At 41.6% G+C, this 144,179-nt stretch overlaps 1 protein-coding gene across 2 annotated transcripts; it reads left to right on the forward strand.

Annotated features, from left to right (window-relative positions):
• The first annotated feature begins 32,095 nt into the window (after positions 1 to 32,095).
• On the forward strand, positions 32,096 to 118,460 carry PRKCQ (protein kinase C theta). 2 transcript variants are annotated; one of them, XM_072147431.1, is made up of 18 exons: positions 32,127 to 32,186; positions 64,274 to 64,402; positions 74,884 to 75,083; positions 75,867 to 75,927; positions 77,386 to 77,548; positions 79,179 to 79,210; positions 79,305 to 79,390; positions 88,312 to 88,441; positions 90,815 to 90,924; positions 92,773 to 92,878; positions 93,737 to 93,897; positions 95,904 to 96,077; positions 109,246 to 109,337; positions 109,873 to 109,935; positions 112,233 to 112,371; positions 113,927 to 114,115; positions 116,093 to 116,221; positions 117,724 to 118,460. In XM_072147431.1, exons 2-18 carry the CDS (start codon positions 64,282 to 64,284, stop codon positions 117,880 to 117,882), a joined length of 2,115 nt encoding a protein of 704 aa, XP_072003532.1. In that variant the 5' UTR covers positions 32,127 to 32,186; positions 64,274 to 64,281; the 3' UTR covers positions 117,883 to 118,460. The 2 variants fall into 2 exon arrangements, with proteins under 2 accessions (XP_072003533.1, XP_072003532.1); XM_072147432.1 differs by lacking the exon at positions 64,274 to 64,402 and having other exon boundaries at positions 32,096 to 32,186.
• Positions 118,461 to 144,179: the final 25,719 nt, after the last annotated feature.

The raw sequence follows: 144,179 nt of genomic DNA on the forward strand, positions 1-144,179 counted from the left end.
TGCCACGTTCAAAGGCACTCAAATCACATTTCTTCCCCATACTGATGCTCGGTTTGAACTGCAGGAGATTGTCTTGACCATGTCTACGTGCCTAAATGCACTGAGTTGCCCCATGTGATTGGCTGATTAGAAATTAAGTGTTAACGAGCAGTTGGACAGGTGTACCTAATAAAGTGGCTGGTGAGTGTATAACGCTGGATGACCTGAAAGATGAGGTATAGCAGCAAAGTCATAAAAGTGCATACAGCTGATTATATATCAGGGTATATACCTACAGTACAACAACATCAACCACAGAGACACGCTGCCCAGCACCCGCTCTAACACGTGTTATGGTTATTTTTTACAATTCATACATCATACAAATATATATCAAAACAGTTTATGACTAGAGATGAGCGAGCACTAAAATGCTCGGGTACTCGTTATTCGAGACGAACTTTTCCCGATGCTCGAGTGCTCGTTTCGGGTAACGAGCCCCATTGAAGTCAATGGGAGACTCGAGCATTTTTCAAGGGGACCAAGGCTCTGCACAGGGAAGCTTGGCCAAACACCTGGGAACCTCAGAAAAGGATGGAAACACCACGGAAATGGACAGGAAACAGCAGGGGCAGCATGCATGGATGCCTCTGAGGCTGCTTAATCGCACCATTATGCCAAAATTATGGGCAACAGCATGGCCATGACAGAGTGACCGAATGAGGCTAGATAGCATCTAAAACATGCAATAATTGACCCTGACACTATAGGGGACGGCATGCAGAGGCAGCGGCAGCAGCGGCAGGCTAGAGAGTGTCATGGCAACATACCCTAAATGGACTCAGGCTTCAAACCAATGGGTGGCAGAGAGGAACCAAAGGAGGTGAGCAAGAAGCGCTCAAATAATATCGGTACATGATAAAAGTTTGCCAGTATATTTTGTGGATTACACAGCAGGGTGGCGACAAAGTTAACATGGAAGCCATGAAAACAATCCAAAATTCTGACACAGCTCGTTTGATAAGGGGACCATGTATGGAGGCAGTGAACTAGTAGTAGATTAAAGGTGCTGCAGTTAAAACTATGTTAGTTGGATCTTGGCATGGAGCTGGCGCTCCGCTGCCAGGCGAGCTTTCGCCAATCCAAGCCCCTGTCTCTCGGCTACTCCCCAAACAGCACTTCTAAGAACCTTTTGTATAAGATCAAGTGTAGTAGCGTTCTTATAAGTTTGGGATATGGCGGGTGAGGGGAATGTAAACATCTGCGCAAGAAGCGCTGAAATAATATCCGTAAATGAAAAAAGTTTTCCAGTATATTTTGTGGCTTACACAGCACGGTGGCGACAAAGTTAACAAGTTTGATGTGGAATGCCCTGTAATAGCTCTTGGGCGGTGTGCCTTTTATCACCTAGGCTCAGCAGTTTGAGCACCGCCTGCTGTCGCTTAGCGACGGCACTGCTGCTGTGCCTAGAGCTACCGACTGATGGCGCCATGCCCACGGATGGTAATTCGGAGGAGGAGGAGGTGGAGGAGGGGTGGGAGGAGGAGGAGGCATAGTAGGCCTGAAACACCTGGACCGAGGTAGGCCCCGCAATCCTCTGCGTCGGCAGTATATGACCAGCCCCAGGGTCAGACTCGGTCCCAGCCTGCACCAAGTTAAGTGTAGTAGCGTTCTTATAAGTTTGGAATATGGCGGGTGAGGGGAATGTAAACAGATGCGCAAGAAGCGCTGAAATAATATCCGTAAATGGTAAAAGTTTGCCAGTATATTTTGAGGATTACACAGCAGGGTGGCGACAAAGTTAACAAGTTTGTTGTGGAAGCCATGAAAACAACCCAAAATTCTGCCTGACACAGCACGTTTGATAAGGCGGCCATGTATGGAGGCAGTGAACTAGTAGTAGATTAAAGGTGCTGCAGTTAAAACTATGTTAGTTGGTTCTTGGCATGGAGCTGGCGCTCCGCTGCCAGGCGAGCTTTCGCCAATCCAAGCCCCTGTCTCTAGGCTACTCCCCAAACAGCACTTCTAAGAACCTTTTGTATAAGATCAAGTGTAGTAGCGTTCTTATAAGTTTAGGATATGGCGGGTGAGGGGAATGTAAACAGATGCGCAAGAAGCGCTGAAATAATATCCGTAAATGGTAAAAGTTTGCCAGTGTATTTTGTGGATAACACAGCAGGGTGGCGACAAAGTTAACAACTTTGATGTGGAATCCATGAAAACAACCCAAATTTCGGCCTGACACACCTCGTTTGATAAAGGGACGATGTATGGAGGCAGCTATATGGACGACTTTTGGAGGTAGCAATGGAGACAACGTGTGGAGGCTGCTATGGAGACAATTCAATTTGGATAGTGCCTGTATGTGGCAGTCCAAAAAAGTTTTCAAACCAGAGGAGCAGGTAGGTGGCCCTCCAGAAAAATGGAATAGATTGAGTGCCTGTATGTGGCAGTCCAAAAAACTTTTTAAACCAGAGGAGCAGGTAGGTGGCCCTCCAGAAAAATGGAATAGATTGAGTGCCTGTATGTGGCAGTCCAAAAAACTTTTTAAACCAGAGGAGCAGGTAGGTGGCCCTCCAGAAAAATGGAATAGATTGAGTGCCTGTATGTGGCAGTCCAAAAAAGTTTTCAAACCAGAGGAGCAGGTAGGTGGCCCTCCAGAAAAATGGAATAGATTGAGTGCCTGTATGTGGCAGTCCAAAAAAGTTTTCAAACCAGAGGAGCAGGTAGGTGGCCCTCCAGAAAAATGGAATAGATTGAGTGCCTGTATGTGGCAGTCCAAAAAACTTTTTAAACCAGAGGAGCAGGTAGGTGGCCCTCCAGAAAAATGGAATAGATTGAGTGCCTGTATGTGGCAGTCCAAAAAACTTTTTAAACCAGAGGAGCAGGTAGGTGGCCCTCCAGAAAAATGGAATAGATTGAGTGCCTGTATGTGGCAGTCCAAAAAAGTTTACAAACCAGAGGAGCAGGTAGGTGGCCCTCCAGAAAAATGGAATAGATTGAGTGCCTGTATGTGGCAGTCCAAAAAAGTTTTCAAACCAGAGGAGCAGGTAGGTGGCCCTCCAGAAAAATGGAATAGATTGAGTGCCTGTATGTGGCAGTCCAAAAAAGTTTTCAAACCAGAGGAGCAGGTAGGTGGCCCTCCAGAAAAATTGAATAGATTGAGTGCCTGTATGTGGCACTCCCAAAAATTGTTTAAAACAGAGGACCGGGTCGGTGGACCTCCATAAAAATTAAATGCATAAAGTACTATAGCTAGAGCCAGTGGGCCCTGTCAAAAAATAGCCAGTTTCCTCTGCTTTACTGTACAAAGAGGAGGAGAAGGAGGAAAATGAGGAGGAGGAGGAGTGGATAAATTATTCAGGTTGAGCTTCCTTCACCTGGTGGAGATTGGAAATTAGGAGAAATCCAGGCTTTATTCATCTTGATAAGCGTCAGCCTGTCAGCGCTGTCAGTCGACAGGCGTGTACGCTTATTGGTGATGATGCCACCAGCTGCACTGAAAACCCGCTCGGACAAGACGCTAGCGGCAGGGCAGGCAAGAACCTCCAAGGCGTACAGCGCCAGTTCGTGCCACATGTCCAGCTTTGAAACCCAGTAGTTGTAGGGAGCTGTGTGATCATTTAGGACGATGGTATGGTCAGCTACGTACTCCCTCACCATCTTTCTGTAAAGATCAGCCCTACTCTGCCGAGACTGGGGACAGGTGACAGTGTCTTGCTGGGGTGACATAAAGCTGGCAAAAGCCTTGTAAAGCGTACCCTTGCCAGTGCTGGACAAGCTGCCTGCTCGCCTACTCTCCCTCGCTACTTGTCCCGCAGAACTACGCACTCTGCCGCTAGCGCTGTCAGAAGGGAAATACTGTTTCAGCTTGTGCACCAGGGCCTGCTGGTATTCATGCATTCTCACACTCCTTTCCTCTCCAGGGATGAGAGTGGAAAGATTTTGCTTGTACCGTGGGTCCAGGAGAGTGAATACCCAGTAATCGGTGCTGGAATAAATTCTTTGAACGCGAGGGTCACGGGATAGGCAGCCTAGCATGAAAACTGCCATATGCGCCAGAGTACCAACGCGTAAGAATTCACTCCCCTCACTGGCCTGACTGTCCATTTCCTCCTCCTCCAACTCCTCCAACTCCTCTTCTTCTGCCCATACACGCTCAACAGTGAAGGACTCAACAATGGTCCCCTCTTGTGTCTCGCCAACATTCTCCTCCTCTTCCTCCTCATCCTCCTCCACCTCCACCTCCTCCGATATGCGCTGAGAAACAGACCTAAGGGTGCTTTGGCTATCAACAAGGGAATCTTCTTCCCCCATCTCTTGTGAGGAGCGCAAAGCTTCCGACTTCATGCTGACCAGAGAGTTTTTCAACAGGCCAAGCAGCGGGATGGTGAGGCTGATGATGGCGGCATCGCCACTGACCATCTGTGTTGACTCCTCAAAGTTACTCAGCACCTGACAGATATCAGACATCCACGTCCACTCCTCATTGTAGACTTGAGGAAGCTGACTGACCTGACTACCAGTTCTGGTGGAAGTTGACATCTGGCAGTCTACAATCGCTCGGCGCTGCTGGTAAACTCTGGATAACATGGTCAGTGTTGAATTCCACCTCGTGGGCACGTCGCACAACAGTCGGTGAGCGGGCAGTTGGAGGCGGCGCTGCGCTGCCCTGAGAGTGGCAGCATCTGTGCTGGACTTCCTGAAATGCGCACAGATGCGGCGCACCTTCGTGAGCAAATCAGACAGATTGGAGTATGTCTTGAGGAAACGCTGAACTATCAGATTTAACACATGGGCCAGGCATGGCACATGTGTCAGTCTGCCGAGTTGCAGAGCCGCCACCAGGTTACGGCCGTTGTCACACACAACCATGCCTGGCTTCAGGTTCAGCGGTGCCAGCCACAGATCAGTCTGCGCCGTGATGCCCTGTAATAGTTCTTGGGCGGTGTGCCTTTTATCGCCTAGGCTCAGCAGTTTGAGCACCGCCTGCTGTCGCTTAGCGACGGCACTGCTGCTGTGCCTAGAGCTACCGACTGATGGCGCCATGCCCACGGATGGTCGTTCGGAGGAGGAGGTGGAGGAGGGGTGGGAAGAGGAGGAGGCATAGTAGGCCTGAAAGACCTGGACCGAGGTAGGCCCCGCAATCCTCGGCGTCGGCAGTATATGACCAGCCGCAGGGTCAGACTCGGTCCCAGCCTCCACCAAGTTAACCCAATGTGCCGTCAGCGATATATAGTGGCCCTGCCCGGCAGCACTCGTCCACGTGTCCGTGGTCAGGTGGACCTTGTCAGAAACGGCGTTGGTCAGGGCACGGATGATGTTGTCTGACACGTGCTGGTGCAGGGCTGGGACGGCACATCGGGAAAAGTAGTGGCGGCTGGGGACCGAATACCGAGGGGCGGCCGCCGCCATGAGGCTGCGAAAGGCCTCAGTCTCTACTAGCCTATAGGGCAGCATCTCCAGGCTTAGCAATCTGGAGATGTGCACATTAAGGGCTTGGGCGTGCGGGTGGGTTGCACTATATTTGCGTTTCCGCTCCAGCGTCTGGGGTATGGAGAGCTGAACGCTGGTGGATGCTGTGGAGGATCGTGGAGGCGACGATGGGGTTTTTGTGGCAGGGTCCTGGGCAGGGGGCTGACTATCAGCTGACACAGGGGAAGGAGCAGTGGTGTGCACGGCCGGAGGTGAACGCGCTTGTTACCACTGAGTGGGGTGTTTAGCATTCATATGCCTGCGCATACTGGTGGTAGTTAAGCTATTAGTGGTGGAACCCCTGCTGATCCTGGTTTGGCAAATGTGGCAAACCACAGTCCGTCGGTCATCCGGTGTTTCCTTAAAGAACCTCCAGACTTCTGAAAATCTAGCCCTCGCCGCAGGAGCCCTCGCCACGGGAGCTTCACTAGTTGACACATTTGGCGCTGATGCACCAGCTCTGGCCCTGCCTCTCCGTCTGGCCCCACCACTGCCTCTTTCAACCGGTTCTGGTCGAGGACTCTCCTCCGTCTCAGAAGCACTGTGTTCACCCGGCCTCTCAACCCAGCTTGGGTCTGTCACCTCATCATCCTCCGATCCCTCAGTCTGCTCCCCCCTCGGACTTCCTGCCCTGACAACAACTTCCCCACTGTCTGACAACCGTGTCTCCTCATCGTCGGACACCTTTTTACACACTTCTTCCAGTACGTCAACAAGGTCATCATCACCCACAGACTGCGACTGGTGGAAAACCTGGGCATCGGAAAATTGCTCATCAGCAACCGGACAAGTGGTTTGTGACTGTGGGAAGGGTCCAGAAAACAGTTCCTCAGAGTATGCCGGTTCAAATGGCAAACTTTGCTGGGAGGGGGCAGACTGGGGGGGAGGAGGCTGAGGTGCAGGAGCTGGAGGAGTGCCGATTTCGGTGACATGGGTGGACTGCGTGGAAGACTGACTGGTGGACAAATTGCTCGAAGCATTGTCGGCAATCCACGACATCACCTGTTCGCACTGTTCTGGCCTCAACAGTGCTCTACCACGAGTCCCAGTAACTTCAGACATGAACCTAGGGAGTGTAGCTCTGCGGCGTTCCCCTGCTCCCTCATAAGCAGGTGGTGTCTCACCCCGCCCAGGACCACGGCCTCTGACCCCTGCAGTAGTTGGACGCCCACGTCCCCGCCCTCGTCCTCTACCCCTAGCCCTCGGGTTAAACATTTTGAAAATGAGAGTTATAACTTTAATTTTTTTTTTAACTTTTTTTTGTGTTTTTTTTTTTTTGTGTGTTTTTTAGTTTTTAAAACCAAACGATGCTATCCTATTGCTATGGCTATTTTCTAGCCAAGTATGAAAGCACACTACTATGCCAGATGAGATGACGCTGAGTTATGAAAAAAATAAACGTAAAATAAAAAAGGAAATGGCAGACTGTGCCTAATTGAAATACAACCCCGGGCCCTAATAAATTTTCCCACTTCGGTCTTTGCGATGGATATGTGCGTCACTAAGCGCAAAACACAGTGGTCGCAAGTCTCACTCCAAATTGCTCACAATTTGCTAGTAGATGCACTGCAGCAACTACAGCCACCAGCAGATCAACCAGAAATCAAATATATATAACGCTACTGTAGGCGTAAGTAAGCCGTTTGGATTCTCCTATGGCTATTTTCTAGCCAAGTATTAAAGCACACTACTATGCCAGATGAGATGACGCTGAGTTATGAAAAAAATAAACGTAAAATAAAAAAGGAAATGGCAGACTGTGCCTAATTGAAATACAACCCCGGGCCCTAATAAATTTTCCCACTTCGGTCTTTGCGATGGATATGTGCGTCACTAAGCGCAAAACACAGTGGTCGCAAGTCTCACTCCAAATTGCTCACAATTTGCTAGTAGATGCACTGCAGCAACTACAGCCACCAGCAGATCAACCAGAAATCAAATATATATAACGCTACTGTAGGCGTAAGTAAGCCGTTTGGATTCTCCTATGGCTATTTTCTAGCCAAGTATTAAAGCACACTACTATGCCAGATGAGATGACGCTGAGTTATTAAAAAAATAAACGTAAAATAAAAAGAAACTGGCAGACTGTGCCTAATTGAAATCAAACCCCTAATAAATTTTCCCACTTTGGTGTTTGAGGTGGATATGTGTGTCACTAAGAGCTAAACACAGCGGTAGCAAGTCCCCCTGCTAATTCCTCACAATATGGTACTAGCTGCACTACTAGTGCCAGCAAGCCCAGCCACAAGCAAATAAAAAAAAAAAGTAAAACGTTATTGTAGCCCTAAGAAGGGCTGTTGGGTTGTTGTAGAATCACTCCTGCCTAACAGTAAGCTAATAGAACAACCTAACGCTTTCCCTGACCAGCAGCAGCTCTCTCCCTAGCGGCATCCAGACAGAGAATGATCCGAGCAGCGCGGGCAGCGGCTAGTCTATCCCAGGGTCACCTGATCTGGCCAGCCAACCACTGCTATCAACGTGTAAGGGTACCACGTCATGCTGGGTGGAGTGCAGAGTCTCCTGGCTTGTGATTGGCTCTGTTTCTGGCCGCCAAAAAGCAAAACGGCGGGAGCTGCCATTTTCTCGAGCGGGCGAAATACTCGTCCGAGCAACGAGCAGTTACGAGTACGCTAATGCTCGATCGAGCATCAAGCTCGGACGAGTATGTTCGCTCATCTCTATTTATGACATAGAAAAATCTTGATTACAATCCACATAGTTATTATAAACCGTTGTTAATACCCACGGATATGCAAACATACCCTATAGAACGAAAAAAAACATCCCAACGGGGCGCTATAAAGAGTACAAACCCATTTAACAAAATCATTCCCTAGGCCAAACCTTAAGAGTACTTTCCAGAGGAAAGGCCTTAACGACATCTAACGACAGGATGGAGCAGTCCTCCCCTTCTCTGAGTTGTATGTCAGAGAACAGCCTATGCAAGTTATAGTCTGTTCCTCTTGCCAGAATGAACCCGTTTTGATTCGGGTGTACCAGATCTGTTATCACCCCTTTCAACCTGAAGGCCATCATTTTGGCCAATATTTTTATATCACAGTTAAGAAGATAAATAGGTTTGTAGGCCCCCATATCCAGGTGGTGGCTTCCCTCATTGAGTCCGTAATCCGACCCTCATTAGATATAGCAGAGAAAACTTGAGTCAGGATGGGAATCAACGCAGTGCCCAAAGATTTATAAAATGCGAATGGTAAGCCGTCTAGCACTCGTGCGGAATCCATTGGGGCCTCCTCTATGGCTTGCCGGATTTCCTCCCTCGACACCAGACCCCCCAACACCCGCCCCCTATGCTCTGAGAGTTGGGGGAAGGGAATGGTGTCGAGGAAGTCATCCAGATCACCACTCGAGGTGGTCAGTTCTGATTGGTATATGGAAGAATAAAATTGCCTAAAGGCCTCCACAATATCCCCTTGCTCCCAAAATCACCCTTCCCTGTTGGTCTTGAATACAGAAAATTCCCTCCTTTATACTACCCCTGGTGACCATGGCTGCCAATAGTTTTTTTTGCCGGAAAAAAAGATTTTGTGTTGGACCTTCTTTTGGGCAAAAGCGTTGTAATCCATCTGGGCTTTGAACAGTGCATCCCTATTCTGTAGCGATGGATCTGCCGCCACCTGATCTTGTTTCTCTTCAATCTCCTTCATCAATAAATCCTCCTCCCTCCTAAATTGTTTTTTGGCCCATGAAATATCATTATAATACATCCCTCGTACAAATGCCTTCAGCGCATCCCAAACCAATAATGGATCACTACCACCTCCATTTTGATACCAAAATTCAGTTATTAATGTCGACATTTTAATCGCGTTGTCCAGGACTACTAACCAATGGGGGTTAAGGCGGAAGGGTTTGCCCCGTCTGCCCTCGATCCTATCCGCCAGATTAACTAACACATTAACCGTATTTCATCTTCTTAATATAGATCAAAAATTTATCATTTGCCAGGCATAAGTCAATCCTGGACAAAGTGGAATGTGTACGACTTACACAAGAAAATGCTTTTTTATCCTGATATTTAATTCGCCAAACATCTTTAAGATTCCATTCCTCACAGAAATCTTTCAACCCTATTCTCCTTCCCTCAGATTGAGATCCCTTCATATTCAGCCTATCTTTTGAGTTATCCATACAGGCATTAAAGTCTACTAAAACCAAAATCGGATAATTCGGTTTATCAGATATAAACTGAATCAAGAGATTCAAAACTTCATATGTGAATGGAGGGGGAATATAAACAAAAGAAAGAATACAGCGCATGTTATATAAGTCACAAAAAATAAAAATAAACCTGCCCTGTTTGTCTATTTTGGTCGATAAGATCTTAATATCGACCTTATTATGTATCAGCACGGAGACGCCCCTGGAAAAAACAGATCCGTACACATGCAACCTGGTCATTGCCCATTTTTTATTGAGCCATACTGATGTTTGCTCTGATAAATGAGTTTCGATGAGACAAATTATTCCTGGTAGTTGACGAGTAATAACATCTTCCACCATACACCTTTTCTTACCATTGTTTAGCCCCCTGACATTCCATGTTAAAAATTGTACCGCCATGTTAGTTTATAGCAGGGGGGAAAAAGACGGAAAAAGGAAAAAAAAGAGAAAAAAACAAAAAACAAAGAAAAGACCTAACTCCCGGCTGGGTACCCTCCCCTAATCCCCTTACGGGTTAATATGGGTTAGTATAGCAGCATAGCGTACCTTTCCAACTTAATCAATAAATAATATTGTGCTGCCAAAGTCCCCGCACCAACCTGTTATAGCAGCCACACTTGACAAGCAGACCAAAGTTTAGCAGGCATGTTCTCATCACTTGGTCTCATATCAGAATAGATTGGCGATGATAACAATCAAACAATCAACGGCCGACTGCCACTTGACCATGCTGTCTCCTCTGGACGATACCCCCAGCAGGGTGGAGAGACGTCTACCACCCATCCTTTAGCTCCACCAGGTGCTGCTCCCTGGATACATCCCGCCGCATCCAACAGCCGCCTGTAAAACCCCGTGCTAGCAGTGGGGTCTGGTCATGTGGATTCTGCTGCTGCCGACGGGACCCAGCGCTCACGGGCTCCCGGCGTAGCGTGCAGCCAGGATCGCCCCACAGGGAGGGGGAGGAGCGGGAAGCGGCGTCTCACGTCATCCCGTTCGTGCGCCCTGGTGTTCAGCCCCCGACGCGCGTTTCAACCCGCTGGTCTTTCTCAAGGGGTGCCTGTATTCTTAATGATTACCCTGTCCCATCCAACTTCTGTAAGGTCTCTAAAGCCAAATTTTCTGGGCATTCCCTTAATTTCAAAATGTTGGCACTACATTAGTTTGATCCGTTTTTGTATATTTATATTTGAATATACTACTATGGTGTTAAAATCTCACTGCTCTACAAGTCCTAGCTCAAGGAAATCAACCGTCAGGGAAAAAAAACACTGAAAATACCCACAAATGGAGTGTGGGAAAGTGATATTTGGTGCTCCGGGCTGATAATTATGCAATTATGCATATTCGTTATCTCCCTCTCGAACATGGGAGTGGGAGGCATCTATCTCTATCTGAGAACGATATGAACATGTGGGGTTTTTTTTTGGTGGTGTGAGGTTGCACATGTTTTTTTTAAATGGAATGGTTTGGAAGTAAGTATAGGTTAGTTGTACTTTGATTTGCACTTAAAAAGTCTCTAAGGCCTTTTGTAGGTCATGCTTGATGTCTTACTTTTTGACCCTAGTCACAAGCCTCTCACTTAGCTAAACCAGTTCCCTACGCTGTACTGAAGACACCCAACCAGGTTCCTTCTGGAATAGATATACTGGTTTGGTTTTAATCCTGGATCATGTCATAAGGCCTCTTCTAGGTCAAGCTTGATGTTAAGGGAGCTTACAAGGTAGCTAATAGAGGCATGGTTTTCCTTATACCATTCTGGAAAACTTATTTGCATATTTAACAAATTGTCTGCACAGATGAATTGACATCAGTTTGTTGTACAGAAGTGTAACATCTTTCTGATGAAGATTCTTTCAGATTTTCTTGATGTGGTGGCATCATCAAGAAAATCCACTTTGAAGTGAAATATAAATTGATAAAGTTATGGATGCTGAGAATCTAGTACTGCAGTCAAACTTTCCTTGTCTCAGAACATCCTTTAATTTACCTCCCTGCATCCATGGATATTCTTATCAGCTCTTCAGAAGTCTTGCACATGTTGCCAATCGCAGCAGAGGAGGGCAATGTGAAGTGCAGAGACCTCCCCTCCATTAATTTATATAACCAATTTACATGTACATCTCACAAAAGAGACTTAAACTGGAAAGATTCAAGCTGCTTGACAACATACAGTCAAAATAAAAAGCACATAATTTAAGTCAATAATTTATTTATTACATATATACAAGTAGAAATAAGGAAACAGATAAAATTAAATGCAACTATCAGTACACAGGCAAGATCTCCTGAATTTATAGTCCAGAACTGGCGCCAATCTCTGTGTCATGTCTGATAATTGAGCTACATACTGGGGGGAATTTATCACCATTTTGTTTGGTTTCTGTCTTAGTTGAGAATTTTTTGTCTCAAGTGAGATGAAAAAGTCTCAACAAAAAGTAGAAGGAACCAATTGGTGATAAAACCCCCCATTGAGTGTATGTCCATGTGCACTTCTTCTATTAGCATTGCTTTGTTGTTCTACAGTATAATTCAACAAAAAATTGAAGTCACACTTTCAGAGAAAAGGTCTGTACCGAGATGTAACTTTGGTTTGAGTCTGTTCACCATTATAAAAGACGGCTGTTTCACTTCTTGTAAAACCGTTTTTCTGCGCACAGAGTAGCATCTGGTTAAATAGAGCTGTCAGCTAGTCTTGCTCTGCCAGAGTTCAGATTTGCATGCCTTAGTGAAACAAATGCCTACAAACCATAATAGTAACTGACATCTGATAATGCTCCTGGGAAGCATCCTTTTTATTTTCCTGTGGTTAAATGGATGTTTTCTCTTCGGCTCTTAGATAATACATCATATTAAGAGTCTTTAGCTTGTGCACTTATGATTTTCATTGCTTGTATGAAATGTACAGCCAGTGGTTAAAATACCAGGAGCCTGTTACCTCTCTTATATAAAATTACCCTCTTACAACCACCATGCCTATACTATATCATGTCATTGTGCAGTAATATAGCACTTGTATAATTATAATATTAGAGTAAATTGTATACAATTATAAGCAACTTATGAGCATTACAAGTCTGTGCCCCACTAGTAAGATGAAATACAGGAAAATCTAATAATTAGATGTAGACTTAACAGATATGATTCACTAGTGCATGTGAGATAATTTATTGCAGTAAGGGTATTTATATAGCTATGCATTCAGGTTTAGCTGGTTCTTCATTTAGGCCACTTTACATGGTCAATATTTGGGAGCATTCTTCATCAGTATTTGAAAGCAGAGAGAGGGAAGTGAATTATCCTTGTAGACATCACTTCTGGCTTGCGCGCGCCTACATAAGAAAATGCCGCAGGCGTTGCGCGCGCACGGCCGCGCGCAGCGCCGAAGCAGCTTCTGCTATAAAGTTTAAAAAGTGTTAAAACCGCGATACCGTGACTCCCCAGAAGAAGCGCGACGGCGAAACACGTGTCGGGGTCTCACGTGTGTGGTCCCATTTTGTGGTATGGTATCTGTCTCTTGGTCCATGTACTCCTCATTTGGTTAAAACAGCACTCCGCTGCATACCTATTGAGGTAGCCCTCAGGGTACCCTTGAGGAAGTCTCCTAGCAGGAGACGGAACACGTGGGGAGCCCTCCACCCCCTCCACCTTCATTCCGTTACCTCACTCAGTGATCTTTTCTCCACCGATCGGAACACCATGGTTCCATGTGCAGCGTAATGTATCTAGGCCTCATGTAGGACCCATATACCTTTGTATATCATGCACTTTAATTATGTTTATCCCCTTGTCCACCTATGGGACTAGCCAGCACATAGTCAGGTGTTTACAAGTTATCCTCGGGAATACTATATTCAGTGTGTGAGGGGGTGTTGTTGGTGTATACTTACCCGTGTAACCAACATGGCATTTTTTGTATGTACTTTGTACTTTTTAATTGATTTTAATTGTGAGTTTGTCTTGTATATTTACTTGTGGTAACCCAATAAAGATTGCTTTAATTTTTTCTGTACCTTGCCCCATGACACACTGGTTTTTGCTTGTGGTTTGTACATTTATGTTCATGGTGTGTCGGCAATAGTTTAACTTGATTGGGCTGTGCTAGGTCATCCTTGCTTGTCAGAAGATCTTACTTTTATAATCAATACAAGATTAAGGAACTAGAGTAGAACATATGTCCTAACATCTGGACATATGTTGGTTTGGATGCTGGTGGGGTGCCCAAGTCGTGTGAACAGCCATGGGACACTTAATCCGCCGCTGTATATACACATATTATATATTATATATATATATATATATATATGCTCCACTATATATGCTATATGCATTACAAAGAGAACCTTATATACACCATACACCAAATAAAAGAAACACATACACCACATAAATGTTATACACACACATACATACACTATGTATAAGAAACACTCAAATATAGGTGCACATAAATATATATACACTCACCGGCCACTTTATTAGGTACACCTGTCCAACTGCTCGTTAACACTTAATTTCTAATCAGCCAATCACATGGCGGCAACTCAGTGCATTTAGGCATGTAGACATGGTCAAGACAATCTCCTGCAGTTCTCACCGAGCATCAGTATGGGGAAGAAAGGTGATTTGAGTGCCTTTGAACGTGGCATGGTTGTTGGTGCCAGAAGGGCTGGTCTGAGTATTTCAGAAACTGCTGATCTACTGGGATTTTCAGGCACAACCATCTCTAGGGTTTACAGAGAATGGTCTGAAAAAGAAAAAACATCCAGTGAGCGGCAGTTCTGTGGGCGGAAATGCCTTGTTGATGCCAGAGGTCAGAGGAGAATGGGCAGACTGGTTCGAGCTAATAAAAAGGCAACAGTGACTCAAATCGCCACCTGTTACAACCAAGGTAGGCAGAAGAGCATCTCTGAACGTACAGTACGTCGAACTTTGAGGCAGATGGGCTACAGCAGCAGAAGACCACACCGGGTGCCACTCCTTTCAGCTAAGAACAGGAAACTGAGGCTACAATTTGCACAAGCTCATCGAAATTGGACAGTAGAAGATTGGAAAAACGTTGCCTGGTCTGATTAGTCTCGATTTCTGCTGCGACATTCAGATGGTAGGGTCAGAATTTGGCTTCAACAACATTAAAGCATGGATCCATCCTGTCTTGTATCAACGGTTCAGGCTGGTGGTGGTGTCATGGTGTGGGGAATATATTCTTGGCACTCTTTGGGCCCCTTGGTACATCGTTGCAACGCCACAGCCTGAGTATTGTTGCTGACCATGTCCATCCCTTTATGACCACAATGTACCCAACATCTGATGGCTACTTTCAGCAGGATAATGCGCCATGTCATAAAGCTGGAATCATCTCAGACTGGTTTCTTGAACATGACAATGAGTTCACTGTACTCAAATGGCCTCCACAGTCACCAGATCTCAATCCAATAGAGCATCTTTGGGATGTGGTGGAACGGGAGATTCGCATCATGGATGTGCAGCCGACAAATCTGCGGCAACTGTGTGATTCCATCATGTCAATATGGACCAAAATCTCTGAGGAATGCTTCCAGCACCTTGTTGAATCTATGCCACGAAGAATTGAGGCAGTTCTGAAGGCAAAAGGGGGTCCAACCCGTTACTAGCATGGTGTAGCTAATAAAGTGGCCGGTGAGTGTACTCACACACTATATAGAATACCAATATAGCAGTACAATACAGAACATATCACAAAAATGACTACACCACACACATAAATATACTGTGTACCACCTAGGTCTATACTGCACATTACTACCAGTATACAATGCCAAATAATGTATTGCACTCCAGGGCTGCCATATGGCAGATATATACATCACTTACTGAATAAATCAGTCATAGCTTCTACTTTCTAAATTAAAAATATTGATATATATGACCACGTGGCCTTGTTGGGGCAGGAGTGGACCGGCCTGGGGGCGTTCCTGCCGTGCGCCTGCGCAGAAGCTGCAGCATGCAAACTTTCAATAATGAAAGTTTGCAAGCTGCAGATTATTTCTGCACCAGGTAGGACCTGGAGTAGAAATGACCACTGTGCAGCCCAGAAACCGGATACATCAAGAGGCTAGAGCCTCTTGAAAAATCAGGATGCGCAGATAGGGCTGTGGTTCTTACACTAGTGAACGTGGATAAATAACACAATTTGTGTTTTTTCTTTTGGCAATTTTTTTTTTTTAAAAACACAAATAAATTGTAATGTTCCAACAAATTAATATCATTTCAAAACTAATATCTGCCATTTTGTCATCTCCCCAGGAATGGTCCCCTCTAGTGACATGAAGATTGCTGCAAACTGCTCAAAAACAGTCCCGCAACTCTGGTTTGACCATGTTGGGTTTCTTCTAGGAGGATGTGTGCAGTCGATAGTATCTCATGCAAATTTGCATCTGATGGCCCATAAACTGTACAAAATAACGTAAGCCAGAAATACTAGCTTGGCACTGTCAGGATAGAGGATAGAAACCACCGGGCGAGTATGAGACTTAAAGATGGTAGTTAAAGATGTACCTTAGATCTTTCATCAGCCGCAAAAACATAATGGGCCTGAGGACCCTGTGATCCAGGCAAAAGTATCTACTCACCCATTCTGGAAACCCTGAAGACAGCTACATCTGCAGAACTCTCATAGGCGCCAATATCAACAATTACAAACCTCAAACCAAGTCACAATCAACCAAAGTTAATGGGACCATAGAAAAATATTGTTTGTAATTAAAATAGGGGGTCCCTGGAGAGGTGGCTTCTTGACACAAATGTGTTTACCATCCAGAGCCCCAGGACAGTTTGGATAATAGACAGATTGATCAAAGCCCTCTGCAATATCAAGCCAATGCTCTTCAGTGGGTTTGGGCTTTACTGTTTCTCTCAGTTACAGCCAGATGACCTCACAGGTGTGCGGATTATCTGTGCAAAAATAAATTGAAAAAAGGAAGTAAAACAAAAAAGATTACAAAATTTAAAAAATTTAAAATTTATAAAACAAAAAAACACCACAGAGCTGCTCCTTTGGAGAAACAGACCATTGCATGTTGGTATCTTGAAATGTCAAAACCAGGACGAAGGTCCAACAATAAATGGTCAAAAGATGGTATGGACATGCGACAGTAGCTAAAGAACTTATCCGGTTGCTACCTCAGATCCATATGTAAATTGTGGATATGTTCTTTCCTGGGACGCTCTGCTACAACTCAAAAGCGTTGCCTCCTCTGCGATTCCTCATCTGGCAGTGATGCATTCTTTCTGAAACAAACGCCAGACTTCAAAAAACAAGATTGTGCAAAAATATGTATGAATTTTATAACTTCTCGTAAAAAGGGGGGAACAGACATTTAAAAACAAGTGCATTATACTGGGGGAACACACCAGAAACATCGGGGTGACACTAGCGTGACAGGACACATATAATATAAATACAAGAGTAATGAAAGATCTGTTGATAAGGTTGGTATTGTAATTCATAGGATAACCAATAACTGGTAACATTATAAGGCCTATCGTGCAGTAGTGATAAGGAGTTTTATGAATGGTATAGTTCAGTGATGGCTAACCTATGGCACTGGTGCCAGAGGTGGCACTCAGAGCCCTTTCTGTGGGCACTCAGGCCATCACCAGAGAGGACTCCAGGTATCTTCCTGCAGTCCAAGACAGCCCAGGACTTGCTGTGCACAGAGCTATTTTAAAGTGACAGCTGTACCTGGGACTATTTTCTGCTTTATTGGTGTCCTCAGGGTGCTGGTATCAATGAAAACTGTGACAGAGAAGGGAGTATAAATCACAAATTAAATTTCTGTGTTGGCACCTTGCGATAAATAAGCGGGTCATTGTTGTAGTTTGTGCACTCGGCCTCTAAAAGGTTTGCCATCACTAGTATAGTTCTATCATTCATAAAACATCCAAACATTGTACAGTAGTATGAGACATAAAAAGCCAGACACCAAAGCAAAGTGCTAAGGAATCTAACCAAGATCAATATGCCTAAATACCAAGAACATGGGTAAATGTGGTATTCTGACTTGCATATATAGGGTTGTCAATTTTTTTAAATGACAGCTAAATCAAAAGCACCTTTTTTCTGATATCCGCAAAAAAGGATGACACAAGGAATACACATAGGCATACTCTGCAGCCACACAGCGGAGGCATGGTGAAAAACTGTCAATACAGGGGCCTAAAATATGGCTTCTCGACGTATTTTGGCGTCATAGAAAAAAAAGCTGTTGTGTGCATGAGGCCTATTTCCAATTATTGTTTAGATTTGCAACACTTTCAGCAACTGTATTCCCATTCAATTCCAGTGATTGCTCAGTGATTGAATTTCAACACAGAAAAAGGCTATATTTGGACGTCTTGAAAAATCAGCCACTCCTTTGATGCTTTCTCCGTGAGACATTTGCCAGCAGGGAAGAATTAGCACATCCACATACACGTTAGATGGTTCCCCGATATGTCATAAAATGATGATAGATGCGGGGCCCTATTTATGACATATCATGTGGATATGTCATAAAGAGTTATGGGAAATCCCAGTTAAGGGTTTTTTCTATACATGTATATTAATAACCTATTTAACAATGTGTGCATAGTCCACACCTAGTCTTTGATTTCCTAAATACCACACAGAAAGTCGATCAACACAAGATCAGTCCTGTTAGTCTTATTAAAAATGTCTTACTTAGTAAGTAGACAAAGCAAAGGCATTGTCTAATGAAATCTGCGCAAGGCTTTGAAACATATGCCAGAAAAATGTCTCTTCTGACCCCATGTGGTAGTTTTTTGATATTACAACACAGTCAAATAAGGACATCATATAACCGTATAAGAGCATCCGACACATGAAAAATTGCAGGAATGTATGTATAATAAGGTATAATCAGTAGTGGATTATAATTTTATAAATTTTATAATGAGAAAGACCTTCACCCTTGAAATCCTGATACATCTATTTGTACTCTTAATACCAATGTACACAAAGACCATTTCCAGACTTTTAACCTTAGTGACCAAGTTCATTTGCGCCTTGATGACCAAGGCCTATTTTTCAAAACCAGCGTGTGTCACTTTATATGGTTATAACTTTAGAACGCTTTAACCTACCCAAGTGATTTTCAGTTTGTTTTTTCATGATAATTTGTACTTCAAGTTAGTAGGATTTTTTTTACATATATATTTATCATTTATTTATGAAAAAGGTGAATTTGGTAAACATTTGGAAAAAAATTAGCTATTTTCAAAATTCAAAATGTTTTGTTTTTTAACCCCTTCCCGAAATGCCATAATAGTACGGCATGCGTGGGCTGCAGTCCTAAAAATAGAAGCATTGAAAACATCATCAAAAGTTGCAAAAAATGACACCATCCACAGCTTCATACACTGAAGTTTAAAAAAGTTATTAGCGCCAGAAGATGGAAAAATCAAAAGAGGAGGTTTTAATTTTGTATGAAAACATTATATAACCTATACAAATTTGTTATCCCCGTGATCGTACCGATTGAAATAATAAAGTAGACCTGCCTAAAAAAAAACGGTGAAAATGCTTTTCTTCACCAATTTCCCTGCTTTTGGAATTATTTTCCCGCTTCCCAGTACATGGCATGGAATATTAACCCCTTCCCGACATTCGATGTACTATTACTGCATCGTGGGAGGTGCGTTCCCGCAATATGCAGTAATAGTACGTCAAGCTTCTGGCTGCGGGTGTCGGCTATATATTAGAGATTTCTCCGATAACGGGTGTTAACCCCTAACAGCGACCGCGGCGTGTCAGGGGCATTTAGCTGGAATCGGACCCCCACGGCGCTTACCGGGTGTCCGTGGCTCCGATCGCAGCCCCGGGACTGCCAGTGCTCGGGGCTGCACGATCTGCTTCCGGCTGTGACACACTGAGCATGCCCAGCATGCTCAGTGTGTCACATAATACAGTGTAATAAATCTGTATTACACTGTATTAGGTGAAGAATAGCTTGAACAAGCGATCAGTGGATCGCTTGTTCAAGCTAACCTGTAAAAGTAAAGAAAAAAGTTAAAAACACTAAATAAACACAGTTTTTAATAAAAAGAATTAATTAAATAAAGTTAAAGTCCCCTAAACACAAACATTCCCTAGACACATCTAATAAAGTAAAAAATACCTGAAAACCACCAAAACACCCCACATATTTGGTATTGCCGCATCCGTAACAATCTTTACAATAAATCAGAAACATTATTGGACCCGTGCGGTGAACGCCGTAAAAACAAAACCCAAAAAACTTGCCAAAAATGTAAATTTTCATAAAATCCCTTCACAAAAATGTTCCAAAAAGTGATAAAAAAAAGTTATGTGCACCAAAAAAAATAAGTCTTAAACCAGCGCTGTCAACCAAAAAATATTAAAGTTATATCTCTGAAAAGATGGCGATGCAAAAACAAATGAGATTTTCTTTATATTTGTTTTTTTCCTGTAAAATTGTAAAATATATAAATAACTATATTAATGAGGTAACACCGTAATCGTAGTGATCTATAGAATAAAATTATTATAATATTTAGAGTACGGTGTACGACCCCCAAAATATACAAAAAACCCCCAAAATTTACAATTTTCTTTTCCTCCATACATTAAAGAGTTAATAAAATCTCATCAAAAAGCTACAGACCCACTAAAATGAAGTATTTTTAAAGTGCATCTCATCTCCAAATTGCCCCAAAAAATAAAGATTGTATAGCCATTATAAAGTGACAATGCATAATCTGCTCTTAATGGCGCAGCTCCCCCCTCAATGCCCTGGCGTGTGCCCATACAGCGGGTTATTGTTATACTCAAGAGAGATTGGGTATCAAATTTTGTGGAGCGTTTTGGTATTTTAACCACTGAGTATTTGTACATTTTATGAAAAACACATTCATTTAGCCAAAAAAAAATTAATTTCAAAATTGCATCCGATTTTGTTTTATCTCCTGTAAACCAATTAAAGGGTTAACAAACTTCATAAAAGTTGTTTTACAGACGTTGAGGGGTGTAGTTTCTATAATGGGGTAATTTATGGGGTTTTACTTTTATTTAGGCCTCTCAAAGTGACTTCAAACCTGAGCAGGTCCCTCAATAGCAGTAGTTTGCTTTTTTTATGAAAATGTGAAAAATTGCACCTGACGTTCAAAGCCCCATAACATCTTACAAAAATAAGAGTATGTATAAAAAACCACGGGGGCATAAAGTAGACATTCGGTGAATGTTAGTTATTAAGTTTTTTGGTGTTATGACTCATGTGTGGAAAAAGTAGAACATTTTGAATTTCGAAAATTGAGAATTTTTCCAAATTTTCACCAAATATCTGATTTTGTCATAAATAAATGCAAAACATACCACCAAAATTTTTCAACTAACATGAAGTACAATGTGCCACGAGAAAACAATTTCAAAATCACTTGGATATGTTAAAGCGTTCCAAAGTTATAACCACTTATAGTGACACAGGGCAGATTTCAAAAAATGGGCCGTGTCAGGAAGGTGAAAAGTGGCTTCGGCGTTAAGGGGTTAAATGCCGTCACTAGGTAGTGCAGTATTTAGTTTACCAAAACATGTGATGTGGAACCTTTGGATTGTGTTTCAAAACCAACCAAAATGCCACGTGTGAATATGGCCTCAGGCACCACAAACTCCTTATCCTAGAGAATTTTTAAACTTTTTATCATGTGGTGTAGGGGGCATTTTAACTCCTTGTCCCTGGTGGGCTTTTTCCATTTTACTTTCTGTTTATTGCTTCCCACTTTAAAAAATCCCTAACTCCTTTATTTTTCCGTGTACAGACGTGTACCAAAAATTAAAACCTTTTGTAGGAAAAAAAAAATTATTTGGCAATATTCTGACTCCAATAACCTTTTAGTACGATGTTGGCTAAGGCGACATTTTTTCCAGGACGAGTTGACGTTTTTGTTTGCGAAATGGCAAAAAGTGGCGATTCCGGCATTTTTTCTGTTACGGGGTTCATCAACATGAATAACTGTTTTTATATTTATACAGGCAGTCCCCGGGTTACATACAAGATAGGGTCTGTAGGTTTGTTCTTAAGTTGAGTTTGTATGTAAGTGGGAACCGTATGCTTTATTATTGTAACCCCAGTCAAAATTTTTTTAGTCTCTGTGACAATTGGATCTTAAAAATGTTCGGTTGTCATAAGAACCAGGATAAACAATAAATCTTAATTACAGGCACCTGTGATAACTGTTATAGCTGATCATTGTGGCCTAGGACTAAAGCACAATATATTACCAATATCCAGAGGTCCGTTTGTAACTAGGGGTCGTATGTAAGTCAGGTGTTCTTAAGTAGGTGACCGCCTGTATTAGGTTATACCTAATAGGTTGTGGTTTTTTTAAACCTTTTTCCTACTTGTTTTATATGTCTAAAGGGCCTTTTGTGACATTTTGTTTCTACATTACTAGCATATGAGCTAGTGGTTACTGCAATAATTATGCATTAGAAGTGTCAGCCTATGCACTTGCATAGGTTGACAGGCAGACGGCTCGGTCCAGCCAGAGGCTTCATTAGGTCCCCAAGTGGCATCCCGCAATCGCATCATGGGGTGCCGGGAGGAAAGGGTATGTTGTTCCTTTGGTCAATGCTGTGATCTAATGGTTAAACAGGCCAGATTGGAATTAATTTAATCTGTTAGACCGGGGTCCCGGCTCTTCCCTGCATGGGGCCAGTGCAGAACGTGGGCTTGGCTGACGGGAAAATGTGTCAGAAATAAAATATCCCACACAATCCCCTTCAGTTGGGCTCTTATGTCTTGGCTTCTTTGGAAGTATGAAACAGTGTGAGGCCTTCCTGTGAGATTTCTCTGCTGCTCTCCGCTCCTAATCAATAGAATATGCATCTTAAATGATCAAATACCACTCATTCACATCCGTATGTCATCCGTTTTTTTTTCACAACCGCAAAAAAGGGTGGGTTTTTGTAATTTACTTTTTGACATGCCAAGTTAGTTGTCTAGCAACATTTGAGAAAAAAACGGACCAGATACGGATGTTATTTTTTTGCGGATCCATTGACTTTGGAGGTCCACAGACTGCATGTGAGAAACAAAAAGTGCATGTTGCAATTTTTTTCTCACTGTCTGCACATCCGTGAAAAATAACGGACCATAAGGCCTCCTTCACACTTGCGTTGCAGATCACGTCAGAATCTGATCAGGGTGCGATGAGGGTTTGGTCGGTAAAAAACTGACATTTTTCATCAGAGTTCAGAGTTTGTTCAGTGTCTCAGTTTTTCATGCTTGTTTTTTTGGTGTTTCCAATGCATTTTTAATGCGTTTTTCAGGTGCAGATAATGTGCGTAAAAAGGACTCAGGACTGACTCTATCTTTTCTATGGCAATTGATGCGTGAAAAACACATTGCACTTGCATGTGTCTCAGAGTGCAATGCATTTTTGATGCATCTCCATAGACTTGTATGGTGCGTTTTTCAATAGTTTTTCTTTATATTCTACTTAAATCTTATCTACCCAGCAGGTGGCAGCATTTCTTATTGAAGTATAAAATAAAACTGTAACAAAGGAGTTACTGATGATAGAATATTAAGACATTAGTTTTCACTATTACCAGCCTGACTTATAACTGGATCAAGCAGAGAAGGTATGAGTACCATAAGATGCAGATTAGTGACTATAAGTAGTCTATCTTTTAAGTATTTCTCTATCCTATTGCCTGTTGATGGTATAATGGGGAAATTCCGCACTCACTTATTTTTGTTAACATTTTCATATATGACTAAAAGCTATAATTCACCTGATATTTCTTAAATTTTACCTCCTTACCTAATACATACATAACTCTTAGATACTTGAAATAAATCAAATCTACTGCTATCATAAATGCATATATGCGCAAATACAGCAGCAAGCCGTCAATGAATGCTCTTATTGTATGTCACTACTGATATGAAATGATTCTTTCTACATATTTACACATTAACCCCTTAACGCTCTGCGCCGTAGTTCTACGGCGCAGAGGTATAAGGGATGTATGAAGAGGGCTCACGGGCTGAGTCCTCTTCATACAAAGGTGGGGGTTTTTGCCGGCGGCGTTTAAAAGACGGCGGCACGCGGGCGCCGCCATCTTTATTACGATCGCCGTGCCCCCGAACGTCATCGGGGGGGGCGGCGATCGGTTACCATGGTCTTCTTTTGACACGAGGCTACATGGCTTATGCAGGTTCGTTACAATGAGCCAGTGGCTCATTGTAATGTATGACCTGCAAAAATGCCATATATTGCAATACTGTAGGGGTTAATGTACCCTAGATGGTCTAAAAAATAATGGAAAAAAAAAAGAAAAAAAAAAGTTTAAAAAATAAAAAAATTAATAAAATATTAAAAATTCTAATCACCCCCCTTTCCCTAGAACTGATATAAAACATAATAAACAGTAAAAATCACAAACATATTAGGTATCGCCGCGTCCCAAAATGGTTATAAAAATGGTTATAAAAACGGTTACAGGCGGCGGTGACCTCCGAGGCGGGAAATGGCGCCCAAATGTCCGAAATGCGACTTTTACACCTTTCTACATAACATAAAAAATGAAATAAAAAATGATCAAAATGTCGCACAGACAACGTCGCCTCATTTTGCAAAAAATTACCCCTCACACATCTCCGTGCACCAAAGTATGAAAAAGTTATTAGCGTCGGAAGAAGGCATAAGGAAGGGGCCTCTCAATACATGCAGAGGCCAGCAGAGACTAGCGACACGCAACTGAATGTGAGCATCGAGAGAGGTGTGCATAAGCTCTTTTATTTTTGAAGCCCCCCCCCCCCCCCCAAGCTATGTATAAAAAGTTTTAACTCCTGAACAACCCCTGTAACCTTTTCCCTGGCAATTTTACAATTTTAACATATACAAATGGCTATAAAGACCAGATTAGGTGTACGGAATCAAATGTTTACTCTCCCAAAATTAAAGAATACTCTCTATATGATGATTAGAGAGCAAGTGCTCTCTGATTGTCCTCAATAGGAGAGAGTTAATAACATGAAGATTTCCCAAATTTAGCTACAGATAACGTTACTAAATACTTTAGATGTGAGCTGTGTGAAGCTCCTCTTTACACCCACTGTAATCCTGCAGTTTTCATACTGACCACTATTTCTAATGAGTAATCTTGTACCCTGTCATCTCACTTTTATCACACTGACACATAAAACACCTCTCTCCCCCACCCACTATAGGGAGCTTTGCTGCTTATGCTTCATGTGGCCCAAGTAGAGCATATAAACAATTGTTGTTATAACAGCTTACACAAAAGGGGCAAATATATATCAAACATGTACTTGTTCAGCAAGGATTTTCCCAGTAAGCACTTTTAAGGTGTTTAACATCATAAATATTTGTGCAGATGAAATATTACAGTTATCAATGAGAAGATGTCATACCACCTACTACTTCCTTCCTATCTTGTGTTTTCATTGTTCTTACTCATGTAGTGTTTACCGTTCATCCATAAACTAGTGTAACCTAATTTAAAGAATTAGTTAAGATGTCTACATGGTCATTAGCTGGTGCCCTGGTCATTAACCCCCATGATTTTGCCATTGTTTGTTTTTGTATTTATAAATTAGCAAAAAGTCTACATTTTTATTATTGTTAAGGTGGGGTGCAGAAAAACTACAGATAGACTCCCTTTAGCATTGATTTGTGAATAAGATCCAACATGTAGTCGTTACACAGCCATTTTGGAATAAAATTTAGCATGACAGTGTCCAAGAATCCCCTCTAAATAGAGAGATCTGAACGCTTGATTAAACATTCCAAAGAGACGTAGGAAGTAGATTTCAGCAGGAAATAAAGAATTTTTCATTCATAGCATAAATATTTAATCTCAGTTCTATTTTCAGTTTTCAAATTTCTCTTATAGCTGGAACTTAATTGTATTACATTGCAAGACACATGTTACATCATAGACAAATTGTAACTTTAACATTAATGGGGTTGAATGGGCTTCAAATTTTTTTAAAGACTGGTGGCTGTAGAAACAAGAAAGAAGCTACTTACACAGGCTGTAGCTAGGTCCTGGAGCATCTATTGGCTTTGCAACTGCACCTCTGTATACATACAGAGACTAGTGATGATGAAAGGCACAGCACTGGACTGGAGAGCTGGGGAGAGGCCTTTATAAAATTTGAAGCCCTGAAAAAACTTTCAATCTAAAAAAATATTGGATTAATACCTAACTTTGAAGTTAATGCTCTGTGCTGCTGCAAGATTGGGAGGGAGGTGCAGAGGAAGCAGGTAGGCGCAGGAGAAGTGCTCCAAGGATCCATGTAGTCAGAAACAGGACGGCTCTGGTCATGTACTACAATGCATTTGTACTTAATTTAAATAAAGATTAAAGTTTGAGGAGTCCACTATCAAAATCAAGGGTAATAAATCAGGGGAACTTACCCATAGATCCAGGTACCGTGACTATGGAAATCTACTTATTTTTGTTATCTATCCCCTCCTTCCTTCTAAAATTAACTCTTAAAATAATGTTAATGAACCAGAAGGGCTCTCAGGGAATACCATAGTTCCTCTGTGCTCTGGCTCAACTGACTCTTACATTCTCTCCCTCAGCACTTCCACCCTCCCTCTGCCTGATGTAATATTACATAGTGGGAGGGGATTTGTAATAGCCTTTGAGCACACTGTTAATTGGTGCTGGCCATTCCCAGAATTCCTTATAATCCAGCCTCTTCCTGCACACCGCTGCCGGATCTATGTGCCTTGTGTTCCTGATGCCCTGTGCTTGTGCTCTGAATTCCCGTTGTGACTTCCGTTCCATTCCTGACTACGATCCTCTGCTGCCTGCCTTGACCTATTACTATGTCCCTGTCTCTGATCCCATGCTGCCCACCCTGACCTCCTGCTGTCCCCACTATGATTCTGCTCAACATCCTTGTACCTTGCCACCGCAGACTCACCTGTGGAACGACCTGGTGGTACCACACCGCAGCAAGTCCAACCCACTTTGCGGCGGGCATTGGTGAAAACCAGCAGCCACTTAGATTCTGGTCCCAGGCGTCGGCTTACGTCATTGTCCACAGTGATACAGTGGGTCCACTAGCCCTGGAGCCTGATACAGCAATTCAGTGTCTTATGTATAAAAAGCACGGTTTAGGAAGAATGTTTTATTATCACTAGAATTATCAAGTTACACTTATCTCTCCCAAAACATCTCAGATAGTATTTTACTATGACTAAAAATAGAATTAGTGGAATAGAATCTTTCAATTGTAATATGATTCACCTATATATCGATGTTAAGCCACCTCATATATTAAAGTGGAAGCAAGATCCTCAAACCACTATCCCTTGGAGGATTGGTATACATTTTGGTATTAGTTTTGGGGGGAGAAGTTTCCAAAGGAGCAAATCATTGGGAGACTTAAAACAAAATTGCACTTGGGTGGTTCCTACCCACTACTCAACTTGCTTATATTCAACTAAAAACTGATGAAGTCTCTGAGAATCAGATTCTTATTTTGATGTTTGGTGGGAATACTGAAGAATTAACCAGTTCTGGAAAGCAAGACAACATACATTTCAAAAATTGCCAGTACTACAATAACCCTAGACTTGGGCTCGGCTCTCTGCTTTTTGGCTCAGAAAGCTTCCACCCAGACTTCCAGTTATTATATTTGTATAAACATACTTAGGTTTTTAATGAAACCATGATGTAGATGACCTTAATAATCTCATGTGCAAAAGATAAAGCTTGACTTAAGTGTTTATACTATTCAATAATCCCGTCTTTTGCGATCTGTAGCTTGATGCTAAAGTAATGAAATTATATTTATCATAAAGCAATTTTTAACTGCTAATCTCTAGATCATTAGGGATGCTTCATAATCATGATTAAATACAAAACAAAAATGATAGTGCTATTTAGATGACTAATTGGAGAAATGTAGGGATGCCATTCTTATTTATATAACCTGACAAAGGTCCCGTGAAGAGCCAAAACATGTCGTTTTTACCTAGCAAATTTAAACATTTACAATAAAACCGACTATTAAGAAGATGTGCCAGATATTTGGAGTCTTTCTTGCATTCCTATGAACATATAGTTGGAAAAAAGGCTCTGTTAAAGTGTGCATTGAATATATCCATCTACTTTGTCTGTTATCAATATCAGTAGATTTCCCTGTAAAAGGAAAAATAAATACAAGAATGCAAACAAATGCAAAATGTAAACACTAATAAGCAGTACAACATTTCCTGTGTAAGTTAATCTAAAGGCTACTTGGATCCGGTACAGCAGACACAAGTGAGTTTATGCTGGATAGGAGTTTGGTTAGGTGGTATTATTAGGAAGTCAGTACTCTAAGGTCCCTTCCACACTCGCGTTGCAGATCACGTCAGAGTTTGATCAGGGTGCGATCAGGGTTTGGTCAGTGAAAAACTGACATTTTGCATCAGAGTTTTCAGTCAGAGTTTGTTCAGTGTCTCAGTTTTTCATGAGCATTTTCAATGCAATTTCAATGTATTTTTGTGTATCTCTAGACTGAAAGGATGCCTGGGGTCGTCAATGAGTACAAAAAAGGATGCACGATATTGCGCAGTTCATTAGTACAAATGTCAGGTGGATACCCAGGAGACAGAAAACATATAATAGCAAAGTGCAAGTTACATCACAGTAATCACAAAAGAGAAACCTGTGTACAGACATGACCCCAACGTATGTTTCGGCGATGCCTACTTCACCACCCCCAAATAATATTGTATTTATTCGATTAATAAAGTATATTTGGCATGAATTTGTATTAGTTTGTTTTTTGCAAAAATTATGCATTTAGTCAGGCACATTTAGTGCACTATACACCCGTTTTGTGTGCTTGTTATTCCAATTCCTTTTAGTGCAGACTGCTTGCACAGGTATTTGCACCATATTTTAGGGCTATTTTGGTGCTCAGTCGGACTGTGTGCCAGATTTAACATGCAAAGTCCTACAGAAATGTGTGGAATGCCCTATGTTACAGGTGCACTCTGTCGGAGCAGTGCAGGGGCGCACCAGATTCATAAAGAACAGGCACCAGAAATCCTGAATCTGGCGCACCCTGCACACTACGCAGGCAAACTGCTTTTGGTGTAGTTTGCACTGTTAGTAAATGTGCCCCATTTTGTACAGTTTTTGGCACCAGTATATAAAAGAACATATTAATACTGGAACGGGTGCAGAGGAAAGCAACCAGGATTATTAGGGGAATGGAAGGACTACATTAAAAGGACAGATTACAAAATTTGGGGTTATTCAGTTTAGAAAAAATACAGCTATGGGGAGGAGACTTCATTACAATGTACAAATACCTGAACGGACAGTACAAGGATCTCTCCAAAGATCTTTTTATACCTTGGCCTGTGACCAGGACAAGGGGGCATCCTCTGCGCCTAGAGGAGAGGTGGTTCTACCATCGCCATAGACGGGGATTCTTTACTGTAAGAGCAGTGAGACTGTGGAACTCTCTGCCGCAGGAGGTTGTTATGGCGGACTCTATGTACATGTTCAAGAGAGGCCTGGATGACTTTTTGGAGAGAAAAAATATCACCGGTTATGGGGAAAAACATTAGTTTCATTCTTAAAGGTTGGAATTGATGGACTTGCCTCTTTTTCCAACCTTATATACTATGATACCATATCCCCTGCCTCCTTCTTAAACAGCCACCGCCAAACCATGTCAATTTGCAGGAAAAACACATATTGGTAGTGTATTTGGCTCCATTGCTGCCACATCTCAGCTCACTAGTGACCTATTTTTTGGCCATAATCTAAATCTTTTTATGGTTTCCAGTAATTACCATTAATCATGATCAATTATTAATGTGTCCAGTTATGTAAACATTCTGATGGGGTTTTTTTGAAATTTTTTACTACTTAAATATATGTTTACTGATAGCTCACTTCAAATGTGTGATTTTCCTGAAAATAAACTGGATTTGTTACAATTTACAACTGAATAACCACCAAGCAGCTCACATACATAGCCATATTATTTACCTGATTCTGAGTGCCAGCATAGAACAGTCAGCATGGCCTTCCAGGAAGCTTAAGTCATTAACTAGAATATTTAGACTTAGCTGTAAAATGTGGATGGAAAAACAGAATTGTCATAGTTTCCATTTTTGACTTCTTACATATAATATTTCCTACCTTCATTGTCATATTACAACAAAGCATAAAAAATGAACTTATTTTTCTTTAAATTAACATGAAATAAATACCTGAATAACAAGGGCTGATCTAAAAAAAATGACAGTGTGTCCAACATCAATTTACTTTGTAGATAAAACACGAGCATGCACTTTTAGTGGTATATTAACCTTTTTACTAATATTCTACTCACAGGACATATGTAAACTGAGCCTGTTACAATTTACAACTTAATAACCACCTAGCAGCTCACATAAATATCTGTATTATTTACCTGATTATGAGACATAAGGTCGTTAAGGTTATCTGAAGTAAAGCAGTAGTAATAAGACCTTATTTGTAGGCAAATGGGCCTACAAAATTAGCTCAAAGAAGTGCTGTATTCTGTTTCACCTTTAGGGTTCATTGTTAGATCAGTTTGCTGTCACAAAATAATGTTAATGATACTGTTGTGGACTAGTAGCATCTTTGTATAGTATTCTTGTAGGTTTTTTTTTATGAAACAACTAAAATAGTTTAATAAACTGCTGCCAAAATCATAGAAATAAGCAATATACTTGCTTTAATATTATGACATTTTTTTTTTCGCTCCATTGGTCATGGAATGCCTTTCAGGGTTTAATTTTTTTTCTGCCAAAATTTGGACTTTGCAATTTTAGTCAGTTTAATTGCTGTTTTTGCTCCTATCACTGTATAGGTTGGTCAGTGTAAGATTGAACAGTCTGGATGGGCACTAGCTTAGCAGATACTTCATGATTCCTCTGTGCTATGAGATGCTGTGTGCTGACAATGTGCTTAGATTATCACATAGAAACATAGAAAAATAGAGATGAGACAGATCAGATTTATGAGATGGATGTATGACACAATGACATACACAGCTTTGCTACCTCACCTATAAAATATGCAGTCAGCACTACTATGCCCCCCTCCCCTTGGATCAAGACCTTATGTTGTCTGCATGATGCTGCCAGACAGGAAGTGCAACTGTTGTAGTTTGTAGTGCTGGACTAATCTGTACATTGCACTGTTCTGTGCCTCCTGCCCCTCCTCCTGCATTACAAAAGAAGCTATTCATGCGAGAGGGATCTGCCCGACCATAGTCAGGAGTTTATGGTCGTTGCCAGGGACAACAAAAATATAAACATCAGGACTGATAGATGCAGGTTGGTATCTGTGAAATGCTGTATTTTTGTTAATAACAGTGAATTAGAGAATGTGCTATTATGTTATTCTGAATATATTTAAGAACCTTGTCTTTGTGGGAATATCCCTTTAATGTCACCATTGTTTATATGGAATTTTGATTCAATATGTATCTGTCATCAACTTAAGCCTTAAAGGGGTTTCCCAAGTTATTAAATGTATTTTATATGTCCTAAAATACTGGCTAAGTACATAATAAACGGCATCTACCACAGCACTCCATTTTCTCCATGTCTTCCAGTCTTTGTTGTGACAGGTGGCCACTTTGGCCAGTCAAGTCTGTATTTTGACATAAAAGCAGTCCCCGGGTTACGTACAAGATAGGTTCTGTATGTTTGTTCTTAAGTTGAATTTGTATGTAAGTCGGAACTGTATATTTTATAATTGTAACCCCGGCCAAATTTTTTTGGTCTCTATTGGATTTTAAAAATGTTCTATTGTAACCAGGATTAACAATAAAGCTTAACTGCAGACACCTTTGATAACTGTTATAGCTCTTTATTGCTGCCTAAAGCTAAAGTACAGTAAATTACCGACATTCAGAGTTCTGTTTGTAACTAGGGGTCATCTGTAAGTCAGATGTTCTTAAGTATGGGGCCCCCTGTACTGCAGGCTGAGTGGGTATTTTTTTCGTGGCCTGTATACAGCAAATGATTCCTCAGTCAGTGATTGGCAGCAGCAGTATAATTGTAAAACATAAAGATTGGGGATGTGAGGAAGGTACAGTGCTGCATTGATGGGGAAAAGTAGGTAAGTTCAATTTCTTATGTCCCTATCCTGCACTTAGGGGGAGTACAATAAGCATTGGATAGCACAAACCAAGTATAATAGTATAAAAGTATAAAACCAAGTATAAAAGTATAATAGCCCAAATAATTAAACTAACATATTTGATATGTGAAATATACACATAGTTACAAACATGAACCTCAGTTTATATTTTGAGATAAATATTTTCTGAAAAATAGATATAAGCTTTGCAAGATCTTACTCTCTGTGAATGTGTCACTGAACTAGTTAAGCAAAGAGGAGTGTCTAAAGTGGATGTGGGATGGAGAAGCTGAGAAGTGTAGAGCAGTTTTCGTGCAGCGATGCCATGTCATACAGGACACAAACTACATCTTGTGCCGCCTGCTGCAGCTGTGTCGAGGTACTGTACATTTTTATTTCCAGATCTTTATTTATTAGGTTTCATTCCCTTTCTCTGTACTTGTGCTCAGACAGAGTAGTTGCTCAACAACGTTCTAGTCATGTAAATGTTATGCTTTTTCCAACACTTGTTTATAAGTTGTATATATAGTTGTATAGGTTTGTTATAGAATAACAAGTAACAGAATATGAAAGGGAGAAACTTTTATTTAAATAAGTAACCTGTTTTTCATTATTCAATTAGTATTGCCATGTAATAGAAGAGAATAATAGAAATCTTTGAGACGAGTACAGTAGTATCGCTTCTCAAAAAAGGGTGAATGATTCAGTTATGAAAATTTAACAATGTAAATAGGACGCACTACTCTGCACATATCTTCTATATATCTATATACTGTTCATAAGATAGTGTCATTTCACATATAGAACTCTGATGTTAAAATGTAGCAGAGCAGAATTGTCACTGAGCTCTTTTATATCTGTACCACTAAGAAATTGTACACAAAATGCTCTGTTCAGCATTACTACTAATGTATGTGGGTTCGTCAAAATGATTTGGGAACTGTTCTTTTCTAGGTGCTATATACCATAAGAAGTGTGAATCTGTGGAATAATCTTCCCTTAGGAAGATTCCCCCCCCCCCCCATATCTCTTACTTGCAGCCCTGTCCCTTGAGTTCCTTGTTTGAACTTGATAGATATACTGGGGCAGATTTATCAAGCTGTCTGAAAGTCAGAATATTTCTAGTTGCCCATGGCAACCAATCACAGCTCAGTTTTAATTTTACCAGTGCTCATGAATAGGGGAGCTGTGATTGGTTGCCATGGGCAACTAGAAATATTCTGACTTTCAGACAGATTGATAAATCTGCCCCACTGTATCTTTACTTACTATGAAATTGTCTTACAATATAGTATAGCATTTTTGGTGCATTTATACATTTAAAAGCAAATGTAGGTTAAATCAGAAAAGCAAAGTTTCAAAACAGCAATCGTCCAATATTATGTTATATTTGGAAGCCTCTACTTCAGAAACTTGCTCAATTTATTTTCCAGTTTTCAGGACTGTGAACGTTCCATTCCCTCATCATTTCATTCTAAACCTGTCCACAAAATGCATTTAGTCATATAACAGTGACATGGAAAGACATGGGAAATACTTGCTCTTATAGTATTAAGACTAATGCTATATGTGTAATATTGTTATATTCAACTGTAGATTAACCAAAAGTGTCAATACATAAAATAACCTATTTTAATGTATAGCCTTGGCAATCCACTCTGATCTTTGTAATTACCTGTGGCTTCTTGCTTACCTTTGATTATTTCATGTGAAGGAACTGATTTTATGGTAGAAATTATCTCTCCAGAAATGCTATTTATTTACATGCAATATTCTACAGAAACACTAGTGTAAACTTTTACCAGTCCATGTATGCACTAGATTCATACAATATGAATATTGTGCAACCATAGTCCTCAAACTAGTAGTAAATGTAAACAGCTGGGCCTCAATTTATTTTTATAAAAGGGTCTCCATCTATCATGTATTGTTTTGAACATCAATGTCTTTTTATGTGGTAGATGGGTCTTTGGGATATGATCAACACTCTCTCTGTACTTTCTGTACTCTGAGAACATCCGGCACACATTGCAACTAAGATAACTCAACCATTTTCACCTGGTAGATGTTTTTTTGTTTGGTTGAAAAATTTTCAGTTGAGAAGTTTATATAAAATTATTATTATGACTCTTTAGTCCAAGAAATGATACAAAAAAATCAAGATGGTAGATCTTAAAGAGAACCCGTCAGGCAAATTAACCCCTGAAACTAAATATATTTTCATAAACTGCCATTAGAAAGCATTGCCTCTATCCCTTCATTGTCCCTCTACATGCCTGTAAACTTAAGCAATCAGGTAGTAAAGCTGTATGCAAATGACGTTTGAAATGTCCAATGAGTCATTATCATTTTCAGCTGTCCAGGTTATTCATGAAGGGGAGGAGCAGCCACACCCCCCAGTGCTTGACTGTCAGCCTGTATAATTATGTGAGGTATAATGGTGTAATGTTTCCTCTATGTGCTTCCTGGTGCTGGCGCCCCCTACAGCCTGTGTGTATGAGATACTCCTATACACATGACTGACTTCCTGTATTATGATGTGAGGTATAATGGTGTAATGGCTCCTCCATGTGCTTCCTGGTTCTGGCACCCCCTGCAGCCTGTGTGTTTATGAGATACTCCTATACACATGACTGACAGCCTGTATAATGATGTGAGGTATAATGGTGTAATGTCTCCTCCATGTGCTTCTTCAGTGACGGAACACCTAAGGAGAAAAGCAGAAACAGGACAAACTTGCATGGACTCCTTTGCAAGCAGTACAATCGGAGTGGTGACAGTGGTGCGTTGACAGGTGTCTTTAAGCTAGCCATCTACACAAAACTACAAGTCAATTTTGGCAGGATCAGCTGATTATATGCATGGTTGCTTTCCAAAGTATAACACTTCTTACCCTCCTAGCGTTCTACGTCCAATATATCGGACGCAGAGCTGATGCCAATTTAGATCATAGTCGGAGCTGAGCCAGCATCATAAAACAGGGGGTGTCAGCTGTACCTAACAGCTGACACACCAGTGTAACACCCATAGTCGGAGGTTACCCATGGTAAATAAAAAAAAGTTAAAAAAAATGTAATTCAATAAAAAAATAAATTAATAAAAATGCCCAAAATCCTGTCTCCATATGTGCATAAAAAATTTTAAGATGGGTTTCTCTTTTAATATTTTGTAAATGTGTTAATTTTTAGGGCCAAATGAACGTATTACCTGCAAAATTAGACCATTCTAAAAGTTATTACTATGCAATGCTCAAAAGTTTAAAAAATCTTCCTAAAAGAACTTTTTAATAGTTTGAAAGGGGTACTTTTGAAAATGATGGGCATTCATAAGGGGATTCTATTAATTCCAATGTAGAAATTTTGGGGGGAAAATGCTAAACTCTGTTCTATTTGTAAGCTGTCTTACGTTATTTAAGAATAAAAGGACTTTTAAAAAATGATGAAAACATAAAGTTGGTATATCAACCAAAATTTACTACTAACATGAAGTACAATATGTCACGAAAAGAACAATCTTAAAATCATTTGGTAAGGTACATTGTGCCTGTTTTTGATGACAGGTTCCCTTAAAAGGAGTCCCCTAAACTCATCATTATAAGTGCTGTTTATCTGTCTTTCTATTAATAATCGCTGGTCGGTAGCTACATCATAAAGAGAGGAAATAAATAGGGCTGATAATCAGAGCAGAGTGGAGTACGGTTGATCACATAAATTCTTGTTACTGTGGCTACACCTTCAGCCTTCTTCTCCAGCCAAGATAGATGCCATACAATACCATACAATACTACAGTACTGTGTTCAGTATAGTCTATCTAGTGCCAGGATGTAGTGCACACAAATTGTCCTGACATTAGGAGTCTCTAGCCTCAGTAAACCAGTGCAAAGCCCAGAAAGAAGCCATTGGATATGTCTGTTTTAGGACAAGTTATGGAAAATCTGGGTTTCTCAATTTATACTGGGTTCTGTGAAGTGGGGTATGATCCTGTTTCTAACTACTTATTTCTGGTCATACCTTTCAGAACTTGGATCTGGCCAGGGGTCTGAACTAGTGGGGTAGTCTGCCTTCAGAATTCACTGAATGTATTTCTATCTATGGATGAAACTGGGCCCCACTTTTAGAAAGGCCAAGGCCACAGTTTTTATAAACCATCTCGTCCTTAAAGACATTGATAGCATATTGCATGGACATGTAATCATTGGTACTTTAAAAATAAATTATTAATTATAGGTACACAAATAATAATTATGTGCCTCGGGACATATAGCAGCAAATATAACTTCATGCTTTCCTGTAAATGCTGCCACATTGTTTTCATTATTGGAGGGCCACATTGGTTTAATGTTCTAGATGTCTTCCAGGAGATGAATTCTAAACAAAGCTTACTTTTTACATATGGAAATATTTGACTACTAATTCTCATACATCTCAATCATTGCCTAGTGTGATGACAAATGATAATAATCATTGACTAGGTATTTTATGTTGAACTTAACATGAGTATTGTTGAGTGGATCTTAACAACAAAGTTTGGGTCCATACTGAACATAGCAGGTGAAGCACCCACAACATCAGAGCCAAATGAAAGGTAATCAAGCAGCTTGCAGCTCCTTAGCAACCACAGCGCCATGCCCCAGTTTGAGCATTGGCTAGATGAGACATGTGACCCTGCTGTATAGGAGGCAGGATCGCATGTCCAGACAACAATTACAAAGAGGAGACAGCTATCGAGATATGGTACCTCAGCTTGATTGACTTATCCAAAATTAATTATTTCCTTTCCAGTGCCGCTAGGTAAGGAGAGAAGACTGTTGTGATTTTGAGCATCATTCAGCAATATCTTAAAAGTTGACAGTTGTCACGGGTGCTCCCGCGCTCCGCTGCCTGCCGGTTCCCGGCCCCCTGCCCTCACTTTCCTCCCCTGGCTCCTGTCTGTGCTCCAGCTCCCGTCGTTTAGGCCGCACGGTCCTTCCCTGCAGTCAGCACGGACTTCTTAAGACTTAAAGGGCCAGCGTCCTCCTTATTGGCTCCTGCTAATCCAGCTTGCCTTCAAAATCTGGCACCTCCCTTCAATCCCTGCTGGATCTTCTCCTAGGATCTCCTATGGTTTCCATGCCAGGCTTCCCTAAGCCGTTCCTGTAGAAGAGAAAGCCCATTAGCGTTTCCAGATGCTTTCCTGTGTTCCTGTGTGTCTCCAGCGTTCCCATACGCTCCTGGTGTGTCCTGTCTTCCAGTGTTTCAAAGACGCCTCCATGTCTCCTGTCTCCAGCGTTCCCATACACTCCTGCTGTTCCTGTCTCCAGAATTCCCATATGCTTCTGGTGTGTCCTGTCTTCCAGCATTCCCAGATGCCTCCGTGTCTCCTGACTCCAGTGTTACCAGGGTACCTCCATGTGCTCCTGCCATCCTGTGTCAAGTCTTCAGTCTGCCTCTGTGCTCCCTGCTGTGCCTCCCAGGGTTCAAGTCCAGTGGTGTCTGCAGTCCGTGCCAGCGTTACCAGTGTTCCTCTGTGTTACTGCTGTCATCCCAGGCTTGGACTGTTTCCTGCACATCCCTGTACCTTGGCTGCCACCACGGGCCGCATACCATCTCCCGCGGTGGTTCAGAGGGTCCACTGGTCCACAGGCTCCTCCCTCCGGACTCTTTCCATAGAGACTTTTAGTTCTGTTGTCTGTGTGACCCGTTACAGCAGTGTTAGTATTATTTGCATTTCCAGTATTACACAGCAATATCTTAAAGGTGCAATTTAATAGTAATAGTACTATTTGCAGTAGTATTTTCACCTCTGTGTTACAGAGTACCAGTATTAGTATTATTTACATCACAGGGTGTTCTGTTACACTACCAATCTTTGTTTTATTTGAATCAGTGTTACCTTAAAGTAACAGTCTTATTATGTGTATGTGTATCATGTTCCCTACAGTATTATAATTTGTAGTATTTGCATCAGTGTTACCATACAGTACCATTCGTAGTACTATTTGCATTAACAGCATCATATAGTATTCTGTTACACTACCAGTCTTAGTAGAATTTGTTTTAGTGTTACCTTACAGTACTAGCAATAGAAGTATTTGCATCAGTGTTACCTTACAGTACCATTCTTATTATTGTTTGTATCAGTGTTACCTTGCAGTACCGGTCTTTGTACTAATTGCATCATGCATACACAGCGTGCAGGCGCACCATTCAGACTGCATCTTGATTTACACTATAACTGTGCTTGACAAAAGCCCAGGGGGCCGAAATGTTGCTGTACACTACGGTACTCAAAATAAATTCTAATTCCATTCGATACTATATTGTACACAGCCTTAATTGTCTACTATTTGCATCAGTGTTACCTCACAGTACCAGTAATAGTACTATTTGCAACAGTGTTACCCTACAGTACCATTCTTACTTCTGTTTGCATTTACACCATGAATGTTCTTTTACACTATTAGTCTTTCTACTGTTTGCATCATAAAGTGTGCTAGAATCTGAGTTAGTTGTTAGAGTCCAATTAAGTCAAATTCTGCATTCGAGGACTTCAAAATTGAAACCATCAAATTCTGCATTCATTGGATTAAAAATTTAAATCCATCAAATACTGCAGCAGCTGCATTTTAACCATAGTGGGAGGAAAGGTGTGTGGTTTTCCCATTGCTTCTTTTACTGTTATGAGAATACATGAGTCTGAACATCCAGTGCCTTTAACCTCAATGACAATAACAGAATTTTTTAAATTAATTTTATTTGTTTCTTTGAGTGATTGGTTGCTATTTTGCCACAAGTCATTAATATAAGCTCTGAGCTTTGATTGGTTACAATAGGTAATGTTATAACTACTGCATGACTACAGCTTATGTGTGAGGTAACATGGATAGGGATAGAGACAGGCAGGGAGAGTGAGTGACAGAGAGACAGGCAGGGAGAGTGAGTGACAGAGAGACAGGCAGGGAGAGTGAGTGACAGAGAGACAGGCAGGGAGAGTGAGTGACAGACGGGCAGGGAGAGTGAGTGACAGACGGGCAGGGAGAGTGAGTGACAGACGGGCAGGGAGAGTGAGTGACAGACGGGCAGGGAGAGTGAGTGAAAGACAAGCAGGGAGAGTCAGTGACAATGAGTGACAGAGAGACAGGCAGGGAGAGTGAGAGACAGGGAGAGGGAGAGAGAGACGGGCAGCAAATGTGAGAAAGACAAATTAATTGATCCTCCGCCTCTACATTCACCCACTCCAAGAATAAGAGAAAGCATGGTACCTTCCCGATCTAAAAATTCAGTACTCACGGGGACCATCCTTAGTTCATACTCAATGTCCTCAATTTTCTATGCATAGGGCATAGGAATCCTCTTATGAGGTGCGATGTTTCAGCACGGCGTCCCTCCTAGGGATTTCGGAGGTAGCCCATAGCCTCTGTGCTGCTTCTAATTCCTCCTGCCAGGGGACTTGTTCCTCCACTTTTCGTTCCGTTCTCCTCGTTCCTTCTCCTGATTGCTATTCGAGGTAGGGAGAAAAGGCAAAAACGATGGTGCAGTACTTCTCAGTTTCTTAAAAACTATTTTATTAGAAATACTCACAAGAGTAGAAGATAAAAAGGCCTTAATATAAAAGAACACACTCGGTACAACTGCCCGACTCCGAGTTTCGCCTGGTATGGCTTCTTCCGGGGCTTAATGCACCATCGTTTTTTTCCTTTTCTCCCTACCTCGATAAGCAATCAGGGGAAGGAACGAGGAGAACGGAACGCCAGGGGAAGGAACGAGGAGAACGGTATAAAACACCAAAAAAGGTAAAAATCAATGACAGAATAGATTTTTTTTCTCTGCAATTTCCGTAAAAAGCTAGTAAAGATTAAAAACTGAGCATTCTGCCCCAAATATAGTATTACTGAATTCTTTGATGGGTCTAGATTTCAAAAATGGGTCCACTGTTTGGAGGCTTTTACTGTCCTACTGAGAAACACAAATGCAAATAGCACCTGAAATATGTGCCAGCAAATCCACCCTACAAAAGCCTCCCATTGAAGCTGCACTGTGTGCCCCTACAGCAGTTTGTGATCATGTTGAGATAGAACTCATTTCTACCGAAACTAGGTAACTAGGTTTCTTTTTTTTATCTATAACCCCTTCTAAAAATAAAAATTTAGAGACCAAAGCAAAGTTTTTTTGAAAAAAGATTTTTCACTTATATGAGATAAATTAAATTCTTTCTATAAAAAATCTGTAGTAGTAAAAAGCTCAATATAACCCATGACAAATTCTTGAGTTGTGTAGTTTCCAAAATACGATCATTTTTGGGGGGGTTAAATGTTCTGGTACCTCAGGAACTTTTCCAATGCATAATGGCACCTGAAAACAATCAAAATATGCCCTTCAAAAGCTCAATGGCCCTCCTTCCATTCTGTGCAATGCTGTGGCCCCCTAAGGTAGTTTACATTCACATGTGGAGTATTTACTTACTCTAAGCCTCTGAATACCCTAATAAAATAAAATAACATATAACAAACAATGTCAATATAAAGCAGACAAGTTAGTTAGCAACCAATTTGGGTGGTTAGACTAACTGTATGACGGGTATGATATTTAGAAATAGGAAAATCTCATTTTTGAAAGCTTTACAAAATTTCCATTTTTTTCTTTTGCAAAACAATTCAACAGAATATAGCATTAATGTGAAGAGCAACATGTCATGAAAACAAACATCTAAAAAAATGTCTAAAAATAAACTTGGTAAGTTAAAGCGTTATAAAGTAAAACCTGCATATGGCAGAAAAATAGGGCTGTGTCCTAAAGGTGAAAAACAGCTGTGTCCTTAAGGGGTTAATAACAACTATGCTATGGAAAATGTATTAAATGTCATTATTTTTATCTAGGATAAAACCTGTAACAATAGTTTATAGTGACTGATTTATGATAATATCCTTCGACCTTCCAGTTAATCTTGCTTGTTGTTGCGTTTTGTATTGTTCACTACAAGGTTTAATGTATTGTTAACATGAGAACAGAGGTTTCACAGTATTATTGTTCAGTTTAAGCCTTCTCAGTAGATTCATTCTGTTAATCATTAAACATATTTGTACAGTGGAAGTTTATAACAATAAGAAGTTTTGAAGACGTTCAATCTGATAAATGACAATGTATAAATATCCAGTATTATTAAGGAAAGACTTTTGTTATTACAACCTTACCCACACTATGCAAATAAAAACTGAGATTCCTTTGATGCACAGCAAGGAATACAGTATGAAAAAGATAACTATAGTTGTAACGATAAAAGAAGCTGCACACATTGCAACTCTTCTAATCTAAAGTCTGCAAAAGTTTTCTGGCTTTGTCCTCCAAAAGAAGTCTGTAGGGCTGTGAAAATACACGGATGCAACACAGATGTCATAGATGCACAAAAATGGATGACATATAGATGACCCGCTGCCTGTCTTTGCCGACCTACAGTTTAGAAACTGTAAAAATACCTTTACTCTCTATGCTATCTATGAGTAAAACCAATGAAGGTCTGAAAAGCTTCAGATGGCGTCTTTCTGTTTCATGACTGTATACCTGTAGTGCTTTTATACAGGACCAATCATGAATATATCCACGTTTTATAGAAACAAGTGAGTGCCAGTCTCAACTGTTTTGAAAAAACGTTTGAGTTCCGGTACCCATTTACTGACTAGTCATGCTATTTGGAGTAGCTTAACCCAGAAAACATTGCCCAAAGAACATCCTCTTTTCTGGCACCAATCACGGGTGTTGACCCCTTAAAGGAAACATATCACCATATTTTCACATATGCAGCTAGTGACAGGTTCCTATAGAGCCATATTAACTATCTGACACCCTTGTACTGCTCAGCCAGCCACTCACATCTACTCCTCCCCATGCCTCTTCTCAGCATGTCATGTGACCAGAGGGACATCATCACAGGACCTTTAGCCTCCTAACATTAGCAAACTGTACACCATTCATATATCAGAACACATGAAATCACAGCAGCCTCCATGGGTTTTTACTCCTCCTAGTCCTCCATGGAGGATTTTTTTCCAGCTTTGCAATAAACAGAATGGAATATAAAATACCTCTACTAGTACAATTTGTTATGCAGAATACAAGCTCTCAAGCAGCTGTCAAGAAGAAAAAAGAAAAAAGTTGGAGGTGGAGACTGAAAAATGGAAATGCAAATTGGTAAAAGTCCATTGACGGCAAGAGAATGTTAAAAATAACTAGCAAAAGGCAGTACTGGTATCATCTTACTTGAGAAAATTCTGCTAACTTTAGATATTTAAAAGGTTGAAGACCAGAAACATGGCCAAGACATGGCATGGCTTCAAAAAAAACCATCTAAGGTTCACTATGATTGTTGATACTTATCAAATGCACATGAACAATGTTAGGGATAGGCACCAGCTAATAAATCAGCCAAGGGTGCTTAAAAAATTAGGAATGAATCCACAATAAATCCAGAAACTATCAGGACCACAATTCTAAGAAACTATAAAGAATACAGTGGATATACCTTATATACTTGAGTATAAGCTGACCCGAGTATAAACTGAGGCACTGGGAAAACTGGGAAAACTTATTGACTCAAGTATAAACCTAAGGTGGGAAATGCAGCCGCTACTCTCTAATTAAATGTCCAGTAGCCTCCCCTCATGAATGAAATGTCCACAGCAGCCCCTCCAATTAATAAAATGTCCAGCAGAGTGTCCCCATTAATATAATGACCAACCGAGTGCCCCATTAATATAATGTCCAGCAAAGTGCCCCCATTCATATAATGTCCAGAGGAGTGCCCCCATAAATATAATGTCCAGAGGAGTGCCCCCATAAATATAATGTCCAGAGGAGTGCCCCCATAAATATAATGCCCAGCAGAGTGCCCCCTAAAGTTAGTACTCACACTCCGGCACTGACCCTCGGCATTCCCTTCTACACAAATTGGCATCAGCAGGCGGGGACACTGCTGCATCAGTTTCTCTGGCAGCAGATCGCATATATGTACATCTGTCAGCCCAGCCAGGAACCTGGAGAGGTGCTGTGGGGAGAAGAGGAGGCCGGGGGCCAGCGCCAGAGGGTGAATACTAACTTTATTATTTTATATACTCGAGTATAAGCCATGTGGGGCTTTTTCAGCAAAAAATAGCACTGAAAAACTCAACTTATACAGGAGTATATAAGGTAGTTACAATACGGCTAAAACACCACAGACTTAAAGGGTTAAGATACAAATACCACTGTATATTAATGCTCAATACTGTAGAAAAAAATCTCATAAAATGTGTAGATAAACAAAACATCAATATTACTAAGAAGAACAAGATTCCCATCTCTAGAACACTCTACCTGGCTTCCTCAGTAGTGCAGGAGATCACATGATCACTACAGCCAATCAGTGGTATTAACAGTAATAATAATGGTGATGATCAACATTAAAGGGGCTGTCCACTTTCAGCAAACACTTGATATGGTTTTTGTAAGGAAAAGTTATCCAATTTTCAAATATACTTTCTGCATCAATTGCTTTTTCTAGATCTCTATTTGCTGTCCTGCAATAGAAAGCTTAATTGTCTACTTCCAGAGGATATAAATCTGTCCATGGTCATGGATGGACAAGCAGGTGCATGAGCAGTTATATCACACTGCTCTGATAACTCTCTATGATAATAACAAACCGTGTGCCTCCTCGTCCATGACATGACCATGGCAGATTTCTATCCACTAGAAGTAGACATAGTAGCTTCCTATAGAAGGACAGCATGCGGAGATCTAGAAAACCATGAGGAATTGATACAGAAAGTATTTTGGAAAATTGAAAACCATAAACCATAACAAGTATTTGCTGAAAGTGGACAACAACTTTAAGGATCTCCTGGGACTGCCATGGGTGATCGTCAATACTTCTAGTCTATCCAGAAGTATGCACAGGGTGACCAAGACTATATTGTGTGACTTGGGATTTAAAGCAGAATAAGTTTATTTTTTTCACTACCCTGCCCAAGCACCCAGTTTTTTCACACTGCAACAATGCATGCAACTTATATTTTAAGTGTTAAACCACAAAACTCACATGAATTAGATTTTTATGAAGCTTAAAATAGGTTTTGTACAGAAATATATTGGCCACAATTTTATATATTAAAAAAGTATATTTTTATAGTTTCAAAAATTAAAAAGGGCATTGTGTAAAAAGAAGAAGTAAACCAGCTATTCTTCTTTTCTTTGCCTTGACTAATTTTATGGAAAACAAAGTAGTAAGGTAGTTGCTTGAAAACATTTCTAAATTTATTTAATACATGTTAAAAACAAACAGGTTGGTATTGCCATCCATACTGTCTGACGCGATTTGGGTGCTTAAACAAATTGTGTGCCCTTAGTCATAGCATACCTTGTAAAGTAGTTGTATTAAATTGTAATCATTTAACTATATATATGTAGACACAGATACTAATTCCTTTTTTCCCGATTATATTTATAAGGTCAGTTAATGTTTTAATTACAAAGCCCACACAATACAGCCATTTACTGTCGTAATGATAATACTACCCTGTTTCCCCGAAAAAAAAAATCTGTATCTTATACACTAGGTCTTATTTTCAGGGGATGTCTTATTTGTCCATGAACAAGAATTTACATTTATCGTTGAACAAAAAATCTACTTTTCTAACATCCTTATGACTCTCCAAACTCTGAATTTCATGCTGTGTTTCTTGTGACTCCATTTCTATTAGAATCATTGGCCCCAATCTCTCATATTTAGTAAAAGCACTTTCCATAAATGACCCCTTCTTATTCTGGTGGGTGCCGGTATCACATTTGCAGCACAACAGCCAGTGATTTACTTCAATGATTTCTTCCCCATGTCACAACCTTCTGCAGCATCTAAAAGATTTCCTAATACTAATGTATGGCGTGTGGGGAGCTGCTGCAATGACTACCGCTAGGTCTTATTTTTAGGGGAGGCCTTATATTTCTAAGCCTGAACAAAATTGTACTAGGTCTTATTTTTGGGGGATGTCTTATTTTAGGGGAAACATAGTAATAATATAAACTCTGTATTCCTTGAACTATGGATGGGAATGTTTTTTGCATCGCTTTCAGGTTGCTACTCTGTTGGGGGGATCTAATCCATAATACATCATAGACTCTGCCCCTATTCTTTGCTCATTTCTATGTGAAAACAATAATAATATTCACAGGGCTATTCCTGATGCTCAATCTACATTGGCCTCTATTTTTCACAGATTGTAATAAACTTGAGTCTACATGTCCTGTTTAAACAAATTTCCCAGTAGGACATGATCTAATTTTTCTAGGATCAATAGCATGGATTGTTAAAAAAAACTGTTTTGTTTATAGATTTATAGACTTTGTTCCTAACTGGACATTCTTCTCTATTATCACAGGGCATTTCTAAGGGCATAAAAGACCCGGGGCATGAGCCCCAAATCACATTTTTCAAATTCTCTGTGGAATCCACTGTTACACAATACCCCCACATGCTTTTGTTGCAAAAATACCAATTCTTATGCAGCTATATAAAGCATCTAGGATTAAAGTACCCTAGAGTAGTGATGGCAAACCTTTTAGAGACCAAGTGCCCAAACAACAACCAAAATCCACTTATTTACCATGAAGTGCCAACATGCCATTTTAAGCAATAACCTATTGTTACCTGTTCTTCCACATCTTTTAATTGTATCGGCCGCCTGAGGCGGCAAAGGAGGGAAAATTCAGACTATGGTTCCAGCTTCCCTCCAGGGACTCTCTGTACAGGACGAATGGTGGGTCCAACAGGATAAGCTCCAAACATCTTCTGTGAAAACCTTTTCATTTTTCCTGCAGTTCCAAACAGTCAATGAAGTGCGCTTTAAAATAGCGCTGAGAGCAGCATCTCTTAAGTTGCCTGGGACTGCAGGAAGATTTGGTGGATTTGGTCCAGTTTTGTGAACTCTGTCCTGGGGCGATGGCCTAAGTGCCCACAAAAGGGCTCTGAGTGCCACCTCTGGCACCCGTGCCATAGGTTCGCCACCACTGCCCTAGAGGGTCTAAAAACTAGTAAAGAAATTTAAAAAACCAAAATAATAAAAAATTAAGAATTCAAATCAACCCCCCTTTCCCTAGAACTGATAGAAAACTAAATAAACGGTACAAAAAAAAACTAGTTAGGTATGGCCACGTCCCAAAATGCCCCATCTGTCAAAATATAAAAACGGTTATTGTTACAGACAGGACCTTACAGGCAGCGAGTCAGCCTATGCATCAGCATAGGCTGACCGTTCTAATGCCCTGCAATACATCACTACTGCAGGGTAATATAATGAACAATCAATTGTAATCGTAAAAATGTAAAAATAAAAGAAAAATCTTTTTTTTTAAAGAAAAGAAATTAATTTTAAAAAAAAGCCTCCCACGCACTTTTACCCTCACATATAAAAATTTAAAAGTGGAAAACCCATGCAAACCTCACTTATAAGGTATCGCCATGTCTGTAATGAAATGTACAATAAAATCATCGTTAAACCTGCACAATGAACAGAGTAAATAAAAAAAATAAAAAAACACCTCATCCCACATAAAATGCAATGTGATTTAAAAAAAAAGTAACTATACAGAAATGGTACTGTTGTAACGTACAATTTCGCAAAATACAAGAAATTAAGTTTTTTCTACGACCCCCCCTTTCCCCACAGAAAAATTAATACATATTCAGCAATAGGGCATAGCCCAATCTGGAATTGGCTTTACTCTCTGTTCACAGTGAAGCCGCTTCCTGATTGTATCATGCAGCCGCACTGAGGAGCAGCCAACTGCACGATAGGGATGACATGCACGTAAGCACTAGAGCTCCTAGAGAGTTGGGTAATGTCATAATGATCTGTACAGACCATGTCTCATGATCTGCACGGCGCTAAGGAATATTATGGTGCTATATAAATAAAGGTATTCTATTTATTATTATAATCATCAACCTCTATTCAGAGTTAGAGTAGCTCCCAAAAGAACCCCTCACCGCCCAAGCGTTGAAAAATCTTAAGGACTCTATTTATAAAATAATAAAGTTATATCTATAAACATTTAGTTAAAATTATATTTAAACATGCCCGGATTGGGTACTTTTGGGAGCTATTATAGCTTCGAATCCCTTCTTGGATACAGTATTATACCCTCTGGTTTCCGGTATGGGGCTATCTAAGGCTACCTCGTGGATATAGGATATATAAAAAGCAGAATAAATTGGTTGTGGATATTTCACAACCTAAGAAAGTGAGCATTCACTCATTTTTATACTGAATAAAACAGAATCATAAAATACTCCTGCACAATATAAGCGCTTTCCGCCTTTTTATGTATATATGAATACAACTCTAAAAAAGCGCCACCAGGGACCAAGTCCCAACAGCCTAAAAGTTTCCATAATGAAAGGCTAATCTCTCTTGGCTCCAGGCCTAGGAATTTCACAAGCAATGCACCACAGCAGCAGAGGAAGCAATGCAGAACCACACTGTGTAAACAGGTCTTAAATGTTTACCATTTCACATAGTCTCATTGACTAAATGTGGACTGGTATTAAAACCTCTCCATTCCACAGGTTTCAAGTAGGAAGCCACTGTAGTCCCCTGTAAATTAGAAATATCTGGACAGAATGCAGTCATTATAAATTAATGTTCTCCCATTAGATTGCTATATGTCCAAATAGCCTGATCATCTACACTCACCGGCAGTTTATTAGGTACACCTGTCAAACTGCTTGTTAACACTTAATTTCTAATCAGCCAATCACATGGCAGCAACTCAGTGCATTTAGGCATGTAGACATGGTCAAGAGAATCTCCTGCAGTTCAAACCGAGCATCAGTGTGGGGAAGAAAGGTGATTTGAGTGCCTTTGAACGTGGCATGGTTGTTGGTGCCAGAAGGGCTGGTCTGAGTATTTCAGAAACTGCTGATCAACTGGAATTATCACGCACAACCATCTCTAGGGTTTACAGAGAATGGTCCGAAAAAGAAAAAACATCCAGTGAGCGGCAGTTCTGTGGGCGGAAATGCCTTGTTGATGCCAGAGGTCAGAGGAGAATGGGCAGACTGGTTTGAGCTGATAGAAAGGCAACAGTGACTCAAATCGCCACCCGTTACAACCAAGGTAGGCAGAAGAGCATCTCTGAACGCACAGTACGTTGAACTTTGAGGCAGATGGGCTACAGCAGCAGAAGACCACACCAGGTGCCACTCCTTTCAGCTAAGAACAGGAAACGGAGGCTACAATTTGCACAAGCTTATCGAAATTGGACAGTAGAAGATTGGAAAAACGTTGCCTGGTCTGATGAGTCTCGATTTCTGCTGCGACATTCGGATGGTAGGGTCAGAATTTGGCGTCAACAACATGAAAGCATGGATCCATCCTGCCTTGTATCAACGTTTCATGCTGGTGGTGGTGTCATGGTGTGGGGAATATTTTCTTGGCACTCTTTGGGCCCCTTGGTACCAATTGAGCATCGTTGCAACGCCACAGCCTACCTGAGTATTGTTGCTGACCATGTCCATCCCTTTATGACCACAATGTACCCAACATCTGATGGCTACTTTCAGCAGGATAATGCGCCATGTCATAAAGCTGGAATCATCTCAGACTGGTTTCTTGAACATGACAATGAGTTCACTGTACTCAAATGGCCTCCACAGTCACCAGATCTCAATCTGGGATGTGGTGGAACAGGAGATTCGCATCATGGATGTGCAGCCGACAAATCTGCGGCAACTGTGTGATGCCATCATGTCAGTATGGACCAAAATCTCTGAGGAATGCTTCCAGCACCTTGTTGATTCTATGCCACGAAGAATTGAGGCAGTTCTGAAGGCAAAAGGGGGTCCAACCCGTTACTAGCATGGTGTACCTAATAAAGTGGCCGGTGAGTGCATGTGTGTAGAGATGAGCGAGCACTAAAATGCTCAGGTACTCGTTATTCGAGACGAACTTTTCCCGATGCTCGAGTGCTCGTCTCGAATAACGAGCCCCATTGAAGTCAATGGGAGACTCGAGCATTTTTCAAGGGGACCAAGGCTCTGCACAGGGAAGCTTGGCCAAACACCTGGGAACCTCAGAAAAGGATGGAAACACCACGGAAATGGACAGGAAACAGCAGGGGCAGCATGCATGGATGCCTCTGAGGCTGCTTAATCGCACCATTATGCCAAAATTATGGGCAACAGCATGGCCATGACAGAGTGACAGAATGAAGCTAGATAGCATCTAAAACCAATGGGTGGCAGAGAGGAACCAAAGGAGGTGAGCAAGAAGCGCTCAAATAATATCGGTACATGATAAAAGTTTGCCAGTATATTTTGTGGATTACACAGCAGGGTGGCGACAAAGTTAACATGGAAGCCATGAAAACAACCCAAAATTCTGCCTGACAAAGCTCGTTTGATAAGGGGACCATGTATGGAGGCAGTGAACTAGTAGTAGATTAAAGGTGCTGCAGTTAAAACTATGTTAGTTGGATCTTGGCATGGAGCTGGCGCTCCGCTGCCAGACGAGCTTTCGCCAATCCAAGCCCGTGTCTCTAGGCTACTCCCCAAACAGCACTTCTAAGAGCCTTTTGTATAAGATTAAGTGTAGTAGCGTTCTTATAAGTTTAGGATATGGCGGGTGAGGGGAATGTAAACAGAAGCGCAAGAAGCGCTTAAATAATATTGGTAAATGATAAAAGTTTGCCAGTATATTTTGTGGATAACACAGCTGGGTGGCGACAAAGTTAACAACTTTGATGTGGAATCCATGAAAACAACCCAAATTTCTGCCTGACACACCTCGTTTGATAAAGGGACGATGTATGGAGGCAGCTATATGGACGACTTTTGGAGGTAGCAATGGAGACAACGTGTGGAGGCTGCTATGGAGACAATTTAATTTGGATAGTGCCTGTATGTGGCAGTCCAAAAAAGTTTTCAAACCAGAGGAGCAGGTAGGTGGCCCTCCAGAAAAATGGAATAGATTGAGTGCCTGTATGTGGCAGTCCAAAAAGGTTTTCAAACCAGAGGAGCAGGTAGGTGGCCCTCCAGAAAAATGGAATAGATTGAGTGCCTGTATGTGGCACTCCCAAAAATTGTTTAAAATAGAGGATCGGGTCGGTGGCCCTCCAGAAAAATTAAATGCATAAAGTACTATAGCTAGAGCCAGTGGGCCCTGTCAAAAAATAGCCAGTTTCCTCTGCTTTACTGTACAAAGAGGAGGAGAAGGAGGAAAATGAGGAGGAGGAGGAGTGGATAAATTATTCAGGTTGAGCTTCCTTCACCTGGTGGAGATTGGAAATTATGAGAAATCCAGGCTTTATTCATCTTAATAAGCGTCAGCCTGTCAGCGCTGTCAGTCGACAGGCGTGTACGCTTATCGGTGATGATGCCACCAGCTGCACTGAAAACCCGCTTGGACAAGACGCTAGCGGCAGGTCAGGCAAGAACCTCCAAGGCGTACAGCGCCAGTTCGTGCCACATGTCCAGCTTTGAAACCCAGTAGTTGTAGGGAGCTGTGTGATCATTTAGGACGATGGTATGGTCAGCTACGTACTCCCTCACCATCTTTCTGTAAAGATCAGCCCTACTCTGCCGAGACTGGGGACAGGTGACAGTGTCTTGCTGGGGTGACATAAAGCTGGCAAAAGCCTTGTAAAGCGTACCCTTGCCAGTGCTGGACAAGCTGCCTGCTCGCCTACTCTCCCTCGCTACTTGTCCCGCAGAACTACGCACTCTGCCGCTAGCGCTGTCAGAAGGGAAATACTGTTTCAGCTTGTGCACCAGGGCCTGCTGGTATTCATGCATTCTCACACTCCTTTCCTCTCCAGGGATGAGAGTGGAAAGATTTTGCTTGTACCGTGGGTCCAGGAGAGTGAACACCCAGTAATCGGTACTGGAATAAATTCTTTGAACGCGAGGGTCACGGGATAGGCAGCCTAGCATGAAATCTGCCATATGCGCCAGAGTACCAACGCGTAAGAATTCACTCCCCTCACTGGCCTGACTGTCCATTTCCTCCTCCTCCAACTCCTCCAACTCCTCTTCTTCTGCCCATACACGCTGAACAGTGAAGGACTCAACAATGGTCCCCTCTTGTGTCTCGCCAACATTCTCCTCCTCTTCCTCCTCATCCTCCTCCACCTCCACCTCCTCCGATATGCGCTGAGAAACAGACCTAAGGGTGCTTTGGCTATCAACAAGGGAATCTTCTTCCCCCGTCTCTTGTGACGAGCGCAAAGCTTCCGACTTCATGCTGATCAGAGATTTTTTCAACAGGCCAAGCAGCGGGATGGTGAGGCTGATGATGGCGGCATCGCCACTGACCATCTGTGTTGACTCCTCAAAGTTACTCAGCACCTGACAGATATCAGACATCCACGTCCACTCCTCATTGTAGACTTGAGGAAGCTGACTGACCTGACTACCAGTTCTGGTGGAAGTTGACATCTGGCAGTCTACAATCGCTCGGCGCTGCTGGTAAACTCTGGATAACATGGTCAGTGTTGAATTCCACCTCGTGGGCACGTCGCACAACAGTCGGTGAGCGGGCAGTTGGAGGCGGCGCTGTGCTGCCCTGAGAGTGGCAGCATCTGTGCTGGACTTCCTGAAATGCGCACAGATGCGGCGCACCTTCGTGAGCAAATCAGACAGATTGGGGTATGTCTTGAGGAAACGCTGAACTATCAGATTTAACACATGGGCCAGGCATGGCACATGTGTCAGTCTGCCGAGTTGCAGAGCCGCCACCAGGTTACGGCCGTTGTCACACACAACCATGCCTGGCTTCAGGTTCAGCGTTGCCAGCCACAGATCAGTCTGCGCCGTGATGCCCTGTAATAGTTCTTGGGCGGTGTGCCTTTTATAGCCTAGGCTCAGCAGTTTGAGCACCGCCTGCTGTCGCTTAGCGACGGCACTGCTGCTGTGCCTAGAGCTACCGACTGATGGCGCCATGCCCACGGATGGTAGTTCGGAGGAGGAGGTGGAGGAGGGGTGGGAGGAGGAGGAGGCATAGTAGGCCTGAAACACCTGGACCGAGGTAGGCCCCGCAATCCTTGGCGTCGGCAGTATATGACCAGCCGCAGGGTCAGACTCGGTCCCAGCCTCCACCAAGTTAACCCAATGTGCCGTCAGCGATATATAGTGGCCCTGCCCGGCAGGTGGACCTTGTCAGAAACGGCGTTGGTCAGGGCACGGATGATGTTGTCTGACACGTGCTGGTGCAGGGCTGGGACGGCACATCGGGAAAAGTAGTGGCGGCTGGGGACCAAATACCGAGGGGCGGCCGCCGCAATGAGGTTGCGAAAGGCCTCGGTCTCTACTAGCCTATAGGGCAGCATCTCCAGGCTGAGCAATCTGGAGATGTGGACATTAAGGGCTTGGGCGTGCGGGTGGGTTGCACTATATTTGCGTTTCCGCTCCAGCGTCTGGGGTATGGAGAGCTGAACGCTGGTGGATGCTGTGGAGGATCGTGGAGGCGACGATGGGGTTTTTGTGGCAGGGTCCTGGGCAGGGGGCTGACTATCAGCTGACACAGGGGAAGGAGCAGTGGTGTGCACGGCCGGAGGTGAACGGGCTTGTTGCCACTGAGTGGGGTGTTTAGCATTCATATGCCTGCACATACTGGTGGTAGTTAAGCTATTAGTGATAGCTGATCCTGGTTTGGCAAATGTTGCACAGTCCGTCGGTCATCCGGTGTTTCCTTAAAGAACCTCCAGACTTCTGAAAATCTAGCCCTCGCCGCAGGAGCCCTCGCCACGGGAGCTTCACTACATGACACATTTGGCGCTGATGCACCAGGTCTGGCCCTGCCTCTCCGTCTGGCCCCACCACTGCCTCTTTCAACCTGTTCTGGTCGAGGACTCTCCTCCGTCTCAGAAGCACTGTGTTCACCCGGCCTATCAACCCAGCATGGGTCTGTCACCTCATCATCCTCCGATCCCTCAGTCTGCTCCCCCCTCGGACTTCCTGCCCTGACAACAACTTCTGTCACCTCATCGTCGGACACCTCTTTACACACTTCTTCCACTACGTCAAGAAGGTCATCATCACCCACAGACTGCGACTGGTGGAAAACCTGGGCATCGGAAAATTGCTCAGCAGCAACCGGATAAGTGGTTTGTGACTGTGGGAAGGGTCCAGAAAACAGTTCCTCAGAGTATGCCGGTTCAAATGCCAAATTTTCCTGGGAGGGGGCAGACTGGGGGGGAGGAGGCTGAGGTGCAGGAGCTGGAGGAGTGCCGATTTCGGTGACATGGGTGGACTGCGTGGAAGACTGACTGGTAGACAAATTGCTCGAAGCATTGTCGGCAATCCACGACATCACCTGTTCGCACTGTTCTGGCCTCAACAGTGCTCTACCACGAGTCCCAGTAACTTCAGACATGAACCTAGGGAGTGTAGCTCTGCGGCGTTCCCCTGCTCCCTCATCAGCAGGTGGTGTCTCACCCCGCCCAGGACCACGGCCTCTGATTCCTGCAGTAGTTGGACGCCCACATCCCCGCCCTCGTCCTCTACCCCTAGCCCTCGGGTTAAACATTTTGAAAATGAAAGTTATAACTTTAATTTTTTTTTAACTTTTTTTTGTGTTTTTTTGTGTTTTTTAGTTTTTTTTTGTGTTTTTTAGTTTTTAAAGCCAAACAATGCTATCCTATTGCTATGGCTATTTTCTAACCAAGTATGAAAGCACACTGCTATGCCAGATGAGATGACGCTGAGTTATGAAAAAATAAACATAAAATAAAAAGGAAATGGCAGACTGTGCCTAATTGAAATCCAACCCCTAATAAATTTTCCCACTTCGGTCTTTGCGATGGATATGTGCGTCACTAAGCGCTAAACACAGCGGTCGCAAGTCTCACTCCAAATTCCTGACAATTGGCTAGTATATGCACTGCAGCAAGGACAGCCACCAGCAGATCAACCAGAAATAAAATATATATAACGCTATTGTAGGCGTAAGTAAGCCGTTTGGATTCTCCTTTGGCTATTTTCTAGCCAAGTATGAAAGCACACTGATGAGATGACGCTGAGTTATGAAAAAATAAACGTAAAATAAAAAGAAACTGCCAGACTGTGCCTAATTGAAATCCAACCCCTAATAAATTTTCCCACTTCGGTCTTTGCGATGGATATGTGCGTCACTAAGCGCAAAACACAGCGGTCGCAAGTCTCACTCCAAATTCCTCACAATTTGCTAGTAGATGCACTGCAGCAAGGACAGCCACCAGCAGATCAACCAGAAATCAAATATATATAACGCTACTGTAGGCGTAAGTAAGCCGTTTGGATTCTCCTATGGCTATTTTCTAGCCAAGTATGAAAGCACACTGCTATGCCAGATGAGATGACGCTGAGTTATTAAAAAAATAAACGTAAAATAAAAAAGGAAATGGCAGACTGTGCCTAATTGAAATCCAACCCCTAATAAATTTTCCCACTTCGGTCTTTGCGATGGATATGTGCTTCACTAAGCGCAAAACACAGCGGTCGCAACTCTCACTACAAATTGCTCACAATTTGCTAGTAGATGCACTGCAGCAAGGACAGCCACCAGCAGATCAACCAGAAATCAAATATATATAACGCTACTGTAGGCGTAAGTAAGCCGTTTGGATTCTCCTATGGCTATTTTCTAGCCAAGTATGAAAGCACACTGCTATGCCAGATGAGATGACGCTGAGTTATTAAAAAAATAAACGTAAAATAAAAAAGGAAATGGCAGACTGTGCCTAATTGAAATCCAACCCCTAATAAATTTTCCCACTTCGGTCTTTGCGATGGATATGTGCGTCACTAAGCGCAAAACACAGCGGTCGCAACTCTCACTACAAATTGCTCACAATTTGCTAGTAGATGCACTGCAGCAAGGACAGCCACCAGCAGATCAACTAGAAATCAAATATATATAACGCTACTGTAGACGTAAGTAAGCCGTTTGAATTCTCCTATGGCTATTTTCTAGCCAAGTATGAAAGCACACTGATGAGATGACGCTGAGTTATGAAAAAATAAACGTAAAATAAAAAGTAAATGGCAGACTGTGCCTAATTGAAATCAAACCCCTAATAAATTTTCCCACTTTGGTGTTTGAGGTGGATATGTGTGTCACTAAGAGCTAAACACAACGGTAGCAAGTCCCCCTGCAAATTCCTCACAATATGGTACTAGCTGCACTACTAGTGCCAGCAAGCCCAGCCACAAGCAAACAAAAAAAAAAAGTATAACGTTATTGTAGCCCTAAGAAGGGCTGTTGGGTTCTTGTTGAATCACTCCTGCCTAACACTATTCTAATAGAACACCCTAACGCTTTCCCTGACCAGCAGCAGCTCTCTCCCTAGCGGCATCCAGACACAGAATGATCCGAGCAGCGCGGGCAGCGGCTAGTCTATCCCAGGGTCACCTGATCTGGCCAGCCATCCACTGCTATCGACGTGTAAGGGTACCACGTCATGCTGGGTGGAGTGCAGAGTCTCCTGGCTTGTGATTGGCTCTGTTTCTGGCCGCCAAAAAGCAAAACGGCGGGAGCTGCCATTTTCTCGAGCGGGCGAAGTATTCGTCCGAGCAACGAGCAGTTTCGAGTACGCTAATGCTCGAACGAGCATCAAGCTCGGACGAGTATGTTCGCTCATCTCTACATGTGTGCCATTTACTGTCTACAACTGATAACGAAGCAGAATATTATCAGCCCGGGAAGGGAGGGTTTTAGTGCTGACCAATGCTAACCAATGTTTTATCACTGTTAATCTTATCTGCCAGAGGTTCCTAATTGGCGGATGCCCAGAGACTCCACCAAAATTGAAAGTTAGCATATAATCCCTCTGGCTGAAAGTTCCAGACCTTTCCTAGAGTTCCTCCTGAGAGGACACATGGCCTGCAGACTATACACCTATATAGAGCCTGCCAGAAACTGCTGCCAAAGCAGCTTCTATCTTCTCCAGTCCCAAGTTCCTTTACCAGACTGCATCCAACCATCTACCTTGGATGTTGGCAGATAGGACCAATGCCTCATCCTATTACATTTGCTGCGTTGAAGTCTTGGAATAAAGAGAGTTTGATTTTATACATCTTGTCCACAGTTGTGATACCTGGCTGCCACTAACTTCACAGGCCTCCCCTCTACCTGGGGTGTCCTACATCACACATACTCTTGGAGCAACCCAGGGGGAACCTTAATCATACTGCGGCCAACCGCTCTTCTTGCAATCCCCTCTCTGGCCCTGCCCAGTGTGGACAAGGACTATTTCACCTGGACCAAGCAAGTATGCCATTGCCATTGGCCCCAAAGACAACCACTGAGATACTGGGGGAATCCAGCAGCCCCCAGGTCATTTATTCAGGTCCCGGTGTGAGGACAGTGCACAATGATCTAATACCACAAGGCTATCAATTTATGCATATGCATATCTTAGGGTTGTAAATGTTGGCAAAATAAAGATAGCCTCTACATGGTAGGGACAGGACCTCACACCAAGTAGTGCCCTATAACTCATCCTAGCTTCAGAGCATGAGCTATTCAGTCACCATGATCATCCCTTTTCTTTTAGCTCTAATTGTAACTAAAATTCATAGATTAGTTGATTTTAATATGAACCTAATGCATAATGGAATATTAAAAAAAAAATCTTTAAGCTATTTTCACATATTTGTTCTAGAAAATACTAGTACAATACAATATCACACTAGTGAAGTTCAAAAAGACCTCCTTCTTGATCAATGGTTTCTGGTGGGAGGAGCTAACCTCCTGGAAATCACAAATCTTATAAGCTACAATACAAATAAAGTATAAAAAATACAATACATATAACCCAAAATGGTACAGAGAGTGCTTCTACAAAATAAAAAAGGGAATGCATATTTTACATTTAAGGCAATGTATGACATTTTATGGGCACTATCCAATTAAATAGTTAGAAAATAATAAAACATTCCTTTTTGCATTTTTAGTATCTACCAATCATACAACATGTCCCAACATATCCCAAAACATGCCCTAATATGCAACTCTAATTAAAATGTATATATTCTAGCTAATATAGAGAGCGTTGGAATAAAAGTGCTATGCGCATCACTATACACATCACATGATCTTATTGAAGCAATGCCTTGTATACCCACCATTAAACAATAATGTACACATACCTTATGATTTATCTTTTATCTCATACAGGTATCTTTTTACATATATTATCTCCAATGCCATACAATCTTACTCCACATACCTAAAGGTATCCGCAACTATATAAAAAAAAACTACAGATTGTGATAAGGTACCAAAATAAGCAGATTTGGATCACTATCTTCCATCCTAATTACTATTCTATATAAGTCTAAACAGAAAAAAAGTTGAAATTAGAAACATGTGATATGGTCTATTCTGCTGTTAAAACCTAATGAGACTGTCGTATTTAGGATGAACATCCAGCAACTTTCTCTGTTGGCAAATTTTCGTATGAGGTCTCCACCCCATATGGATCTAGTCACCCTTTCTATTCCTTGCCGGAAATTACTTTCTATCTCCTGCATGGCATATGACATACATAGAACAGATCTCGCCTTATTCTTACTTTGGCTTGTGTAGTAGTATAGCCCATATATTGTCCTACTAGCATTATTAGTTTCCTCACTATAAAAAAAGGCTTGGTGACCCTATGGCATGCGCCATTCTCGCTACAATCTGAGCACCAGGCTTATAATGTCATGGAATTCTGTATTTCCTGACAAAATGGGTAAATATATTCTGATACTTTTGAATTGTTTAAATTGATTAAATTGATTAAATTTCTTTTATCCCGTAACAATTTTTTTGTAGGGATTTGGGCTGCTTTTTGAATAGGTGAGGATAGTGTCCCTTTAGTTCAAAATGGCGCCTGTAGTGAAATATATCTCTCACACTGCTCTCCATGAGTTTTACATCAAATACATTTGTCTTGGCTTGCTTACCATAATTTTGGCTTTTCCTTTCTCTCAGCACAGTCAGCACTTATTTCACTGTATTATACTGTGGAGGAACACAACTCCAACTGGTAGAACCCAGCCATTACATTCATATATTTTTAGTATGAAAAATACACAGCCTAAGATAATTCTTAAAGAAATATCCATGTTCACTTATATAAATTCCCTGCATTTGGGAACAAAAAAGGAAAAGAAATTTCAATAACCCCTTTAGACAAATATATCTTGAGATGTTTAAAAGTTTACTAGAGAGAGACACAATTATTCAGGCAATAAAGCCAAATTAAGTCAATCTATGTCTGGGCATGTGCACTCAGATACCTTCACCTGGAGATATTTTCTACTGAGTACCAGGAAATGAGCTAACCACAATAGATCCGACAAGCCACAGGAACTAAATGGTAACGAACTACTCTTCAAAAGAAATACATACTGCTGCTCTGGTTTTGTTTTTTTTTCTCTTCAAAAATCGTATATATTTTTTATCATACTGTCGATTTCTTTTGCCAAAGGCAACCTAGTGTCCTTCTTTATATACAATTTAAACAAGATTTTTTAAAAAGAACTGCTTTCAAAAAGAACAGCTCACAATTGTCATCAAGATGTAAATTGCATACAATGATGTAGACTAAGTCCATGATGGATTTTATCACATCAGATCACCATAACCTCTTACCCACATTTTATTTATATGTTATACTGTATATCTACTGTTAGAAAAGATTCTTTCTAATCGTCTGAATAATGCAGGGATATCTTACTGATTATCTATACTTATAAGTCATCAATATCATGATATCTGAGTTGCAACTTTGAATCCCAGCTATATTAAATGGTTGAAGTGTACAGAATACACAGGGAGAAGGAAGTGCATAGTAGAAGATATTGGAATGTGCCAGGTGTTCTTTGAATTGTGGTCAAATCTGCTTAACATTCAGACTTAATGTTACAAAATTTCTAAGGTATTGTGTCAAGAAAAGCAAGTAGTGCAGAACCTCTGCCCCTGCCTACTTGCCAGGTCCTGCACTAATCCACAGGTGTCAACCAGACAACAGTCCATACACTGGGTATGTACACAGAACAGATGACAAATGAACAGAGAGACAGACAGACACAAATTCTTTATTTGTATGTATTTTCACCTTGAATTTTGTATATTTTGGAGCATTTACAGTCCAAATGTAGCAGCTAAACAGCAGACTTGCACATGGGTTATAATCAGTTCATACCTGCACAGATTATAGTGCTGCAAAAGATCCCAATCCCTATGGCTGGGGGGAGACATAAAATTGCAATTAATGAAGTAAAAACTGTTATTCCTGGCAGTGAACCCCATATTGGAAAATAGTGGCTAAATTTGCAAAATAACACTTTACCACCATTTTGCAACACATAAAATTGTAATAAATCTATGATAGGTTGGGGAGATGACACCCTTAGAGGATAAACCCAGTCTACAGAATGAAGTAGAGATGGACACAAGGAGCACACCCTGGGAGGTGCTTACAAAATGCCAAAGTTTGATATAATGGAAATCTTTCCTATGGTTAAATTAGTTTGAAAGAGAGACAAAAAAGAACAGCTCCCTAGAGTAGACATTCACTACATTGGCCCCGACCAGACCAGCACCATCTGCTGAGTCAAGAGTCTGGATGAAAGAGATCATAGGAGAGTGTTAAGGTACCAAAGCATAGCACTTGGAGCTTGCACTCCACATACACCACACAAATTCAATAAGGCCTCTGACCCCACAGAAAGGAATTGAGGTGAATGTGGATGAGCCATGACTTTTCTATTTACACACTACTTATGGTAGACAAGGGGATACAGCATAAGTGAGTCACCCAGTAATATGTAACATAGTCTAGTACTCCCAACAGCAGATCCAACCAAGGCATGGTATCCACTTGGATTTCAAATCAAATTAATGGTGCCACATTCATTTTCTTTCTGAGCGGTCAGCAGTCTGACTACTATAATATTTGCTGAAGCATGCTGGACTTCAACAATATAATGAATAACAGTGTCCATTTTAGGACAGGTATGGGGGCAGGGTACTAGATAAGTTTAAAATATACATCTATCAAAAAGTCTTTACCACCAAGGGGAAAAGTCAAGCCTCTTGGTTCAGAAATGTCTTTTACCTCATCAGTTGTCATTACTGTGCATAAAATGGCTGCAGAAGGGGTATTGTGTGAACTCTAACTGTCCATGACCAATCTCCCTTCCAGGAACAAAAGTTTAAAGACCTGGAAGAGCAATTGGTCATGGACAGTTAGGATTACATAACTCTCTGTGTGTAGACATTTTATGTAAAGGAATTTCTGGATGATGAAGTAAGACATTTCTGAACCAGGGGGCTTCACTTTACATTTCAACAAAGCAGAGCAGAATATTTAAAGGAAAATTACCAATTGCATGATATTCATTTAAACTAAATATTCATATCTGTCTGTGTCTTCTTCTACATTCTTTTGGTCTACACAGTCAAGTTTTAATGTTTGCAGATGATACTAAGCTATGTAAAGAAATTAATACCGAGGCCGATAGTATAGCATTACAGAGGGATTTGTGGAAGCTTGAGGAGTGGGCAGAGAAATGGTTGATGAGGATTAATGTAGATAAATGTAAAGTTATGCACTTGGGTCATGGAAACAAAATGTACAATTCTGTTCTAAACAGTCAATTACTCAGTAAAACTGCAGCTGAAAATGACTTGGGGGTATTGCTGGATGGTAAACTTAATTTTCGTGACCAGAGCTAGGCAGCTGCTCCTAAAGCAAATAAAATTATGGGATGTATCAAGAGAGGAATCATGATAAGGACATAGTTCTGACCAAATCACTTGTCAGTACACACATGGGATATTGTCTACAGTTTTGGGCACCAGGGAATAAAATGGACATTGTACCCATTCCAGTTAGGTAAGGGGTGACTAGAATACAATGACAGATTACAAAATTTAGGGTTATTCATTTTAGGGGAGACCTCATTACAATGTACAAATACCTGAACGGGTAGTACAAGGATCTCTCCAAAGATATTTTAAATTTAGGAATGTGACCAAGGGGGGCATCCTCTATGCCTAGAGGAGGGGTGGTTTTACCGTTGCCATAGACAGACTATGGAACTCTCTGTCACAGGAGGTTGTTATGGAGGACTATGCACATGTCCAAGAGAGGCCTGGATGCCTTTATGTAGAGCAAACATATCATGGGTTATGTAGAAAACACATTTGTTTCATATTTAAAGTTTGAACTTGATGGAGGCATTCATAATTATTAGCCAAGAGCACCTGGTTGATGTGAAAAAGTCCTGGCATGTTAAGCCGAATGAAGATATGCACCAGACAGGGCCGGTTTTAGACAAAGTGGGGCTCTGCAGAAATCAACAATCGCATTCGGTAAGAGGCTCCTTAAGCCTTGCCCAATAATAACTCTTTGTAGTTTATGAATAGGTAAGGCAATCTGTAATATGAAACTATAGGAGAATTTTATAGGAGATAGACAGATAATATGTAGATTGATTATAGAAGATAAATATTAAAAGATGATATGGATAGATGAAAGATAGATTTATTGATGCATAAACATAAACTAGTTTATGTATAGATAGATATGAAAGATAGATACAGTAGAAGAATAGATAGGAGATAAATACTGTATACATTCACGTATAAGTCGACCCAAGTAAAAGCCGAGGTCCCTAATTTTACCACAAATAACTGGGAAAGCTTATTGACTGAGTATAAGCCTTGGGTGGGAAATGCATTGGTCACAGCCTCCTCCAGTAATGAAATGCCCCATGCAGCCAGCCCCCAGCTATGAAATGTCCCATGCAACCAGCTCAACCCCCACTGATGATTAAATGCCCAATGCGGCCAGCCTCCTGTTATGAAATGCCCAATGCAGCCAGCCACCCTCCAATGATGAAATGCCCCATGAATCCAGGCCTCCCCTCTTCTGATGAGATTCCCCCTAGAGCCCCTTGGCGTATAAAAAAATAAACTTACATACTCACCTTCTGATGCTCCCGATGCTCCGTGCGACTCCCCTCTGCTCATCTTCTTTCTTCTCCGTCCGGCAGAGCACATGGACGCGCCTCTGCCTGCTGTTATACACAGAGAGAAGAGAAGCCACACAGAGCATGGGGCGCACCAGAAACGTGAGGGTTTTTTTATAGACTCGTGTATAAGCTGAGGTGGGGTTTTTCAGTACATTTTTTGTGCTGAAAAACTTGGCTTATACATGAGTACATACGGTAGGTAGATAGAAGATATATAGATGGATACATAGTTAAATAGACTGATATATAGTGAGGAAATAAACAAATAATAGGAGGTGATAGATAGATAGATAGATAGATAGATAGATAGATAGATAGATAGATAGATAGATAGATAGATAGATAGATAGGAAATAGATGATAAGCATCTTCACCCAGGCATATATTATTAAAAGAGCAATACATCCTCTGCAAAAGTCCACATGCAGGGGGCCCCTTCGGGACACGGGGCCCTGGGCAAATACCCAGTTTGCCACCCCCTAACATCGCCCCTGGCACTGGAATGTAGCAGACGACATGGACAGGTAAATATATTTAGTTTAAATTGCTACCATGCAAGTGGTAGCTTTCCTTTAATAGATGTAAATTGGTAAATTACCTAATATACTGCCCTCCCACACTTATAAACACATTACAAAATACATGAGGTAAAGTGACCAACCCTTTTTAAGCCAAGTTTAACACCTGACTTCTGTCTCTGATACCACACGTTTGACTCTGAAACCTGACTTCCAACTCCTAGCTGCTACACACTACAATTCCAACAATTCCAAACTAAAGTGCAGTTCAATTTCTTTCTAGGAAAAAATGCCTACTTCCTATAAAAACTTTTTCACACAGCATGTATATTAGATGCACTACATTTGCTTGTTGGACACATTAGATGAACAACTTCTCAACAGGTTCACCATTCCCACTCACTTCTCAGCACTGATATGAGCAATGTATTAATGGAAAATGTTACAAATTTATGTTTAGGAAGTAGCGCAACAATATTTTGTTACTTTTTTACATCAAAGTCTTGGAGGGCTTAGGGCTTAGGCTCCTTTCACGTCACCATTCCTTTCCTCCGTTCCTTCCCCCCGTTAAAAAAGTAAAGCATGGAGGTTTAACAGAGGTTCAAGGTGAATCGGACTGCAGAGTAGCCTGTACAAAGGGATGGTTAGTGAACAGAGAGTTGCAGTTACATACAGTTAGAGAATGTGATTGTCCTGCTTGAATAGATGGGTTTTAAGAGCACGTTTTAAGCTTTGGCATTAGTCTGATCATCCCGGTTAGGACATTCCAGAGAATTGGTGCAGCTCTGTAGAAGTCCTGGAGGCGTGAATGGGAGATCCAAATTAAAGAAGGAAATAATCTTAGATAGAAGAACGAGGACTGGGTGATAGACTGAAATTAGTGATTGGATTAAACTATATTCAGAAGGAGATATGCAACCTGTGCAGTGATGAGCTGATGTAATGTTCATGTTATGCTAGGGAGATAGACAGCAGTTAAGAGTTTGTCCTACAGTTATGTAAAGTATTTCACCAGGATTGGTTAAAATATGACTTTGATTCTAATCACATCTGTAAAGATAATATATTGATGAATGGACACAGCACAAACTGAAAAATAATGTCACCCGCTATGAAAGCTCAGTCCAAGATTTCAGGATTTATTTCCTTATGCAGTATCAACTCACATAGAAATTTTCTTGTCTCATTCAGTAGTGGATTATAAAATAGGTGGTTTGGGTGTGGTATCCCAAGCCTTCTAGGGGCGCATGGCCACCCACCAATTTTTATACTGAGCGGGACCTTCACCCATAAAATCCTTGAAAGCAGTCAGAAGGGACATATCCCATTATTTTTAATGGCAAAATAACAGTAGTACCTGTTACTTTTGCATGGATAGGAAACATGACAGTTGGGATCCTTCAGTACATGTAACCCTAGGGGGAACACCAGGGGGAAAGAAGTTGAAGGGGAGACCTGGCATAGCAGAAGGGCACAAAAGAAAGATGTGAATTGTGCCTTACTCCATTTTTTCCAACACATGCATATACCTAGTGATATAAATTTAGGAATAAAAGAAAAAATAAATAATGAAATAAAATCTATATTAAACAAGGAGTACTTTGTGAGGACATAAACTCTTGCCTTCCCTGCGAGTACAGTCATGAGCAGTGCCCTTCTCTGACTGTAGTTACATTAGTGTTTTGAAATGTGGGAAACTGATAACAGCAGGTGGTGCTGACATTTGTAAGTCACCAGATAAATCAGGAAAGACAGAGCTGAAGCGAGTGTAGATGACACATTTGCCAACACATAGACCACTGTAGAGCTTCCTGCTACGCGGACAGTAGAGTTTATATTCTGAATGCTTTATTCAGTCTCTTCCTGATAGATAAGCAGCTGAAGGAAAGGACCGTGACATTTATAAAGAAACAATCATCTTGCCTCCTTGTCATACAGGAAAAGCCATGTCTCCATTTCTACGAATAAGTCTCTCAAATTTTGAAGTTGGACCGTACCTTCCACCTAATGGGGATGCCTTGCAGAGACCCTACTGTGCTGTTATAGTCAAAGAAGCTATTGAGACAGGTATGTTTTGCTTTTATTTGCTCTTATCCTTATTTTGCTGAACACTACAGAAGGTTTTCACAAGTATGTCCACTTGTGCAATCCCTTGTAGAAGAAAATGTATATATACAGGGCAGCACAGTAGTGCAATAAGACTCCTTAAAGGACATCTACTATAAAATCATGCATAGTAAACCAGGGCCACTTACACATAGATCCAATCACCTGAACTGTGTTAATATTTGTTATCCATGACCTCCTTCCTTCTAAATTTAACTCTTAAAATTTTGCTAATGAGCCTGAAGTGCCATGGGGGGTGTTATGAGAGCCCCTTGGTGCTCTGGCTTCACAGGCTGTAACAATGTGCAGGAGCACTTCCTCCCTCCCTCTGTGTGTTTCCTTTGCTGAGATAACATCAAGTAGAGGGATGGGGAAGTGCATAGTAGTGATAGAAAGTTTGGTTCTTTTCAGTGAGCTGGATAGGCTCCACTGAAAGAATAGGCTATTCTGACTCCGGAACAGCTCCCTATTAAATATTATATAGATATTAAATATTATATTATAAATATTATATATATATTATATTAATATCCATTGAGAGTCAGTCATTAAAGAGCCGGGTTAACTGAGTTTTTTACTCTCTGCCCAGGGCCAGCTAGTGCAGGGAGAATTTAATCGAAATATAAAGAGCCAACTTCCATTGTTCACTGAAAAGAGCTCTGCCCATCACTAGTGCCTAGGGAACAGGGCAGAGGGTGAGACTTGCTCCTGCACTGTGTAAGTAAAAGTTATATCCTTAAAGTAAATACCTTAACACATAGATTTGCAATACTTTTTATTTTCTGTTGCTAATTCAGGATCAATAAATATTTCAACATTTCTGTATTAATAAAACAATAGAAAAGCTAGAATGATCAAGGAAAATATTACATAGCTGGAATTATATGATCTGTAAAATTCTCCTCTTCAGCTAAGTGTTGGAGATGCCTGTCTGAAATAAGAACCCTATTGCACATATGGGGTCCTGCAAAGTGTTAGCACCTTTTTGTGGAGATACATTTTCATTAACCTCTAAGGTCCTTCAGTACCCTCCTCCCTGGGGCGGGCATATTACGTTACTTTAATTGGGGCCGGACTCATTAGATAAAAATGACAGGGGATTAATATTTCATATTCCCACAACATCCAGAATGAGTTTAGCTAGATTATGGAAATCCTCTGGAGTATCGGCTGTACCTGCTATTATTAAGGAGATCCAATATAACTGTATTTTAGAGTGTGAGAGAATGGGTTCCTCTTCAGTTTATGGTAAAAGGTGGAATAAATGGATTGTATTTGTGGGCTTTACTAACTCATCTTGCATCTGCATTTTGATGGAAATGTATGTAATGTTTATCATATGCATTCCTGTGCAAATTTATGCAAAATATGATTATTATAACTTCACGTCTATTGCTTCCATGATGACCCTTTTATTTTAATACCTATTTGTATACCCACTTCCCTCTTTAGGTTTGCAACAAATGTAAGGAGAGGCTTCTGTTTGGGAGCCTTACCTCACTATATGTACTTTGTATGTTTTTCTATAAAAAATTGGTTGAAAAAAAAAATAATGTAAAGACACAATCTTGATACTTCCTGAAAAAAGCTATAATCATGTTTTTACTTAAGGTTACTTTCCACATCTTTCACATTTAAGTTGAAACTACAGCAGACATATCACAAAACTAACCTCAATATCACAAAACTTGCCCTGTTTTTATTGACATTTTATAAAACACTGTACAATGCATAGGGGCAGATTTACTTACCCGTTCCATTCGCGATCCAGCGGCGCGTTCTCTGCGCTGGATTCGGGTCCGGTCGGGATTTAATAAGGCAGTTCCTCCGCCGTCCACCAGGTGGCGCTGCTGCGCTGAAAAGCATCTGAACGCGCTGGAGTTCACCGGCTCGGGCTGAGTGAAGGTAAGTGCGTCCCGAGCGACACATTTTCCGTTCTTAAATGTGGCGGTTTTTCCGAATAAGTCGGGTTTTCGTTCAGCCACGCCCCCCGATTTCCGTCGCGCGCATGCCGATTGCGTGCGCCAAAATCCCGGGGCAATTCAGCTACAATCGGCGCAAATCGGCAGAAATGTTGTGTCTGCCCAGGATATTTCTGGCCTTTTAAGTCACTTCTGAATTCTGTAAGTTGCTCTTCTTTGTGTGATTTTATAAATGGTGTGAAGTTTAAATAGACATTCTTCTCTTAAAAAATATATGGTTGTGTTATCAAATTTTATTAGTCTTTAATAACACATATTTTATCTGCTAAGGTTTAGCTCATAACTCTATGGAAAATTTCTTATGAACCTCATCTGAAAATTCCATAAAAAATGCCAGGTAAAGAACAGCATTATCATTTACCCAGAATCTACAGAAACACAACAGATCCCATGATAGTTAATAGGTTCTGTAGGGTGTCAGTCATTTTGGAGATATAGGTATTCTGCTGTTTCATTGTTCTGCTCCTATGAAGTAGCAGAATGAGAGAAATAACCAACATAAATGTGAACAGAGCTTTAAAGTATCTCAACAATTTTCTCTGGCAAGAAAGATCCCATTTGTTTAACTAATATTTGTTTCTACAGCACAGAACAGTAAATGTTTTATATAGATTTTCTGAAGTAGAAATGCATCTGTTTTTCAATATTCTACAAAAAGAGTAGTTCCTGGATTTAATTATATGGTAAGTATTTCCACCTTCCCAGTACTTTAGCATCTGAGCTCTGTCCATTTTAAAAGTTATTTAAAACCTGCTGAAAATCGAGCAGTGCTCCCTTGAGTGTGTAGTCTCATAATAGCATCTGGCAGTCAATTACAGTATTCTTTATCTACTAACCATTACTTCTATTTCTTGGCTTCATGGTCATTGTACATATGGAAGCATTCGGAGCAGCATTCATATACTTATAACTTGAGTATAATAAATGCCATGGACCAAAAGAATCACGGTAGTAATGTTCTATAAAAATGTTCAGATAAGTGATGATACAGTGGGTATGGAAAGTATTCATACCCCTTAAAAATGTTTTTGCTCATATTTTACTAAAAAAACCCGCAGAAACAGAGATATTTTTGCTAATTCATTAAGAGAAACTGAAATATCACATGGTCATAAGTATTTCGACCCTTTGTTGTCCATTTACTCACATGCTGTTGTTATGGAGATCGCACTGGTTTCGGATGCCATCTTGCGTACTGTCAGCCATTTTAGATACAGCGGACATGTACGCTGACTATTGTCAAGCTAATGTCATGATTCAGCCATTTTTGTGTAACCTGCCTGTAAAAGTTTTTCCTTGGCACGTGTGAGAGATGATTGACCTTCGGTATGCTCTCCTTCTTATCCTAAAAGTTTTGGTTCTGGAGCCATTCTCTGTACATTCTGTAGAAAAACATATCTGAAAAGAAATAGTTTATGGTTCGTTAACCATTTGGGAGAATGTCTTAGAGAATGTCCTGGTAAATTCATTATGGCCAATAGCAATACAATATTCTATCTTCTGTTCACACCCCATTGATGATGATGATGATGTTTCTGTCTTTGATATATGCAGCTGAGACTAATAAAGTGAGAGAAGATTTCCATATACACTAGAGACTGATGTGTCTATGTTTGTTCTCTCCTCCCGGTACCGGGGCAGCCATGAAAGAGTTAATTTGAAAGTCACCTGTACAACTGAAGTAAGGACTGTTTTGAGTCCTAGATAAAAATCTCTAACACTGTCCATTTCCTTCTGATCCTCCTTGAGATTGTTCTACTCCATCATTGGAGTCCAGCTGTGTTTAATTAAGCTGATAGGCCTTGATTAGGAAAGGCTCCTGTCCATTTAAGACCTCACAGTGCATTTCAGAGCACATGAGAACCATGAGGTCTAAGGAACTGCCCAATGGGCTCAGAGACAGAATTTTGGAAAGGCACAGATCTGGCCAAGGTTACAAACCTTGCAGGCCCAAGGTTTCCTTTGCAGTGAGCCGACAGAAAGAGAGGATTAGTCACATGGAGGATGTGGGAGGGGAAGAAATTGAATATCAACCAGCAGGGTCCGATCTGAGTGCTATGAAAATTGCCAAACGAACGTTGTGATTTGAATAAAGGCTTGACCAGAACTGCTTGGCAAGGAGCCAGGTAAGCTTTAGCAGTGGATATTACATGAACAAAGGGGAACTCAGTTGTGAGAGTTATGGAATGTACTATTTATTATATACAGCCTCCTCACCACTGTGGATGAATTATTTCCACCCCCTATGGATTATATGCAGTTGCCTCCCATGGATTAATTATATACAGCCTGGGCCACCCTCTCTGCTAATGGATTAATTATATGTAGTCCTTTTCCCATGGATTATATGCGCCCGGCATCCTTCTCCATGGATTAACTATATACAAGCCCAGGCGCCCCTCACCACCCTTAGATTAATAATATGCAGCTCCCCTCCGCCCCATGGATTATATGCAGCCCCTCCTCACACCCCCCCCCCATGGATTATATGCAGCTACTCCTCACTCCCGCCATGGATTATATGCAGCTCCTCTTCACATCCCATGGATTATCTGCAGCCCCTCCTCACCCTCATGGACTAGTAAATGTGATCAGTAAAAAAAAAGTAATACTCACTTCAGTGGTCCACTCTGTCCAGGCCTCCGCTCTGCTGTCTTCATCCTCTTGCACAGCGCTTCATATGCATGGATGTAGGCTGGCTTCCTGCAGCACATGAGAAAACACTTTACTGCATCCAGATGCTAAGCAAGAAGATGTGGCCATGAGTGGGCCCACCTAGCAGCTCTTGTTTCCGACACATGCCCGTGTATGCAGGCCCTAGGTGTACATTTATTTAATGCAAAAATGTTGTGTCTGCCCAGGATATTTTTGACCTTTTCAGTCACTTCGGATTTCTGTAAGTTTCACTTGGGATTTCAAAAAGGTTGTGAAGCAATAAAAACTCTCAGTAAGGTATACCTCATCCCATTTTCTCTAAACCATAACACCACTCATTAAAAATAAAAATACTTAAACAGCCCTCCCAACATGTTTTGCCATTGACATGGCTTCCTCAGGGGGTATCAGCCCCGATACCCCTGAGGACGCCATGTCAATGGTGAAACATGTCAGGGGTGGGGGCTGTTTGAGCTTTTTTATTTTTCATTAGCGGTGTTATGGTGTAGAGAAAATATTGGTCTAGGGTCGAACTGCAGTAACTGCTGGATCTACATATTCAGAATTTAATAGGGCTAATGCAAGACCAAAATGTATGAATGTGTGTATGAGTCCAAACCAAGGACCATCGATCAATGTGGTGTGGAAGCTAGACAGGACACTGAGGTGAATGCCATGTGCCAACTTATTGCACAAGTGGCACTGAGGTAAATGCTGTGTGCTAACTAATTGCATTAGTTGATCCGAATCAAAGTCCGATGTAATAGACGTCGATAAACTCGAATAATATTCACCAAGTGTGAATCTATGCATGATTCCTAGTCTTGAGGACAATAAGTAATCAGTGCAAGTTACCCTAATGCAGCACTTCTGTTCCAAAACCTCTACATGAGCCCCATTTAGAGGTCTATCAGAATTCAGTGTTACACACAGGGGCATAGCACCCCGCTATTGCTAACACCTCTTCGAAATAAGTATATAAACACAACTACACAAACATACTAGCTCGCCTTATTATTATCTCAGCTTCTTGTTGAATCAGTGTGTATCTCTACACCCACCACTGGTTTTTGTGGGTCTTTTCATTTAAGAGCTCACACGAATGTCATAGATCCCATTTGATCTATTTTACATAGCAAACAAATAAAAGTTAATTTTTATAGTTCGAAAGGACCCTTTATTTGTTGCTTCACTGCAACATTTGGAAATAAAATTATAGAAACTATAGGTCCGACCGGCAAGTGGTCCTAGGATTATCTAACTATTATAGTTTGTCTCATTGTGTTTTATATCCATCTCATGGATCTCATCATCTCTGATCTGTCTCATCTCACTTTTTCTATGTGTCAGATTCTAGAAGAATGTTTAGAAGCTAAATAAAAGTGTATGTAAACCCTGTACCCTGATGATCTAAGCACATTTTCAGCACACAGCACAGAGGAATCATGAAGTGTCTGCTTAGAGAGTCCCCGCCCACACTCTGGAATTTCACAAAGACCATCACTGAGTGATAGGAGCAATAAACTGGAGTAAAATTGTAAAGTAAGGAGTTAAACTTAACTTTATTATGTAGACATCACTAGAGGCTTAAAATTTGAAAACTTTTTTTCATGGGCAAACCCCTTTAAATGTATATTAGCAAATAGTAAAGTATGGATGGAAAGCATGTGATTGCATGGATTAGACACTTCTTATAGTAGGAGCTGCAAAAACAAAAACAAGGACAAACTGTTAATCAATACAATTTTCCTTCATTTTTCATTTTTGATTCATTGGAACAACTTACTAAAATAATGGTTTTGCAGATGGATTTAAAGTACTGTATATACTTAAGTTTAAGTCGAGTTTTTCAGCACAAAAAATGTGCCTAAATACCCTAACTCAGCTTATACTCGAGTCAATAATAAAAAACGTTGTAGTCACCTTTCCGACGCCCCCCGCTAGTCCTCTTCTGTCTTCTGTCTCCAGCTCCTGTGCAGTTCCGTCTTACAAACCATGACCTCAGCCACTTTCCAGCATCATATTTTGTGCTCCACAAGCTGCTTGTGTCATGGTGTGTATGACCGGACCATGTGGAGTGCCGAAGACGGAGCCGGAGCTGAAAACAGAAGACCTGCGTAAAGTTGATTACAGAATTTTTTTGGTTTTTTTTTAGGCTGGGCAACATGCTGCTGGCTATATACAGGGGTGCTGACACTGCCTGTTTACTGGGTGGGGGGGTGCACTGGCTATATAGTGAGGGAGGGAATGGCTATGTACTGGGGGGGCTGGTACTGGCTATATAATGTAGGCAGGTACTGGTTATATACTGTGGGGCAGGCACTGGCTATATACTGTGGGGCATGCAAGGTTTATATACTGGGGTGCAGGCACTGGCTGTATACGAGGGGCAGGCACTAGCTATATACTGTGGGTCAGGAACCGGCTATATACTAGGGCAGTGATTTTCAACCTTATTTGAGCCGTGGCACACTTTTTATACTTAGAAAATCCTGGGGCACACCACCAACCAAAATAGCACAAAATGACACTAAAACAGTCATATTATACATATAGTTAATAATATAGATTCCAAATTTATTTTACTCACTCAGTGTGAAACCTGGGCCTGTTTCGATAAACACAAAAGGGATATCCTGGCAGGAATGGTGGAAAGACACACACGAAGCTCTTCCTCAACAGTTCTCAGTTTCTCCCTGTTTTTAGTATATGGTGCTGATTATTATGTGGCTCATTTACTGCAAAATTAAGGGGTACAATGAAAAGTACTATGGCCATGAGGCCAGAGTACTAGTGCTAGCTCATATACTCAGCATATCAGCTGGTACTTGTAGTACTCCAGCCTCATGACTATAGTATTTCTCATTTTACATTTCTCATTGTTATATGCAGTATACTGCTGGAGTACTAAAAGTACCAGCTCATATACTGAGTATTCTGCCAACAGTTCATATACTCAGGCAAAAGCTCATATAGTCAGCATTTTTGGTGGGCATTACCTTGGCGGTGGGCAAATGCGAGAGTCTCTCTGCTCTCAGAATGATGCGCCGGCCTCAGTGACGTCGTTTTGTCGCGCGAGGTTCAAAGCTTGCAAATGTGTTATTGTACATGTCTCCTACATTGTAAGAAGCCGTGATTGCGCATCACTGCGCATTGCTGGGAAACAAAACACAGGGGGCACCATAGTTTGGGGAACTTTCCCCGCGGCACACCCGACCATGTGTCGCGGCACACTGGTTGAAAATCACTGTACTACGGGGCACTGGCTGGCTATATACAAGGGTCAGGGGGCTGGTGGCTATATACAAGGGGGCAGGCAATGGATATATACAAGGGGGAAGGGGCTGGCTATAAACTGAGAGGCTGCTGGCTATATACTGGGGGGAAGTTGTGATCAATGCATTTCCCACCATCGTCCTATAATCCAGTGATTAGGTTTTTCCAGTTTTTTGTGTTAAAATTAGGGACCTCGGCTTATACTTGGGTTGACTTATACTCAAGTATATACAGTAGGTTTTTTTTAGCATTTTTAAATTGTGGTAAAATACTAATCTATGACAGTTTGAACTATTGAATCAGCAGGGATCAAGCCCAATAACACTGAACCAGCTGGAATAATCCAAAACGCATTAAGATAACTGCACGGTCAAACAAGGTTCAGGAGATAAAAAGAAGATAAATGTCGAATAACAACGGGCATTGCTGTAATGTAATGTAGTTAATTTCTATTTTTCTATTTTTATTTCCTATAGGTAAGTAAGTAATTAAGTTTCATAGTAGAATGTGCATAAAGTAACTGTAGGCTCCGAGGACAAAGAATAAAGACCAGGCACAATTTTAGTGAGGGCATAAAGACAGTAGGGAATATTTACTTAAAGTGTCTTAGAGCAAAACCTCTGTAGTTGCTCATGGCAACCAATCAGAGCTCTGCTTTTTATTTCCCACAGCAGTTCATGAAATTAAGGTTGAGCTCTAAATGGTTGTCACAAGCAACTAAAGCAGTTTTGTTGTCAGAAACTTCTGATAAATTATCCCCAGTAAGTGTAAAAAAAATACTTGAGTGCTTTTACATGATGGTTTTAATGCCACCACTTACTAACACCTGCTGTTTTCTATCTGCCTGTTCAACTATCAAATATACTAAACAACTGATACCAGTTATAGACTAGCTGCCACTTTTAAGGGATGAATGAGGGATAAATAAATAGATGTGTCAAGTAAAGACGTTTATAAAATATAAAACAATGGTTTTCAAAAGAAAAGTGAACAACAAATCACTATTTAGTTTAAACAATTACCAGGAACCTGTATTGTTTACAGCTTTAAGTAATGGCTTACCTATTTTCCTCCTCACTGAGTTTTCTGTTGCTCAAAGTCATGAAGGGAATTAAACCAAGTGGCTAATATGCGGGAATAATACTATGGGGGGGGGGGGCAAATAGGGGGCATTAAGCTATTTGAACAATGTGGAGGCCACTAAGAGGACAGTAAACTTTGTAGGACCACTAAGAGACCATTATACTATAAGGGAGCTCCAATCGTGGGTCACAACAGGATATTAAATAATGCGGGGGCCACTAATGGGGCATTATACAGTGTGGGGCCAGTAAGAACAGATTACACTTTGCCACTATGAACCTTGTAGAGGCAACAAAGAGGGAAGATATAATATGTAAAAGAAAAATCATTAGACTGTTTGAAGCAGGCATTATTACACAGAAGCTCACTTTCACAGTGTGGGCTCACACATTTACTGAGTGGGAATGGGCAGGCTAAATGGGACTTCAGCAGGGTTAAGCCCCAGCTCAAAATGGTATGGAGGTCCTCTACAAAACTTTTGAAAAGTAGGGTAGATCATATCACCTAATATCTGATGCAGGGACGTAACTAGGAGAGGCAGCGACCGATATTAGACTTCTGAATGGGGCCCCCTATCCTCTCAGAATATATACATATTTGTATACTCACGCATTTATACACTGTTTCTGACCACATGGGAGAAGTACATGGCAGGAATTAAACATGAAAGATCCCTAGTCCTTTCATTCTGCTGTCCCCCCTCTCTCCCCCGGCATTTATTTTTTGAGCTTGCGATTCATGCTGTGTACTGTGGAAGATGTGACCTGATATATACATATTATGCGGTACAATGTGCAGCACAATATGTATATAATGCTGCACATCCTCCATTCTTTAGTGTGCCAGGTCGGATGCCACGGCCCCCTGACACTTCTATAACAGCTACCGCCATATTGATGCCCCTGATCTGATGTGGAGGATCAGATTATATTTTTTTACATCTCTATTTATCCGTACTGTGCAGATACAATAAACAAGAAACAAAAGCTCCTGTTAAAACCAACTTGATATCATGGGTAAATATTAAAAAAAAAAGGGATTAAAGAGTAAAACCAACTAGCGGAATAACCAATGCCTTATGGAGTATCTCAAAGCATAATTGGGTCCACAACCCACTGCATGTAACAGTTGGCTTTATTTTTAATTCATAAAAGTATCCTTATGGAAACATTTCTTCCCTCACACTTCTCTTCACTGCAGAAGGTCGAGTCATATTTCTGCTCCAGTGGTTTCATGGCTGAAAGTAATTCTGGACTTTTTCCAATTTCAGTTTATTTATCTGGTGTTTTCAGTTTCTGTAGCTGACCACTTTTTTCTCATCTTACTTATTTCTTGGTAAAAGGTCTAAGGTGCTATGCGTTCTTTAGACTAGAATATCTTAAGTTCTATCAATGACATGTTGGTCATGCATATAACCCTTAGAATTTTTCTTCTTTGACATTGCAGAAAATGGAAAGATTTACGTGCAGAAAAAGCCAACCATGTACCCACCTTGGGATAGCACATTTGATGCTCACATCAACAAAGGCAGAGTTATGCATATAATAGTGGAAGGAAGACACACTGGGGTGGTATCAGAGACCACAATTGAACTATATGCCCTAGCTGAAAGATGCAAAAAAAATAGCGGAGATATGGAGATATGGGTAAGGATCACTTTTTATTTTTATTACTATAATTATTGAAATGATAATTATGAGATAGCAAGGGTCCAAGATGGATAATAGATATTTCACATTAAGGATTTGTATGTTTTTTAATTATTCACCGTAGTGACAAAAACAATTTAGTAAATAAACACTATATTATTTAAACCTCTGTGATAGTACATACATGAAATTTTAGCTCATTTTAACTGTGCACAAGTGCAGATAAGGGAGTATACAAAGCTGCAGACTGTCTACAGTAGCTGCCCTGGAGATCTGTGTAACCATAGCTGTGTGTACTGTGTTAGCAGCCATAGGAATTTATACTCCAGGTGCACTTGGTGCACTGAAGGGAGCTCATGTGTGAGATCTCTTCACTGTACTGTTGCACAACCCCTCCCATCTGCTATTTAAATTACCACCCTCACCCAGTCTTTCAGTGGGGGATAGTGTTGCAAACATTTTTCTAACAGATTTTATTAAGAAATTCTGCTTAGTGTTCAAAAATAATCTGGAGCTCCCTCTTGAAAATACTGCTTATATTATACCACAGCAATGGAGAGAGTCGAAAGGGTTAACATTCACTGCTCAGAGCTGTGTAAACAAACAGGAGAAGAGAGGAGAGAAGGTTAAAGCAACATGACTGAACGCTTCTGGGGAGTTAGTACCTTCCATTATAGCTGTTCATGGGAAGTCTAAATTATGGAACCAGAAAATATATATATATTTTTATGTTGTCTAAAAACTTTGATTAAGTAATAGACCTGACTATTTTCTATGCAGATAGAACTTAAACCACAAGGTAGAATGATAATGAATGCAAGGTATTTCCTGGAGCAATCAGGCAAGTACATTTTATTTTTAAAACAATTGCCTAAAAACCAGGTATCTCAATAAATCTACTCTTAAGCCTACAGCATGTGTTTTATAGTATGCATTAAGATTTTTAGATTGCATCTACAAATTTAATTTCAATAAAATAATAAAATAAGGTAAAAAATAATAATGATAATAATAATAATAAGTGCGTTCTATGTTGTTTGTATAAAATCATATGAAGAAAAAATCCCTTTGGTAAATCTTATGATATAAAAAAGAAGTATCTGTGATAACTAGAGATGAGCGAATACAAAAATGCTCGGGTGCTCGTTATTCGATACAAACTTTTCCTGATGTTCGAGTGCTCGTCTCGAATAATGAACCCCATTAAAGTCAATGGGAGACCCGAGCATTTTTTCACTGAAAGAACACATTAAAAGAACAGTGCAGAATAACACATTACAGATGTTTTCCTTGTAAGAACACATTGAAATAACACTATTCTTCACATTGCAGGTGTCCGCGCATGTCTTCCACTAAGTTAGGAGATGTGCGCGCACATCTGCAAAGTGAAGAATAGAATAAAAACAGTGAAAACAGTGAACACAGGACCATTTAAGTGCAGAACACATTGAAAGAACACTATTCTTCACATTCCAGATGTTCGCGCACATCTCCTAACTTAGCGGAAGACACGCGCGAACACCTGGAAAGTGAAGAATAGTGTTCTTTCAATGTGTTCTTACAAGGAAAACATCTCTAAACATGTGTAATTTGTTATTCTTCACTGTAAACACTGTTATTCACTGCCTTTTATTAATTTAATGCTCGATCTCGAGCCGGCGAGATACTCGTCCGAGCAACAAGCCGGTCCGAGTATGCTAATACTCGACCGAGCAGTATACTCTAGTGATAACCCCCCTTAAAGCTGTCCACTATTGACTAACATCTCCTAAAAAGGACATCATATGATGCAGAAGATGTCAATAAAAAAGAGTGGCAAATACAAAACTGACAGAAGTCATTTCTATGAACCCTTCCACTACCCACACACACAAAACATACAATACCTATATACATATAACTAAGGGACGCTGTGATACCATGTGTCCCCCAGTTCATAACTGTGGGGCCCTTGTCCTTGTTAGAGTAAACGTAGGCATATCTCAACTGCTTTCTTCAAGGCCTATGTTACCCTTTTGACAATTTATTGAGTCAGATTATTTGAGAGGCTTCTTTTAAGGAATATGCCCAAAAAAATTCAGACATCAAATAAGATGTCTGTTCCTAAGGGAACAAAAAAACATGTTCCTGTGTATCATTCCAAAACATTACATTATGATCAGGATCTGGTCATGAGAGTGTTAAATTTCACACATACGAAATATATTATTTTCCTACAGACGTCTTTATGTGACAGTAAATAAAGTGCTAGCTTTTATACTTTGGTTTTTACTTTAATTCATGTTGTTTCCTTCCACAGATCCAATAGGCCATTATGATTGTGACTCAGAGAGACAATTTGCCTTACATCAGCGTCGTGGAGCCATTAAACAGGCCAAGGTTCATAACGTGAAGTGTCATGAGTTTATAGCTACTTTCTTCCCACAGCCAACGTTTTGCTCCGTTTGTCATGAATTTGTATGGTAATTTTAATGCTTTTTGGTCTCTAAACATTGACAGTACCTGTAGTCATCACCTTAGGAGTGTGTACATGTTTCTAGATGTATTGTAATTTATATACAAAGAATAGTGCATATAAAATGCTGCTTTTTTTAACATTTCACATGGAATCAGAAGAGAAGATTTATCAGGGCTTGTAGTGCAGTTTTCTGGCCTACAAGCCCTGAAATAATAGCAATTCTATGCAAAACCGCAGCCATCACAATTAATATCCCCTTTACACCACCTCCAAGACAAAGAGGCTTGGAGGGGTATGAAGGCTGGCGCAGTTGGTGGAGTGGGCTGCTGTGGAGCATTCCTTCCCCGTGCTGTCACACTTCCTACAGCCTGCGTACCTACCCAGCAATACATAAAGAGGCTGTGTTGGAGGGGTAAGAACTTTATCATACGCTGTCATACGAGTGCCTGCGTATCATAAATGTCCCCCAAAATGTTTTCAGGTTACACAAGAGTATTCTCCACAATTTACTGAACATTTGCATATTTTAGTAGCCCTCTGTGGGTCTGCTGGTTCTAATACGAAAGAAAACAAAGCATTTTCCCATCTTAGGCAATTATTTAATTTATAAAGTAAATTTATAAAGTAAATTACATATAGTAATAGTAAATTATTATATTATTATAGTAATAATAAATTATAGTAAAGTATAGTATAGTAAATTACATAAAGTACATGTGCCTCTAATATACATTTTTCTGTGTAAAGGTTAATGATGGTTTGTTTGCCTAAATTCTCATAATACGTTGCCTTCAACTGCATACCTTATCTATTCCCTATTAATGTAAAACATGGTCGAATGATCAGAATATGTAAATGTTCAAAGTGATATTTCAGGGATATTAAGCTACATCATCCATAACATAGAGAATAATTTGTTGATTGGAGCTCAATTGCAGGGATCCCCACTGATTACAAGAACGAGAGTCTTTTGCACATTAATATGAATGGAGCAGCAAGACGCAAGCTGATTCTATACATTCTGCATTGGACACCTGATTATAAAAACAAACAGTTGTACACAACACTATATATGACAGTCCTTAAGAGGTGCATTGTACAAAAGTGTATTTGCAACAAGTGGTTCCATTCATCTGGCCGTGCAAGAGATTCAGGTTCCTGGATCAACATCAGCAAATGATTCCCTTTATAGGAATATCTTTTTTACATTGCAGATACATTAATTTTTAGATCACCAATTATTGTAATACAGGCGGTCCACTACTTAAGGACACCCGACTTACAGACAACCCATAGTTACAGACGGACCCCTCTGCCCACTGTGACCTCTGGTGAAGCTCTCTGGAGGCTTTACTATAGTCCCAGACTGCAATGATCTGCTGTAAGATGTCTGTAATGAAGCTTTTTTGATAATTCTTGGTCCAATTACACCAAAAATTTTGAAACTCCAATTGTCACTGGGGCAAAAGAAAAAAAATTGTCTAGAACTTCCATTATAAAATATACAGTTTCGACTTACATACAAATTCAACTTAAGAACAAACCTCCAGACCCTATCTTGTATGTAACCCGGGGACTGCCTGTACTGTAAATCCAAATTTGATATTTCTCTCCGTCTTTTAATATTTGTTTAGGGGACTTAATAAGCAAGGATACCAATGCAGACGTGAGTATTTTAACGTTTTATTTATTTAAAAAAACTTAAAACTATGCAAATAATATTCATAACAACTTAAATGTATTTATATGTATATACTTAGAGTGCAATGCAGCTATCCACAAGAAATGTATAGACAAAGTCATCGCCAAGTGCACTGGATCTGCAGTCAACAGCACAGAAACAGTGGTACGTTTTTTATCATCGGTATTGAAGTGAATTTTAATCTTATGATAACAATTTCCAGACAGAATACATGCAGGCTTAGTAGTGAGATCTGATGGTCAGTGGAGCAAAAAAAGTGAGGGAGCAATAGCAAAGATGGGTCCCCTATTATGGTGCTAAACGTGGAAACCCAGAAATGGAAGTCTGTTTGCTTTCCCTTTCATGCTTAGACCTTGACATAAACATTCTATAATGTAGCCACTATATGGCAGAGAGTTAGTAGCAAAGACGATGGGACTAACCAGACAGCTAGTGTCCAGGCACAAGAAAGTTAGAATAGTGCTTGTGCTAAGTTCAAAAGTTGCTTTTTATAATAATTTTCTGCATTCTTATACTTATTCATTTTTGCCACCTGGAGAAATATTACTTTCAAGTAGGTTTGGTGCTCTAAAGAAATTGCAATAGATGTTACTGGAAGATAAGTAGAGATGAGCGAGCACTAAAATGCTCGGGTACTCGTTATTCGAGACGAACTTTTCCCGATGCTCGAGTGCTCGTTTCGAGTAACGAGCCCCATTGAAGTCAATGGGAGACTCGAGCATTTTTCAAGGGGACCAAGGCTCTGCACAGGGAAGCTTGGCCAAACACCTGGGAACCTCAGAAAAGGATGGAAACACCACGGAAATGGACAGGAAACAGCAGGGGCAGCATGCATGGATGCCTCTGAGGCTGCTTAATCGCACCATTATGCCAAAATTATGGGCAACAGCATGGCCATGACAGAGTGACCGAATGAGGCTAGATAGCATCTAAAACATCCAATAATTGAACCTGACACTATAGGGGACGGCATGCAGAGGCAGCGGCAGCGGCAGCAGCGGCAGGCTAGAGAGTGTCATGGCAACATACCCTAAATGGACTCAGGCTTCAAACCAATGGGTGGCAGAGAGGAACCAAAGGAGGTGAGCAAGAAGCGCTCAAATAATATCGGTACATGATAAAAGTTTGCCAGTATATTTTGTGGATTACACAGCAGGGTGGCGACAAAGTTAACATGGAAGCCATGAAAACAATCCAAAATTCTGCCTGACACAGCTCGTTTGATAAGGGGACCATGTATGGAGGCAGTGAACTAGTAGTAGATTAAAGGTGCTGCAGTTAAAACTATGTTAGTTGGATCTTGGCATGGAGCTGGCGCTCCGCTGCCAGGCGAGCTTTCGCCAATCCAAGCCCCTGTCTCTAGGCTGCTCCCCAAACAGCACTTCTAAGAACCTTTTGTATAAGATCAAGTGTAGTAGCGTTCTTATAAGTTTGGGATATGGCGGGTGAGGGGAATGTAAACATGTGCGCAAGAAGCGCTGAAATAATATCCGTAAATGAAAAAAGTTTTCCAGTATATTTTGTGGCTTACACAGCACGGTGGCGACAAAGTTAACAAGTTTGATGTGGAATGCCCTGTAATAGCTCTTGGGCGGTGTGCCTTTTATCACCTAGGCTCAGCAGTTTGAGCACCGCCTGCTGTCGCTTAGCGACGGCACTGCTGCTGTGCCTAGAGCTACCGACTGATGGCGCCATGCCCACGGATGGTAATTCGGAGGAGGAGGAGGTGGAGGAGGGGTGGGAGGAGGAGCAGGCATAGTAGGCCTGAAACACCTGGACCGAGGTAGGCCCCGCAATCCTCTGCGTCGGCAGTATATGACCAGCCCCAGGGTCAGACTCAGTCCCAGCCTGCACCAAGTTAAGTGTAGTAGCGTTCTTATAAGTTTGGAATATGGCGGGTGAGGGGAATGTAAACAGATGCGCAAGAAGCGCTGAAATAATATCCGTAAATGGTAAAAGTTTGCCAGTATATTTTGAGGATTACACAGCAGGGTGGCGACAAAGTTAACAAGTTTGTTGTGGAAGCCATGAAAACAACCCAAAATTCTGCCTGACACAGCACGTTTGATAAGGCGGCCATGTATGGAGGCAGTGAACTAGTAGTAGATTAAAGGTGCTGCAGTTAAAACTATGTTAGTTGGTTCTTGGCATGGAGCTGGCGCTCCGCTGCCAGGCGAGCTTTCGCCAATCCAAGCCCCTGTCTCTAGGCTGCTCCCCAAACAGCACTTCTAAGAACCTTTTGTATAAGATCAAGTGTAGTAGCGTTCTTATAAGTTTAGGATATGGCGGGTGAGGGGAATGTAAACAGATGCGCAAGAAGCGCTGAAATAATATCCGTAAATGGTAAAAGTTTGCCAGTGTATTTTGTGGATAACACAGCAGGGTGGCGACAAAGTTAACAACTTTGATGTGGAATCCATGAAAACAACCCAAATTTCGGCCTGACACACCTCGTTTGATAAAGGGACGATGTATGGAGGCAGCTATATGGACGACTTTTGGAGGTAGCAATGGAGACAACGTGTGGAGGCTGCTATGGAGACAATTCAATTTGGATAGTGCCTGTATATGGCAGTCCAAAAAAGTTTTCAAAGCAGAGGAGCAGGTAGATGGCCCTCCAGAAAAATGGAATAGATTGAGTGCCTGTATGTGGCAGTCCAAAAAAGTTTTCAAACCAGAGGAGCAGGTAGGTGGCCCTCCAGAAAAATTGAATAGATTGAGTGCCTGTATGTGGCAGTCCAAAAAAATTTTCAAACCAGAGGAGCAGGTAGGTGGCCCTCCAGAAAAATTGAATAGATTGAGTGCCTGTATGTGGCACTCCCAAAAATTGTTTAAAACAGAGGACCGGGTCGGTGGCCCTCCATAAAAATTAAATGCATAAAGTACTATAGCTAGAGCCAGTGGGCCCTGTCAAAAAATAGCCAGTTTCCTCTGCTTTACTGTACAAAGAGGAGGAAAAGGAGGAAAATGAGGAGGAGGAGGAGTGGATAAATTATTCAGGTTGAGCTTCCTTCACCTGGTGGAGATTGGAAATTAGGAGAAATCCAGGCTTTATTCATCTTGATAAGCGTCAGCCTGTCAGCGCTGTCAGTCGACAGGCGTGTACGCTTATCGGTGATGATGCCACCAGCTGCACTGAAAACCCGCTCGGACAAGACGCTAGCGGCAGGGCAGGCAAGAACCTCCAAGGCGTACAGCGCCAGTTCGTGCCACATGTCCAGCTTTGAAACCCAGTAGTTGTAGGGAGCTGTGTGATCATTTAGGACGATGGTATGGTCAGCTACGTACTCCCTCACCATCTTTCTGTAAAGATCAGCCCTACTCTGCTGAGACTGGGGACAGGTGACAGTGTCTTGCTGGGGTGACATAAAGCTGGCAAAAGCCTTGTAAAGCGTACCCTTGCCAGTGCTGGACAAGCTGCCTGCTCGCCTACTCTCCCTCGCTACTTGTCCCGCAGAACTACGCACTCTGCCGCTAGCGCTGTCAGAAGGGAAATACTGTTTCAGCTTGTGCACCAGGGCCTGCTGGTATTCATGCATTCTCACACTCCTTTCCTCTCCAGGGATGAGAGTGGAAAGATTTTGCTTGTACCGTGGGTCCAGGAGAGTGAACACCCAGTAATCGGTGCTGGAATAAATTCTTTGAACGCGAGGGTCACGGGATAGGCAGCCTAGCATGAAATCTGCCATATGCGCCAGAGTACCAACGCGTAAGAATTCACTCCCCTCACTGGCCTGACTGTCCATTTCCTCCTCCTCCAACTCCTCCAACTCCTCTTCTTCTGCCCATACACGCTCAACAGTGAAGGACTCAACAATGGTCCCCTCTTGTGTCTCGCCAACATTCTCCTCCTCTTCCTCCTCATCCTCCTCCACCTCCACCTCCTCCGATATGCGCTGAGAAACAGACCTAAGGGTGCTTTGGCTATCAACAAGGGAATCTTCTTCCCCCGTCTCTTGTGACGAGCGCAAAGCTTCCGACTTCATGCTGACCAGAGAGTTTTTCAACAGGCCAAGCAGCGGGATGGTGAGGCTGATGATGGCGGCATCGCCACTGACCATCTGTGTTGACTCCTCAAAGTTACTCAGCACCTGACAGATATCAGACATCCACGTCCACTCCTCATTGTAGACTTGAGGAAGCTGACTGACCTGACTACCAGTTCTGGTGGAAGTTGACATCTGGCAGTCTACAATCGCTCGGCGCTGCTGGTAAACTCTGGATAACATGGTCAGTGTTGAATTCCACCTCGTGGGCACGTCACACAACAGTCGGTGAGCGGGCAGTTGGAGGCGGCGCTGCGCTGCCCTGAGAGTGGCAGCATCTGTGCTGGACTTCCTGAAATGCGCACAGATGCGGCGCACCTTCGTGAGCAAATCAGACAGATTGGGGTATGTCTTGAGGAAACGCTGAACTATCAGATTTAACACATGGGCCAGGCATGGCACATGTGTCAGTCTGCCGAGTTGCAGAGCCGCCACCAGGTTACGGCCGTTGTCACACACAACCATGCCTGGCTTCAGGTTCAGCGGTGCCAGCCACAGATCAGTCTGCGCCGTGATGCCCTGTAATAGTTCTTGGGCGGTGTGCCTTTTATCTCCTAGGCTCAGCAGTTTGAGCACCGCCTGCTGTCGCTTAGCGACGGCACTGCTGCTGTGCCTAGAGCTACCGACTGATGGCGCCATGCCCACGGATGGTCGTTCGGAGGAGGAGGTGGAGGAGGGGTGGGAGGAGGAGGAGGCATAGTAGGCCTGAAACACCTGGACCGAGGTAGGCCCCGCAATCCTCGGTGTCGGCAGTATATGACCAGCCGCAGGGTCAGACTCGGTCCCAGCCTCCACCAAGTTAACCCAATGTGCCGTCAGCGATATATAGTGGCCCTGCCCGGCAGCACTCGTCCACGTGTCCGTGGTCAGATGGACCTTGTCAGAAACGGCGTTGGTCAGGGCACGGATTATGTTGTCTGACACGTGCTGGTGCAGGGCTGGGACGGCACATCGGGAAAAGTAGTGGCGGCTGGGGACCGAATACCGAGGGGCGGCCGCCGCCATGAGGCTGCGAAAGGCCTCGGTCTCTACTAGCCTATAGGGCAGCATCTCCAGGCTTAGCAATCTGGAGATGTGCACATTAAGGGCTTGGGCGTGCGGGTGGGTTGCACTATATTTGCGTTTCCGCTCCAGCGTCTGGGGTATGGAGAGCTGAACGCTGGTGGATGCTGTGGAGGATCGTGGAGGCGACGATGGGGTTTTTGTGGCAGGGTCCTGGGCAGGGGGCTGACTATCAGCTGACACAGGGGAAGGAGCAGTGGTGTGCACGGCCGGAGGTGAACTCGCTTGTTGCCACTGAGTGGGGTGTTTAGCATTCATATGCCTGCGCATACTGGTGGTAGTTAAGCTATTAGTGGTGGAACCCCTGCTGATCCTGGTTTGGCAAATGTGGCACACCACAGTCCGTCGGTCATCCGGTGTTTCCTTAAAGAACCTCCAGACTTCTGAAAATCTAGCCCTCGCCGCAGGAGCCCTCGCCACGGGAGCTTCACTAGCTGATGCACCAGCTCTGGCCCTGCCTCTCCGTCTGGCCCCACCACTGCCTCTTCCAACCTGTTCTGGTCGAGGACTCTCCTCCGTCTCAGAAGCACTGTGTTCACCCGGCCTCTCAACCCAGCTTGGGTCTGTCACCTCATCATCCTCCGATCCCTCAGTCTGCTCCCCCTCGGACTTCCTGCCCTGACAACAACTTCCCCACTGTCTGACAACCGTGTCTCCTCATCGTCGGACACCTCTTTACACACTTCTTCCAGTACGTCAACAAGGTCATCATCACCCACAGACTGCGACTGGTGGAAAACCTGGGCATCGGAAAATTGCTCATCAGCAACCGGACAAGTGGTTTGTGACTGTGGGAAGGGTCCAGAAAACAGTTCCTCAGAGTATGCCGGTTCAAATGGCAAATTTTGCTGGGAGGGGGCAGACTGGGGGGGAGGAGGCTGAGGTGCAGGAGCTGGAGGAGTGCCGATTTCGGTGACATGGGTGGACTGCGTGGAAGACTGACTGGTGGACAAATTGCTCGAAGCATTGTCGGCAATCCACGACATCACCTGTTCGCACTGTTCTGGCCTCAACAGTGCTCTACCACGAGTCCCAGTAACTTCAGACATGAACCTAGGGAGTGTAGCTCTGCGGCGTTCCCCTGCTCCCTCATAAGCAGGTGGTGTCTCACCCCGCCCAGGACCACGGCCTCTGACCCCTGCAGTAGTTGGACGCCCACGTCCCCGCCCTCGTCCTCTACCCCTAGCCCTCGGGTTAAACATTTTGAAAATGAGAGTTATAACTTTAATTTTTTTTTTAACTTTTTTTTGTGTTTTTTTTTTTTTTTTGTGTGTTTTTTAGTTTTTAAAACCAAACGATGCTATCCTATTGCTATGGCTATTTTCTAGCCAAGTATGAAAGCACACTGCTATGCCAGATGAGATGACACTGAGTTATTAAAAAAATAAACGTAAAATAAAAAAGGAAATGGCAGACTGTGCCTAATTGAAATACAACCCCGGGCCCTAATAAATTTTCCCACTTCGGTCTTTGCGATGGATATGTGCGTCACTAAGCGCAAAACACAGTGGTCGCAAGTCTCACTCCAAATTGCTCACAATTTGCTAGTAGATGCACTGCAGCAACTACAGCCACCAGCAGATCAACCAAAAATCAAATATATATAACGCTACTGTAGGCGTAAGTAAGCTGTTTGGATTCTCCTATGGCTATTTTCTAGCCAAGTATTAAAGCACACTACTATGCCAGATGAGATGACGCTGAGTTATGAAAAAAATAAACGTAAAATAAAAAAGGAAATGGCAGACTGTGCCTAATTGAAATACAACCCCGGGCCCTAATAAATTTTCCCACTTCGGTCTTTGCGATGGATATGTGCGTCACTAAGCGCAAAACACAGTGGTCGCAAGTCTCACTCCAAATTGCTCACAATTTGCTAGTAGATGCACTGCAGCAACTACAGCCACCAGCAGATCAACCAGAAATCAAATATATATAACGCTACTGTAGGCGTAAGTAAGCCGTTTGGATTCTCCTATGGCTATTTTCTAGCCAAGTATTAAAGCACACTACTATGCCAGATGAGATGACGCTGAGTTATGAAAAAAATAAACGTAAAATAAAAAAGGAAATGGCAGACTGTGCCTAATTGAAATACAACCCCGGGCCCTAATAAATTTTCCCACTTCGGTCTTTGCGATGGATATGTGCGTCACTAAGCGCAAAACACAGTGGTCGCAAGTCTCACTCCAAATTGCTCACAATTTGCTAGTAGATGCACTGCAGCAACTACAGCCACCAGCAGATCAACCAGAAATCAAATATATATAACGCTACTGTAGGCGTAAGTAAGCCGTTTGGATTCTCCTATGGCTATTTTCTAGCCAAGTATTAAAGCACACTACTATGCCAGATGAGATGACGCTGAGTTATGAAAAAAATAAACGTAAAATAAAAAAGGAAATGGCAGACTGTGCCTAATTGAAATACAACCCCGGGCCCTAATAAATTTTCCCACTTCGGTCTTTGCGATGGATATGTGCGTCACTAAGCGCAAAACACAGTGGTCGCAAGTCTCACTCCAAATTGCTCACAATTTGCTAGTAGATGCACTGCAGCAACTACAGCCACCAGCAGATCAACCAGAAATCAAATATATATAACGCTACTGTAGGCGTAAGTAATCCGTTTGGATTCTCCTATGGCTATTTTCTAGCCAAGTATTAAAGCACACTACTATGCAAGATGAGATGACACTGAGTTATTAAAAAAATAAACGTAAAATAAAAAGAAACTGGCAGACTGTGCCTAATTGAAATCAAACCCCTAATAAATTTTCCCACTTTGGTGTTTGAGGTGGATATGTGTGTCACTAAGAGCTAAACACAACGGTAGTAAGTCCCCCTGCTAATTCCTCACAATATGGTACTAGCTGCACTACTAGTGCCAGCAAGCCCAGCCACAAGCAAATAAAAAAAAAAGTATAACGTTATTGTAGCCCTAAGAAGGGCTGTTGGGTTGTTGTAGAATCACTCCTGCCTAACAGTAAGCTAATAGAACACCCTAACGCTTTCCCTGACCAGCAGCAGCTCTCTCCCTAGCGGCATCCAGACAGAGAATGATCCGAGCAGCGCGGGCAGCGGCTAGTCTATCCCAGGGTCACCTGATCTGGCCAGCCAACCACTGCTATCGACGTGTAAGGGTACCACGTCATGCTGGGTGGAGTGCAGAGTCTCCTGGCTTGTGATTGGCTCTGTTTCTGGCCGCCAAAAAGCAAAACGGCGGGAGCTGCCATTTTCTCGAGCGGGCGAAATACTCGTCCGAGCAACGAGCAGTTACGAGTACGCTAATGCTCGATCGAGCATCAAGCTCGGACGAGTATGTTCGCTCATCTCTAAAGATAAGTCATTTCCTTCACCTTTACTGCTAGTACTGCACTCATATATAACCCCTACATAAAACCTTCAGGTCTGCTCCACTTCAAAAGTATTTGAAGTCTAGTCCATATCCCCTGAGATGCACCTTTTACCTTTCATCTACACTTCATAAGTGTCAGCTGGTGTAACAAAAATCATCAAATGCTGCATAAGAATTATAATCAAGATGCACTTGTAGTGCTTCTCCACATGACAACAAATTTTCGACTTTTGTTAATTGAATGTGTTTGTAAGGTATTATGATGGGGGTTGGTATCATTGAGGTATTAGTCTTTTGTCTCAAGATCGTTGTGTGTTGTGGATTTGAACAAAATGTTGTGAACTGTAAGGAGTGTTCTAATGTTTGAAATTCAACCACATTACCAACTTTGCATTGTGTTCCTCAATTCCTCCGAAAAATGTATAAATTAAGTACGTTAGTCCTTTATTTATTAGTTCACTTATTTATCACTCATAATAAAGACTGTGAAATGAATACTCACAGAATTATTTATATGCAAGTTGCAGAACTCCATCATGTCTTTTAGTATAACTATAATTGAGAGGACTCAGCTCATTGCAATGACCCATTTCTTCACAGCTCCACAAAGAGAGATTTAAGATAGACATGCCACACAGATTTAAAGTGTACAATTATAAAAGTCCGACATTCTGTGAACACTGCGGGACTCTCCTGTGGGGCTTGGCAAGGCAAGGATTAAAGTGTGCGGGTAAGTACCGGAATCTTCTTATTGACAGCAGTAGAGAAGAGCAATAATTCTATCTATAGAAATACCTCCTGTGGTTTTAGCTATTCTGAAAGTTTTATTGGCAATTTAAGAAACAATTACCAATCCTCACAGGCTCATAGAGCACCTTCTCCTTGTCATTTCTCCCATTAGGCTATATATAAATTAAAAAAAAAACACAAAATCTATGTCTGCTATATGCAGGACCAGATCTGTGCTAATATTGTCCTGTAAGGCCAGGAACACAAGTCAAAATCAACTCGCTGTGAAATTGCCAGCATCTAATCTGCAATAATTATAATATTATAGCAATATGGATTTAAATAAACCAGTCCATGTTCTGCATAAAAAAATGTATGCATTTCACTTACCGCTGCAATGTAAAATTGCAAATCTACCCAATAGAATGCAAGAAAAGATCTAGCACATAATTCCTTTATTTATATAGTGCACACAGATTACGCAGAACTACACAGAGCTTGCCAAATTGGTCCTTGTCCCCAATGGGGCTCACAAGCTAAATCAATCTACCAGTATGTCTTGGAGTGTGGGAGGAAACCAGAGGACCCGATTTTATGGCATCCATTATGTTCAAATTAAGGCAGTGATCCGTTATCCCTGCATTTTTTTATGGAAAAAATAACGGGGCTGCAGTAGTTTTCCCCCATTTGGAAAAAACGTATGAATAATTGATCCAAACTGACCATATCAGATTAAATAAAATTTACATTGATGTCAATGGGATTTTTAACTGATACGTTCAACTTCCGTTGAAATTCTATTCTTCAGTTTTTTAATGGAGGGAAGAAACAGTAGTATGAATTTAGCCTAAGTGATATCGTAAAAGTATGTTTTTCAAAAACATCTTTTTGTATCCAACTGACCAATACATACAAAGGAACACAGTGGGGTAGAAATCTATGATTTGTTAAGCCAAAAAGAGAACATATATTGAAAAAACAATTACATGGCTATACATACAATGTGGTATATTTGAAATTGCATGCTGTAATGTCACCACGTAGATCAAGACTAAGGCTAACACTGAAACGCTTTGATCGCTTTCATATGTTTTATATCTGATATGAAATGAGTTGAACCACTAATAAAGATTGGCGATTTTGAAGGAGTATGATATGCTGGATCTTTTCTTACATTCTCCACATGGGCCCTATTATGTCCGTTCACTGCCTATTACGATGGCAGTAAGGATCGGGTGAGCTGTTTTTTTGTCTTACATTACATTCCATCCCAGGCTGCACAGAAATCCACAGACAAAGAAAAAAAAAGAAAAAAACATTTTTAACCATGATCTACCCCCCCCCCCCCTGTTGTAAATCTAGAATACATGAACCAAAATTTGATACTTGTTGAAACTCCAAATATGCTTAGTTATAACAAGTTATAGTAAAATGTATCCATCCCAAGTCGCACAATACTCTTACTTATGGATCCATGAATAACTGTGTGATGCAACTCTCAAAATCCATTGCCGATCCATTGTCTGAATTGGGCTGGATACCTTTTACTATAACATGTTATGGGAATAAAGGGTATTTGGAGTATCGGGTCTTGGTTCATATATTATACATAGGGACACTTGATGTTAATTTCTAAGAAAGTTGTTGTCAAAGCTCCTTCCAGTAAACCCAAATACTTTTCTCACCAACTCTCAGAACTGGCACAAATTGGTTGGAATATTCGGAACTGAAATAATTCTAATCCTCTGATCTTTTACACACTGTACCCAGATTAGAAAGTTAAGGACTATAGTTAATAAATTAACTATGAACCAAATAAGGGAACAAAATAAGAAAAAAATGTATTCAGTTATAACGCCATACTGCGATAAGTGCAACCATAGAAAAGTATCTGCAGCATACAAATGTGTCCAAACTGCTTTTCCAGCTTTGCCCAAACTAGGGGACATTAGGGAACAACCCTTTAGATCATCCTCACAGATAGAGGATTATAAAAAATAAAAATCTACAGCATGCCATAAAAATAAATATAGAATCATGTCCCCTGTAAGCGGAGCCTTTGATGCACATTATAAGCCATACCAACTATTTATCAACCTCTAATGATAGATTTTGCCTCACACAAATGAAGCACAAAAAGTGAGTAGTGGCATCCAGCTTCATCTGTTTTATAATTGAGAGTGTCACCATTCTGACATTTTAATTAAAAACAGAATTGAGCCATTTATCAGGTTCCCATCAATGTTTTATGAAATATGCTGCAGACATCTAATACAGTGTAATAGCGTTTTATCTGTGCCAGCAGCAGCAACAGATACCAGAGGTTTTGATACAAAAATTATAATAATTGTTTGTCTTCTTCTATTGTTTAAAGAATGTGGAATGAACGTTCATCACAAGTGTGAAAATAAAGTAGCAAACCTATGTGGAGTCAATCAGAAGCTGATGGCAGAAGCTCTGGCTGTGATAGAGAGCAGACAACAGGTGAATACGATGACCCTAGACTCGACTTTGACCCACAATTGTCTCTAGTTTGATGTTGCAGCGCTACTTCTCACAGCTTCTTGTCCCCGCTGACATATGATTTCAGACTGACAAAGATGGTCAGGATTTTAAGGAAACTAAGATAATATTTTAATTTCTACCATAAAAGTAAATATATACATAAAAGTTACATAAATATTGTGTACAGTGAAATACACTGATTAATTTCTTTGGGATATCCGGTGGATATGCCATAAATGCAGGTTGTGGCAAAACACATTTATGGCTTTATTGCGATCTAATGTGTCCTTCCGCTGAGGATGATTGGTTGCAATGGTCATAAGGCATCAACCCGCATAGCGGGTAAACAAGTTGTGGCCTTTAGAATGGGAGTAATGATGGTAAATTATTAATATTATTATAATAGGTAGAGGACTAACAAAAGCTTCAGATTGCAGCATACGATAGTATGAAAAAGATCTCTCACAACTACTTTGAGGTGATCATAGAACAACTATAGCTGTAGCCAAAACATCTATTACTTCCATTTGCATCCTGGCCTGAACCAAGCGGGCAGCATAGTCCATAGGAAGAGGAAAGTTACGCCTCAGACACCTCTGACAACAGTTTAATTCCTGTGGAACATAAGATGGAGCACGACAATTCAACATGCCTGATTCCTACCTACATGATGTTGACGAGAAACCAAAAATATGTTAGAGGAAAACTACCATCAAAATCAAGCATTAGAAACCAGGGACACTGGGACTATGGTAATCTTTTCATGGTTGTTATCCATAGCCTCCTTCCTTCTAAAGTGAACTTTAAAATTATGCTAAGAAGACAGAAAAGGCTATTGAGGTGGTTCCAAGAGGCTCTCCGTGCTACAGATTCACAGACAGTTAGACTGTCTCACCCTGCCCCTCTGCTCCCTCAGCATTTCCCTCCTCCCTCTGCATGATGTAATCTCAATGCAGCACAGGAAGTTTCAGCACACAGTGGGAGGAGGAAGTGCTCTTTTCATGCTGCAACTGCCTGTGAATCTGCAGCAATAAGGACCTCTGATAACACCCCTATAGCCTTACAGGCTTATTAGTATCATTTTAAAAGTTAAAAAAGTCATGGTTAACTAATATAAAAAAAATTACCACAGTCACCTCTGATTTACCATTTGGGTTATCTATGTGATCTCACCGGTGATGCATTGAAATTAAAATCATCATATCAAGTATCTGTTTTGAAAATTAGTTTTTTTAAAAAAAGACAGTTATGATTTTTATACATCTCAACTTACAAAACTTAAAGTACATCTATCACCAGACCAAGGATTGTAAACCAAGCACACCAACATACTGGTGTGTTTCCCCTCTGGCAGGATCTGCTCTTCTTTTAGCTTCTTATGCCCTGTATGAATTGTAAAAACCTTTTTTTGTAAAAACCAGGGCATAAGAAGCTAAAAGAAGAGCAGATCCTGCCAGAGAGGGCACACACCAGTATCAGTGTACTTGGTTTACAATCCTTGATCTGGTAATAGAGGTCCTTTAAAGGTCCTTGACCCCAATGATTGAACCAACTTTTATCATGAGAATCTTCCAATCAGGAAACCGGCCTTGTGCAACTATTGTGCCAATATAATAACAACCCTAGCATACTGTTGATTTTGAAAATTAATTAATACTCAAAATTAGTACCACCATATAGAAGGTTTATCGGCCAGTAGTCCAATGTCTTTAGTCCACAGCAGAACTCAACAATGATCTGAAAAAGTTTTCAAATAAATTACATTGGTTTAAATAAACTTACCTATTTGGAATTAATTTTATTGGTATACTTTTCACCGGATTCTAGGGCAGGCGACTGAGAGAAACAGAATGTATCTACGCAGAAGGTCCTGTTAAAGTTGGTGACAGAAACACATGTCAAGATGAAGCTGTAGTTTTGACTGTAAAGAAAGGTACCAGGCGTTGTGACATATATGTAACATACAGCGTGATTAGTATTTATGTATATATTACTACCTTCTTCCAAAACAAAGAACCAACAAACACATAACATGGATAAGTTCACATCACTTCTGAGCTTTGTGTTACTGTATATGAATAAAGTCAAAGCATTTTAATACAGCTTTCACAAGTTTAATATCCGAGGTTTTAAAAATACATAGGCACACATTTAATAAAGCCCCTGCTCCAGTTTTTTGTCTGACTATGCATGTACATTTTAGTTCAAACTGCTTGCACACGTATTTATAAAGCATCCGACACAATTGTGGCGCAGAAAGCACTGTGTGGCGCATACTGCACTATACCCGACGCATCACTGCACTTAATTGGGCGTCCCTCTGCACAGTGGGACTGGGCACCACATTTATCATGCAGAGTCCGACAGTATTGTGTCACAAGTCCTGTGTTAAAGGTGCACCAAATATAGTTGTTGCACTCTGCCGGGGTAGTGCAGGGGACGACAGATTTGTGAAGAACGTGCACCACAATTCATGAACCTGGCACACACTGTACAGTACACAGGCAAACTGCGCCTAGTGCAGTTTGTACTAGTTTTGATAAATGTGGGCCATAGAGGTTTTTCTGTATGATATCATATACCAGCCTGATCCAGGCACATACACCGAGTATTCCTGTCAAATAGAGTATGAATGTTACCTTATTATCTAGCACATTTACTTTACATTGACATAGAATGTGCAAAACAAACAATGACCATTATTAAAATAACTTCATAATTATTTATAAATTCTGTTTATTATTAATATAACTTCCACATGTACTTACTCTTTCAATTCTGTCTATATAAGAGCCTCAAGGCATTTCTTGGGAGTTACCAGTAGAAGAGTCTAAATATGCAGAAATCATGGCTGGTCTAACCATGAGGACAGAAGAAAAATACAGTGATACTAAATTGGCATTTGACGATTTTTTCTTGCTTAAAATGCTTGGCAAGGGAAGTTTCGGAAAGGTATGACTCTTATTTTTAATTCTTACTCTTAATTCTTAAGAATTATTTTTTTACACATTTCCATGAACAACTTTTAGGAATTTTAAAGTTTAAAGGTTATTTGGTCAATGCGGTTTAACTCCCGAAACCTCTTCCATCAAACTTCCTACAGTCAGCAGAATAGAGGAGACACGAGGGGGGGGGATTTATCAAGCTGTCTACACCAGAATTCTGAAGTGAAAATGTCTGATATGCCTTGCACCTCATTTATTAAGGGTTTTAGACCATTTTTAGGTACTTTTCCAACTTGTTTGGAAAAAGAGGTGTGACCTCATGAAAAGGGGGTGGCCTTGCAGCAAAGAGACAGTGTGACAAAAAAAGAACTTATTATTATTACATCACAGCTTTGAAGGGAATGTGTCACCAGGTTTTCAATAATAAACCTAATGGCTGGTTCCCAAAAAATGAAGTTTGTAAGGCTACCTAGCACCCTGCCAAAAAGCAGGGCATGTGTTATTCATGCAAGGCAGTGTGTCTCTCAGCTTGTGTCTGCCAGTTTGTCCCTCATCCTCCCTCCCTTCAGCAAAGCAGAGCAGAGGATGACTCATCAGCTGAAGAGTGGGGAAATAAGGAACATGCTTGCAGACATAAGCTGAGAGACACCTCACATAAATAACACATTTCTGGCAAGGTGCCAGTTAAGCTTATAAAGTTAATTTTCTGGGAATAGGAAGTATAATTTTCTGTTAAGTATTTCTTAGCTAAAATTAGTGTTGACAAGAGTCATTATAGTCCTATGGGTACCTGATATTAGGTTTATTAGTGAAAATCTTTTTAAACTACTCAAGCAGGGCAGTTTATAGGTAATTTGTTGTACATGGCAAATCTAACTCGCCCCCCACCCCGCCCCAGTTCATCAACATATATACAATTTGCGCCGATTTTAGCGTAAATGAAAAAATTATGTATGGATTATAGTGTATGCTGGACTATCCCACTAAGTTATCTTATACTGTACACTGCTCACCCCAAATAAATTCTAACATATACAGTGCCCCTCCTTTAACTAAAATGTACAGTGCCTATCACGAATTATTATAATAACAATTTACATTTGTACTTTACCAGAATACAGCTTAAGTTGCCTTAGCACATACACAAAAAACTAATTTACCCCAATGTTAGATATCCTATCAACTCTCAAATTATGAAAACCAACAATACCGAAACAAAGAGCTGAAAAATATTTAGAAAAAATATATATCTTTTATTAACATTCCATACAAATAATGCAATTATAACTCCCAAAAAGATTGGGGAAATTCAATATATGGGGGAAATAGGAGGTCCCAGATATTGAATTTCCCCAATCTTTTTGGAAGTTATATGTGCATTATTTGTATGGAATGTTAATAAAGGATATATATTTTTTCTAAACATTTTTCAGCTCTTTGTTTCAGTATTGTTGCCTCAGCACGTACCCACAGTATATAGATAGGTAGCCCCAGCACACGCCTCCAGTATATAAATAGGTAGCCCCAGTACATGTCCTCAGTACAAAGATAGGTAACCCCAGCACATGCCCCCGGTATATAGGTAATTAGCCCCAACACATGTCCCTAATACATAGATAGGTAGCCCAAGCACAAGCCCCCAGTATATAGAGAGGTAGCCCCAGAACATATCCCCAGTATATAGATAGGTAGCCCCTACACAGAGTCCCAGAATATAGAGTACATAGATAGATATCCGCAGCACACACACCCAATATATAGAGAGGTAGTCCAGCACATGCCCCCTTGTTTATAGATAGGTAGCCCCAGCAGATATCCCCAGTAAATACATAGGTAGCCCCAGCACAAGTCCCCAGTATATAGATAAGTAGCCCCAGCACACGTCTCCAGTATATAGAGAGGTAGCCCTAGCACACGTTCCCAGTATACAGATAGGTTGCCTCAACACACACCCCCACCAGTTTAAAGGTAGCCACAACAACCGCTTACAGCCACGCATCTGCTGTTTTCTAGGTTTTCCTTGCAGAATTGAAGGGGTCCGGAAAGTTCTTTGCTATGAAAGTTCTGAAGAAAGATGTCGTTCTCATGGATGATGATGTTGAATGCACTATGGCTGAGAAAAGAGTCCTTTCTCTTGCTTGGGAACACCCTTTCCTGACACACCTGTACTGTACATTTCAGACAAAGGTACCAGCACCTTAATAATCTTCTTTTTTAATAGTCTCATGAAAGAAATATAGATGTTAACGTAATGTTCTGGTTCCACAGGATATAAATAGAATATGTTGTATTAAGTGCAGCTTAATTCCCTGTGTTTAGTTCCCTGTAAGAGTTACCCAGCATGTCTTCATGCATAACATAAGGATTTAGTAAAGGCAATATCATGTCAGAAATAGTTGTTATCCTTTAAGCACAGAAATAATGCATGGACCTTAGGGCAATACATCTCAGGAGTATGTAAGATTATAATATCCAGCGTGTCACCATCAACTGTCACCCCATCAAGTGGACAACAATCACAGCAGACGGTCTTACCAAAAATCCTTTGTTTCTTATTATGGGTATTTTTTAATGAATAATCTCCAGCAATGACAGGCATATAAAAATAAAACATACTTTTCTTAACACCCTTTCCAGATTGTCTTCCACACCTTTATTTAAGCGAATGGGATATGAGCTTCAATAGCACAGCACAGTTACTTCAAAATACACAGAGCCATCTGCTTTTGGCTCCTATATAAAAATGCCTCATCGTTACAAGGCACTTGTGCTGGACCCCCATAATCCCCAACTGGCTCTAGAGGGTATGGGAATTAATGGTGAAAATCGTTTTTTTTTTTAATTTATATCCTTTTCTTTGAATCTCAGAAAACCCATTTAAAGTTATAACTAACTTAAGACTAATAACTTATTACAAGACTGTGTTATTATATATTTGTTGTAATATGACTGCTCAGACTTTTTGAATTTCCCTGAATCAAATATCTAGTAAGAGGTTGTAATTTGTGAGCCTATACAGCATCAATGAAACTGATTTGGCTAATTTCCACATAGACTCTCGAAGATCTTTGGCTCCCTCTTGTGTCATATTACTTACATTATCTTCAATTGATTCCTCAGGCTTGTCTAGAGGTGTAAGATTAGAAGAATATTATACATAGAAAGGGGGTTAAAAATACTATTACTGAAAATGAATTTCTTCTACATAGGAGAGGGCACATGCCGCTGGGTAATTCTCCCTAAACTGGAGGAAATGGCAGATGTGCATGACATTGAATGGACTTATTTGAATGGACAACAAGCGAATGCACAAAATACAAAACTTTAATGTGTCAATGCCCGCGGCTGTAATTTTATCAGTTATCTGCTAACAAACAGAGTATGTCCTTGTCACAACAGATGCCAGACTTATGCAAATCACTGCTGATTTTGGCCACGTTTTAGTGAAGGTAGCCTAAGGCTACTACGGTACGGCGGGCATACATCGGCGCTGCGGAGAGGAGCAGGGGATGAGCGCTGCTCACCCCCGCCCCTCTCCATAGGGAGATACAGCGCACAGCGCCGTAATACGGGAAAAGATAGGACATGTCCCGTACATGTCGTGAGCCCATAGGAGTGTATGGGGGACGTATATCGGCCGTATATACGTCGGCCGTATATACGTCCCCCATACATGTGTGTGAATGTAGCCAAAGTCTTAAAATATGACATTGAGGAAAGAGACTTAGGCCTCATGCACACAAATGTAGTTTGGGGACATGTGCTAGCCATTGTCATATTCAAGGTTGTGTATGAGCTGACTTCCCGTGCTGTAGAACTCAATGCATATTTCTCTGCCCATGGTATCCCAGTCCACATTGACACCTAGATTCTCCATATACTTGTGTATACTTACCTTTTCACTGAAAAACATGTGGAGCTTGTTCCTTATCACCAGTGTTTCAGTGTAAACACATATGAAATTTGGAGTAGCTTCTCCCTTCAGCTTTTTAATTGGATTTCAAAATTTAATTCAAATGATACTTGAGAACACAATCTCAGGATCAGGGCAGCCATCAGGAAATTCGGGGCCCCATACAGCAAAAGTGTCTGGGCCCCAACACACCCCAAAACCGAACAAGCCTCCTGCCCCCCGCAGTGACCTTTCACAAACAGGGTTTGAGGCCTGTTGCTACGACAAGGCACACTCTTCTGGTAGATTGCCAATAGGAGTCATACTTTTGGTCAAGTATATTTATTATAGTGCAAATATGGCATCAAAAACTAAAGCATGGTGAACAGTAAACATATAAAAGTGTTTAACAGACAACATATAACAAATATAACATTATAAAGTGCAATTGCTAGGGCCGCCACTATCTTTTAATGTTTTAATAAAGAATTGTGTTAATTACCAGTGGGGGTGCTCCAGTGCACCTAAGGGCTCTTTACGTCACCCTGCCACCAGTCCTGAGGTAATCTGAAGTCCTGGTACCTGTGCCTGCTCAGCAACCTCTGTGAATCACTGCATAAGGGTCAGGACTTCATATTTCCTCAGAACCAATGGGAAGGAAAAGAAGGAGCGTTCATTGCATGCCCCAAGGAAACCTAAAGTCCCAGCACCTGCACACTGATTCACAGAGGCTGCTGAGCAGGCACAGGTATCGGGATTTCGGATCACCGCTTGACTGGCCGCTGGGTGACATAAGGAGCCCTTAGGTGCACTGGAGCACTCCCACTGCTCCTAAGCTGGTAATTAACATAATTCTTTATAAAAGCATTAAAGGATAACCATAGAGGCCATTTTGATGGAACTTACAGTGCTGAAGTCAGGGTCATCAGGTGCATAGCATGATACCTTCAGGTACTATGCTGTGCACCTGGTGCTCGATTCCCTTTAAACAAGGGATATATATAAAGACAAAATACTCATGTACCACACTGTAGCTCCATGTATGGCTGTGTACTGCCGCTGTATAAAGACTATATACTATAGAGACAGGGCCTCCCCCCCCCACCCCAGGATAGAAATAGGGCCTCATCCCCCACCCCAGGATAGAAAAAGGGCCTCATCCCCCACCCCCACGATAGAAAAAGGGCCTCATCCCCCACCCCAGGATAGAAAAAGGGCCTCATCCCCCACCCCAGGATAGAAATAGGGCCTCATCCCCCACCCCAGGATAGAAATAGGGCCTCATCCCCCACCCCAGGATAGAAATAGGGCCTCATCCCCCACCCCAGGATAGAAATAGGGCCTCATCCCCCACCCCAGGATAGAAATAGGGCCTACCCCCACCCCAGGATAGAAATAGGGCCTCATCCCCCACCCCAGGATAGAAATAGGGCCTCATCCCCCACCCAGGATAGAAATAGGGCCTCATCCCCCACCCCAGGATAGAAATAGGGCCTCATCCCCCACCCTAGGATAGAAATAGGGCCTCATCCCCCACCCCAGGATAGAAATAGGGCCTCATCCCCCACCCCAGGATAGAAATAGGGCCTCATCCCCCACCCTAGGATAGAAATAGGGCCTCACCCCCCACCCCAGGATAGAAATAGGGCCTCACCTCCCACCCCAGGATAGAAATAGGGCCTCAACTCCCACCCCAGGATAGAAATAGGGCCTCACCCCCCACCCCAGGATAGAAATAGGGCCTCCCTCACCCCCCACCCCAGGATAGAAATAGGGCCTCCCTCACCCCCCACCCCAGGATAGAAATAGGGCCTCCCCCACCCCAGGATAGAAATAGGGCCTCCCTCACCCCCCACCCCAGGATAGAAATAGGGCCTCCCTCACCCCCCACCCCAGGATAGAAATAGGGCCTCCCTCACCCCCCACCCCAGGATAGAAATAGGGCCTACCCCCTAAATGATTGTACACTCCATAAAGTCATATTGTCTCCTAAACGCAGAAGAAATAATGTAGTACACAGTGTAGTCTATATGCAGCCTTGTAAAATGCACATCTCAGAAGAATGATGTCTTTCTTCTTTTTAAAATACCCCCATGAAAAGACATTTCTAGTCCAGGGAAACCACCAAAGCAGAGGTTGTATAAATCTCTGTGCACTTTATGCTTCATTTAACAGCCCATTACTTATCTGTTCTTTACCTATCAAACACAATTCAATCAAAGATGGTGTTTAAAAGTCAAATGGAAAATGCTCATGGTAGAGCGAGGTGTAAAGATTTTTCTTCCACCTTTTAATTCGAGTGTCGTGCTGGTCCAGAATTGATTTCTGGATCTCTCTGACCTTTCTCTCAGCTTGATGGTCACTCAGCACATGAAAGGCTTTCAAAAGAAAAGAGATTCCACCAATCAATAGCCTTTCATACTTTGAAGAGTGGGACCATGTCTACCATGCAGCATCACACAGAGCCTTATTTGTAGAAAAACTAGCTGGAATACCTAGACTGTGCATGTTGAAAATATTGGTAAGAGTCTTTGATAAACATCTTTAGATGTTATTTTAGGCCAGAAGACATCTGAAGCTACATTTTTTTGACATTCGTAGTAAAAAGTTTGACATTTTTTTTTCCAATATATTTTGTGTGAACAAGTGAATTAAATATAATATACTGTATATACTCGTGTATAAGCCGAGTTTTTCAGCACAAAAAATGTGCTGAAAAACGTCCCCTCGGCTTATACACGAGTCAATACTTGTAAAAAATAATTAAAAATGGACTAAAAAAAAAATAAACTTATTTACTCAGCCTCCGGTGGCCCCTATGCGCAGCGCTGCTCCCCCGACTCCTCTTCTTGCTTCCGCGCCGTCTTCTGTCTTCTTTAACATCGTGCTGGGCGCCGCCATTGTTCTGGGGCTACCTATCTATCATACTAGGCGCCGCACGGGAGAGAACAGTGGCGGCGCCCAACACGATGTTAAAGAAGACAGAAGACGGTGCGGAAGCAAGAAGAGGAGCCGGGAAGCCAGAAGAGGAGCCGCAATGAAATCGGCGGAGCAGCGCTGCGCATCGGGGCCACCGGAGGGTGAGTAAATAAGTTTTTTTTTTAAATTCTGGGCTGACTGTATACTACTGTGGGCACGCTGTATACTACTGGGGGCACGCTGTATACTACTGGGGGGCAGGCTGGGGTGGCTGTATACTACTGGGGGGCAGGCTGGGGTAGCTGTACACTACTGGGGGCAGGCTGGGGTGGCTGTATACTACTGGGGGCAGGCTGGGTGGCTGTAAACTACTGGGGGCAGGCTGGGGTGGCTGTATACTACTGGGGGCAGGCTGGGGTGGCTGTATACTACTGGGGGCAGGCTGGGGTGACTGTATACTACTGGGGCAGGCTAGGGTGGCTGTATACTACTGGGGGCAGGCTGGGGTGGCTGTATACTACTGGGGGCAGGCTGTATACTACTGGGGGCAGGCTGTATATTATAGGGGGCTGGCTGGCTATATACTTGGCTGGGTCTGTGACCAATGCATTTCCCACCCTCGGCTTATACTCGAGTCAATAGGTTTTCCCAGTTTTTGGTGGTAAAATTAGGGGTCTCGGCTTATACTCGGGTCGGCTTATACTCGAGTATATACGGTAAATTTGTTCGCATTTGCAGGTAAAGTAATATAGATAACATATCAACTGAATATAAACCAGCTGCTCCCAGCCGAAAAGCAATGACAGGAACAGGATCTGTTTCTTCAGATCAGCTCCCATTCCTGCAGGGACTCAGTTCAGCCACTAATCAAATGAGAACAACGGATATATTGGAGTGTTTGGTATTTCACTGCAAACCATCTGATATTGAGAATTATTACTTTTAATAAGTCAGAGCCTGGAAAATGTTTTTTGAGTCAATTATTTCATTGGTTCATAATGATTAATTTATCAACCCATTAAAAAAATATATATTTTTAAAAAATAAATAAAGATATCATTTTTACATAAAGGTTTTGCACATCATAGAATGGCAATATGAGACTTGTTTTCTGTGAGATGAGTTATATTTTAGATGGCAACCTTTGGGCTTTTCTGTTGATCATTACAATAATACAGAGGCATTTATATAGTTTTTTAATGGGCTTTTTTGTGTGTTGACTTGAATATGTTACTACTGCTGTTTTGTGTTGTTTGTGACATTTTCAGCATTTTTATTCCTTGAATTGATAAAAAAATATAAATTTTTGGGGGGCGGAGCCAGCCAAGATGGCGAACGGACGTGGCTGATTTGAGCTCCGTGCAGGGCCGCCGCAAAGGGAACAAATTCAGCGCAATCTATGGGGAGATCGGGGGCCAATAGGGCATCTAAGCGCCTCCAAAGCAGATCGGTGTCTGCCACACCGATAAAGACTTACTTTAAGCCGCGCCAGCAGCGCTCTCTGTCTCCGGATCCTGCCCGCTCCAGAGGGGACCCTCCGCCATCTTCCCCACGTGCGACTCAGCGCACGCAACACCAGCACACCGGACAAGCATCGCGGAGGGGGAAGGAGAATAAAGGTGGAAGTCCACAAGCCGAGCGCTTGCCTGCCGCCACTCAGGTACAGCTTCAGCACCGGCTGCCTTCACCAGGGAAGGCGGGTGCTGCGTCTCCCCTTGCCTCTCCACCTGCACTGGGGAAAGAAAGAGAGCTGGGAGCTCGTCCCCGCACTGCACACACCGCAGACCCGGGGTCCCCAATACAGTGTCCCCTGAGGACCATGCCAGCACCATCGGCAGGTCCCAAGACACAGCCTGGCACCATGAACAGCCCTCATAGGGGCAAAGGAGAAGGGGCTCATCCTCTTAACGCTGAGGCACACTCATTCTCTCCTAACAGCCTCATCTCCCAGCAAACTAATATGTCTCCAGACCTCCCGCCACCAGAGGAAGCGGCATTAACTCTTAGAGGACATCCTGAATTACAAGCACTTCTGGCCCTTCTCCCTTCTAAGAAGGATATGGACAATCTAGCAATGGAACTCAAGGGAGCTTGGGATAGGGATCTGCAAGTGGTGAGAGAAGAAGTGAATACACTACAGGAAAGTGTGACAGCTCTTGAAACGTTTAAAGATGAGATGACTTCTACTGTCAATATATTGCAAGAGAAAATAGATGCTCAAGCTGTACAACAACGCCACCTAGTGGCACACATGGATGATATTGAAAATAGAAATCGCCGCAACAATAACAGGGTCCGAGGCCTCCCGGAAGCTACACATCAGCCTGATCTCGCAGCAACGCTCACAGGCATATTCAACATGCTTCTTGAATGTCCGGTAGACACCCCAATAGAAATGGATCGAGCACACAGGGCGCTGAGAGCTAGAAGCGCTGACCCCACTAGACCAAGAGACGTGATATGCAGGATACATTTCTATGGCATCAAAGAGCAGATAATGCAAAGAGCGAGGGCCAAGGGGGAACTGGACTTTGATGGCGCCAAAATCAGTTTGTTTCCGGACCTATCTAGACGCACACTGCGACAGCGAGCGATGCTAAGACCTCTACTCTCACAACTGCAAGAAAAAGGCATCTCATACAGATGGGGCTTCCCATTTGCTCTCTACGCCCGCTCGGGAGACACGCAATCTACGCTAACACATGTAGAGGACCTACCGGGATTTTTGAGAGACTTGAATATCCCACCTATGACGCTTCCAGACTGGGAAGCTCCGAATCTAGCAGCGTTGAGGCTCAACCCTGAACCCACCTCATGGAGCAGCGCACGAGATCAGCCTGAAACCTCACCTAGGCCTCGCAGACAACAGAGGCGAAGACGCCGTTCTACTGCAGACTCCCAAGAAGATTGAACCTACATGAAGCGGCCATCAGGACTGGTGAGATAAATATTCGTACCAACGGTGTTGGGAGCGGAATATTCATGATGCTGTGAATATTAACTTGCTCTTAAGGCTGTTTATGTGTCTCTATCTGCTCACAATTTTTCCCCCTGAGATTGTATTTTCTTCGGTTGGCATTGTTTAATATGTTCCTTTATGACTTGTACGTTAATTTGAATATATGGGCCCGTAGCCACGATATGCCCATTAGATAGTTAACTAACACATATACATAGACTGTATGATACGGTCATTCTAGTGACACTAATTTTATTGAGCTGTCACTCCCCCCCAATAGGTGAAACCTAGGTATAGCACCCAGGTTTATCAGTGCTAGCAGCACACAAGACACAAGTATTCAGTTTAAACAGTTGCTATTCACTGGATAGCTGTTCGTGTTTACTACATAAGAAGAAGAAACCGTTTACTATTTTAGGGAACCCTTTCCCCCTCCTTCCCTTTGTATTATCCCTTGTACCCTCCAAACCCTACTACACATAGAGAAATCTGCTGAAGGTCAAATCTGACAATGACTACTCCTCTAAAGATATGTTCTTTTAATGCTAAAGGGCTCAATATCCCAGAGAAAAGGTCCCGGGTCCTGTACAATTTCCATAAACAAAGAGCCCAAATACTTTGTATACAGGAAACTCATTTTAGTTCTGCCCAGACCCCCACCTGTAAAAATCGATACTACCCACATTCCTATCACTGTACAAATCCCCATGGGAAGTCAAGAGGCGTATCGATATTTCTTCATAAATCCGTGCAGTGTAAGGTGCTTGAGACTAAACTGGACTCAGAGGCCAGATTCCTATTCCTAAAATGCGAAATTCTAGGTATTCTCTACACAATAGCGAATGTATATGCCCCAAACTCAGAACAAACTCCATTCATGGTTAAGGTTCTGGATGAACTATGCACATTTGCTAGAGGATCACTGATAGTATGCGGAGACCTAAACCTAGCACTGAATCCTCTACTAGATACCTCTCTAGGGAAGTCAGGAATATCATATAGCAAATTAAATAAGATCAAAAAAGCCCTGCATGCCCTGCAACTATGTGATGTGTGGAGAATTAATCATCCCACAGATAGGGATTACTCCTTTCTCTCACTAGTACACAACACATACAGTCGGATAGACTATATCTTTGTCCAGCACCATCTCCTCTCACAAGTACAGGGCTCCGAAATAGGGTCAATATACCTGTCCGACCACGCTCCCATCTCCTGCACATTAGGATTAGAGCAACAACAAAGACGCCCATTTAGCTGGAGACTGAATGAATCATTACTGACGGACGGACTATGCCTAACAGACCTTAAAAAAAAGATAATGGATTTTAACGCCGATCAAAGACATGTCTTTTCATCTGAAGCCCTAAAATGGGAAGCATTGAAATGTGAGCTTAGAGGAGTTCTCATGAGACATGGGGCACGGTTAAAAAGGGAAAAGGGATTCAAAATCTCTACCTTGCTAAACGAGCTCCAGACGCTGGAGACGCAACATAAAAAGACCTTGCAGGAGACAACTCTGAGAGAGTTAACCGCTAAGAGACAAGAGCTAAACACTCTATTAGAAGCAGGCCAGAGGAGACTCAAACACCTATACTCCCGATCACTATATGAGTGGGGTAATAAACCGGGTAGAGCGCTAGCAAGGGCCCTTCGAGATGCCAGGGTATCTACATATATCCCGTCCATTAAGTCACAAAATGGCAGACAACTGCACAAAACGGAAGAAATAGCCGAGACCTTTACAGACTACTACAGATCACTGTACAACCTTCCACAACCCTCAACTGTGTTTAAGCCGCCCCAACCTCCCCTTACCCTTTCACAATATGTGAAAAAGACAGCCCTACCCACAATTAAAGACGAGGAAAGAGACAGGCTAGAACTACCATTCTCCCATGAAGAAATCAAACAGGTCATAAAGCTCCTGCCGTCCGGCAAAAGCCCTGGGCCTGACGGGTACACAGCTGCATTCTATAAAGCTCTAACAGAAGAACTCTCCAACAATATGCTAGAGGCTTTTAACTCCATATCTGACAAAAATCCGTTCCCCCCCTCCTTTCTGTATGCCCATATAACAGTGATCCCTAAAGACGGTAAGGACCCCCAACTTTGCCCTAGCTACAGACCAATCTCATTAATCAATGTTGACGCAAAAATTTATGCCAAATTATTGTCCAGCAGATTGGCCCGTCTTATGGGTTCCCTAGTCCACCCTGACCAGGTAGGCTTTATCCCGACAAGGGAGGCAAGAGACAACACCTTGAAGTCCTTCTCCTTACTACATCATGCAAAATCCACCTCTACACCAATGCTACTGCTTTCGCTGGACGCTGAGAAAGCGTTTGACAGGGTGGACTGGGGATTCCTAGAGGCGACCCTAACACAAACAGGAATAGGACCAGCCACACTAGCACGCATTAAAGCATTGTATGACACTCCTCACGCACAAATTCGGATAAATGGGGCTCTCTCTCCCACCTTCACCATTAGCAATGGCACCAGGCAAGGTTGCCCACTATCCCCCTTACTATATGCGCTAGTAATGGAACACTTGTTGATAGCAATTCGTGAAAACGAAGCCATTACAGGAATAACTGTAGGGGAACGGCAGTATAAATGTTCTGCATTTGCTGATGACGTTTTACTATATATAACCAACCCTGAAGTATCGCTTCCGCATTTGATGGAGACTCTTAATGACTTTGGCTTTTACAGCAATCATAAAGTAAATGTCACTAAAAGTGTCGCTATGGGGATAGGCCTTCCCACTACCACGATCCAAACACTGAAAAAAGAATACCCCTTCATGTGGTCCAGCGAACACATTGTATATTTAGGCATTAAGATCCCAGCGGATCTGGACAAGACCTTTACACATAACTACGGGCAATTCTTACAGAAACTCCAAAATGACCTGAAAAAATGGGCTACGGCACAGTTAACATGGATGGGGAGGTTAAGTTGTATTAAGATGACCGTGCTCCCTCGGCTCCTCTATTTATTCCAAACAATACCGCTGACTTTACCAGGACAGTTCTTTGGAAAGCTACAAAAAATTCTAAACCAATTCTTATGGGCGTCCTCACCTCCCAGAATTTCGAGACTGACACTTATACGACGGAAATTACAAGGTGGCTTAGGACTACCTGACTTCAAGGGGTACTATACGGCAGCGACGTTGGCACGTGTCCTAGACTGGTTTCATGCCGGTAAAGGGAAATTGTGGGTGACACTTGAAAACACCCTCTCCCCCGCACCTCTAACAATCCTACCCTGGACACCCACTTATGTTAACCAAAATTTCCACTTGACTAAAATACCATATGTGGCCACCCATGTTCTTAAACTAATCAAAAGAATGGGGGATCCCATGCGACTACTTACCTCTGACGGACCTCTGACACCAGTAAGCGACAACCCTGACTTCCCCCCAGGATGTCACAGCCATTTTTTGGCTCCCATGCGAAAAAACCAAACCTTAACCTTCTCGACACTACTGAAGGACAATGGACTTACCCCAATTGAAGAAATGCTTGAGGATAAACAATGCACGAGTAGAATGAGGTGGGAGTACACTCAACTAAGGCACTTTTACAACGCCAACAAGGGCACTCTAAACTTGCATAGACCGCTAACACCATTTGAACAGCTGTGCATATCTCAAACTCCGATCCCTCATTCTGTCTCCGCCATATACGGATTACTCCTAGATAAGTGGGCATTGACCGATCTGCCATATGTCAAGGTATGGGAACAGGAACTGGGGCAGTCCTTGTCTGAAGAGGAATGGGCTAAATCATTTGAGTTATGCCATAAACTTTCCATATCAGGCAGGGCTCAGGAATCTAATTTTAAAATATTATCACGGTGGTATTGGACCCCTAAAAAATTAAGCAAAATATACCCCTCATGCTCAGATGAGTGTTGGCGATGTAAACAAGCACAAGGCTCCATGACACACATTTGGTGGGGATGTCCCGTATTAAGACCACATTGGAACAGAGCCGTAGAGCTGATATCAAAACTGACAGGTGTCAAATTGCACAATGATCATTCCACCCTTTTGCTAAACATCATCCCAACCTCCACACAAAAGGCTAAAAAATCTCTCCTGGGTTATATATTGATAGCTGCTAGAATGTTGATACCGCGTCTGTGGAAATCCACTAGAGTACCATCAAGTTCTGATCTCCTTTCAGAAATTGCGGCGATACACAGAATGGAAGAGCTCACGGCGGACGCTCACCATACCACTGAACAACACATAAAGACCTGGGGTCCATGGCTGGATTTCAGGAACTCCCCAGACTTTCTCTCGTTCTAATGTATATAGGGGTATACACATACATGCACTCTCAGAATAAAGAAACCGCTGCAGATCCTAAACCCCTCTTTTCCCTCCCCATATCTTTCCTCCCTCCCTCCCTAGACTGAACTTTGCTACAAATAGCACTGGGAGAGACCTCCCACTGGTTAAAGGGGAAAACTTGCATACACAGGCTAATCCGGTTACATGAAGTAAAGTTGTATAATGATAGCTACACGAAAACCATCTTCAAGCCATTAAATACCGGAAGATAACACCCTTATATAAATCCCCTAGAGTATTTTTGAAATAATGAGGCTCCTTCTGGCATCTCTCTAGCAAAATCTCTATCTCATAAATAGAGAAAATTTGTGTTATGCAAGTGTTTGTATTATGCCTTTCATGTCCCCACGCCTGCGTGCGTGAGAAGTTATATGTATGATATGTTATACTTTACATGACTGGACTTTGTAAACCTATATTATATATTTCTCAATAAACTTGAATGATAAAAAAAAAAAAATATAAATTTTTGCCCAACATGATAATATAGATAAATATATGTATCAAACTTTCAAAAATAAAATCATAAACATGTATACACTAGAGCACTTGTATTACTTGTATTTTCTGCAAATGGCAATATATTGCCATACCATTAAAGGGTGTCCTGCTGCCAGCGGGTCATGTGACCTCCAGTCCCCAGCAGCTACTAACAAATTTTACATAAGTAAATACAATATGGATGACGCTGTTAAGGTCTTATACTTATCCTGGTAAAGTTTTGTATAAAATGCCAGCCCCTGCTTATGGATCACAGCATGTAAGTGCTTAATTTGCAGAAATGATGATGGCACTGAGGATTACCAAGGAAGTAAAATAAACACTGTAAAAAATGCTATGGATGTACAAAAGACAAAGTTTTATCAAGAATATTCAGTAATCTAGGGATTGTCAGTTTTCAGTTATTGTCTGGCATGAAATCATTCACATTACTAGTACTTCATTAACCTCCTGAGAGTTCGTATGAGAGTATTTGCCTTGCTGTGGTGCGGCTTATGCCAGGAAGCTGACTCATCATTGGTTACAAGTGCATTTGTACCACTTCAGGCCTGCTGACTGCACAGAGATGACTCATTTTTTCTAAAAACCAACTACTGAGTACATAGGAGTGACACAGTTGTCATTTTGTAGCAAATCACATAATGGAGATCTGGTTTCACTATCATTTTATGTGTACAAATTAATTACATTATTCTTTTGTTTTCTTGGATAGGAGAACCTATTTTTTATCATGGAATATCTTAACGGAGGAGATCTCATGTTCCACATACAAAGTTGCCATAAGTTTGATCTTGCCAGAGCTACGTATGTTTCCTAAATTCATTTTTTTCTTTATAAACATTTCTTAGGCATGTTTTCCCATTAAATATTGTTTCCCTCTATCTATCGGAAGAAGTCCTGCAGGAAAAGAAGATGTTTCTGTCCATGATCTAGCTCCTAATTCCTGTAGCATAGCCCTCTGGTTGACACTCTGGGCTGTGCTGGACTGGCTGTGTCGAGAGGTCTGTGCCACAGGAACCAGGAGTTGGAGCAATGTAGGTGACATTTCCTTTTTCCCACTCCAGCCCTTCTTTCCTCAAATTCTAACAATTCTTCTAAAAAGAATAATCAAGAGTGAGTCCCATCCACATTCTGCATGAAAATCTAATGTGCATGTAAAATATTTTTAAAATGATATTATGGCTAATATGCTGGGTCCATGCATGTTGAATGGTTTGTGACTTCACCATCTCATATTACAGCATACATACAACAGTTTTGCCCCACCTGTAAACTGAATAATTATTTAATTTTACTATGTTTTCCATCTGCTTATCTTATTGTCTTTAATTTTTTGTAGTTTCTATGCTGCTGAAATTGTATGTGGTCTCCAGTTCCTCCATTCCAAAGCAGTAGTATACAGGTAAGACAGATTTATATTGGTGCATTGTAGAACCATTAAAATATTGTTCAGCTTGAAAAAGGTGTCCAACACCGAAACGTCGCTACCCGTTTCAATAAAAACCACTCACGTTTGATTTGAACCCTGGAGTGCTGCCTGCCTTTTCCATTCGTTGACTACAAACCAGGATCAAGCCGAAATCCTTGGAGGCATTGCACCCCTCCTTCTCAAGAGTCACTTTACTGTGCTGACTTGAACTTTTTCCAATATATATATATACACTCACTGGCCACTTTATTAGGTACACCATGCTAGTAACGGGTTGGACCCCCTTTTGCCTTCAGAACTGCCTCAATTCTTTGTGGCATAGATTCAACAAGGTGCTGGAAGCATTCCTCAGAGATTTTGGTCCATATTGACATGATGGCATCACACAGTTGCCGCAGATTTGTCGGCTGCACATCCATGATGCGAATCTCCCGTTCCACCACATCCCAAAGATGCTCTATTGGATTGAGATCTGGTGACAGTGGAGGCCATTTGAGTACAGTGAACTCATATTCATGTTCAAGAAACCAGTCTGAGATGATTCCAGCTTTATGACATGGCGCATTATCCTGCTGAAAGTGACCATCAGATGTTGAATACATTGTGGTCATAAAGGGATGGACATGGTCAGCAACAATACTCAGGTAGGCTGTGGCGTTGTAACGATGCTCAATTGGTACCAAGGGGCCCAAAGAGTGCCAAGAAAATATTCCCCACACCATGACACCACCACCACCAGCCTGAACCGTTGATACAAGGCAGGATGGATCCATGCTTTCATGTTGTTGACGCCAAATTCTGACCCTACCATCCGAATGTCGAAGCAGAAATCGAGACTCATCAGACCAGGCAACGTTTTTCCAATATTCTACTGTCAAATTTCGATGAGCTTGTGCAAATTGTAGCCTCAGTTTCCTGTTCTTAGCTGAATGGAGTGGCACCCGGTGTGGTCTTCTGCTGCTGTAGCCCATCTGCCTCAAAGTTTGACATACTGTGCATTCAGAGATGCTCTTCTGCCTACCTTGGTTGTAACGGGTGGCGATTTGAGTCACTGTTGCTTTTCTATCAGCTTGAACCAGTCTGCCCATTCTCTTCTGACCTCTGGCATCAACAAGGCATTTCCGCCCACAGAACTGCCGCTCACTGGATGTTTTTTCTTTTTCGGACCATTCTCTGTAAACCCTAGAGATGGGTGTGCGTGAAAATCCCAGTAGATCAGCAGTTTCTGAAATACTCAGACCAGCCCTTCTGGCACCAAAAACCATGCCACATTCAAAGGCACTCAAGTCACCTTTCTTCCCCATACTGATGCTCGGTTTGAACTGCAGGAGATTGTCTTGACCATGTCTACATGCCTAAATGCACTGAGTTGCCGCCATGTGATTGGCTGATTAGAAAGTTGGACAGGTGTACCTAATAAAGTGGCCGGTAAGTGTATATATATCAGTTCAGTTCAGCTCAGCTAGAAAATGAAGAGAACAAGTCACTTAATGAACATAAACATTGTTATTTGTTATTTCTACTAACTGGACTAAGGATTTCTATAAAGTTTGCTAAATGCCAGGCAGGTTATACATTTAGAACCCATTCAGACAGCTGCATACAGCGCAGGGTAATTCAGTAACAATAATTGGGTACAAAAATGAAATCTACACCAGGTTCTATTGCAGAAGTTGGAAAATGACTTGCCTAAGGCCGAATTTACATGAACGTATGGCCACAGGGCCGTAGCCGGGTGGGCATAGGACCGGCGCGATGGAGGGGTGACCACTCTCCTCTCTATAGAAATGCACAGCATACAGGCCGTACACACAGAGAAAGATAGTATGTGTCCTATCTTTTTCCTGTGTACGGAGCGTGTGGCACCGTATTGCTCTGTGTGGCCATTGCCGTCTATGGGGGACATATGCGGTCGTACATACATCCCCCATATGGTAGTGTGAATATGGCCTAACCCTGTGTTTGTTTTTCAAACAAAAGTCCCGTCATCAATTATCCACTATCCGCTGAACATGCACACTCTATGTCACATGGACAGTAACATAATTCAGTCCTTGACAGAAATAAAACCAAATATAAAAAATCTCTTACTCTTCTGTTGAACAACCTTGTCATGATTGAGTTCTTACTAATGAGGGCAGACATACTTTTTAGGTGAAAGACTTCTGTGCCTTTCTAGCATTGAATACACCATTATGTTGGATCTAATAGTATGATTGAGTGAATCTTCTGTACAACTACATTTAGCATGAAATCTTCCTGTATTTTAGAGATCTAAAGTTAGATAATGTACTCTTGGATATGGAAGGACATATAAAGATTGCCGACTTTGGGATGTGCAAGGAGAATATGTTTGGAGATACAAAAACAAGTACATTTTGTGGGACTCCTGACTATATTGCGCCAGAGGTAGGTATTTATTTCTATCAAATACATCTTCACATGGGATATGCAATATATGTTAGAGATTAGTGACTTTCTAATAATTCTATTTTCCATTAATTCAGGAAAGGTAGCATAAGGGGGTAAATAATTGCAATTCCTGGTGTTGCGCAAGGAATTGCAATTATCTCAAAGCTTGTATGCTATGAAATCCCCCATTGGGGCTTGAATTCCCCATTGTCCAGGCTTCAGGTTTTTAAAATAGACCTTTCCTGCGTAAACCAGCATGGCTACTAAGGAATGGGAGGAGCCTTCTGCCTTGACTCCACCCACTGTTTTATTCCAGCGCTGGAGGCTGCCAAGAACTCAATGGTGGTGCAGCGTATCAGATCGCTACAGATCTGAAATTGATAATCTATGACAAGAATTATCAAAAACCTATAAAGCCAGGTAACCCATTCTTCAAACTTGTATAGAAAAGCAAATGTGGCTATGTTAAAATATAACTTTTAATTAGATCAAATATAAAAAATCTGTTTAAATCCAGATATCACATACAATACACTGAATGACGCTGCTCAGCAATAAACCACTGTTACTCAATGATATATAAATGAGTGCAACCAGACCAAGAATATCACGAGCTATTAATCATGTGTGACAAAATGAAACTCAGTCAAATAAATCGATGACCAGATACTATCACACAATACTGTTGAAAAACAGAAAGTCAATAGCTAATGCCTCATATACATAACCGCAAATAAAGGGGGAATAAAATAGAATGATCTCACCCAGTCATGCAGCATGGTAGGTTATGGCTCAGTTGATATGATGGGATGATCCAGGACCTGTTGCCCCGATGTGAAGAAGTGGCCCTAGTCTTCACTTCTCCTACCACCCCGTTACTCCCGCCCTGACAAGGGCGGTCCCACACTTGCCCTAGTGGCTATGCTGTCCCTAGATGTCCATAGGGTACCAGAGTTTTTCAGGCAGATGACTAACATCCCATCCCATGGGATGCCTGAAACGCCCCCTAATTTGTATTGCATGATGCCTAGTGAGGCTGCGCCACAAAAGGGTTGCATGTGACACAACTGTGGTGCAGGGATTTCTTAAATATCTATGCAAGCAGTTTGCACCCAAAAGAATGTGCAAAGTCTGCCAGAAAAGTGCCGTAAAGCCCTTAGTAAATGTCCCGCAATGTCTGTATCTGCCATATATGTCTATGCTCAGCATATATACGTCAGGAGCTTTCCTGGTGTATAAGCTGAACATATCCATAAAACATGTGAATGTAGCCTTATATGGCCTTTTTATTTTTTTTTCCATTTAGGATAGAATGGAAAGCACACATATTTTTAGAGGTGGAATACACATATTTCCCCAAGCTTAGTTTATTTTTTTATGTCTGTGCTTTATAACTGTATTGAGTGCCAGATTGTTGGGCAGTTTCCACTCTTCATAACATGATGCCGAAACCTCAGAAGCATAAAGTCACTTAGACACATAACTTTAAACAATTAATTACAGATTTTATATTCCCATGATTTAATAAAGAATTACTGGTTCTCTGTTCTAGATTTTACTAGGACAGAAATACAGCTTCTCTGTTGATTGGTGGTCATTTGGAGTACTTCTCTATGAGATGTTAATCGGTCAATCTCCATTCCATGGCATGGATGAAGAACAGTTATTTCAGTCTATCCGCATGGATGACCCAGTGTATCCTCGTTTTCTCAGTAAAGAGGCTAAAGATATACTGGTTTTGGTAAGAAAATGCTCTACATATACTTTCTATTTTCTTATTTCTTTTGTATGGAATTTTCCACTATTAAGACTGCAAGTGTATTTGAGGAAGCAGTTCTGTTTGACCCTTAATTATTGCAGTAGCTCTACAAAATTATTGTTTTTGCTGACAAGCTTTCAGAAATGTCACACATTTACACATCTTCCACAGCATATTTTATACACTGTTGGACAATATGAACAACTAAACTCAGTAAAGTATTATCTTCTGGATTACAAACTCCTTAAACATTATCTACCAATTTACTACTGCTTATAGTCTAAACTTTTTCTCCATTAAAGTAATTGCCATAGATAACAAATATAAGATGTCACAGTCACTGTTCTTGGAACTATGTGTAAGTGTTTATCATGATGGATTTCAATGATTGACTTATTTACAGAAAATCTATTTGTAAGGTTAATAATATAAAAACAAAAATAAATGTTTATCTGTTTTATCGTATAAAATCCCAGAATTAATGTCTTTTCATAGTCTCCTCCAGAAATAGTTGTTAAAATTTAGTGAGTTACAGGCACCCTAAATGCACATCATCATAAAGTATAACTTGTCTCACAAGAAAACAAGCCTTGCCCAGTGACACTGAAAGAAGAACGAAAATGTAACAGCTTTTACTCAACATTAAAACAGAAAATAACTGCCTACAGTTAATGTAAAATGGACTTTTTGGAATAAAACAGACCTCCTCTCTATTGCATAAGACAGTTCAGGTATTTACAAGAAACACCAATCAAGGAAATTGCATTAATTCAGGAGAACATACAGTATTGCCAGAGAACAGTGAAATGTGCATTAGTACTGGCAGGTTTATAATTAATTGCCAGCTAATATATTCCATGCAGCCTAAGACACATAATTAAAAGCCACTGTTCATTCACCATACGAAGGAGAAGAGACTAATAAGTAGAGAATATCTGACTCTAGTATGCCTGTGACATCTGAGCAGGAGAGATATTCTAGGAGTCTTTTCAGCAGTACAAAAATACACTTTTGAGGTGAGATATTAATGTTTCACAGAATAGAAAAAAATGAATGACAATATCATCTCTCCCACACTTATTTCAATATTTATTAGTCCACTCATATTGATATTGCTCCGAGTTTTCGCATTCACAAACATTAAAGTGTAGCTATTAATACAGTTATACGTTTTCAAACATGAATCTCCATAATATAAAGAGGAATCTTTTTCATCTTCTGCCTGTAACTTTTTCCTTCATGGAGACTCTTTGTTAACTCCTAAGCTGCCATTGCTAAATGTAAATCTCTATGTAAAATGGGCCCTGTTAGCGTTGCTGTAAGTTTATGGCAAAGCAAGGGTTTACATAGTGATCAGCTCCTCACTTTGTAAATGACTTTATTAAAGGGCGTTTTCAGCGCCATTAGAAAAAATGTTATATCTTCCCTATGCTTGGCAGATCTCTTGCCAGACACTGTACTCCATTTAATGGGTGTCTTTTTTGGTTAAGCCAAGCTAAGGCTTGTCATTTCTGTAGCCATATATTGGCTCAGTAAGCATTTTAGACTGACACTACTGATTCTGTTTATCAGCAGATCCTGGACAAGAAGTGAAGACACTGCAGCAAAGAGGTGTCTTTTTCAACACACCATAGACACTTCTGTGACTTTGATGAAACTCTTCATATGCATATTTATCTTTTTCACTGTTTTTACGGCATCCAGCACAGTTACAATCAACCTACTATGCAATGCAGTACTATTGAATGTTTTACTACAAATTCTGAATTAGCATAACTTTTAAAAACGCAAATGGTTTTAGTATAAATAAAACGAAAAAACTATATTTTTCATACAACACTCCTTCAAAGCTAGATGACAAAACAATACCCAAATACTTCTAATTATAATCAAAATTAAGAGCATATGCACTCCCCATACTAACCCATAACACATACTGATGTTATTTGTAATCTTCAGCTTTTTGTCAGAGAACCAGAGAGGAGACTGGGAATTAAAGGCAACATTCGTCAGCACTTTTTCTTCCATCAGATAGACTGGGAGAGACTAGAAAAGAGGGGAATTGAGCCACCATTTAAACCTAAAGTGGTAAGGAAAGCATTTTACATGTTTGCTCTGTGTATATGTGTCATCTTCTGGATATACTTTTATGAATAAAAGATGTAAGTCCTTAACATGGATGTTGAAGAAAATACTTCCCTAAAAAATGTTTCAACCCCATGGTATCTTGAAGTAAGTCTATCAGGCAAGTACAGTAGGTTTATAGGGTCCCCCATGCTGTATTTACCCTAGCAATACCCTTGGAGGGGCATGCCAAATACATCTGGATGCCCTTCCAAGCAGTGACATGGAAGTGGTGTTTATTGATCAGTGACGTGGGTATGCATTTATTAATCCCTTAACGACTTGGCCCTTTTTTCTTTATGTGTTTCCATTCTTTACTCCTCAACTTCGAAAATCTATAAATTGTAGTATTAAATAGTATTAGTATTAAATGTAGTAGTAAATTGTATAAATATCAGTATTTAATATTCCATGACGTACTGGGAAGCAGGAAAAAATTCCAAATATGTTGAAATTGATGAAATTCATTTATGCTGTTTTTTTACGGCTTTTACATTGTACTCCAAATGACACTTCCCCTTGATTCTTTGGGTTTGTACGATATCAGCTTTATATAGATTTTCTTAATAATTCAGCTTAATAATTTTTTAATAACTTTTAGTAACTTTTGTATAAAAAAAATCTTTATTTTGCCATATTCTGATGCCAATAACTTTTTCATACTACACTATACGTAGTTAAGTAACATGTAAGATGAGCTTATGTTTTCATTGATAGGGACTATTTTTGGGGATTTTACAACCTTTCAATCACGTTTTATAAAATTGTGTATGTGTTGCAAACTGGCAAAAAAGTGGTGTTTTGAACATTTGGGCGCTATTTTCCATTAAAGGGTTCACCATGTAGATCAATTGTTTTTATATTTTGATAGACCTGTGGACTTTTGGGATGTGGTGATAGACAACATGTTTATGATTTTATTGGTACTTTGGGTACTTGAACCTTAGGGAGTCTAACCGCTCCTACCAAATGCTGCAATACAACTTAATTGTAGTATATGGCAGTTCTAATCATGATCTGTTTAGGACTGTCAACCTATCAAATTCCTAGACGGGTGCTGCTAACACCCATGATGGGTGCTAGCACTGAGCCACGTGAGAGTGGTGGGTGTTTGCTGTATTATACAGAAAACTCATGGTTTAAGCCCTCTCTATACTCCCTTAACGGCATTGTGAGTACTATTACTGTTCCTACCACTCCATGCATCCATACACTGAAATAGCCACCTTCCTGGTCCTTTCTGCACTCTACCTCTTTCATACACTGCAGGATACACTATGGCCATTATGCTAGTATGACCACTATGGCCACTCATTAGTTATAGCGGTGACCTCCTCTTTAAAATTATTGCAGTGGCTATAGCAGTACTGAACTTGACACAAAATACTTTGATCTTGTTTTAGAGCCCTTATGTTTGGTATTATTTATGTGTATTTGTTTATTAATGATTTTTTTCTATTTTCCAGAAATCAGCAAATGACTGGAGCAACTTTGATAAAGAATTTTTGAATGAAAAAGCAAGAATTTCAAGTGCAGACAGGACACTGGTCAACAGCATGGACCAAAATATGTTCAAAAACTTTTCATTTGTAAATCCAAAAATGGAGGAATATTTGTATGCTTAAATAAGGTCATTTTCATCAAAAACAAATTAAAAGGTCCATAATTAAATGTCATGATAATTTTACTGTAGATGGAAACAGACTGTATGTTACATAACATCCTAGACCATGATTTCACGTGAGAGGATAAAGGACAAGTATGAAATTCAGTAGTATCAGAAAAAAGAGGATGATGCGAGCATTGAGAATATTTCATTATTTTGGGGGGAAGGGATTCCGACATGTAAATACTGTAGTTAATATTATGTTGTCCACTAAATAACATATTTCTGTAAATGTTTTTGTAAATTAATAGAAAAGACTTATGTAATATAAAAGTCTGGTAAACATATTGTTTCATGTTCACGTGTCAGTAATTATATTGTAATAATGTGATAGACATATTATGCATTGCACCTCGGTATTCACATAGAAGTTCCTGCTCAGAATCTAGTATTTATGAGACAATGGGGGATATTTATCATACGCTGGCGCTCGTGCGCCAGCGTATGATCGCTCCGCCGCTGCAAATTCGCAACCCGATACATCAAGAGGTATCTGCCTCTTGATGTATCGGGCTATCAGCGCAGCGTTTATCCTACACCAGGCAGGGCCTGGCGTAGAAAAAAACGCGGCCGGCGACTTTTCACGTATGAAAAGTCGCCGGCAGCAGCGAGTGCCCAGGCCGGCCGCACCCCCCCCCCTTCACGCCCCACTGGCGTGAAGGTGGCGGATTGGGGAAAATAATCGCAAAAGCTAGCAATAAGCTAGCATTTGCGATTATTTCAGGGCATCTGCGCCACTGGCGGTGCGCAGAGGTCCTGATAAATATGCCCCAATAGCTGCAGACTGACTGCATTGAGACTCTGACCCATTGTATTTATCATTGGGGTTTTTGTCTTTGTTTGGTGTTATTTTGCAACATTTCTGATACTAAAACTGTTTTGTGACTTTCCATTGTGCCAAATAAACATAGAACAATGAAAAGTCACTTTGACATAGACCCTGCTTGCGCCAAATTCATAATTTGCTAGTTTTCACAATGTGACTGAATTCATGATTTGCGATTTGTCGCAATTTTGGCTCAAATTTACGCCAGTCCCCACCCTAGTCTATGTTGCAACTTTTGTTTGGGTTTTATGTGACTGTCGCAAACAACCCACACAGCAAAAAACACTGCCAGCAGATTTATCAATAGACAACGCTACTTTAATGAATCTGACTGCAGCAGGACTCCAACGACAGACATAGAACTGTCATAAGGAGCCGCTCTAAGGATAAATTACCCCCAATGGGTTTTGTCAGACTTGCATTTTTTTTCACACACACAAACTCTTAGCATGCTCAACTTCTGCGAGTCACGCGTGTGAAAAATACCACACACAAGTCTATGGAGATGCATCAAAAATGCATTGTACGCTGAGACACATGGAAGTGCAATGTATTTTTTATTGATCAATTGCCATAGAAAAGATAGAACCCAGTCATAAGTCCATTTCACATGTGTTTGTCTGGGTGAAAAACTCATTGAAAGTGCAGTAAATGTGTCAGTTTTTTTACTAGTGTGCATTGTTGATCATGTCAGTGTGCTATGCTTCAGAAACTGACAATTTTGCCTACATTTTTGGTCAGTTTTGTCCATAGTCCTTAGTGTTTTTGTGCTTTACACGTGCATGTTGTTTGCGTTTTCACTCCATTTTCAGTCCGTTTTTAACGCGTGTGTTTCAAATCACATGATTCTTCAATTGGTACCCACATGCCACTTCCTTTTTTTTCACATCACCTAGAAACCCACCTGTAAAAACGCAATACATTTTTGAAGCGTCTCTATAGACTCCATGGTGTTTTTCAATGACATGACTTGCAAAAGTAGAGCATGCTGAGATTTTAATGTGCATGTGTGCGAGAAAAAAAAAGGTCTGACAAAACCCACCAAATGGGTCAGAGTGCAATGTAAGTTCTGCAAGTCAAAAACAAGCACATGCACATGAAAAATACAAGTGTCAAAGAACCGGGTACTGTGACTGTGATAATCTTCTTATAATTGTTATCTATAGCCTCCTTCCTTCTAAAAACAAGTTAGAAGATTATGCTAATGAACCTGAGGGGCTACCATAGGCCCTCTGTGACCTGGCTTTACAGACTTTTACACATGTGTTACATAAGTGCTGAGGGAGCAGGGGGGAGGGTGAGACAGTGTTACAGCTTGTAAAGCTAGATCACAGAGGGGTTACGGCAGCCCCTCAGATTTACTAAAATTATTTTAAAAGTTGATTTATAAGGAAGGAGGCCATAGATAACAAATATAAGAAGATTACCAGTCACTATGCCTGGAACTATGTGAGTGTCCCTGGTTTACCATGATGGATTTTGATGGTAGCTTTCATTTAAAGGGACATGGAGTGCTGAATGAGGGTCTCTGTGGCATCACAAAACGGGTGCTTGAACTACTTATTTTACATACAGCTTCAAACTTTATACAGGATAGAATGTCCGTATGAAGGTATGTTCAGAAAATGCATAAGGGCATCTAGTACACTGCTGAAGACTCTGTGTATATCTCTCAGGAGATGGGATACTCATAAAGTTGTATAATATTTCAGAATATATGTTGTATGTGTACATGTGAATATTGCAATATATGAAATGTATTGTGTTTTTGTAGATAAAGCTTATTGATACATATTATATGCCATTATATCAGTAAAACCTATGTGAAACATAATGGCCAAATACCTCGTTTGTATAGCAGGTATGAAAAAGTGATGTTCAGCAGTCTGTGACTACCTGTTCAGGTATTGCATATTGCATCTGAGAGTGCAGGGCCTTCTTAGCCTATTGTGTGCTAGAAATAACCTAAAACTATGCTAAATAGGCTATCTACTGTAGGCTGGGTGGTTCTAGGCTAGAGAAGATATCCAGTCTCCACCCTTCTAAAAGTAGAAAGCTGAAATTAATGACATTCAGGGCCGGCGAATCTCTTCTTTCAAATGAATCTTGAATTTTGTTTCTAGGTGCTCTGGATCCAGAGATATTCAGGTTTAAAGTGAGAATATCAGGTGCCATTTTTATATATGAAAATCACTCCCAACGGCAGTTTAACAGTTATTATCTCCATTTTCCTAAAACTTAGATTCATATAAAAGAGGAGACTCTCTTCTTTCATAGGAAAAAAGAAGTAAGGTTCTATGTGTCACAGAGCCAGAGATACAGCCCCCTGAAATTAACCCCCCCAATCCAGATTCTTAGCCATCAGGCTGCGGGAGCATTTGCTGCATGCAGGAGCTGCTGCACCTCACAGATAATGGAAATATTCACTTTATATGTTACTACATTTTGAGAAAAGATATTATCAACTAATATTCATGTTTTTAACCCTTCTCTATGCAGAACTATCTAAGAACACACTTTGGGCCACATGTATCAATCGTTTTTTTCTGTTGTTTTTGCGCCTTTTCATTCAGGCGCACCGTTTTTGCGCCATTTTTGCGACTAAACGGCAAACTAGCTGCGCAGCAAAAATAACCAGCTTTCCCTCATTTATCATAGAAATCCAGCGCCTAATGATATTCATCACTTGCGACTTTTCATTGAGGCGCAAAACGGGCGCAAAAACACTCCAACCCGAAGGTGGCATTAACTGAGAAGTAAGCACTGAGCCCCTTTGCAGAACAGCTCATTTCTAGCAGCAGAGCTCAGCCAGACACTGCAGACACTAGAACATATAATACAGACATGAGATACTCTGCAGACAGGAGCTGCAGACTCTATTTACAGTTCATCACCTTCTATTTACAAAACATTCTGCAGACTCCTGAGCTCAAAGCAAGAGCTCAGAACTTTGCAGTATGTTGCAGATATCACAGACAAGTGTCCCCCGTGTAATTCTGCACAGTATCCCCCTCAGGCACCAGTGTGTCTGAGGGGGATACTGTGCAGAATTACAGGGGTGCAGCAGAAGATCAGCACTGGGGGATCCCCTCCAGGAGAAGCCCCTGCTGAGGAGATCACTGGGTGCTGGGTGTCACACACCTGGGTGCTGCTGTGAGTGTTATCTTCATTCTGGGCTGTGGGAGAAGCAGAGAGGAGCTTGTAGCAGGATCACATGTAAGTGCCTGAATCTAACATTGCACCTAAACTGCGCCAAAATTGCGCCTAAACTGTGTTAAAGTGAAGTGATTAATAAGAGGCAGGAAATTAACTTATCACAGATGGTTGTAGTTTGTGATAATTCTGGAAAACAGTGCGCCAGAATTTAGGCGCAACTACTACACTTAGGCGCACAAAAGTGATGAATGTGGCCCTTTCTCTCTTATTCCCTTTTATTTTGTGATAGTCTTTTAGTGTTGGGAAAATTGACTGATACGATGAACATTCGATCCTCTTCGCCTAATGTGACTACACCGTGACCAGAACATGTCCATAAAGTTATATGTAACACCAAAAACACACACATGTTCTGGAATAAAGTTTTATTTCCCAACATCCTCCATTATTTACACCTATGTTATGACGTTCTCACTCTCATTGGTGTGGGGTCTGTATGATCTCCTCACATCTTACTCTTTTAGGAAAGTATATTTTCTTTATATAAGTATCTGGATTTGTACATATTCTAGAGGAAATTTTAAATGTTAATTGCCAAATGCATCGCCTGGTTGTCTGCTTTCAAAATTCTATAGGTTTTATGGCGCCTTTAAAAATGTCTAGCTGAAAAGCAGATATCTAGTTATTACAGTTTTAGTGATATTATGTGAACATATTAATAGGGCACATTTGTGAACTCTACACATGTCCATGTATTACATTTAGGAGATGTGAAGGTATACATTTTCTGTTTGGAGCACATTTTTTGCCATCAAAGTCAAATTTTAAGTATTTGTTATAAAATGTTTCAGTTTGAATCAAAATTGCATGCAGGCGCCTATGTCTATAAACTCTTTGATGCAATTTTGAAAATCGGGCAAGTGTCTGCTTTCAGAAAATATCGGTCCCTCTCCCCAATAGGCCTCACAGTCTAATCAACCTACCAGTAATTTTTTGGAGTGTGGGAGGAAACCGGTGGACCCGGAGGAAACCCATGCAGACACAGAGAGAACATACAAAATCTTTGCAGATGTTGACCAGCACAGCAAGGCTGTAGTGCTAATCACGGAGCCACCATGCTGCCCATAAATCTCCCTATCATCTATCTATCTCCTATAAAATTCTCCCATATTACAGTTTGTTTTACCATACTAAAGGGAGCCACTTCCTGACTGTGACTGGTCATAAAATAGTTTTATTTTGGGGCCCCACTTTTAGTTTTGCCCAGGGCCCCACTTTGTCTAGAACAGGCCCTGATGACATTGAACAGTGGGAGGTAAAGAAAAGGGTTGGTGAATGTGGTAAAGGGTCCTTCTGGCACCAGGAATATCATTTTTATCAAGTGACAGGTTCCAACAGCTTATTGTCAGCATTCTGAATCATTTCAGTACTTTAAGTTTCATTCACATAAACTGGCTTCCTGCCAGCAGAATGTGGTGAGTCCCTGGTGAGGAGCAGCTGCAACCTGTGTGTGCCTGTGTTCAGGGCCGATTTTAGGGTTTTAGAGGCGAAAATTAAAATGTGCCCCTAAATCATATACTGTACACCTCTCATGACACATGACATGACAATGGATATAGAATCCCTTCTTCATTTATTTAAAAATGTATAATAAAAGCTCCTGTCCCCTAATTAAATTATATACAGCTCCTATAGTTTATCCTATATCCCGATTCTCCCACGTTTAACTATATACAGATTTACCACCCCAAAATTTTATTTTCATCAAGCCCCCACTCACTTAAATTATATACAGTACCCCATATTAAAAATAACAAAGCAATCAACTCACCTCGACTCCTGTCACGTTCCCCCGCCGGCGTTCGCGTCTTCTTCCCAGGTCTTCGGCTACCTTGTGCTCTGTGAAGGGACGCAGGCAGCATGACGTCATCGCAAGCTGCCGGAGTCCTCCAGAGCAACAGAGCGGCACGGACAGAAGGATCTGTGCCGGCCGCTCTGTACATCATTCGCGTCTGTCTCTTAACCCCTTAGCGCTCTGCGCCGTAGCTGTACTGCGCTGAGTCCCGCGAATAGCGCTCAGCGCAGTACAGCTACTGCGCAGAGACGATGCCGGTTCAGCGCTGTATAGCAGCCGAACCGGCATCGTTAGCCGCGGGATTTCAACGGTAATCTACCGTTGACATCCCCGGCTAACACCCGCGGTCGGAGTGGGCTCCGATCGCGGGTGTTTAACCCGTTAAATGCCGCGGTCAACGCGACCGCGGCATTTAACATGCATTCTGGGGGTCTTTACCCCACGATCGGCCCCCCCGCACCGTTTTCGGGGGGGGCGATCGCTGTTTTGGCACCTCTGGGGTCCGATCGGGACCCCAGAGAAGCCTGGAGGGTTTACCTTTAAGATGGCGTCTGTGACGTCATCTTAAAGGCAAAGTGTCAGCCTATGCATCTGCATAGGCTGGCACTGATAATACCCTGCAATACATTAGTATTGCAGAGTATTATCAAGAACAAGCAATCAGATGATTGCTTGTTCATATCCCATGGTGGATCATGTAAAAAAATGTAAAAAAAATTGTTTTTCAATAAAAAATTACTTTATAAATCACTAAAAATGCCCATAAGCCCCAAAACATATAAAGAGACATATAACACTCAAAAAAGTCTAAATCATAACACAAACCCCACATATATAGTATCACCGCGTCCGTAACAATCCATAGAATAAAACTAAATAACTATTGAACCCATATGATGAACGCCGTAAAAAAAACCGTTAAAAACCTGCCAAAAATTACGATTTTTACCTATTATATCCCACTAAAAATGCAATAAAAAGTGATCAACAAAACATATGTACTCCAGAATGATATTGTTGCAAAGAACAACATGTCCCGCAAAAAACAAGCCATCAACCAGCTCTGTAGCCAAAAACGTAACAATGTTATGCCACTTGGAAGACGGCGATGCAAAAATGATAGATTTTTCCCCACATTAGGGTTTTATTTGGCAAATTTAGTAAAACATAAGAAAAAATATTCATGTCTGGTATCCCCGTAATCGTATCGACCCATAGAATAAAGATAACAGGATTATTAGGCTATACGGTGAACACAAAAAAAAAAAAGTAAAAAATCCAGTACAGAATTGATGCTTTTCTACTCATGACCTCAAAAAAAGTTCCAAAATTTTCAACAATAGGTGATACCAACCCCAAAATGGTAACACTGGAAAAAGCATCTCGTCCCCCCAAAAAAATGCCGTCACATGGCCCAAATAACGGAAAAGCGAAAATGTTATAGCCTTCAAAAGGGGGCAACCAGAAAACTAAAATCCTGGCAGCTGCAGCGCCCTCCTTCCCTTCTGCGCCTCGCTGTGCACCCATAACACAAGTAATGTCCACATGTGGGGGGTCGCTGCACTCAGGAGAAATTGTAGAACAAATTTTATGGTGAGTTTTCTCTTTTTATCTTTTGGAAATGTGTAAATTTTAGGGCTAGATGAACGTATAACCAACAAAATTTGACCATTCTAAATTTCACCGCCATTTTGATTCAATTACTATGAAGATCTCAAGGGGTTAACAATCTTTGTAAATGCTGTTTCTGATAGTTTGAGGGGTGCAGATTTGAAAATGGGTTGGTTATATAGGGGGTTTTGTTGCTAAATATGTAAAATTTGATTTCAAACAGTATTTATCCCCAAAATAGTCAATTCCGAAAATACGGAAAATCGCTATTCGATTTGTAGGCCGCGTGACGTCAAAATAAATTATCCAAACATTTCAAAAATTATGAAAATGTAAAGTAGACAAATGGGAAATGTTATTCTGCAAGTTATTTAGGTGGTAAATTTATCTGCCTGAAAACGCGGTGATTTTGAATTTCGAAAATGGCAAATTTTTCTAAAAATTCATAATTTTTTTCTTTTTTTTGTAAATAAACGCAAAACGTATCAGCCAAAATTTACCACTAAAATGAAGTACAACATGTGGGGAAAAAACAATCTCAGAATCGCTTTGATAAGTAACAGTGTTCAAAAGTTATAACCATATAAAGAGACGCAGGTCAAATTTAAAAAAAAAGTTGCGAGCCTTAACCTGCAAACAGGCTGCGTCCTTAAGGGGTTAAAGAGACAGAGAATCACCCACATTATGGCCCCAAATTTCGTCGCCTCAATCAGGGCTCGGGCATCCGCCGCCTGAGGGAAGATTTTCATCTCGCCTCATGGCAGATGCGGCCCTGCCTGTGTCTTACCTGCCTGCCTGCATTCTTACTTTTCTGCACACCATCCACCTGCCTCTTCTATCGGCTCAATGCAAATAACAGGAAGAGGGGAGAGTTGAGGAAGCCGTATGAGTGTGGAGGAGAGGAGACTGACAGATGCACGCACAGACTGCAGCTGCCCCTTCCCCGGGGACTCTCTAACATACTGCTGGTGGGGAGCTAGGTAATGTAAATGTATCTCATAAAAACTACTGAAATGATTCTGAATGCTGACAAAGGCATTTTTAAAGTCAGCACAGAATAGCTTGTTGGAACCTGTCACCAGCTAAAAATGACATTCACGTCGCTTCCGCCCGTCTGTGGTGCTCCGAAGCCCAATGTCTCTAGATGCTGCAGGGGCACAGCCCGTTGCTCCGCTCGCTGGTCTGCTGAGGTGGGGGCAGAGGATCTGTTTGGTGCCTGACTGAATGGCGCAACACTATCTACAGGCACTATCTACAGGTGTTCCGTGGACCTCCCAGCTACTGATTTGGCTGTCGCTGCCTAGGCTGTTATATCTGATGTCTTCAGCTGTAAGGTGCTTGTACACATCAAAGTCAGCATGCTCCCATCCTCCCACAAGAAGATCTTCCCTGCGCTGATCGGATCAAGCCTTAAGGTACCTCTGTGTCGCAGACTTTCTTGGATGTTTGGGGGAGCCTAATGCGTGGAGGCTTCCGCTTTTGTCATCTCATCTACTAACATCTGTCTAGTAATAACTCTTCAATATAATAATTTTACAGCGCTCGGCTGAGTTACTCGATGTCCTTCTGGGAGGCATGATGCAAGGTGTCACCTTTTTTATATCCCGTTAATAACTTATTACTAACATTTGTCTTCTACTAACTTTTATTAATAGCCATCTATTATCTGAAGATCTGCATTCAGATGGGACTAACCCCCCCCCCCCTTTCTTTCGCCTCTGTGACAAACTTTATTTCTACAGATTATTCTTGTTAGGATGATATTAACCATTCCTTGCAGTGGGTGAAGCGCCACAATTTTATCACTCAACATCATCCTGGAGGACTTAAGAAGACTGGATTTATTTGTTGCTTTCCCTCTTCACTTTTTGAACATAACATTCCATGATTTGAGGGCATGTTTGTGGGGGAATACGTTTATTCAACGGACAAATGTTGTATTGTGTATCCTCTCTCCATACTAGTTCTCTTTTTTTAGGGGACTGTACCTACCTTGTGATACTTCCTCTGTAGGAAGACACCACCAAGAGATGCTAATCGGAAATCGGGGCGAGGATCTCCAAAGGAAGGGAAGTAGCGTGGTGGAAATAAAACTGACCTCTCTGGTAAACTGGATAAGTTGTTGAATTCGCCAAAAACTAAAAGTAAAACTAACATATCGGGTCTCCCCCCTACTGTTGTCCCTTCATAGTCTACAGACATATGGGCATACAGGGGAGAGAGAGAAGAGGAGGCTACCAACCCAATCTGGGTGGAGATCCTGGCGACGCTACAGAAAACTGGTGTGACAGTTGAGGGGTTGGATAAACAGGTTTTCTCTCTCTCCCCTAATATGGCCCTTTTGAGGGAAGATCTGTCCAAACTTAAGGACATGGTTTCTAAGCTTGTATCCCAAGTTAGGGCCCTGAGAGGGAACAATAAGAGCTTGAAGAAGGAAATGGGGGGACTGTCTAAGGCACAGGCACTTCTCAGGGATAAATTGATCTACCTGGAAGATAGCTCAAGGCGATCCAATATTCGCATTATTGGCCTGCCGGAGGAGTTGGGGATTAACCCATTTGGAGGAATGGATACAGTCTTGGCTCCTGGAGCTTGAGGGAGCAGATGGTCTCTCCCCACTATTCATGGTGTAGAGGGCCCATCGGGTCCCCAGTAAGCGTCCTGCTTCGGGTGCCCCATCTCGGGTAATCCTGGCAAAAATTCTCTGTTTCCATGACCCATGGGAGATTCTCTCACTCCAGGCAAGATATCACTTATAATGGGGTTAAGATTTTCACATTTGCAGATTATTCGGTGCCTACGCAGCAAAAGCGAGTAAAATTTAAGGATGTGAAACAATGTATGAGGGAATTAGGTATGAAGTATTCACTATTGTATCCAGCAAGACTGAGGGTGGTCTTTAATGAGCATACGTGTTTTTTTGACAGTTGTAGCGAGGCCTCTAACTGGCTGGAATCTAAGGGTTTCTAGAGGAATGGTTTTGGCTACGACAGGGACACTGTTAATATGTAATTTTTCTTGGTTATTCTGTTAAGTGGGGGTGAAGGTGGGGGAAGGGGGTGGGATAACGTAGAAGATAAGAGACCCGTTTTTTTTTTGATAGGTCAAGGAGGAGAGATGGCTGGAAAGGAGGGGTGGATGCAGGGGTGGGATGGAAGGGTGGGCAGAGAGAGAATATGTCAGTGAGAATTTTCCTCTGGAATGTAAGAGGGCTTAATGATCAGCTTAAACGGTAGCATAGTTAACGACATCAGTGCCCATCATCTCCCGGTATTATCTGCTTGGTTGAGACACATCTTACTTCAGAATCCACTCATCTGCTAGACAGGAGATGGGCTTCCTTTGCATTTCATTCATGCGGCTCTGCATTCTCCAAGGGAGTCTCTGTGCTAGTCCACAATAAGTAATCTTGTTTGTTACATAGAGTCCCGTGTATTCTTGCATTTATTTATGTCCCTCCTCCTTTTTCTTATGATGTCTTGAACTCCTTGACTCCACAGGATGTTTTCGTATATACCACTTGGGAAGGGAGGGGGCCGCACCATCCTGTCTTTAGATGCAGGTAAGGCATTTGACAGGGTGGAGTGGTGCAATCTTTGGAATGTTCTGGGGCAATTTGGGCTGGGTAACGTGTTTATTAGATGGGTGAAGACTATTTATAGTTCCCCCATAACGCGGATGTGCGTATATGGTTTATATTCAGAGCCCTTCTCTCTGCAGAGAAGTACTCGGCAGGGATGTCCCCTCTCTCCCACTCATCTTTGCCCTGTTTCTGGAGCCTTTACCTGGACCTCCCACATGTGGAAGTTACTTGTTGTAGGGGTGTACAGCAAGGTGCATAAGGGAATGATGGACAGTTTTTAGTGGATTTTTAAAAACTTTTTTACGTCATTCATCGTGCTGGTTTAATCATGATTTTATTTTTACAAATGTAGCAATACTACATATTTTATATATAGATGTGATATGTAACGGGGCTTTGTTTTTTTATTGATTTATTAGTTTATTTAAAAATATATATTTAACTTTTTTACTTAAGCAATTAGTTGTTTGCTTGTTCATTATAATATCCTTCAATAGGCAGTGGCGTCAGGGCCGGCGCTATGGGTAGGCAAAGGTGGCAATTGCCCAGGGCCCCCTGAAAGTGGAGAATCTCTTCTTTTAAATGAATCTTGAATTTTGTTTCTAGGTGCTATGGATCCAGAGATATTCAGGTTTAAAGTGAGAATATCAGGTGCCATTTTATATATAAAAATCACTCCCGGCGGCCGTTTAACAGTTAATATCTTCGTTTTCCTAAAACTTAGAAACACAAATTTAGATTCATATAAAAGAGGAGACTCTCTTCTTTCATAGGAAAAAAGAAGTGAGGTTCTATGTGTCACAGAGCCAGAGATACAGCCCCCTGAAATTAACCCCCCCAATCCAGATTCTTAGCCATCAGGCTGCGGGAGCATTTGCTGCACACAGGAGCTGCTGCACCCCACAGATAATGGAAATATTCACTTTATATGTTACTACATTCTGAGAAGGAATAATATCAACTAATATTCATGTTATTAACCCTTCTCTGTGCAGAACTATCTAAGAACACACTTTCTCTCTTATTCCCTTTTATTTTGTGATAGTTTTTTTTGGGGGGGAAAATTGACTGATACGATGAACATCCGATCCTCTTCGCCTAATGTGACTACACTGTGTTAAAGATATTACACTGGACTCAGACGCCATCTTACTTATTGTCGGACATTTTAAAGACTCAGCATTCATTTCATATAACTTTGTGTAGTGATAACTAAGTTTGGGTGTTTCCCTCTTTCAAACAAAGGCTTAGTGCTCACTAGCACCACCTAGAGGAAGGTATCCAGGCGAGCACCTGGGAAGTTTCAGTATTTGCATGTAGCCAATAGTATTAGACTCCTTTGTGTGCTTACATCCAATAGTGTTACATTTCCTGGGTGAGAACACCCAATTATAGTTGTTGCTTTCCTACTTACACACCTTATGTAAAGTGCCTTATGGTTTTCTATAAATGTCCGTCCCTCAATAAATTTATCAGTCTTGTTGCTAACTTCCTGCAAGGACAGGTCTTGTCTTTTCATTCAAGTTAGTCAATTCCAGCGCTGGACACAGACTCATTTAATTTGAAAGTCACCTTACAATGATTAGGGGTTTGAGCCCCAGATATAAATCTATAAGAACTGCGACCCAGAACATGTCCATAAAGTTATATGTAACACCAAAAAAACACACACGTTCTGGAATAAAGTTTTTATTTCCCACTATCCTCCATTACTTACACCCATGTTATGACATTCTCTCTCATGCTTATGAAGCGCAGAGGGTTCTGTTATTGTGCGGCTAATACAATGGCGCACATCTAAATGTGACTTATTATCTCATTAGCTTGGTTTATTGATATATAGGGCCACATTTATCACTTTTGTGCGCCTAAGTGTAGTAGTTGCGCCTAAATTCTGGCGCACTGTTTTGACAGAATTATCACAAGCTACAACCATCTGTGATAAGTATATTTTCTGCCTCTTATTAATCACTTTACTTTAAAACAGTTTAGGCGCAAGTTTAGGCGCAATGTTAGATTCGGGCACTTACATGTTTATCCTGCTACAAGATCCTCTCTGCTTCTCCCACAGCCCAGAATGAGAATGACCCCCACAGCAGCACCCAGGTGTGTGACACCCAGCACCCAGTGACCTCCTCAGCAGTGGCTTCTCCTGGAGGGGATCCCCCACTGCTGGTCTCCTGCTGCACCCCTGTAATTCTGCACAATATCCCCCTCAGACACTGTGCAGAATTACATGGGGGACACTTGTTTGTAGTATGTGCAAGCTTCTGCAAACATGTGCAAACTTCTCTTGCTCTTGCTGTGAGCTCAGGAGTTTGCAGAATGTTTTGTAAATAGAAGGTGATGAACTGTAAATAGAGTCTGCAGCTCCTGTCTGCAGAGTATCTCATGTATCTATTATATGTTCCAGTGTCTGGCTGAGCTCTGCTGCTAGAAATGAGCTGTTCTGCAAAGGGGCTCAGTGCTTTCTTCTCAGATAACGCCACCTTCGAGCTGGAGTGTTTTTGCGCCCGTTTTTGCGCCTAAATGCAAAAGTCGCACGTGATGAATATCATTAGGCGCAGCAAAACATCTGGAATTGAACGATAGATGAGGGAAAGGTGGTTATTTTAGCTGCGCGGCTAATTTGACGTTTAATCACAAAAATGGCACAAAAACGGTGCGCCTAAACGAAAAGGCGCAAAAACAACAGAAAAAACAAGTGATGAATGTGGCCCATAGTTATTTATTTGGGTTACCATTGTGTAAGGGAGGATACAATGATAGATCTGTGTGAATTTTCTGCAGTTCCCTTTGCTGCATATTTTGGTGAATATACACATGTGGGGTATGTATGCTCTCCTCACATCTTACTGTTTTAGGAAAGTATGTTTTCTTTATATAAGTATCTGGATTTGTACATATTTTAGAGGAAATTTTGAATGTTAATTGCCAAATGCATCGCCTGGTTGTCTGCTTCCAAAATTCTATAGGTTTTATGGCGCCTTTACTTTTTATTCTGTTTTATTGCTATATTTTGCAGGTTGTGACTGTCTAAAAATTTCTAGCTGAAAAGCAGATATCTAGTTATTACAGTGTTAATGATATTATGTGGATTTATTTATGTGAACGTATCAATATGGGAAATTTGTGAACTCTACACATGTCCATCTATTACATTTAGGAGATGTGAAGGTAAATATTTTATGTTTGGATCAAATTTTTTGCCATCAGTCAAATTTTAAGTATTTTTTATAAAATGTTTCAGTTTGAATCAAAATTGCGCCTATGTCTATAAACTGTTTAATGCAATTTTGAAAATGGGGCAAGTGTCTGCTTTCAGAAAATATCAGTCCCTCTCGCCAATGGGCCTCACAGTTTAATCAACCTACCAGTCATTTTTCGGAGTAACCGGAGGACACGGAGTAAACCCACGCAGACACAGAGAGAAATACAAAATCTTTGCAGATGTTGACCAGCGCTGCAAGGCTGTAGTGCTAACCACTGAGCCACCATGCTGCCCATCAATCTTCCTATGATCTATCTCCTGTAAAATTCTCCAAAATTACAGTATGTTTTATCATACTAAAGGGAGCCTCTTGCTGATTGTGACTGGTCATAAAATAGTTTTATTTTGGGGCCCCACTTTTAGTTTTGCCCAGGGCCCCACTTATTCTAGAACCGGCCCTGAGTGGCGTATTAAGTGCCCCATGGGCCCTCGGCTGTTCACGGCTGCAGCCCTACTGATTTTTGTTCCAGGGACCTAATTGGGTAACCCTCTTATCATTGTCCCTTTGAAAAAAAATAGTTTGACCCACAAATATCCCATACCATATACCCCAACCCATATAATTTGCCATTTCCAGCAGCCCCTGGTCTAAAATGCCCCCTTTCCTGCAGCCCCTCCTGATCAAGCTGCTTTTTCTATTGTCTGTCTTTATCAGAAAGGGGCTACAAAAAAGCAGACACAAGCTTGCGGCCCTACATATGTCCCCGATACGTTTGTGTGAATGTGGCCTTATTCTGTAGCCTCTCCTGAGTAAACAGTGTCATCATTTTGGCTCTTTACTGTCAGATGAGTGGAAGCAGTCTGTCTGCTACAGTGCATGAGAAATCAACAGGAACCTAAATTGTAATGCCCAAATATGTCTGTAAAACTGGGATAGTAAGGGCTGCAATAACAGGACAGTTGCCTGAACCAACATGAGCTAAGGAAGGTCTTTAAAGGGAATCTGTCACCACATTTTTCCCAACTACAGCTAGTGTTCCCATAGAGCCCTATTAACTAACTGACACCCTTCTTTTAGCTAAATCTTGTTTCTCTCAGAAACCCATAAAATCGACTTAATAATCTTGCCTTGCATATACCCACTTCTAGAGCTAGTCAGACGGGGCGTAGCTTCCTCAGGCTGAATCCAGCAGCTCCCCATGCCTTCTCAACATCAGCAATTAATGTCATGTGACAAAGGTGACCTGAGTAAACAGTGTCATAATTTTCTCTACACCACTATTTAGGCAACCTATGGCTTGGGAGCCAGATGTGGCTCTTTTGTTGGCTGCATCTGGCTCTCAGACAGATCTTTAATACATAGTGATGGCTGCGGTTTGTCACTGGACACAGGCAGCGATGTTACCGCTGCCTACGTCCTTTGTACGACCCAGGCATCATCGGCGCCATCTGTTAAACCTTGGTCAAAGAGAAAAGCGTGGGAGCGACCAGGAGCTGGCTGCAGGGAACGCTGGACCACCCTGGGACCGGAATCTAAGTGGCACCCGGTCTTCACCAGAGCCCGCCGCAAAGCAGGATGGTGTTTGCTAGAGTGTGAACAACCAGGTCATTCCACAGCCCGACTTGTCCATGGTGGCAGCCAAGGTCAAGGGACAGGATCACTAGGCAGTCTCGTGGTCATGAACAGACAGACGGTCAAGGCAGGCGGCAATGATGCGAGGTCGGGGACGAAGCAAGAGATCAGGGCTGGCAGCGAAGGAGCAGAATCAGTAACGGGTCTGGGGTCTTAATGGGATGTCAACACTTGAGAAGGAAACACTGTGGAAAGCTTCCACATAGGCATGAAGCACTAAGATTTCACGGGGAATGCTGGGAGCCACCGGTCTTTATAGGAACCCCGGAAGTCGGAGCACCAATTAGCAGCGCACTGGCCCTTTAAATCTGAGAGTGCCGCCATGTGCACGCTGGCCAGCTGGAACGGGAGCCAGAAAGTGGTGCGTTGAGTGAGCTCGGAAAGGAGGTGCCGCCACGAAAACGGTCACGGGGTGTGCCTGCGATCCGAGACCTAGATTGCAGAGGCACCCGTGACACTGTGACTACCTATCTACTGGGGGCATGTGCATATGGTACGGCTCTTACGGAATAACATTTTAAAATATGTGGCGTTCATGGCTCTCTCAGCCAAAAAGGTTCCTGACCCCTGACCTAGAGGATTGTTATGCTCCAGGATCATTTACTAGTGGTGACTGTATAATAGATTCAACCAGGGCCACTATCATGGGGAAATACTGGGACCCCAGTCACGGCCTGGCTAAGAATCACCCCTAGAGTCTCAGTATCCCAACCCATCCCCAATCACTTCTACAAAAGTGTCAACCAACTGGGGAGAGGGACTAGCTGGCTATATATTGGCTGGAGGCTCTGACCAATGCATTTTCCACCCTAGGCTTATACACGAGTCAATAGGTTTTCCCAGTTTTTTGTGTTATTAGGTACCTCCGCTTATCTTCAAGTCAGCTTATACTCTAGTATATACGGTACATGTAGTATATACAGTATATACGGTACATCACGCAGATTGGCTTGTAATATGATGTTTTGTAGGACCCTGGAGTCTCTGACTCGCCCGTGGCCACAGTCGTTGAGGAGTGGGCCCGGCAGAGGGCGTTCCTGTTTTCACGTCTACACACTAGGACCATAACTGATTTACTGAGCTATTCGCAGTTTCACCGTAAAGAATAGTATGGGTCCTAGGACTAGGACTAGGGAATAGTATGGGTTTTCACATGTGAAAAATTGTCATCTACGTTTATAAACTATGTTTGGGACCACGCTGGATACATCAAGAGGCCGAAACTTCTTGATGCATCTGGTTGCGCCAGATATACTGACACAGCGTATGATAAATAACCCCCTATGTGTTTATAATGCATATGTACTAAATAGAGTGTGTGTGTGTATACCGTATGTGTGTATAAATTTATGGATGTGTACATACAGTGTGTATATACTTTATGAGTTTGTAAATAATGTACAAGTGTATAAATATATATACATGAGTACATAAATGTCTTCATATGAGTTTATACATGTGTGTAAGAATGTATTAATGCATATGTGTATAAGTATAAAATCTGTGCACATTTCAGTGCGTCATTTTACAAATATTGTGGCCCACATTTACTAAAATCCCTGCACTAGTTTTTTGTCAGATTTTGCACATTCTTTGATGTACAAACTGCTTGCACATGTTTGTATTATAGTACTTATATAGTTACAGTAGATATATTCTTGTACAAAGTTCTGGTTACTACCAAGTTAACAGAGGGAAAGTGATGATTTGTAAATCCCAACATAGAAGTGCTGCATTGTCTTTGTCGGCCACTAGATGTCACATTATGGCTTTACATTACTTAATGAAACAAATACAGGTGGTCCCCTACATAAGGACACCCGACTTACAGACAACCCATAGTTACAGACAGACCCCTCTGACCTCTGGTGAAGTTCTCTGGATGCTTTACTATAGTCCCAGGCAGCATTGATCAACTGTAAGGTGTCTGTAATGAAGCTTTATTGATAATCCTTGGTCCCATTACAGCAAAAAATGTTTAAACTCCAATTGTCACTGGGGTCAAAAATTTTTTGTCTGGATCTACAATTATAAAGTATACAGTTTCGACTTACATACAAATTCAACTTAAGAACAAACCTCTGGATCCTATCTTGTATGTAACCCGGGGACTGCCTGTACATTTGTCCTAAAACAGGGGTCTATTTGCTATTTTTTAAGGGCCAAGTCCATTTTCACCATTAAGACCAAGCTCCATGGAATAAAGAATGGGGTTTGAAAATTGTTAAGGATAATTTTAGGTACCTGGGGGTAAAAGTAGATAGTGATGTCACTAAGATATATAAGTTATTATTTGAGAACATAGTATGAGACTAAAATAAATGGATGGAACTTCCCCTCTCACTATTTGTCAGGAAAAATTGAATTAACACCTTCGCGACCAAGGACGTACTATATCGCCCTCGTGCTGCGAGGGTGTATGGAGAGAGCTCACAAGTTGAGCTCTCTCCATACACAGCGGGTGACGGCTGTATAATACAGCTGACACCTGCCTGTTACTGCCGCGGTTGGTGCTGGTTTAACCCGACTGCAGCACCCAACTTACCTTTACATGGGTGCCGCCATCTTGGATGGCCAATAGCCACCCCCTGTGACATCTTCGGAGGACCCTGCAGGGTTAAATTACCCTGGAGGATCTGAAATAATGGTAAAAAAAAAAAATTCTCTAACTGACCTTCAGTGGCTAGAGGCACTGTAGAGGGCATGATGACTTATAGATACTTCTCCATTGCTGACAGATGGAGGAGTGTTATTCCTGGACTGACCTGCAGCTGTTGAGGGCGCTGTTAAACTCCTGGTGGTGACCTCCGTAGCTATCAGGGCGTTCTCCCCAGACAGCATTGAGCTCTTGGCAGGTGGTTCTGAATACTCCACAGGCTCATCAGCGACAGCTGACGGAGTGGTCGGGTTTTTTCGAATAGCCTCCATGGTGGAAGGAGCCCAGGGAAATACCGGTTTTCATGCCGCTTGAACTGGTGATGGCAGATTCCCCAAGCAAAAATGAAAACCCTCCAGAGCATATGGAACCAGGGCATCGATAGTGGAGAGGGTCCCCTGTAGGGGTGGAACTGGATTGAGAAGATGGCTGTGGAGGATTGTCCTCCATTTTAGGCTTATCGCAGAGAATGCTGGCAGCTGAGGAATTCAGTACGAGATAAAGACACACGTGACGTCACAGGCTGGAGGTAAGTGTCCATGATGGAGGCTAGAGTCCTGCCTCGATGCAGCGGGTGAGCAGTAAATGGCCTCTGCATGGGGTACGCTGCCACAAGGATCACAGCCTCAAAGGCCTTGAGGAACTCCAGTTCCTCATCAAGAGGTAGAGGCCTTGGTCTCGCCATGATGACAGCTGCGTTTTCACTCCACAAGGCAATCAGGAGTTCACCTGGAGTTGCCAGATGGAGAATTTGATACATTTGCATTGGGGTTTTGCACCCACATTTTTTACGACCATAACTATTCCGCTGCTAAACACCATGGCCCACAACTATTAAAGTGTTTGCACCAGTTTTCTGTTGGAATTTGCACTGAAAAGAACATTCAAACTGCCTGCACATGTATTTATAAAATGTTTGCCCCAGTTTTGTGTCGCGGCTGGCCATGTGCACCAAAAAGGCCATGTTAATGCTTAGCTGAAGTTTTCTACACAATTCTGCCACAATTCTGCAGCATGAACAGAGTGCACCAAAAAAGAGCAGTGCAGGGGGTACCAGATTAATGAAGACCGTGGCCAAATATGGCACTCTCTGCACACTCCACAGGCAAAGTGCTACAGGACGCCCAGGCTGTTAACCACACAGCAGCTCATGTCCACCACTGTGGGCTTACACAAAGAGTGAGCTGACAGCCTGCATGAACCCTTCATAAATGAATCCTGCACATGTTCCCTCTGAGGAGTCTGTTCACACAGATAAGGGAGCATCAGGGAGATGTTATGGGAGGAGGGCATCTGAAATCTACTTAGGGCTAGTCTTGAGACTGCCATTGTAAAGGCGTAAGTTATTTTGGGGTGAAAAAGAGGGACATGATAATCGCCACACCCTGTTACATTGACTCCATTACCTATACCCAATAGTTACCACAACTGTGAGCGAGAAATATATCGTCTGAACCACGGTAGGAGGTGTCTTACTAAACTGTATTTGTCCTATCAAAATTGATACTATATTTTTGGGACGTTGCCTAGGTTTTAAATAGATATTTGCTATATGTGATGATGATTCCCGTTTTAATAAGAATGCATTAAAAGTTACATTGTAGGTAAATTTTGTTGTACCACTTGCCATACCCTTTTTGTTTTCAAACTGCACAGACTGCATTAGTTTTGATAAATGTGGGCCCATATGTTTTATGTATTTATTGTACATATAGACATCAGATGGGTGTAAATATCCTTCTAATTCTCCTCTCTAATGCTCTTAGTGATTATACTTGTTACCACTAGGAGGAGCTCAATACATATGAATGAATAAAGCTGCCTAAAATCTTGTGGGACTGAGCTCTCCCTAGTGGCAACTGAAGGAAAATGCAATGACAGAGTTACAAGGTCTGCCATTCATGAAATGTATGGGAACAGAACTGTAACTGCATGTTAGGCTAAGTGCACACCATTGCTCTTGGTTCTGTAAAGGAATAGAATAACCTATGCCTAGAGCTGTTAGAAAATGAAAGACTTTCCACTTACCATCAGTTCTCATTGACTTGCAGTTAAGAAACTTTCCCTTCTGTTATGCATTCATTTATAACAGTAAAAATAGCGTTACGCTATGTTATTTTTGCTGTTAAAATAATTTAGTAATGGATGTTGCGAATAGTGTTGTAAATAGAGATGAGCGAGCACTAAAATGCTCGGGTGCTCGTTACTCGAGTCAAACGTTTTCCGATGCTCGAGTGCTCGTTTCGAATAACGAGCCCCATTAAAGTCAATGGGAGACTCAAACATTTTTCAAGGGGACCAAGGCTCTGCACAGGGAAGCTTGGCCAAAAACCTGGAAACCTCAGAAAATTATGGAAACTCCACGGAAATGGACAGGAAACAGCAGGGGCAGCATGCATGGATGCCTCTGAGGCTGCCTAATCGCACCATTATGCCAAAATTATGGGCAACAGCATGGGGATGACAGTCCAAAAAAGTTTTCAGAATTTTTTTTAAACAGAGGACCGAGGTAGGCCCCCCAATCCTCGGCATCGCCAGTATATGAGCGGCCCCAGGGTCAGACTCGGTCCCAGCCTCCACCAAGTTAACCCAATGTGGTTAGGTGGACCTTGTCAGAAACGGCGTTGGTCAGGGTGGCAGAAACGGCGTTGGTCATGGCACGCATGATGTTGTCTGACATGTGCTGGTGCAGGGCTGGGACGGCACATCGGAAAAAGTAGTGGCAGCTAGGGACCGAATACCGAGGGGCGGCCGCCACCATGAGGTTGCGAAAGGCCTCATGAGCATATTTGGGTGTTGGGGAGGGAAGTTTATTGTTATCAATTAGCTGCCTTAAAGGGGGTGTCTGGGATACAATTTTTCTTGCCAGAGGGGGTATAAAAATAACAAATATGTGATTGGCCCCAGCCTATGTAGACATTAACATTCGCACACTAGATCTGGATGACGTGTTACTCTATTTCTCTAAATCCAATGTATGTCTGGATGCTTTATATTTAAATATTACAGTTTAGTATTAATCTGCTGTAGTGCAGTAGTGCCCATTTTAAAGGGTTCAGTACTCCTGGGAACATTGGTCCAGCGCTTTCTGTGTTAATTCTACATTCCACCAACCATATGTGAAAATGTTCTGCAGCCTGCTTGTGGCCTTGGCAGTGATGCCAATATGCATTCACGTGACTATATACAGTTAGGGCCAGAAATATTTGGACAGTGACACAAGTTTTGTTATTTTAGCTGTTTACAAAAACATGTTCAGAAATACAATTATATATATAATATGGGCTGAAAGTGCACACTCCCAGCTGCAATATGAGAGTTTCCACATCCAAATCGGAGAAAGGGTTTAGGAATCATAGCTCTGTATTGCATAGCCTCCTCTTTTTCAAGGGACCAAAAGTAATTGGACAATGGACTCTAAGGGCTGCAATTAACTCTGAAGGCGTCTCCCTCGTTAACCTGTAATCAATGAAGTAGTTAAAAGGTCTGGGGTTGATTCCAGGTGTGTGGTTTTGCATTTGTTAGCAGTCGGTCAAAGGAACTCTCAATTGAGGTGAAACAGAACATCCTGAGGCTGAAAAAAAAGAAAAAATCCATCAGAGAGATAGCAGACATGCTTGGAGTAGCAAAATCAACAGTCGGGTACATTCTGAGAAAAAAGGAATTGACTCGTGAGCTTGGGAACTCAAAAAGGCCTGTGCGTCCACGGATGACAACAGTGGTGGATGATCGTCGCATACTTTCTTTGGTATCAGAAAATAGACGGCAATGCAACAACAACAATACAAGTTAAAAACAGAGAGTGCCAAGAAATTGTAGAGTCATAAATCAGTTGAAAAAGTAAAAACTGGTGTATACCACATGGTGTCAGACAAGAACCTAAATAAAAGTCACATAAACAGAGAAACTTTATACCTCATATGGAGCTAGTATAGTTACCTAAACCAGTAAAAAGGCACACGCTGTACACCCCGACACAGTTAGCTTTCTCAAGGGGAGGTGAAGAAGAACCCGTTCACAACATCAACTGAAGTCCAGAACACTCTCAGTGAAGTAGGTGTATCTGTCTCCAAGTCAACAGTAAGGAGAAGACTCCATGAAAGTAAATACAAAGGGTTCACATCAAGATGCAAACCATTCATCAATTCCAAAAATTGTCAGGCCAGAGTTAAATTTGCCGAAAAACACCTCAAGAAGCCAGCTCAGTTCTGGAAAAGTATTCTATGGACAGATGAGACAAAGATCAACCTGTACCAGAATGATGGGAAGAAAAAAGTTTGGAGAAGAAAGGGAACGGCACATGATCCAAGGCACACCACATACTCTGTAAAACATGGTGGAGGCAACGTGATGGCACGGGCATGCATGGCTTTCAATGGCACTGGGTCACTTGTGTTTATTGATGACATAACAGCAGACAAGAGTAGCCGGATGAATTCTGAAGTGTACCGGGATATACTTTCAGCCCAGATTCAGCCAAATGCTGCAAAGTTGATCGGACAGCACTTCATAGTACACATGGACAATGACCTCAAGCATACAGCCAAAGCTACCCAGGAGTTCATGAGTGCAAAAAAGTGGAACATTCTGCAATGGCCAAGTCAATCACCAGATCTTAACCCAATTGAGCATGCATTTCACTTGCTCAAATCCAGACTTAAGACGGAAAGACCCACAAACAAGCAAGACCTGAAGGCTGCGGCTGTAAAGGCCTGGCAAAGCATTAAGAATGAGGAAACCCAGCGTTTGGTGATGTCCATGGGTTCCAGACTTAAAGCAGTGATTACCTCCAAAGGATTCGCAACAAAATATTGAAAATAAAAATATTTTGTTTGGGTTATGTTTATTTGTCCAATTTCTTTTGAGCTCCTAAAATGTGGAGTGTTTGTAAAGAAATGTGTACAAGTCCTACATTTTCTATCAGATATTTTTGTTCAACCCTTCAAATTAAACGTTACAATCTGCACTTGAATTCTGTTGTGAAAATTGTGTCACTGTCCAAATATTTCTGGCCCTAACTGTAGGGACTCTTACAAATTAATATCATGTGTGTCAAAATTTCGGCTCAAAACCTAGTCTATGACTTTCTCTGAGTCACAGAGAAATTTGTTGACTGTAAATGCGACGGTGCAGATTTCTTTAGCGGACATACACACACACATACACTCAGCTTTATATATTAGATTGATGAAATGCCTTTACATTATGCAGCATCACAGTGTTGTGCATTCTGTTATAAGCAGGAGGCATGAGAGGCAAATGTGAACACAAGTCTAATGTTGCAAGTGTATTTTGCAACTAGTAAAAAAATTGTAACAAAAATAGACAAATGTATTCTTTATGCCCCCCCCTTTCCTCCATTAGGAAATATATAATCATGTAAAATATAAAATTTTTTTGTCTTCATTAACTACATGCAGGGTCTGTTCTTAAAATAGAAACATGGATTCACACACACATTTCAGCGGATTACACCAACTCATCATATCATTACAAATGTCACGAGATACAATCTGGGTCATGCAAATCAGGGCATGTAAATCCCGTGGCTGCCAGCACAGGCTCTGGAAAATTACTATCTTACATAAGAAGTTTGGAATCATCATCCGTATGCAGCGCACAATGTACTTGATCATTGCGCTCTTTTACACTGGATTTATGTATCATAGATTAATTATTTTTCACGTTGATACTAACGGACCTATGGTACCTATATCATTGTTGCAGTGATATGTAGCCAATTGCCCCAGTCATACCTGCAGTAATACTTGTACAATTCATCCACTAGTAACATCTTATACCTTTTCTATGACAATCCATATCAGATCTGCAGTAGCATATACTCCCATTTAACATCAATTCATTAGAGCTGTTGTTCAGGCTAGTTACAGAAATGCAGGTTACTGCAGGCAGTTGACCAGTATTTGTATGTGTATTTGTTTCCACAAATCAATAGCTCTTGGGATTTAACCCCTTAACGACTTGGCCTTTTTTAGTTTTTTCACTTCCATTTTTCAGTCACCAACTTCAAAAATCTTTAACTTTTTTATTTTTCCACATAAAGGGCTGTGTTATGGCTTATTTTGCACTTCATTTAATATTCCATGGCGTGTACCGGGAAGCGGGAAAAAAATTCCAAATGCATGAAAATGGTTAAAAACCACATTCGCGACGTTTTCTTGTGGGCTTGGATTTTACAGCTTTCACTCTGCGTCCCAAATGACATGTCTACTTTATTCTTTGGGTTGGTACGATTACGTGGATACCAAATTTGTATAGGTTTTATAATGTTTTCATACATTTAAAAAAATTAAAACCTCCTGTACAAATTTTTTTTTTTTATTTTGCCATCTTCTGGCGCCAATAACTTTTTCATACTTTGGTGTACGGAGCTGTGGGTTATGTCATTTTTTGCAAATTCTGATGGCGTTTTCATTGCTATAATTTTTGGGACTGTGCGACCTTTTGATCACTTTTTATGAATTTTTTTATATTTTTCAAAATGGCAAAAAACTTTCGACTTTGGACACTATTTTCCGTTACGGGGTTAAACGCAGTGAAAAAACTTTATTATATTTTGATAGATCAGGCATTTTCAGATGCGGCGATACCTAATGTGTTTATGATTTTTACTGTTTATTTATATTTATATCAGTTCTAGGGAAAGGGGGGTGATTTGAATTTTTAGGTTTTTTTATTATAATTTTTTTTTTTAACTTTTTTTTATTTTTACTTTTATTTTTCAGACTCCCTAGGGTACTCTAACCCTAGGTAGTCTGATTCATCCTATCATATACCGCCATACTACTGTATGGCAGTATATGTGGATTTTACTCCCCATGCATTACAATGTGCAATTAGCGATCAAGGTGAAAACACCCGCGATCTGTGCTAGCACCAATCGCGGGTGTTACCGGTAAGACTTTGTTGCAATATGCAGCAAAGACTTACCGGCTATGGAGAGGGCTCGGCCTGCGAAGGGGTTAAAACAACTTTGCCTATTATCTTTGTAACCCATATACAGCATATACCTCAGATTATCTCAGTGCTGCAGTAGTTGTTTCCTCTGTCTGTGCTGACCAGCCCTGAAGTCCGTAGTATAAACAAACTCTATGGACTCCTGGGAGGGAAGGGTTCTGCGGCTCCCTGCAAACAGGGAAAGAGGTCATGTGACAGAGCTCTCTGTGTATGTAGCAGAGCTACATACAGGATGTTTTCAAGACTGTGGATACAGATGTCTCCTGCACAGAATAGTGAGGTACAAGATCTCCCCTATTCCCTACCAGTCTCTCCATCCCAATCTGTGATTCTACAGAACTTTAGCTGTCTGTCTCTTAACTGGTGTACTTGGATTTCTTCAACTTATTACATGTTCCCTCCTCCTCCATGTGATAGAAGCTGCCAGGTTAGTCACCATATACATCCTGTATGTATTGTACATGTCCCCTGCTCCTCCATGGGATGGAAGCTGCCAGGCTGGTCACCATGTACATCCTGTATGTGCACAGTGGATTTACTTGTGGGAAACTAAATGGATTTAATGCTAAATTACTTTGATAGAGAACACAAGGCATCATGGGACCTGTGGGCAAGCTAACTGGCCTCAGCTTGTGGGCATAGACGAGCAGACATTAGTTTCCACCCTCTTCACCTCTGGTCCGAAAATTTTTGTCAAACACTTTCAGAACAGAAAATGCCATAACTTTGGAAAGAAAAGGGTGAGCA

The sequence above is a fragment of the Engystomops pustulosus genome, chromosome 4 (genome assembly GCF_040894005.1).
Source record: "Engystomops pustulosus chromosome 4, aEngPut4.maternal, whole genome shotgun sequence".
Lineage (NCBI taxonomy): Eukaryota > Metazoa > Chordata > Amphibia > Anura > Leptodactylidae > Engystomops > Engystomops pustulosus.

Excerpts from the sequence above, each read along its gene's own strand:
- PRKCQ (XM_072147431.1), top strand. The coding sequence starts at position 64,282 with ATGTCTCCATTTCTACGAATAAGTCTCTCAAATTTTGAAGTTGGACCG. Across the intron at positions 75,084-75,866 it reads GCGGAGATATGGAGATATGG|ATAGAACTTAAACCACAAGG; the intron begins GTAAGGATCACT and ends TTTTCTATGCAG. Across the intron at positions 96,078-109,245 it reads ACTGTACATTTCAGACAAAG|GAGAACCTATTTTTTATCAT; the intron begins GTACCAGCACCT and ends TTTCTTGGATAG.